Source organism: Perca fluviatilis, chromosome 10 (genome assembly GCF_010015445.1).
Source record: "Perca fluviatilis chromosome 10, GENO_Pfluv_1.0, whole genome shotgun sequence".
Classification (NCBI taxonomy): domain Eukaryota; kingdom Metazoa; phylum Chordata; class Actinopteri; order Perciformes; family Percidae; genus Perca; species Perca fluviatilis.
Window position 1 is genome coordinate 10,534,873 of NC_053121.1, and position 144,179 is coordinate 10,679,051.

The following is a 144,179-nucleotide window of genomic DNA, read 5'->3' on the forward strand; positions in this document are numbered from 1 at the left end:
TTTGTGAGTGACTTGAACAGTGGATGGTAGACAATAAAAGCTCCTGTCTTCTGTAATCACGGTTTTTGCGTGTGCTGATTTTACCCCCACACGGCCTCAGAGCTTCATGTGTTTCGGAAAAAGCCATCCCGACACTACACGGTTTATAACCGAGACGCCCCAACTCAGAGTAGTTTCCTGTATCTGTGTCAAGTGGGCTCCGCCACGGCCACATCTTTTTAGGAGACTAACGGCAGGTCCTGAGTGTATTGATTTCTTTTTGCCTCTGGTCAGATTGGGAGACATTTGATTATATGTAAAATTGAAGTTTATTTAGAAAGCAGTTGCACAGTGTGAGAAGGTGAGTACACCCTAGCTTGACCCAGGTTGACAAATTCTAGAATTCCCTTTTGTTTTGATGAAAGACCAAATGCATTGTGTTGACTTTAACATCAGTTTGTGTTGATGTGTCGAAATGAGAAACATGAAGTTATTTTTATTTTTATGTAATGTATTGATTTACTATGTCAACACATTCTCACTCTCCCATCGCAAAAAATACGTATGCTTGGTCATGTTTCTTTGGCGTCTGTTATTCACGCTAAAAGTGTTTCCTTTGCCGTTTGTTATTCACGCTAAAAGTCTCCTTTAGCGTCGGTACTCTTGACGTCACTTTTGATGCTCTAGGTTGGGACATACTGACTGACATGCGGCACAAGAACGGGACAGTTAGGTTTAGGAAAATATCGTGGCTGGGGTTATAAAATGTAAATTTCTGTGACACGTAGGACAAGAACGGAACATCAACCCCGGTCTCCTGGGTGAAAGTCCTGTGTTGTGTGACCCATCCACCACCCCAACCATTCTCCTTAAGCGGCATTTCGGTCTTTCATACTACTCGCTACTGTTGTCGCTCTTAATAATACGTCATCTTACAGCACCGCAGCCGTGCTGCTGCTCTGCCCGGTGCATTTCCAACCCGCTCTCACTCCGAACTCGTAAAATGCGAACGCTTGGGCAGTGGCTGTCAGCGTCAGATACGACGCAAAAAGCACCCTTCAGGTATCCATACATAAGCTGAATGGTGCTTTTTGCGTCGTATCTGACGCTGAGAGCCACTGCCCAAGCGTCTGTATTTTACGAGTTCGGAGTGAGAACGGGTTGGTGTGATTAACATGATGCTGCAGTTGCAGGTATATCATATACTTAAGACTTGTATACAAATATCAAAGCAATACATAACTGTATCCCTATCTAAGATAGAGATATCTGTATTTTAGATAGGTTAGATATGTATACATTATAGAGATGGGTAACAAATTAATGAAAAACCTAAATAAATGAGTGGAAAAATCGATTTGTCATATTCTATGGCATTCACAGTCACCAGAACTCAACCCAACTTAACAGCTTGTAGAGTGATGTGCTAGACAGCACTCTCCAACACCAAAGAAACAGGTGGAACAAAACCTTACTAACATACTTTGTTCATTCTTTAATTTGTCAAATATCTGTATGTACTCTATGAATGTCCAGGTTGCACGTCATACTTTGTATTATCCCAAACATGAGCCTAATATCCAAATCCTCCAGTGGGTTAAATGAGATGAACAGAACCATTGTGGAAGCGACTGTTGTGACACATATTGTCACTGTTCATTCAGCACCAGAACTAAAGGCTTTAATCCCACAGACATACTGCAAAGTGTGCTGACACACATTTTAAATGTACATTTTCTCTCAAATTGAAATCATGCGTTCTCATTAGGGCATGGAATTCGCTGAGAGCAGATAGACTTAAATAGGACTTCTGGTATTGTAATTGGCGAGCAGCAGCTGAGTTGTGGCTGACTTCATTTGGATGACAGCTGACAATAAATAACTTGCCAAACTGGAAACACTGATGTGCAGATTTCATACTAAAAATGGAGCCTAGTGTTGGACCTCAATAATGGCGACAGGGTGGTATAATGAGAGAAGAGGCCACACTCCTGTTCTCCATGGAGGTATAAAACTGCAATTTTATTCATATGATGTTACCAACGTATTGTTTAGTGTATCTTTTCTAAAAGGTAAAATGTCTAGTAGTGTAAAAATTAAGTTGCATGTTAGTTTTTTTTGTGAGTGCACCCACAGCCCTGTCTGTGTGTTGGAGCTCTATGGTGATAGCATGCCCCACTATGAGGAGCACCGTCCCTGACGTAAAAACACCATCTGTTACATGAAGGAGAATTATGCTAATCACTGACTGCTACACAACAGGAGTCTGGAAGTGGGAACTGTGAGCGAGTGGAAGAGAAGGTGAGATAAAGAGAATGAGAATGAGGCGAGACACAATATGAGTAAAACAGGGCATTGCGTACTGTAACACAACACACTTGTGGGATTTTTGAACTTAAAGGGGTCATAGAATGATTATATAGGGTATTTCACACTGTTCCTTATGGTCTCCTAATTGGGTATGTAACATTAGTTGGGCTAAAAATGGCCTGGTTGATATTTTATTGGCCCTTATGCATCCCTGTATTTTGGCCCTATTTGTAACAAGAGCTTTTCTTCCAAATATGGTATGGTCATGAATATTTAGATGAGCTGCGCGCTGCTTGGTTGAGCCTTATCCTTTTTCGTAAACACCTTAACACCTTACCGCTGATTGGTTGAGCGAATCGCCATACACACGCATTAGAGGTCGCGTGCTGATTGGTTGAGCGAATCCCCAATACACACACATTAGAAACGCGACAGAATCTCATATTCCAGACACTGCAAGGTTTCCTTACCAAATTCAGTTCTGAGACTTTTTTATGCGAGAAATAAACTATATAAAGTTCAAATATGGGCCGTTTTATGAAAATAGATGGCTAATTGCAAATTTGGTAAAACTGTGTGTCGGAGTTCAGCTGCCTGTGTTGCTGCCTCGCCACCTGGCCTGCTTTCCTCCACAGACCCCGGCCTGCTGTGAGCTCGATTGAGCTCCGGCAGCCCACAGCACCTTATACTCGCGCAAAGTCACCATTTGGGCAAATGGACTACTACCAAACGCCACTGCCCTGACAGAGCTCCAGGGCCTGCATCTCCTCTCTTCCTGCTAGCTAAATGGCCCGTGTGTGAGAGTGAGAGCGCGGTCAGCGAGCTTGTTACCACATGTCACACACATGTCACGCCACTTAGCTATACAACGTATACCTAAATGTCTTATAAAGCTAACAACGGTGTCCGATTTCAAGTTAATGAATATTTGTGAACTGTAAGGGTTTCGTTAGCTGCGACTGTCCCTTCAATCCTATGTGTACAGATTGCGGCTAGTTAGCTTCATTTTTTCTCGTAATTCGAGTATATTTACAGGTTGAATTTTGTCACGCCACTTATACAACATCTAACTAAATGTTTCATTAAGCTAACAACGGTGTCCGATTTCAAGTTAATGAATTTTTGTGAATTCCAGAGGAATTCTAAGAGGAGGCTAGCTAGCTCTCATTGATAGAGCTCCATCCAGCCGCAGGCTCTATCAATGAGACTCACGGACAAGCTGTGTTTATTTCCCCAATCGTTTGTTTAAATAACTCAACACATTATAATTACACACATTAAAAGAGTAACTGGAACCTGTGGTAAGAGATTGCTGGCATAACAAGCTCGCTGACCGCGCTTTCACTCACATACACCGGGCATTTAGCTAGCAGGAAGAGGGGAGTTGCAGGCCCTGGAGCTCTGTCAGATCAGCGGCGTTTTGTAGTTCATTAGCCCAAAACGGTGACTTTGCGCGGGTATGGAGTACTGTGGGCTGCCAGTCGTGATGGAGCTCAATGGAGCTCACAGCAGGCCGGGGTCTGTGAAGGAAGGCAGGCCGGGCGGCGAGGCAGCAACACAGGCAGCACCGGCCTCTGAAGTCCGACACACAGTCGGACAACATTTGCAATTAGACATCAATTTTCGTGAAACGTAAAAAAGTCTCAGAAGTGAATTTAATGGTAAAATAGTATATGAACAATGTATACATTTTCTGAGATCTGCACGACCTAGATTCAGAAGACTTACTGATCTCAGGTCAGTTGTGTAGCCTATGTAAATGTTGGGGCGTGACCGTTCTCTTAATACACCCACGGCTGTGACAAAGGTTCCGGATTTTGAGATGCTTACGCAAGCAACTAGCTTTGTTGAGATTCGCCCGTTTTCAGCGGCAGGGTGTCAATGGGATTTTGAGCTTATATGTATGTCCTATTTACCCACCGAACTGTCGTTATTCAACTATGACTAAAATCGGTTTTGCATTCTATCACCCCTTTAATGTGATGACATCATAGTAATACAAAATATTATATTTTGCCATATTAAAAAACATCAATTACACTTATGCTATCCAAAGCTGCACTTTTCCACTCCACAGTTCATTTAAACTTAGTTAGTTAGCTATCATGGTTCCATCTCATTAAATTAAAGAAATAAAGTAATCATGAGGCTTCTGGGTATTATTCTATGGTTATGCAGAACCTGGGAGATGGAGCCTGGACAGCTCTAAAAAAGACATGGGGAAAGGGATCTGAGTATTACACTGTAGGGTGAGGAGTGTAAGAGAATCTGTAGGAATATTAAAGTTATTGTCCATAAGATTTTCATCTAGTTAATTGTCTGTTAAGTTCCTATCTATCAAAGAGTGAGTTAAAACAATGGTGATGAGCATATGACCCATTGATTAAAGTGCTTGTATACTGCTTTGTCAAGTATAAAGATCTGAGCGTCTGTGGCGGCTTTCCCGCCCTAAATTCAAATGCGCGTGCACAGTTAGTGGCGCTTTTTATGTCAGTCAGCAGGGATTAGTCTCTCCCCGTCGTATCGGGTTCGAATCTGACCTGTTTCCCTTTGCTGTGTGTCATCCCCCATCTCTCTCCCCCTTTCCAGTCTTCCCACTGTCACTGTATATTAAAGGGAATATTTATGCGAAAGACCAATACATTTAAAAGAACAGAAGTATGTTTATGAAATCATGCATATCATAAATAATGCACATAACACAATAAAACTGAAATAATACATAAAACTAAAACAGTGATCTTAAAATAGTAACATACTAAAACTATACAAATCACAAAGAACTGTAGGTTGGATCCTGGGAAACTGCTGATAACAAACCCCTCCAAAGGCAACATCGTGAACTAATTCCTGCATTTTTATTTTAAGATAGGACAGTTTCTCTGGGGTGAATCTCCTCATGCAGGGGCCAAGCTGGAGAGAAAGCTGGACACCTCATGACTTTGCCGGTCCTGCGAGGCCTGACGCTGCTGTCACTCTGCCTCTCTCTCCTTCTCCCTCATCTCATCCCTCGCTAGGCTGTCACTCTCTGCTTTCGTCCTTTTGCACTTGGCACTGCAGCTACCTGAAGTTGTTGCGCTTCCCTCACTGTGTCTCTACCACTGCACTGCCGCTCTCTTTATTTGGCTGCATTCTCTCACCTTCCCCTACTCCATTCTCCTCCTCCTGGATATTACCATCTGACCTGTTGACAGTAGACTGAGTTGCATTTTTCTGTGGTGCATTTCTCGATAGACTAACATTACCTTCTCCTTGCCAAGGAACTTTGCAAGAAGGACATTGCATCCATATGATCCACTATTTCTTCTTGCTGGCCCCCTGACCACTTCTGCCTTCCCTCTTTCCTGTAGTTTTAACAGCTTCAACTAACATACTACAAAACAAGTAAAATTATTACATTTAAGCTGTGTCATGGTTGTGGTTTTCTGTTTATTTTGGTATTTATTCCCTGTTTCCTTGTTGTTTGTTTACTGTCTCCTGTGTTCCTGTATTCTCTGTTGTGTTTTACCCTGTTCCGTGCTTCAGTTTCCTGTTTTACTTTGAAGTGTCTGTTTTTCCTGTGTCTGGTCTTGTTTAACTTCCTGCCTTGTGTTTTCCCGCCTCTGTGATTAGGTGTTTCTCAATCTCAAAAATGCAAAGAACGGAAGAAATGAAGAAGAAGAAAAACCTCATAACGTTACCACTTTTGCAATAATATTGAAAAATAAAACTTACCATCATTATATTAAAAAGTGGGGAACCCCCCAGGCCTTTCTTTCTTGAAGTTAACACACGTTTCCCTTCCAATGGGGAACGTTCTGAATGTCTAAATAATGCAAACCTCCTAGCTCTGCAGGAAAATATGCCAGACCACGTCCTTTGTATTGAAGATAATGTGCGAAGAAAGACAGCACTGAATATACAGCCTAGTTCCCAGTGGATAGCCAGCCTTTGAGTGAGAAGAGGAGAAAGAAGAGAGGAAGCGTAAGGAGAGGGGAGAACGCAGGAGACAAAGGAGCAGTGGAGAAGAAGAGAATCAAATTTGTGGGAGGGGAAAAACAAATAGCGGGGGTTAAATTGGCATGTTGGTGTGACAGAGAAGATGGATACAGCTACTGGAGGATAAAATGGCACTTTTAGGCAGCTAAGGTGACTCAGCAGAGGAGTAGAAGGCTAATTTTTTCGGCATGATAGGATGATGAAAAGAGGGGAAAAGGTTAGCATGCTGGGAAAGAAGGGAGCACATAGCACCATATAGTATGAAAAATGCATGGATAAGCCAGAAAGACAGTAAAGGCTACCATATATGTGTATTCCTTTATTTCCCAAGAAATCCTTGTCTCATTTAGTGGGAAATTCCATTGAAGAAAATTCCATTTATACTTGAAGTTATGAGATCAGCAGAAAAGGAGATATATCCCTTCATTAATAGCCTAGTGTTCAGTTATACTATGTTTTCCATGTAATTATTTCTCCAAACTGAATGATGAAAATCCTAATAGGAATGCAGTATCGTGGGCCATTTCAGACTAGAAACTGTATTCTGTGGCGTGTGATAGATCTCAACACTGTTTACGCACATTTTTAAATCCAAATGTGTTTACTCACCTTTACTTACTTGCCATAGTGCAGTGTTTTGAGTCAAATTCAACTCTGTTGCTTACCGGGCTTTATACAACAGTTCAGAACCTCACCTCACTTTGCTCCCTCCTCTCGTCCCTTAGTTAGAGGGGATCAGCCCTATGTTCCCACATCCCAATGGTCCCACAGCCGTATGTTCCCACATTTTTAAGGATTTTTTTTTCACTGAAAATTAGGCCCTATGTTCCCACAGCCCTATGTTCCCACATTTTTAAGATTTTTCTTAAAATTAGGCCTTATGTTCCCACAGCTCTATGTTCCCACATTTCAAGGACATTTTCAAAATTAGGTCTTGTGTTCCTACATTTCCCTTTAAGGGTTAGGGTGGGTCAAGCGAACATAGGGCCTAATTTTGGAAAAAAATCTTAGAAATGTGGCAACTGTGGGAACATAGGGCCTAATTTTGAAAAAAAAATCTTAGAAATGTGGGAACATATGGCTGTGTGTGTGTTTCAATAATGTACCCCTTTGAAATATGTTTTTCATCCAAGTAGTACCCTGACCGATCCGGCCGCTCTCTCTAAGCTAACCTGCCTCTCTTACTAATGCTATTATAATTCTAGACTACCGGGGAAGTTCCTTCCTTCCTACGACACACTGAGCTGCTCTCTCATCCCTGTTTTCACTTGTTTCCTTTTGTATGCATCCTGTCCCAGAAATGCTTGTTACTAACCTAGCTCTGGGGAGTTTACTCCCCGGAGTCCTTATGTTTCTTCTCCGCAGAGCTTTGCTCTGCGATTCTCTGCAATTCCCGGCCGCCACATCCACCCATACTCTGAAGCGCCACGTTACATCCCGCAACGCCCTGCTGTGATGTTCATATGCACAGAGTAGTCAGGATCCGGTATAGGAGACTGCACTACTCAGTATGACACGATGTGCCCTGCTATGACATGAACTTCCACGATGACCTTCGAAGTCAATGTTCTATTATCTTTAATGTGACTATTATTTGCCACTGTTCATCACACCCCCAACCGGCCCTGTCAGACACCGCCTATCAAGAGTCTAGGTCTGCCGAGGTTTCTTCCTAAAATGGAGTTTTTCCTTGCCACTGTCGCAATAGCCACTGCTTGCTCTTGAGGGAATTACTGTAATTGTTGGGGTTTTGGAATTTATAGAATGTGGTCTAGACCTACTCTATCTGTAAAGTGTCTCGAGATAACTCTTGTTATGATTTGATACTATAAATAAAATTTTATTGAATTGACCAGATTAGATTATCTTTTTGGCCATTTTAGGCCCCTATCTGTACTGGACAGCTTAGACCTGAAAGGGTAGAGAGAGGGCGAATGACACGCAGCAAAGGGGCACAGGTCGGAGACGAACAGGCGGCCGCTACGTCGAGGAGCAAACCTCTACACATGGGCGCCCACCCCACCAGGCGAGCAAATTGAATTTGTATAGCACTTTTAAAGGACTCAAAGTCGCTTTACAGGGCAAAGTAGAAACAAAACAAGACAAAGCAACTCTGTCCCTCTCTCTGAGTCTGTATCCTCCTCTTCATCCCTCACAGTCAATTCTTCCTTTCCCTCTTCTCTTTCACATGTTTCTGCATCTCCTTCTGTGGTCTTCTCCTGCTCTGACCCACCTGGTCTCTCCAGTTTACTGCCTTCTCCTTCTTCATTTCCCTCCTTCTCTTCCTCCTGTGCGCTCAGAATTTTCTTGGCTGGCAATATCCCCACTTTTACGCTTCAGCTAATATCTCCAGCTACTCTGGCCTGCAAAAGTCAAATGTGAAAAGCTCTGGTTATCTTACATTACACTGTAGGGCCCTGTAGCTAATAAGTAGCCTAACAAACATAAAATCAGAAGAGATTTATTACATGCACACAACAACACTTATGTTTAGATTAGCCTTCTTAATTCCATTGTATTTGTTGTTTTACCAGTTTGACAGTAAAGGATGTCACCTGGTTTAAAGGAGAATTTAATTTAAATTAAATTCACCTACCCTGGTCTCTGTCTCGATCCTGCCGGTAGCTAGCTTGCCCTGCTAGCTGATAGCCGCTAGCTGCCGTCCGGTGAGTGTATTCAGCCAGCCTTCTGTGAAAATCATCCTGATAACAATCCACGGAGCGGCGGTGGTCTGGCTATGTCCTCCAGAGGACAGGTCATGTCACGTCTTGAAGTTTATTCCCCCCTATAAAAACAGTAGTACCGATACCTATTAATTTGGCCGAGATATGCTAACGTTCGTGTTTTGTGGCTAGCTATGAAAATTAGTTTGCTTGTAAATTGCGAATGGTGTAATGTAGCAAAATTCTTTTGATAACTTTAGGTCAGGTCCGTATGGAGATGCTATCTGCCAAGTTTCGTACCAATATCTCGCACGGCCTAGGACGAGTTCAAAACGTTGGTTTTGCGCATTGCGCGATATTGCGAAAAGACTTCTTAGCACAGAGGGGCGAGGCCTATGTCATCAGACTCAGATGGATTCAAGGAACACGTGGATATAAGGGTTTCTAATCTGCGATGTAGACTGTGGGAGTTATAGGCAAAAACACATTTTATGTCATTATAGCGCCACCTAGTGGTGCATGTGTGTAATTTTTCGTAGGTAAGGTCCATGACCCATTGTCCATCTACGCTGTAAATTTTAAGTTGCTCACATTAGTGTAAGTGGTGAATCCAAACCTGGGTCCCATAGGCCACGCCCACTTTGACGAATCAGTACCCCACTGTAGGCATGGCCTCAGGAGTGGGCCGAGATGGTAAACTCAAAATTTCGTAAAAATCGGATGAGCCGTTCATGAGATATAAACTTTTTTTACTTGTAGTGCCCCCTAGTGGCCAATTTTTGTGAAACTGGTTGCGCAGCCTTAGAGGGTCATGCCAAACAAGATTCTAAAGATTCGCAATGATACCATTTATTTTGGCCGAGATATGGCAATGTTTGTGTCTTCGTAGCTAGCTACACAAATTTGGTTGTGCGTAATTCATGAAATTTTCATCCTTTTTGTCAGGTCGGTCTAGAGAGGCTACATACCAAGTCTCATGCAGATCGGTCGCACGTTCTAGGAGGAGTACGAAAAAGCAGGTTTACGATAAATCGCGATCTTTCACGCAGAAAAGTCTAGTCTACCACGTGATTCAGCTGGATCCAGTGAACGCGTAGATGTATGGTTTTTGAATATCGGGTGTACGGTGTGGGAGTTATAAGGCCAAACGCGTTTTTTCTGCTATAGCGCCACCTAGTGGTGTAAGTGGCTGAATTTTTTTGTCCGAGGTCCTTGCTTTGATCTGGACCAGTCCTGAAAATGGCACCCCCCCACCATGTACGGTTTAGGCTGTAGAATGTGTTTTATCGGCAGAAGAATAATAATAAGAAACCTTAGGAAAGCAATAGGGTTCCACAGCCGCTGTGCACATTTGATGCAGAGACGTAGCTAAGTATTTGAGGGGCAGGGGGCTAAGATTACAATACACAATTATTATTTATTATTAATATAAATTAATTGTTTGTTTCAATCTTTTAAGAAGCTTGTGGACGTTTGTTTTTACAAGCACAGTTTTTTGAACACCAAAGTTAGGGGGGCAGCTGTGGGGGCAAGGCCCTACAATGGGGGGTCAGCTGCCTGACGTTGACATGGCAATTGTACACATAAAAATGGCTACCACATTCTGCTACGTTGATTTGAATAAATGGTCTTTCTATCCATTCTAATTTCTATGCAGAAGTCCCAATGGGTAATTTTTAAAAGCCAGTAAGCCTAAAGCAACAAGTCAAAATCCTTGTACGTGTACATGTGACGGACCTGCTTTGACAAACTTTCAGTAACATGACACTAAGCTCACCAAGCCCCTGACAAGTGCTTATGCTTGTGATTTAATGTCATGTTGCAGTTAAAATGTCATTGCTCACCCAGCTATGCAATTTACGTTAACCTTTTCACACAATGTGCAAAATACTGTCAGCCCAGTTCCTAGTTTACCCAACAAACACTGTTATCCAAAGGCAATACAAACATGATGACTAGTTGTTTAGATAGTAGCAATGTATCTAAACAGGTCACCACAGATTTTATTAATGGCTCAAATATTAGGGGCCCTATTTTAATAATCTAAGCACACAGCATGAAGTGCCTGGCGCAGGTGCGTTTAGGGCGTGTACGAATCCACATTTTGCTAGTTTAACGGTGGCAAAAAGGGTCCGTGTGTCAGGTGCATGGTTCAAAAGGATTGTACTTAGTGTATTGATTAACACTAGAAGTGTCGGAATTCCAATAACTAATAGAATTGCTGTGATCTGTCATTTTGACCGCCAGATTCCAAACTCTATAATGTCTCATGATAAATACCCAATTGTGATATTGTGTTAGGATATCTTTAGAAAAACAAAATAACACCAAAATGTACATTTTAACGAGTTTAATTATACATTTGAGTAGTAGGCCTAATAAGCTACGTGTTTCAATAATTCATATTATGGCATAGTAAACCCTAATTATTTCATAGGCTACATTCATATCCGAAAAATATGGTATGGAAATTCATTCAACATAACTCATAACAGGAAAATAACACCTAAAAGTATCTTATTTGAACATTTATAACCTAACCTGGCACTGCCTCTGTTTTGGCATCTGCTGTGGTGCGCAGTGCTGCTTGGACAGTGCGCCGCTGCCCTTTTTTCCTCCATAAACTCCGCTCTCAGTTCCTCTGCCAGTTGCTGCATGAACTTCCTCCGAGCAATTTTACTGCTGGTGCACTCCTTGGAGAGGATGTGTGCAATGATTCCAGCCAGTTGTAGGATGTATAAAGTTATATGAACAGGTAGACAGCCACCGACCATCTACGTGTACCGCATCTTGTCACAGAGCGAGCGCACGGCGCTTGCCTTCTGATTCAGAACAGAGTCCATCCACGCCGTATTTATTGTAGTAGCCTACGTTACCAAGTCTGGCTTTGCATTTGGCCCATCAGTGATGCCCACATTTGTTACTCGAGACCGCTTGTGAAGTTACAGTGACAGTTACTAAGCAACCAATATGCATGTTCAACCGGGAGAAAAAACAAAAACAATACCGTAACAAATCCGAGCGGTCAATATGACAAAAAAAAAAGTAAAAGTGATTGTATTTTCTTTGCCTTTTGTGTAATGTGTATACAAACTATTTTAAATGAAAATATAGACTCTTTTAGGAAAAGTCAGGTACCAGCAGGATTGTATTTTTTTATTCAGTAAAGTTATTACACATATAAATAGGTCAAAATGACCGTAATGGCTGTTGTAGTGTTAATCATGCAACATGCAATAAACCAATCAGAGTGTTCCATTTCCTTTAAAAGCCAGACACGTTGATACCTTGGCACATTGCTATTACGATGGCAGATTTGCAAGAAGGAAGGAGAGATTTTCAGGAGAAGAAACTGATCCGCTCGTGCATTTAGTGAAAGCGTGCAAGCAGATCATATCATAATCCTATTTCACATTGTAATATTTTTATTTTTAATCTTTTGCATGTTTGTGTGCTGCTGCGCGTGTGTAACAAGCATAGTGTGCACGCGCTGTGCACGAGCCTAGGCACATTTTACTAATGTGCTGTTAAAATAACAATGAAATGCTGCAATGGACTTTAAACAAGGTTTTTGTTGGTCAATGGCGCAATCACTTTCCGCTGCCTCAAGATAGAAATACGCCAAGAATGCACCTGAACGCACCTGAACACACCTTCCTGTAAGACCAGCACTCCCATGAGCGCACAGATGGGCGCAGGTGCATTTGCTATTTAAACGACGTGGGTGCTGCACGGGAAATTGACAACTGCGTCGATCTTAAACTAGCAAAGACACTTGCATCGGGCTTTGCGCTTTGCTGCACCGGGTATCTGCAAGATAGGGCCCTAGATGTATAAGTGTATGTAGCCAAGTGTGTCCTGATGCTGTTGATAATATGGCCCAAAAAAGGGTTTCAACATGCAATTTCAGCTTCAACATTGAATCACAGCACTGTAATATGAAAGATTTGGTCCTAGTGCCAAGCCCACTAAGAATTAACACTCCAGTCCACAGCTATTTGGAGATTTCTGCCATATCAGATCATTAGTGTGCCAGTCAGTATGGTTGAGTCAGAAGGGTGAGTCAGAATGGTGTAAACAATCCCTGATATAAAACCCAGCACACCACTCATGAAATGGAGAGCCAAAGTAAATATATATTGTCTTCATACTCGACTTTCTTCACAAGCCAAAGACTCAGATATTTTTCTCAGGACACTAGATAGTATAATATATTTAAATATTTGACTTCTTTATGACTACATTGGTTTAAACATATTGCTTACTGCCCATTGAAAATTAATAACCAGTTGTATAGTAGTCAAAAGTTACTAAAAGCAACTTAAAAAAAACAAAAAAAATGCAACCAAAGCTGTAAAAGAATAACAGTTTTTCAACCTAAAGTGCTCTACTGTAAAGTGGGTCATCGATTGCTATTTGCTCATACAGGCAACTGTCTCCTAAAGTACCACAGAATTAAGTCCCACATCTGATTTCACATGAAATTGACTAAATGCAGTTTTATTTAACTGTAGTGAAAACACATTTGAGCTGGAAAATGTGCTCACAGCTAATTCTCTGTAAGCTATATCACAAAGTTCTGAAACTGAAACCAAGAAAAAGGGGGTTGGGGTGCGTAGAGAAAGAGACAGAGACAGACAGAGAGCAGAAGGATGGCGACTCTCTGTGTTTCAAGGTTGGTTTCATTTGCCGGCTGTGTTCACAACCAGATGGACTGATACAGCACTCAGATGTGTGCTTTTAACGTGCCTGGCTGCACGTTTTTGGAAGAATGAACTCGCAAGTTCACAAGCACAGAAAATGCTGTTAACAATTTGAGACGATGCATTCTTGCTGGTATTGCTCCAAAATAAGAGTTAGAAATAAAAACCACAACAAAAAGAGTGGAATGTGATCCCTACTGTTATTAGTGTATTAGTTTGAGTCAGTTTAATTAAAAAAAGAATCATGCCTCTCTGAATGGGTATGCACTGGCTGTCCTAGGTGTCCCTATTAGTGTTATGTGGAATTATCATTTCTATATTATGGTAGTGCACTGTATATGCCGAGGGACAACAGATGGAAATTAGCAACAACAATTATAAACGTTGGTGTCTCCCCTTTAGTTTACATAACATGCTTCTTCTAATTAGAAAAATTCAGAAAACAAATACACCTAAAAAGTATGAATTAAATACTAAATCTAATGTATATAGCCTACATGTCATAATTTAAACAAGTCTCCCGAAGAGAAACAGGTATCTCTCCCCCGCATCTGCCTGCTGCGCTGTGGCCGTGTGTGTGTGTGTGTGTGTGTGTGTGTGTGCGTGTGTGTGCGCGCGCAGCCATAGTGTAGACAGTTACTGTTTGGTAGTGAGTCCAGGTGGAGCCATAACTCTGGAAACCAGCTTCTCAAAATAAGAATTATCATTGATATACCCTACTTCATGTTTGCCTGTGTGTGTGTGTGTGTGTGTGTGTGTGTGCAGCCATAGTGCAGACAGTTACTGTTTGGTAGTGAGTCCAGGTGGAGCCATAACTCTGGAAACCGGCCTCTCAAAAAAATAATTATCATTTACATACCCTACTTCATGTTTGCCTGAGTGAGTGTGTGTGTGTGTGTGTGTGTGTGTTTGCGCCTGTGTGTCACAATCATGGTACTGTTTGAGTCTATGTGTCTGATTTATACACTGTACGCTATTGTGTATGTCTGTAGTTGCGTTTTACATCTTCATTTTATTCACTGTGTTCTTTGTGTCTCTGCCATTGGTATTTCAATTATTTTCTGTGTGTGTGTGTGTGTGTGTGTGTGTGTGTTTAGATTATATAGTGTCTGTCTTCCTCCAAAGGCCACACTGCTGGAGCATTTTTCTTTGAAATGGAGACAAGTGATTTGCTCTCTTGTAAACTGTACAAAACAACAGTTTTTTTGCCCACGACAGGGAAAATGTCATATCCTTAAGAAGTCAGCGTCTTAATAAATCTGGTGGCTTTTAAGAAAAGACTGAGCATGAGAAGCTTACAAAATAAAATGGAATAAGCTGAAATGCATGTAGCTGTGCAGTGTATCCACTTTGGCTTCAAAATGTCAAATCACAACACTGATCCAAAGAACAGGGACTAAGAGGGGATGAGACTGTGCATGAAAAGGTTTTGTCCATCTATAAACATGACCATCTGTGTCCTGGCCATGCCCTGTGCTCCCATCAAAATCATTATTCTGTTAATTTTTCAGCATGTTGTTGATCACAACAGCTCTGTGACCTTCGAGGGCCAGCTTTAACTAGAGAAAGGTTCATACGCATGCACCACCACAATAAAAAGGCAGTGAGAAGGGAGCCATGATACTACAATTCACCATGGCAACAACCACAAACAAACTGGTCGGAGGGAATACTCATGCGCATGTACAGCGAGTTAAAAAAACAACACAGCGGCTGCTGAAAAAGAGAGAGAATTTGGGAGAAAATTGCTGCTAGAGTAAATGCGGATATTCCAATATAGGCTAGTGTATCATTTAATCATAAGTATAGCCTAATATTACTGGTGAAATGGTATTGAACCTATAATCTATTTCATTTAAGTGCAATACTGCGCGGGCGAAAATGTTTTATTTCAAAGGGTTTACATCATTCACCTGCAATACTGTGGAAGTCGTTTTTAATGTCTCTTACTGGTTTGTGTCCAGGGAACACTAGAAAAACGTTTAAAACACGTTTCAGAGCGAGTCACACTCTTCTGACGGCTTTGCTATACAGTGGCTTTACTAATATGCTCCGCATCACCAATGTTGTAAAGACAACTGCCGTTTGCAAAAAAAATGTATGTGACACAAAGAATCTGCTGGGATGTAGAGCATGTCCACGATGGGTGACGTTAGTCATATGAGGACGGATAAGATTATGTAGCCTAGGCTGCATAACAGACTGGGAAGAAAAACAATACCGCTCAAATAGGAAGTTATCTGAAAATGTGTACATTTAATTTGTACAGAGAGTCTGGCCACTCTCCATTGACAAGTGTTAACTTCCTTGAAGTTTAAAACTATTGGATCTGCCCAGAGCCACTCTGGATCTGCCATAACCAATCGCTAACGTTTGGTCGTGACGTATGTCATGCGCATGTGCAACAAGAGGGGAGACCGACAACAACTATCGGCTCATATTTAGCATTAGCATCACTAGCGTTAGCCTTAGCCAACTTCTTCACCACTAATGGAGCGAGCTGGAAAATTAAACTTTTCCCGGACCCCGTGGGGAGGAGGGCCACAACATCATGGCCACCAACACAACTCAGCAAATATTGGGCCTCATTCACCAATATCTTCCTAAGTTTTCTCTTAAATATGTTCTTAAGAAAGGTTCCTAAGAAAAGTCTACGTCGGATTCATGACGTGTTCTTAAACAGCAGATTTGTTCGCATCTGTGTTCTTAGGATTGATGAATCCCACGTCTTCGTAACTGAAAGCGCGTGCCAGTTGTTCCTAATTAGCATAAGAAAACGCCCCGCAAATTCCCATATAACGACATGACACTTCCTGTGCACCTCCTGGGAGACAGGTTTTCGGAGATTGTCGGAGCCGCGGTGGAGGAAGTACTGAATCTCAGTACTTAAATAAAAGAGAGAGAAATAGATGGCAACTATGATTTAAAAACGGGAATAATAAAAAACAAACATTTTCATTTTCACTTTTACCGGGGGCTGTATTACCGAGGGTCAGCGGCGCTGTGCCCGGGCTCTGGAGCACCGGAGCCGGCTTGGATCGCAGTGCCCCATATATATCAAACAAAACTTCACAGGTGAGACAAACGTGTGACGGTCAGGAAGACGTTTTGGCAGGGGGGAAACTGATCAGAAAATGTAACGGAACATTGTAGAAATGTAGTGGAGTAGAAAGTATAGGTAATTGCTGCAAAATTTAACAAAGTAAAAGTCAAAAGTAGGCTATGCACTATTGAGTCTACTTAAGTAAAGTACAGATACGTGAAAAATGACACATGCCTTTGGTGTGGGAGACCTGGGTTCGATTCCCACTGCGATACACCCACCAATGTGTTCCTGAGCAATACACTTAACCCCTAGTTGCTCCGGAGGCGTGCGACCTTTGACATACATAGCAATTGTAAGTCGCTTTGGATAAAAGCGTCAGCTAAATGACATGTAATGTAATGTAATGTAATAAAGTGTGAAACGCAAAACGCAAATAGCTTTGTGGGCGGATCTCGGGCGCTGTTGCTATTATACCGGCGGGATAAATGACTCTTGGGCCCAACGCAAATCTTAAATGGGTTGGTCTGAATTAGCTAGGTGCGGTTTGGGCGTAACGTGAAAATAACCAATCAGAGCGTCATCTCACATTCCCTTTAAGAGCAGGCACACTTGTTCCATGGTGGATTGCTATTATGACGGTGGATTTGCCTGGCGCACGCCAGCGGGAGCTGTCCGGGATGCGGCAAAGTAATAAATGCCCGTCTTGTCCGGGTGGCGATGTTGCTGCGGCCTCTTGGGCGCATCTCCTCAAGTCTGGAGAGGATTGCTGCAGCCATGCAGCGTGGGCTTCCAAACGCACCACCTGCACCTGTTGTGCCGCTTCCTCCTCCCCCCACTCCATCTCCGTCCACCCGCTCCATCAGGAGCGCATCGCGCATTGCCACTCCCGGACCAGATTCCGCCGGAGTGTCCAATCCCACCATAGTTCAACATCACGTCTCCTTAAGTCCTCTAATATTTCCTCATTTATGTCATCATTAACACATCCATGATTCATGGAAATGTTGTGTAAAACACAACAAGCCACAAAGAATGCTGCGACTTTTTGAGGATTGTACTGTAAAGTGCCTCCTGACCTATCCAAACACCTGAAGCGCATTTTCAGTAATATTTTTCTTTGTAATTATGTATGGTTTGCAAAAATGTGAACTGCTATAGATGAGAGAAGTGAATGCATGTTGTGCACACGCTACATTATGGCCAAGCATTCGTCCCTAAAATAGCATCTGAATAACGCGCTACTGACTTTAGACTAGCGCCACTGACTTTAGACCAGGTTTTTCCTGGTCTGTGGCGGAATTGTTTTCTGAAACTGCAAAATAGCACCACGTAACGTTTGCGCCGGAACACGCCTCCTCTTCAAATACATTCCCTAATTTACCGACGTGCATCTGTGGAGGGAAAAGTCCGCTCTGCGTGGTGTGCAAAATAGGAATGATACATGCGTCGGTGTACAAAGGCAATTGCGCTGAGTGCAAGATAGGGCCCTTAGTGTTTTTTTGCATAATATGATTTCTTTTTCAACAAATGATCAGAAATACATTACAGTACAATACTATCATTGTAAACCACTGTAGAATTAAATAAAATGCAGTAACCAATCATTTGGAGCAAACTGTCATCATTCAAATGTGCGTAAGAGTGCTTTTCAGTGTTCGTAGATTTTGTTCTTAGCTAAGAACAAATCCAAGTTAAGAAAACATTAGTGAATGCCAGAATCTTCGTAAAAAGTGCGTAAGAAGGGTTTAAGAACACATTTCTTCGTAAGAACGGTTGGTGAATGAGGCCCATTGTTATTGCTTGGGCTTTAACTTCTGGATATTCGGCAGCGTTGCCACAACGGACCAAATGGCTTCGCTCGCATCTTTCTAGTGCACGTCCTCAACGTCATCGTTCTCAGCCACTCCCTCTGTTTACTGATTGGACCAAATATTTGGCCGGAGAAAACCCAAGAATAAACCGCAAAGCCTGAACCCTTAGTACTGAAGGAAAATGAAAATTGAGCAGAAGTATGTAGGAGGGCGGAGCCAGGCTAATGAAAATACATCCAGGGAACAAAGTATTAAAATTATATTGTTATATTAGCCTAGGCTTTGCAAGATTTAACGTTACAACCGCTGCGGATTGATTGATTTTGATGACTTCTTGAACTCGGCTAGTCATTGGTGTAATGTACCGCACATATCTTTGATTAGACAAGGTAAGGTAGCAACACTGAATTTTGCACACATGCATAATAAAGATAAGGAATATATTACAGTAATTCGAGCAAATAAAAGGCCAGGAACCCAGGACCTCTCACACCGAAAGCGAGAAATCTATATAAAACAGGTAATTGATAGCATATTGATATTTTCCGACTCCCTGGTGACTCAGCTAACTGCCTATACATCACACAAAGCTTCTTAGATATAAATAGATTTATAGCATTTTTTGAAGTATAAAATTTAAGAAGAAAACAAAAATTAAAAAGAATTATAAAATCAAAGGGTGGATTTTTTGAAAAAAGAAGCTTTGTGTTATGTGTAGGGCAGTTAGCTGAGTTCACCAGATGTGTTTTGAGATGAATAGGTGAAAAGGTCAAGCTGCATAATAGATTTATAGCATTTTATGAGAGTAAAAAATATTAATAAAATCAAAGCGTGGGTTTTTTGAAAAAATAAGCTTTGTTTTATGTGTAGGGCAGTTAGCTGAGTTCGCCAGATGTGGTTTGAGATGGATAGGTCAAAAGTTCAAGCTGCATAATAGAATTTTTTGGAATGTGTCCAATGTCCAATATAAAACCAACTTTACCACGGTACGTTACATCACTGACTAGCTGAGTTTAAGAAGTCCTCAAAATCGATCAATCCGCAGCGGTTGTAACGTTAAATCTCGCAAAGCCTAGGCTAATATAACAATATATTTTGAATACTTCGTTCCCCGGGTGTGTTTTCATCCCAACCACGATCTTTTTCCTTAATTTAACTTTTTGTTTCGCTGTTTAAACTTGCCGTTGCCGTAGCTATAACCTCAACCATCTGCAGCCACCTGTGCATCACTTAAAAGTGTCCCCTGGAAACACCTCCGTTGTGGAATTCGGAATATTGTCATTTTCGGAATAATAGTGGAATATTGGTGTGCATGTAAATGTACTCAGTCAGCGCCCGTGAGCACGGTATAAGCAAGTATCTCACTATCCTCATTCATATTTTTAGACAATACAAATTTTATTCAGCTACAAAAAAGCCTGAAAAAGATGGAAGTTAGAACAGAAGTTCAGAGAGTCGTTGCTATGGAGATAATAATAATAATAATAATACATTTTATTTAAAGGCGCCTTTCATGGCACTCAAGGACGCCTTACAAAATTTATAAAAACATTTAAAGAAGAAAAAGAAAAATCAAACCAGTACAACATCAAACATTAATCACATGAAAGCCTGCCTAAACAGATACGTTTTAAGATGAGATTTAAAAACTGAGAGACTAGAACTGTTTCGAACTTCCACAGGAAGAGAGTTCCATAAATGGGGAGCAGCATAGCCAAAAGCTCGTGACCCCATAGAAGCTGTCCTAGTGCGTGGCAGAACAAGTGTAAGTGCAGAAGCAGATCATAGAGTGCGGGAAGGAGTGTGAATATGAAGAAGATCTTGAAGATATGAAGGAGCCCATTGTTAAGTGCTTTGTAAGTTAAAAGCAAAACTTTAAAATCTAAACGGAATTTAACCGGGAGCCAATGCATAATACACCATAATACAACAGATAATACACCATCTTGGTTGGTTTCAGAAAATAGCAAACCGGAGCACTGCATTTACTTTTAAGTTTCAACTCTTCTCGTTACTAATCTTTGGTCTGAACTGGGCTTAATATTACCAGGGATGGCTTTCCATGGGAGTTAGTTGAAAGCCTGGTGTGTTTCAAACAGATGCTAAAGGGTGCCTTGTCCGTTGGTATCAGATGCTGAGGAGCGTGACAAATTGTCTGTATTTAACGACCTGGTGGGTTGGGTCTTCCCATTCTGCAGACATTACGTGAATGCAACACAATGTGTCTGAACACAAGTAGTAAAGATACAGCACCTTTGCCTGTCCAATACACTTTTATTCAGTGATATTTGGATGCGGAATATGCTGAAGCAGTAGCTTAAGTTGTTGAGTTTAAGGTACCTTTTCAGTGTCTCTCAGTGACTTTGTCTACCCTTAATAACTTTGAATTGGAATTGACTTACCTCAGCTCCCACTGCCCCACAGGCATATCTACACAGTCACCAGAGACATCAAGAATCAGACAGGCAATAATGAGGTTGTGTGTCCCTCCTTGGCTGCCATTGTCAAGTTTTCATCAGCCCCTGGCAAATCCTCTCTCATCCTTTATGTTACTGGAAACTTTCTATTGAGTTGTTGCTTTCAAGGGTTAAACAAATGTTCAATCACATCTGCGGGAGGTTATCACTTGGTCAATACCAAGATCAAGTATGTGACCAGTAAAGCATGCCTTAGTTCTCTATGTTAACAATAGCATGTAGTGTATATTGAGAGACGGCAGACTGATAGCACTGTATTAACAGGAAATTAATATGCAGCTACATTTGGCTTTTGTTTATGATTTTGGACCACGAATGGTGCAAATTGATGGTCTATAGTACAGTTGTGATAAACATTACCAATGACTGAAACTCACTGTTGCATCTCACCGACAAATGCCTACGGTAGAATAAAGGGATCTGTCTTTTCAGTATCAACCATCATCCCCTGCAGACTTGAAAGGTGGCTGTAAAAGATTTGTTTGCTCCTTCACAGAGAACAGTAGGTGTAGTCAGCTTGGATTCATGGCTTTTACAATGGAGTCCAGCAGTGACAGGTTTTCACAGTGAACAAAAACATCTAGCGAAAGTTTGAAAACATTGCTGCTGGCATTACTGTTAGACATTACATAATGTTCTTATTTCCATAGATTTTGGATCACTACACTAACTTGGATATTCTCCAGTTGTAATTATAAAGCTTTTAAAGTAAGATTCTTATTATTCACCACATGGGCCTTACTGTAATTATGTCTGTTGAATTATTCAGGAATTAAGCTGTATTGTAAAATATTTTCATTATAAATAAATATCTGTTAAGTCAAATCTATCACAGAAGGAGGTGACACAATGGTGATTGAGCCTATGGCTAACTGAGGAGCAATATTTATATATTTGCAGTAACTGGGCGTCTGGCGTGTCATCTCCCGGAAATATAAGTTTTTCTACATTGTATACACACAAAAAATGTAACTACTCACACAATTCTAAAAACGTGAAGCTCATGTAAAAACACAAGCCTCCCAGACATATTCATTTAATTTCTATGCTTCAGACTGCTAAACTCTCAGCACAATTCCATTGTTTTCGCTCAAATAGAAATTCTACATCAACCAGGACTGAAATCTTACGATTGCCAATTTAACTTACATTATTTACAACAGTATTAGGGGCAGAAAAAGTAATGTAAACACATTAACATAGTATCTGTTTCACTGCAATGATACATCTTATATATATATATATATATATAATATATATATATATATATATATATATATATATATTATATATATATATATATATATATATATATATAAGATGTATATATAATTATATATATATTATTATATATATATATATATATATATATATATATATATATATATCTTTTGGGTTGAACTACTATTTCTGAGGTCAATAAAGCACTTTAATGCTAAATTCAGATGTAGTAGCCAAGAGATCTTCAACAGGGGGTCCAGGACCCCTATGGGGTCCTCAGAGTCACTGCAGAGGGGCCTCCAAATTATTGTTAATTTTTGAAAGTTTAAAAAATTAATGAATCCAACATATTATTAGCAAATATAAATCCCCACTGATGATAGGCTTACTGGCCTATAGGTAAGGTAGTCACTAAGTTAGCCATCCAAAGATACAGTTATAAGGATTCACGCTGCCACATGTATGTTTAACATTAAATGATGATTTATAAATCATGCCAACAATTATTATTTTAATAGCTTAATAACAACTCACCATTGGCAGGGCTCAATCCGATGGGCGGGATAAACGGTTGTCTTTCAAAGTCCCTCTGCACTCATAGCCAACCAGAGCAACGCTAGTTGATAGATTAAACTTTTGCCATATCCGGTCGGCAAAACTCCGAACACATCTTCCTTTTTTAAGAATTACTTCAGTGCTTAACTCCAAGGGCCCTATTTTAACGATCTTAAACGCAAGTATCAAACGTGAAATGCAAGTAGCTTTGTGGGTGGATCTCGGGCGCTGTTGCTATTATACCGGCAGGATAAATTACTCTTGCGCCCAATGCAAATCTAAAATGGATTGCTTTGAAGTAGCTAGGTGGGGTTTGGGCGTAACGTGCAATAAACCAATCAGAGCGTCATCTCACATTCCCTTTAAGAGCAGGCGCGCTTGTTCCATGGCGGGTTGCTATTATGACGGCGGATTTGCCTGGCGCACGCCATGTTGCTGCGGCCTCTCAGGTGCATCTGGAGAGGATTGCTGCAGCCATGGAGCGTGGGCCTCCAAATGCACCACCTGCTCCAGTTGTGCCCCTTCTTCCTCTCCCCAGTCTATCTCCGTCCACCCGCCCCACCAGGAGCGCATTGCCACTCCCGGACCAGATCCCGCCGGAGTGTCCAATCCCGCCGTAGTTCACGTCACGTCTCCTTAAGTCCCCTAATATTTCCTCATTTATGTCATCAACACATCCATGATTCATGGAAATGTTGTGTAAAACACAACAAGCCACAAAGAATGCTGCGACTTTTTGAGGACTGTACTGTAAAGTGCCTCCTGACCAATCCAAACACCTGAAGCGCATTTTCAGTAATATTTTTCCTTGTAATTATGTATGGTTTGCAAAAATGGGAACTGCTGCATCCGTGTAGATGAGAGAACCAAAGTGTATGCGTGTTGTGCGCACGCTACATTATGGTCAAGTATGCGCCCCTAAAATAGCATTTGCATAACGCGCTACTGACTTTAGACTAGCGCCACTGACTTTAGACCAGGTTTTTCCTGGTCAATGGCGGAATTGTTTTCTGAAACTGCAAAATAGCACCACGGAACGTTTGCGCCTGAACACGCCTCCTCTTTTCGCTGAACCGCCCCCGGGAGCGCAAATACATTCCATAATTTACCGACGTGCGTCTGTGGAGGGAAAAGTCCGCTGTGCGTCGGGTGCAAAATAGGAATGATACATGCGTCGGTGTACAAAGCCAATTGAGCTGAGTGCAAGATAGGGCCCCAAGTCTTCCAGAGTCGCGGCCAAAGCCAATTCGAAAGACCGCTGTTCGCCAGCAGCAGCAGCCATCTCCTTTGTTTTCAAGTAGCAGGGAATTCACACGGAACCATTGCAAGTCTGCTGTCTTTATGTTAAGCCTGCCCACCGATTTTATACACGATGTGATTGGCCTGACCAGAATTTGTTTTTTCCAGCTCGCAAGCCAACGGAGAGTTGCTAGACTGACCCTGGCTGCAAATTACATTTGCTGCCGCTAGGATGCATCTAGATTTCTAGGCTAGTGATCTGCTGGAATAGATATAAAATAGGGCTGTCAAACGATAAACATTTTTAAATTTTTAATTATTAATTGTTAATTATTAATCAATGAATCAATTAAAATTCTATTATTTTGCATTTCAGAACAGATTTTAAGTACATATTAACAATGGAAAGCAATTCTTACCAGTGTATCTTGATTGGGAATCAAATGAATGCAAGGAAAGTGACTTTATGAACTTGATTTTAAGATTTGTATTTGTTTATTATTTATTTATTTACTGTAAAAAAAAAGAAGGGTACTAAACAACAGTTGGTGACATTAAAGAACGGCTTGTTTATTGCTAAGGCCATATGGTCAAAATTAAATGATTTAATAATAATGTAATAACTATAACAATAACTTATTTCACTAGTAAATAGCTGTTGAACGACAAAAACAACCACCTGGGAAAAGGGCATTTAACAACCACATGGGAAAAGGGCATTTAACAATAACTTTGAATGGACCACGAAGATGTAGGTTACCAGTTTCATTGAACGCACCGTCTGTGTTTTTCCGTCAACGGCAGCTGCAGATTGTTAATCCCGGTGTCGGAATCCTCTACAGTGAAATACAGACAAACTTTACACCGTTTAGCGTTAGCTGTCAGCATTGTAACCGTTTTTAATCCAGCTACTAGCTATCGGTATGATAACATTAGCTGCTGTCGAGTGTAGTGTTAACTAGCGTCACATGCAGTGATGTTTCTGTTGCCTGTAACGTCTGTTTCAGAGCATCAGAGAGAAGCGTAGACATATCAGTGGCACCGGAATGAGGCACCAAAATCCGCGTTTTTATTCGGTCCGGTAGATACCATCATGCCTACAGCCTGCAGCAGCAGGATGTGTTACGAGGAAGTATGGCAAAGTGCGGCAAAGGGTCAAAATAGTAGCCTGTTAGGCATGACGCGAAGCCGAGTAAAGTGAAAATAAATTAATAAATGGCGGCTGTGTTTTTTGCCTAAAAAATGCCTCAATCGTGATCGCTGATTAATGCTGTAATCCTATTTACTTCACTGCTGTGTGCTGGCCTGACTCATCGTGCTCCTTAGCAATGAAGAGGGTTTGACAGCCCCAGCAAGGGGGAATGCATGAATACAAATGGCTCTATCGGTGAAAGATGGAGGCATGTGTGTGGATATGAGGTTAGGTTTAGAGCCAGGTGGAAATTATGAATAGGAATATACTTCAAGCCTGCATAATGTATATTTGTCAAGTAGATATCACTAGGAGGCTGATGTAAAAAGTTTTTTTCTCCCAGTAGACATTGCGTTTTCTATCAAATATGCACCAAACACAGCCTGAAGAGTTCTGGGGTGATATAACTCAAACTAGTTAAAATTCCATATCTAGGACCACCATAGACACACTTCTGACACAGTCAGATGAGAAATTGAAAGGCTCTTTTTTTGTACTTGGCTGTGTGTTTGTGTATTGAACAGCAGCACTTCAAGTCAACTAAAGCTATAAAGCTCTACAGTATAGTAAGTAATTAAATTCTGAAAACAATCAATTCCCATGAAGGCAGCTATAGGAAAATACAACCCACGAATACAAATAACTAGAAATATATCTTCAAGAGCAGGTTTCTAACAATTGAGAAAATTGGAGGAGAAGAAATAAATAAATAGTAGTGGGGAAGGGCAGCGCAATAGGAAGAAAGCATAGAGTATAAAAGAAACAAAATCCGCAACACTTCAATGAAATATGTATATATAACAAAACTCACAAAATCAAAGGAGAGATAAAGCAGAATACAAATATATTTACAAAACAAAATAGTAGCTGGTAGGAAAACTACAGAAAAAGTGGTGCAGAAGTTACAGAAAGCGAGGAGAAGAAAAAATGTCAAAGACAACAAATCACTTCCACAGTCTGCCTCCTGTGTGTGTATTGGTATGGTAGTAGTATAGGTGATGGAGTCATGTGTGTTGTTATGGGTTTATACTAAGCTGCAACTTCTGGACTTGAAAAATTAAGCCAATGCAGAAATGCCTTAAACCTGCATTCTATCTGATTTACAGCGGTGGGCGACTCCACTGGCTCCATAAAGAACCCCTAACCCAATAGATGTATTATAAGACAGCGGAGCCCCGTTCATTCCTATGAGAGTTGCTCAGTGGTGCATCCGCCAAAAGGTTTTTGGGTTGACTTCCGTTATATGCAGCCCACTGGAATGTGCAGTATTGTTTCTCTAGCTGGCCCCGCCCAGCCTTTTCACACCTGAAAGTCCGAACCAAGGTTCATGTTTTTGTTATAATGTGTACATTTGATCCAGCTAGTTTTGGTTTCACATTGCAGTTATGCAAGCGCACCAAAGACTTAATTGATTGGTTTGTAGACAGGCTTCCCATTTCTGTCCTAAATGTTAAACTAACTTCACCCCGGTTCTGGTGTCTGAGTTTTTTTTCCAGCTGACTCTTGCTCTCCCTGTGCTACATTACTTGGGGTTTGAGGAGCTACAGCATTTATTCAGAGACAAACTGAAATATACACTGTACATTTACTACCACTTAACAAGTAAACTGCTAATTTATTCTCTGCTCCTATAGCCGACAGTCACTCTCTCTCATGTACACGCTAAGCACTGAGCTATTCCTTAAAGTAACTTACCCGGTCTTACAACACAATGATAGCCTGCTAGAATATCCTGTATTTTGTCAGAAAGTCCAAACCATCCAAAAAAACAACCGAACCAAATTTTCGACCAAAAGAGTAATACAAATACAGTATAGTAATGTTTTCAGTTTCTTTTTTTCAGACACTGTCGCACTGAATGCTTGCTCTTGGGGGAATTACAGGAATTGTTGGTTCTTTGTAAATTATAGAGTGTGGTCTAGACCTACTCTATCTGTAAAGTGTCTTGAGATAACTCTTGTTATGAAATGATACTATAAATAAAATTTAATTGAATTCAGTGTATGTGTCTGTGTACATTCCGCTATTATTTTGTGTGTGTGTGTGTGTGTGTGTGTGTACACTGCTTCTCCCCAGTCGAGCCAGCAGCTAACAATCTGGGTTAAAGATCCTTGGCTCAGTGGATCGATCCGTCCCTCAGCCTCTATCGGCCTGCCCTTAATACTTAATGAGAAAAGGTTTTTGATGAATGTGAGCCACCCTGCTCCCTGTGTGATCTATTAACACTGCTTTACATTCATCCATATGGCTTTGGGACACACCTTCACTGGCCCTTTGCATGATATCTGGGGGATTACGTAAGTCTGACTGGAAATGAAAGCCTCATTTTTTGGTCGACTTTTTTGGTTGATTTTAATTTTGTAGAAAAATATTTTCTTTAACATTTAGTGTAGCTATTGTTTTTTTGGCATTATAAAATATGTATGAGACAGCGCGACTATAACTGCTTTTCTGCAGCCAGATCAGCCAGCTACATGTTAATAATGTGATCAGAATCAAAATTTATATTAACGTGTATGTTTCCTCCGTATGTGTAAATGTATATTTTATTTTATTTATTATTTATTTTTTGACATTGTTCTATATTACCATATCTTTTCTGTTTTGACCATTTTTCATGGGGGGCGAGGCTGTCGTCGTCTTCTTCACACCAACCAGGACATGTTGCCATGCGTCTCAGGTGTGCGCTCCCCTATATACTCCGATAACAACACGTCACTGGTAGAGTGGTTCCTCCACAGTGCGGAGGTGCTCCACAACAAGGATGAGTGCAATGGCCACTTGCATGCATTAAATTAAATATAAATAAATCAAAGCACTGTAAAAAAAGAAATTTGGTTAAGAAAACTGCTAGTACTAGTAGTACTTCAGGGGATATTCGCAACTACCTGGAAGACTGTGACTCCCATATTTAAGTCAAATGACCCTATGAACGTATGTAACTACCAACCAATCAGTATTCTACCTGTGATCTCCAAGGTTGCTGAGAAGGGTGTATCGGAGCAGCTTGTTTCTTTCTTAAATAATGATACATTTACTCTTCATCCGATGCAGTTTGGCTTCAGGGCCCATCACTCTGCGGAAACAGCTGTTTCTTTTAAGAGATGGTCTGATCAATGGTCAACAAGGGAGGTGTTGTTGGCGCTGTGTTTTTAGACCTTCATAAAGCTTTTGACACAGTCAACCATCAAGTCCTTATTGCCAACCTGTCTGCTTTTAACTTCTCCCTGTTAGCAATCAAATGGATCAAGTCATATTTAACTGGTAAAAGTCAATATGTTTCTGTGAACAATCATCGTTCATCGGCTCTTAACTTATGCACAGGGGTACCACAAGGATTGATACTAGGCCTTTTCTTTAGTTTATTTATTAATGATCTGCTGACAGTTTGCCCTGATATCAAAACACTAATGTATGCGGACGGCACTGTAGTATATGTCCATGCGAAGACAAAACATCTGGCTGCTGCCAAACTTGCTATGGCTAAATTGGCTAAATTATTCCTGCCTTTTAAATTAATGTAAATAAAACTGTAGGAATGTTTTTCGCAAAAAGACAATGTAACATTGTTTTGAATATAACCATTTCAGGTCAAAACATTAGTATTGTGCCACAATTTAAGTATCTGGTCCGTGTACTTTTTAGTTCATTCGATTTTTATTTCATAAACAGGTATTAAAAAACAAAAAACAAATGGTTATTTGATTTTCGTTTTAAAATACCAAATTTGAAATTGAAATACAAGGCGTTTTTTCCTTTTCATGGTCAAAAGGGAATGGGAGAAATTTAAAATATGCTGTGATTTTCATTTTCTATTTCATATAACAAAAAAAAAAACACTCGAAAATAGAAATGAAAAAAGGCTTGCTTTTTTCATATTCAGAGACAGGATGTTGTCATTTCCAAGGCAACAGCGCCAGCGTAGCCTACCAGTGTTGCTTTCAGCCCAGGCTAAATTACTTTGGAAACCTAACTCTTGATAATGCTTGGGGGGACTTTTATTTCATAATGTCACATTTATTTATTACCCTCTCTCCCTGCCTCCCTCTGTCTCTCTGTCTCTACCCGCCGCAGACAACTTCGCCCCAAGAGAGTCGAACCAGCTGAGGAAATAGAATTTCAGTTCACGGCTGTAATGTTATCGTTATGCCACCGTTAACAATCCCAGCAAACTTTCGGTTGCTGCCGTTAAGCTTGCTGATCTGGCCGAGAGTTACCGGCGGTTTGGGATCAGATCACGGGGATCAGACCTCCGGTGCTGGGTCTAATATTTTAATATTAGCTGCTGCAGCTAGCTAGCAGCTAGCCACCAGCCCTGTGACCTGAGTCCCTGGTTCGCTCCCCGGTGCTGACTATTTCATAGCCATATTTATGTAAAGGGGGGCAAAAAACGAATGATCAGTCGCTCAGGAAGTTATAGGCTACAGTTTCCCTCAACTGTGGCTGGGACATTCTAACGTTAAAGTGAAAAAAAAGCTTAACGTGGTTTAATGTACCTAATGATCAATGATTACCAAATTTCTCTCTCATATTGATCCTCATGACCACTGAAAACTGTCAAAAAATCTAACCCAAAGTCCAATTATTATGGACGTTATCTGACTGATAAGTGACTGATATCTGATTGATCATTCTTTAGGTACATTAAACCACGTTAAGCTTTAGAATGTCCCGGCTGCAGTTGAGGGAAACTGTAGCCTATAACTTCCTGAGCGACTGATCATCCGTTTTTTGCCCCCTTTACATAAATATACATAAAGATGGCTATGAAATAGATCATGAAATACATAAATGAGGCAATACATATGAACACAGACATTAGTCATTACAGTTCAATAGCCTAAATACATATGTTTTACTTATATTTATTTCAGGGAACTTTTATTTATTCTGTCTATTTATATGCATGTTATATTCAAAGGAAGTTTGGTTATCTCACAGACTCAGACTAAAAGCAGCGAGCAAGCCTGCCTGGCATCAGTGCATCATAGCATATCACTGCAAAGAAAAGAAAATATGAATAAATCACGAGCGCGGCAGATTCCCAGCTCAGCTAGAGCGGGTAATGCCAGCTCTGCAGACGGACCAGAGTCAGTCAGCACCGGGGAGCGAACTGCGGGGACCGAGGTCACAGGGCTGGTGGCTAGCTGCTAGCTAGCTGCAGCAGCTAATATTAGAATATTAGACCCAGCACTGGAGGTCTGATCCCCGTGATCTGATCCCGAACCGCCGGTGACTCTCTGCCAGATCAGCAAGCTTAACGGCAGCAACAGAAAGTTTGCTGGGATTGTTAACGGTGGCGTAACGATAACGTTACAGCCGTGAAGTGAAAGTCTATTTCCTCAGCTGGTTCGACTCTCTTGGGGCGAAGTTGTCCGCGGCGGGTAGAGACAGAGAGTCAGAGGGAGGCAGGGAGAGAGGGTAATAAATAAATGTGACATTATGAAATAAAATTCCCCCCAAGCATTATCAAGAGTTAGGTTAGGTTTCCAAAGTCATTTTAGCCTGGGCTGAAACCCTGGCAGGCTACGATGGCGCTGTTGCCTTGGGAATGACAACATCAGGTCTCTGATTATGAAAAAACAAGCCTTTTTTCATTTCTATTCCCGACTGATTATTATTGTTATATGAAATAGAAAATGAAAATCATAGCATTTAAATTTCTCCCATCCCCTTTTGACCATGAAAAGGAAAAAATGCCTTGTATTTCAATTTCAAATGTTGTATTTTAAAACGAAAATCAAATAACCATTTGCTTTTTGTTTTATAATACCTGTTTATGAAATGAAAATCAAATGAACGAAAAAGTATACGGACCGTATCTGGGCATTATTATTGATTCTAATCTTTCTTTCAAAGCACATATTAAGAAAGTGTGCAATAGGGTCAAGTTTAGTCTTGCCAATTTTAAATATTAGAAATGCACAAACTTTTAATGCTGCCAAATTATTTATGTATGTCATGATTATGTCACATCTAACATATTGTCTGACAAGCTGGGGACAAACTAACAGCTCGTCACTAAAGTCATTAGCAACTCTCACTAAAGCCATTAGCAACTCTTCACAAGAAAACCCTCAAAGTTTTGGACCAGAAGCAAGGACAGTTCACATCAATGACTACGTTTACAAGCTGTCAATTTTCGGGTTATGGTCGGGTTAAGGTCACTATTCGGGTTTCTGAAACATTCGGTTTACATGCGTGAGCAGAGAGAGTTACTCCTGTATACATGGAATTTGTTTTCAATTGGCAATATCCCGATGTAAACGGCGACGCACGGTTAGCGTCTGGACGTACGGACAAACCCTGCTTCGCGTACCTTTTCGGTCACCTTCTTATAAATCTCACTATCTCAGTACTTTCTGCCGTCAACAAAAGACATTATATTCATGGTTTTCACCACACTAATAAAGAAATTGGTTTCTTCCTCGCTCCAAAAGTGTGGTGCTGTGCTGTGTCTCGCCATGTTTACCTCTACTTCTTGTTTACTTCTTGTTTACTTCTTGTTTACTTCTTGTTTACTTCCGGTATACTGGCAGGTTTTCTGGCGCACACAAGAAGTTCCTCTATTCAAAAGACCAAGATTCCTTGCGAATAGAACATACGCAGAAAACAAATCAATGTTCCTTTTGATGGGGATATGCCGATACGCGTTTACATGACCAAAATTTCGGGTTAGAAAAGGGGTAACCCAGGGATCATTTTCGGGTTTTTAAAAACAGGAATATGAGCATATTCGTGTTTTTAAAAACAGGAATATGAGCATATTCGTGTTTTTGCCGGTGTTTACATGGCCGTGCGCGACTGGGTTATTGCTAATATTCCGGTTTTGAACGGGTTATTTGCTGCTTGTAAACGTAGTGACAGTATTATCCTAAATAACCATACACTGCTGAGCTTGGAAGATGTAATCAAATACAAAGATATCTGTCTGGTCTACAAATTTTGCATAACACCGCTCCTCCTCCTTTAAACTCAATCCAATGTCACAACAGCAGTCAGATCACCAGAAGCACCACACGAGGTGACCTTCTAATCCCATTCAGGAAAAGCACATTTGGTCGATTATCATTTTCTGTTACAGCAGTACAACGTAGGAAAGCTTTTTTGCACACCTCTTTTGTCAGGCAGGTGCGTAGGATATGATCAAAAGTAGCAGATCAAAAGCTTAGAGAAAGTCCCGCACACTGACCATTACGCAAGCAATAATTTATTTAGAAAAATACAATGTTTCGGTCTCAGACCTTCATCTGATGAAGCGCAAATTTACGTCATACATGCGCCAATATTTGAATGCACGTCACGTCTGCGTCCGGTGTTTACAGCAGACATACAACATTACATCAGTAGGCTACATGCGACATTGTGTAGGATACACAGTAGCAATTTGTTGGAGACAATGTTTCTTTGAAACAAAAGAAAGCCTTGTTCCATTTGTGGATCCACGTGTGTTCGGGTGTTTACTTTTTATTCAGACACGTCACAGTGCACCGCGGCTACTCTTGCGCGTGCCGCGGTCAAAGTTGAACCATGTTGAACTTTGACCGCGGCACGCACAAGAGCGGCCAGCCATAAAATGCCGCTTGCCCTGTGCTTTACTCAGTGCAGCGGCAGACCAGTTCTTGTGCGCGCAAGCCATTGACAATAATGGGTTTCATAGCGCAGCGCTGCCGTTTGCACGTACAATGTGAATGGCCCTTCACCCCATCATAAAAAGCCAGCAACATAAACATCGACTCTGAATGGTCAGTGGCCTAATCTACAGAAACAAAGCGTGAAAGTATACCAGACATGTTAAACCTAGTGTTTAAATAAAGGGAGCTAAAGCACCCAGAGCATAAAGGGCAGAGAAGCGAAAACAAAATTGAAAACCAGAACACAACTCTTAAACACTATACTACTGTATGTAGCACCATTGTAGTGAGGTTTTAGACTGGTGTGGTCAACAGCAGATTCTCATTTTTAAGATTCTTTTGATACAATGCAACAATGGCACTATTAACGTAAAAGAAACCATTTACCTTAAAGGAACACGCCAACTTATTGGGACTTTAGCTTATTCACCGTATCCCCCAGAGTTAGATAATTCCATACATACCCTTCTCATCTCCGTGTGTGTCGTAACTCTGTTTGACGCACCCACTGCTAGCCTAGTTTAGCAGAGGTCCTGGAGGTAACCCGCTCCATCTAGTCTACTGCTCCCAATAAGTGACAAAATAACGCCAACATTTTCCTATTTACATGTTGTGATTTGTATAGTCACACCGTGTACAAATAACAAGGTCACATGAGACACAGCCATATTCTAACCGTATACATACTGGGAACTAATTCTCAGAAGGCAAAGCACTGCTACTTCTGCTACTTGGGCGGAGTGATTTGCCCGCAGCACCTGAGAAGCCTCGTTGTGAGGAGCAGAGAGTTCGCCTGGAGTTCGCTCAGAGTTGGAGTAATATCACTCGGTTAGAATATGGCTGTGTCTGTGACCTTGTTATTTGTACATACTGTGACTATACAAATCACAAAATGTAAATAGGAAAATGTTGGCGTTATTTTGTCACTTATTGGGAGCAGTAGGCTAGATGGAGTCGGTTACCCACAGCATCTGTGCTAAGGGAGGCTAGAGGTGGGTGCGTCTGACAGAGTTATGACACGCACAGAGATGAGAAGGGTATGTATGGACTTATCTAACTCTGGGGGATACGGTGAATAAGCTAAAGTCACAAAAAGTCGCCATGTTCCTTTAAAGCTATAGTGCGTTATTGCTGTCCCCATGAGGAACTCTAAGTAATGACAACAAAACATGATACAAGCCTCCCTTCACCCTCATATTAGATTGTACTTGTTATCACATTTTAGATTCCATTTCAAGATGATGGGGGTTAGATAAGATGATTGTACCTTTTGATATTATCAGTGAATTGAAGTGTTGGTATAATTGTAGAAAAAGCTCACAGTGAAATGCTTGGCATGTACTGTATCTTTGAACAATTATCAAAACAAATCATTGGGTTTAGCTTGATCCTGTTTGTATGTAAGAAAGAAAAAGGAATGGAAGCAGGGCAGTGAAATCCCAAGTGGCTGATATAGATATCCTCACAAGGGATGAGTAAATAACAAAAACATCAATGACAATGAGTGACAAACTTGAAAGGAGCGGAGTAGATAAATGTCATTAAATCTTGAGTGGAAACTAGTACAAAAGAATGAAATTAATACAGAAGTGAGCTTAATTATTTAAAACATACAGTAGAAAACTGAAAATAGATGGTGTTAATGTCTGAGAGAGAGAGAGAGAGAGTGATGGGAAAATAATAAAATGTCCAAAGTCTGTAAAGGAAAGGTTTTCCAGATTTTACACTTCTACATATTATAGAAGTTATATTATAGTGTTAACATGAATGGCATATATCGTGCCCGGTCCCAGTTGAATCTGTGCCGTTTCCCATTTTCTAAAATAGTTCTTGACAAAATGAATAATTAAACATAACTTAATTAATCATAACTTAGTTATCTACAGTCATTAGTAGTTTTATTATATCGAGATGTGTACTATGTGTAATATAACAAGAAAGATCTGATCCAAAGTGTCATGTGTTCCAACATGTCTACATGCCCTCATCCCCTGAAGATTGTCTTTTCTACCAACATACTATATAATCATATCTCATGATTTTAGTGTTTCATTATAAATCTTTAAATATTCTAGCCTATTTCTGAAAAAGTGTGTTGATATTCATCTAATGTGCATGTTGTATTGAATGAATGTGCAAATAAAAAATGTTTATGCTGAACAATTCTGTAAAATGTTCACTATTAATGTTTTAATGTTCACAACACTTTACTTAGTTTAAAATAGACTACTTCTATTTTAGGTATATCATTTATATATTGTAGGCTATTGGTAGTCTGGCTATCACCAGACCAAGCTCAATCTTTTAAGATTGAACATTAGTCTGGGGAGTCTGCTCTGTATTTTCTACTGCACAAGAGGCGTGATCAACGGGCATAGTTCAAATGACTCTGTACGCAATTCGATAGTCCTTCAACCAATCAGACCAACGATCCGGGTGACATACTTTGCAGAGCTAGGCAGAGTTGGTAGTAAAAAGAAAACGGTCGGTAGTAAGGCAAACACATCCTTCTTTTGTAGGAATTGTTCCAGGGCAAGTTTCTGTTCTGTTTTCAGAGAAAACTTGCCTTTGACCTGCGCTTCGGTGGCCGTCGTGTTGAATGTAAACAAAAAGCTGCTTGCCTTCGCTTCTCTGTTGTCATCGTGTTAAACCCGCCAATAGCGCGACAGGTGGATAAGCCAGTTTGTGATTGGTTCCCGCAAATGTGTAACGGAAACAGGATAGATAAATGTACAGGTTTCCAGCCTGAGCTGCAAGGCGAAATCATCTCGCTGGCAGATTGGGCTGTCTAGGCTATTGGTGAAGTAGATGATCACTTTGAGTGGGGGGGGGGTCATTTTGTCCCTACTGGGGATAGAAATAATTCAGCAGAGGCAGGGGTTTGTAGACCAGAAAAGGGAAAATCCCCGGAAAATTGCACCCTCAATGTATGAGTGTACAATTGCCTGTTAATGCAGAATGTGGCTTAAACAATATTTTTTTTAATCTAGTTTTCCAGTAACAATGCTAAATAAAGCATTTTCACGTAAAACTCCAGCTGTTCGGCTGGACATGAGCTTCTGTTAGCTCAACTTTTTTCTCTAATAACTTAAGATCCATATGTCCAATAACTAAATTCCTTTATCTGGTTAACATATATAGTTAAAAAAAAGACCAAGATCTAATTGATTGACACAGGCGGAAAGGGCATATGACGCCATTGACACGGACCTTGTTCTTTGATGAAAATTACAGATTTCTCTGGGTTTGACCATTGTTGGACACATTTGGTGCAATTTAAGTACATAACACAACAAAATATATAACAGGTCCACTCTGAAACGTTACATATATCTTTAACATTAGTGTGTCAATTATTTCAGTAGTAGACCAAAACTTTCTTTCCCAAACCTTGTTTTGACAGCCTACAGCTAACTTCATTTTTAAGATTGGGAATCACTTTGATACATACTGTAGGAGGCAAGGATAACATAGTTGTAGTAGTTTATTGTGCATCTCATCAGTCGCAGAGGTTATATGGAAGCTAGTTTATTGTGCATCTCATCAGTGGCAGAGGTAATATGGAAGTTCCTCGTTCATCAGTACATTCAATAGTTTGATAGCAGCATATTATTGTTAATATTTCCATATCCATCTTTCACATTAGACTTCTGTGAGAATTCTTCCTGACCCGGCCCTTCGCCGTACCGTTCATCATTCTGCTGCTCTCCTTGTATTTCAGCAGACAACAGAATGAATCCCCTCAATAAAGTCCACTTTTCAGCAGATGTCCAGGCTGTCATGGTTCATTTTATCATAATTGGTAGTTCCACCTCAGGGGAAGAGAGAGACATAAAGGGGGTGAAGGCAGAGGACCAGACAGACAGACGGGGGAAGATGGGGAGGCTTAGACAGGAGAGGACGAGCAGGGAAAGAGAAGGATGGATGGACAGAGACACAAGTACAGAGGGAGCAGATGAGGGGAGGAAGAGCTATGGGGGTAAGTCTATGTGATGGAGAATGAGAGAGAGAGGAAAGAAAAAGGACACAGAGAAAGAAAGGAGCCTACAGCCAACATTTTAACAGCATTGGCCTGGCATTTAGATGGTCAGGTCTCTGAGCAGATGGTTTAAAGACTCACTGTGGGTCTCACATTAGCGAGCAGAATATGGCACACTGAGGCTGGACAAACTGCCAGTACACTCTGCCATGAGATATGAGATCCTGGGTTAAACAGATGGATACAGCAGTGACAATTTCCTCTACAGGAGTGATGGTTCACGTCAAAATTAGGCTTGGGCGATCTCTAATACTTTCAAATCATCCAATCCTTGTTAATCACATGGACACAACGTACTGTATTGTGGATATGCGGAGCAGCTTTCACTTTCATCAATGAAATGACAGTAGCTCGACAGTAAGTCTTGTCATATTCTTCATTACAGTGGCTAATTATCCACTTTACATTCAAACCTAACGTTACACTAGTTCACTCAAGCACTCATGGCTAATCTCACAGTTGTTTACACGCTATTAGCTCTGTTAGCTACTTTAGTTTAGCAGTTAGCAGTGGCTTCTCTCACTCTCCGGCTTTCTGTTGATCTGTGCGTCATGTTTAGCAATTTCTCTGCCTCCTAATGTGATAATTGAACATTTCCATCATCTGCCTATCCAGGGTTGGGTTGCAGAGGCAGCAGCTCTAGCAGGGGACCCCAAACTTTCCTTTCCCGTGCCACAATGGCCAACTCTGTCTGGGGGATCCAGAGGCGTTCCCAGGCTAGGGTGGACATATAATCTCCCCACCTAGTCCTGAGTTTTCCCCGAGGCCTTTTCTCAGCTGGATGTGCCTGAAAAACCTCCCTAGGGAGGCGCCCAGGGGACATCCTTACCAGATGCCCAAACCACCTCAACTGGCTCCTTTTGACAAAGGAGGAGCAGTTCTACTATGAGCTCCTCACAGATGACTGAGCTTCTTACTCTATCTATAAGGTAATAATAATAATAATAATAATAATAATAAATTGAATTTATATAGCGCTTTTCATGGACTCAAAGTCGCTTAGACTGGTGGCTGGTAGACACCAGCCACCCTCCTGAGGAAACCCATTTTGGCTGCTTGTACCCTGGATCTGTATGCAATACTGCCCCCGCTGCGCCAATTGTCTGGCCAATCTCCCGCTCCATTGTCCCCTCACTCGCAAACAAGACCCCAAGGTAATTGAACTCTTTTACTTGGGGTAAGGACTCATTCCCTACCCGGAGTAGGCACTCCTTCGTTTTCCTGCTGAGAACCATGGCCTCAGATTTAAAGGTGCTGATCCTCATCCCAGCCGCTTCACACTTGACTGCGAACCGATCCTGTGAGCGCTGAAGGTCACCGACCGATGTTGCCATCAGGACCACATCATCTGCAAAAAGCAGCGATAAGATCCCCAGCCCACCAAATTGCACCCTGTGTCCATTTTAGAAAATACATGTAATTGGGTGTTTCTTCCGTAATTTCTCATTAGTAATCAATTATATAAATCAGAATAAAATAAAATACTATTGCAATAGAAGGAAAGTAAACAAAAAGTAATAATCTCCACAAAACTTATTTTGTGGGTGTCACCGAAGCATCCATGAAAAAGAGATGGCAAACTGCTTTGTAATTAATGTTAAGGATTTTAAATTCACTGAATTACCGTTCAACCAGGAAATAAACAGTAGGGCGCAAATTCTAGATTATTTAGTTCTGTCACATCCTGCTCCTGTGTCAAGTTTGTTTTTTTCCTTTTATGTTTGGTTTTCCGCTTCCTGTTTTATTTTGATACTTACCATCTTGTCTCGTTTCAGGTCTGTTTACCTCCTGGTCTTTGTCTGCCTTCCCGCCGTGAGTGATTACCTTCCCCCGCCCCAATGTGTTTCACCTGTGTCTCGTTATCTCCTCTGTCTTTGTGTATTTAAACCCACCTGTTCCCTACCTCACTGTGAGATTGTCTGTTTCCATTGTGACAGCGGTTGAGCATTATTCCCAGGTCCCAGTGTATCTTGTCTTCCTGTGTTTTTGGACCTCTGACTGTTTTGGGATTTTCAATTACCGCCTGTTTATGTGGATACCGTTGCCTGTGAGTTTCTCTGTGCTCAATAAACCTTTTGGATTTTACTTACTTGAGTTGTGCATTTGTGGGTCCATTGTTTATGTGAGCGTGATAAGTTCTGATAATAAGTTAGTTAAAATCGCTGTAATATATGCTTAGGAAAAAACAATCGCCAATCATTTCTTCAATCGTCACAGTGTTGTCCAGTGTTGTCCAATTTTAGACCAGTCTCTCATCTGCCTTTTCTTTCAGAGGTTTTGGAAAAAGTTGGTTTCATACAGTTACAAGCCTTTTTGCAACATAACTCAGTGCAGCTACAAATTCCCAGTAATTACCTTTGTGACGTGAACTGTGCAAGTGTACTGTTTACCTCAAGACTTCTGGCTTTATAAACGCAGTCCTTTTCAGTTCTTAAAGGTCCCATGACATAGTGATCTTTGGATGCTTTTATATAGGCCTTAGTGGTCCCCTAATACTGTATCTGAAGTCTCTTTCCCTAAATTCAGCCTTGGTGCAGAATTACAGCCACTAGAGCCAGTCCCACAATGAGCTTTCCTTAGTATGTGCCATTTCTGTGTCTGTAGCTATTGAGGAGGAGAGAGGGGGGGGCAAGGTGGAGAGTGGGGGTGTGACCTTGACCACCTGCCACTTTGCTCGTTTGAAAGCCATGATGTCTCTCTCTCATGGGTGGGCCAAATTCTCTGAACGGACAAAGTAGAGAAAGGGGAGGTAACCTTGCTCCTTATGACCTCATAAGGAGAAGATTCCAGATCGGCCCATCTGAGCTTTCATTTTCACAAAGGCAGAGCAGGATACCCAGGGCTCGGTTTATACCTATCACCATTTCTAGCGACTGGAGGACCATAGGCAGGCCAGGGGAAAGGGACATTTTTATGCCATGGGACCTTTTTAAAATCACTGTTTTTGTCTGAACCACGACGTTCCACATCCTGGATTGCTCTGGAAGATTCACTCTTTTCGGCCGGTTGTCCGGCACCTTCCGCTTTCTTTATGTTAGAATTTTTCTCTGGTTGATTTATAAGAATTATGGTTAACTGCTCCTCAGATCTCTGCAGGGTAAATCCAGACAGCTAGCTAGACTATCTGTCCAATCTGAATTTTCTGTTGCATGACTACAACAACTTTTAAACGTGTGCATGTTCCACCAAAACAATTTCTTTCCCGAGGCTATTTTGTAGCGGCACCGTGGCTCTGCCTGGTGCTTTGTGCCACCCATGACGATTGTGATTGGTTTAAAGAAATGCCAATAAAAAAAAAAATATTCCACGTTTTTCACCCATCCTGGAATGCTGTGTGGACTACCCAGACCCTCCTCCGCAGCGCTGTGGAGGAAGGTCTGGCAAAGCAAGACTTTTTCGTCTTGACTGGTTGCCAAACATCAAGAAGGCGGTGATTATGTAATATGAGCCTGTAAGAAAGGTCTGAGAGAAGAAAAAGAAACATAAAAACGTTTGCATGCTGCACAAGAGCGAGTAACTCTTTTGCTAAGATTGACAATGACAAATATCCCTTGTCCCTGAAGTATTTTGGTTTGTATGTTAACCTTAATGAAGGAAGCACACGTTTGTCCATACAGCTGTCTGCACGGACCCTTATGGACATTGACAAATAACGAAATTGATACAATACAATAATATTGAATGTGAACTTAATCTAAAACCACAGCTGGATTTATTCATATTGCTTTGAATTGCAGTGATCATTATAAATCCAACTGTACCGTTTTTGTACCAGATCGTGGACTGTCTCTAGAAAGGGCTACACCCCTTTCTTTTGACAGACAGAAGAATAAGAAGCTAGTTTCCTGCTTCTAAATGTGCTTAGCTTGATTTCACTCCATGGAGTGGAGTCCATACTTTAGAAGCCCTAAGCAAAGAGAGAGAGAGAGAGAGAGAGAGAGAGAGAGAGAGAGAGAGAGAGAGAGAGAAAAAAAACAGTGGACAGCATGATGACTGGCTGGAGAGAAATGGTCAGCTCCCAGAGCGGATGGTTATAAAGCCTCTCGGGATGTCACATTATCAACGAGAAACTGCAGTGGCTTTCACATCACAATGCAACTACTCACTCCTGAGTCTGCTCCCCTGCTAGTTTTTATCATAGCAGCAACTAATTATCTAAATCAAAAGCTTGTATTTTATAACCCTAAAATATCTGAATCCTGAATTACAAATGAGAATTTTTATCATTACTGAAAATGCTGCAGGCTGTGTAGAGTGAAAAGTGGGATAGAAATGTGCTTTCTTTTTACAACTTCTGTGGGAGTTTCAGGGTTCGATTGTGTTTTTTGAATTTGTGAAGGGAGCATGTTGAAGCTAAAACAGGGTTTTATATTGCACTTTAAAGTTATTAAACTTCAGATTAGGGCTGGGCGATATATCGGTATTTTACCTTAAACGATAGGCTATATTTTCAGACGAGATATGAGATTAGACAATACCGTTTACATTGATATGGGTTAATGTTGCATAATGTTCCGTGCCTGTGTTTGCTCTCCTCTCTCTCTCTCCGCGCAGCACCGCCCCCACTCAGTCCAACACACTCACTCTCCCATCACGTAAAATACAGACGCTTGGTCATGTGCCTTTGGCATTTGTTATTCACACTAAAAGTCTCCTTTAGCATCGGCACTCTTGACGTCACTTTTGACGCTCTGGGTCGGGATGTACTGACGGACATGCAGCACAAGAACGGGACATTTAGGTTTAGGAAAAGATTGTGGGTGGGGTTATAAAATGTATGGTTCTGTGACATGTGGGACAAGAATGGGACACGAACCCCGGCCTCCTGGGTGAAAGTGCTGTGTTGTTTGACCCATCCACCACCCCAACCAAACTCCTTACCCGAGTCATACTACTCACTACCATTGTTGCTCTTAATACTATGTCATCTTACAGCACCGCGGTCGAGTTACTGCCATGCCCAGTGCGTTCCATGCATACACTGAAGGGTGATTTTTGCTTCGTATCTGACGCTGAGAGCCACTGACCAAGCATCCGTATTTTACCACTTGGGACTGCAGTTTGAATTGTCTGAAAAAGGCCCTAATGTCAAATTAATCTGTATTGTAACATTACAACACAGCTGTGCGTTCACAAAACAGAGATTAAGTTTCCCTAGCAACAGACATAAAGTCAGGGCTCGGTCCACCAAGTTCTCGTCTGAAGTGAGCCCCGATCTACAGTATTCTCTCCCTTAAGCTTTTATCCTCCCCTCACAGGGGGGTGTATTCTGTTACTTCACACACACACACACACACACACACACACACACACACACACACACACACACACACACACACACACACACACACACACGCTAGAGTTGGGGCCTCTGTGTGGTGCAACTTCCTTTTCTGTTCCCGTAACTTTAACTGTCTTTCCTGTTTTTCTGCTTGTCTGTCATGGTACACAATGCACTTTTATGCCATGTAAGTGTGACAGGGTAAAGGAAATACTCATAGCCTGTTATACACTAAAGGTATTAGTAAGTAGCATGTGAGGATTCTAAAATAGCTCAGGTTAAAAGGATCATGCACTTGGTACATAGTTCGTAGAGAGTGATAAAGTTCATATAATTGTGTTAAAATCTGTCACGCATATAAATTGTAAGAAGAATGTGTAAACATATTCATTACTTTATTTTGTGGTGCATAATTTAAGGGTAAAAGTGTTCATCTGTGATCTACTAAATGCTCTTAATCTATGAGCCTGAGATCGATTGCTTTGGTCTCCACCCAAGTTCCCGGGGGAATCGCGGTCTTTTCCTCATTACACTAAAGTTCTCAGTGAGGAAACACCTGCGCATCACTCTTGTGATTATTTCTCCCCTTTTTCAGGTATGTTATTGATAAAACGGAGTTCATTTAATAACTTCCTACTTTCTAACATGTCAATAGTGTTTAAGGTGTGTGTTAGTAACATTTTAAGTAAGTTAGAGTTAAGTTTGCAGAACGTAATGTGTGTGCGTGCGTGCGTGTGTGCGTGCGTGCGTGTGAGTGGAGCCCCGCTCTGGTACTAGGCCTGGCAAACTCGATTCCTTTTTAGGATTCAGGTTATTCTGAGTCACTCACTAAACTGATCCGGGTTGTGCGAGTCACTTGAATCACTTGAGTCAGTATTGTATGTTACATCCAAGGCGAGCTTTTGATTTGGATAAAATGCCATGTTTTCATTTAGAATCTTTTAATTTTATTTGAAAAAAATATCCATAAATATAAATGGTCTGAAAGAAAACCGAATATTCATTTAAAAATGACATGGAATTATATTTTTTAACTTTAATAGGACTGACAAATAAGAAAGCCATCTGGACTCTGAACATTTACAATGACTTAAAATCTCTTTAATGTAAATTCCATGTTTTAAATGTGTATGTGCATCTGTATTTGAATAATAAAGTTTTGAAAAAAAAAACATGAGTTGTCGGCGAGGCGAGCTTATAATGTTTCGGACTGTCTGCTCGACCTAATTGCATTTTAATATACTACATTTATACACCAAACCTAGAGTAGGCCTAGCTAGGCTACGTGCAGAACATTGTATGTTATTTCAGAAGTGAAAGAATGGCTTTTGTTGTTGATTTGCTTTACCCTGAGCTCGAGGAGAAGCTGCGCTTCGCTGCCTTCCGCTCATCTGAATCAGATCCACTCATGACAACGTAGCCGGCTGATTCAGTTGATTCGCGGGATTTACTGACTCCCGCGAGAACTCACGAGTCATCAACAACTCATGAGTCATCGAGGGCTCGTGAGTTGTCGACAACTCATGAGTTGTCTGCAAGCCAAGCTGAGGCGAGCTTGTAATGTTTCAGACTGTCTGCTCAACCTGATTGCATTTAGCATACTACATTTATACACCAAACCTACAGTAGGCCTAGCTAGGCTACGTGCAGAACATTGTATGTTATTTCATAAGTGAAAGAATGGCTTTTGTTGTTGATTTGCATTACCCTGAGGCTTCGAGGAGAAGCTGCACCCGCTCGCTGTTTCGCTTCGTCTGAATCAGATCCACTCGCGACAACGTAGCCGGCTGATTCAGTTGATTCGCGGGATTTACTGTATCCCGCGAGAACTCACGAGTCATCAACAACTCATGAATCACCAACAACTCACGAGTCATCGAGGGCTCGTGAGTTCTCGAGTGAATCCCACGGTCTGCGAGCTTCCGGCTCTGAGTCTGCGGGTCGGGACTGTCTCTCTGCTCACTCAGGCGCTTGAGTTGACTTGTGGAGTTGCTGTTAACTACGAAATTGTAAGTTATAAAGCTTTTTGCAGCGAAGATGGCTAGGAATAGTAGAAGCTAATGTTGCAAGAGGTTTGTGTGTGCCGCTGTTATCATGTTAGATTGAATTGTAGTAGGACTCAACTGAACCGGGTTAATGTTGCTAGAGACTCGTGATTCGAGAGTCAGTTTAAAGACTCGGGTTAAAGATCCGAGTGAATCACAACTCGAACAGGTCTATCTGGTACAGAGAAGAATACCTCCGTACTGAGAGTAGACGCCATTTTATGTCAATTGTGAATTAACATGTACGCATTTAAAGTGATGGTTCGGAGTAATTTCACCCTAGGGTCCTTTGCACCATGATCTCGAGCCAAACACCCCCCCCAGAAGCTTTTTTCACCTGGGTCGAACATTGGGAGCATTAGCGTAGCGTAGCGTTATCATCTGAATAGCTTAGCGCAGAGGCTAATGGATCCGAAGTGTCTCTTAACAATACCCCACTAATAATGCCTGAAATGATACCAAACGTCTACAGTAGTACAAATAGGTTATGCACTCATAAAACGATGGGTTGTAAAATTTGTAAGTACACCAGAAGTTTATGTAAATAACACTTGCCTGCTGGCTTCTGCTCTCTGCTGCTGCTGCTGCTGTTACTACCGGGCAGTAAGAGTGCTTAGGGACCTCTACAAATTACAACACCGAAAAGAGATGCAACAAAAATATTTATTAATTTAATGATTAAATAAGGTAATGTCTCCAAACTTACCTCAATTATTACTTGTCTCCTGCTAGTTATACTACAGCACTTACTTTAAAAAATAAGTTAAATTAAAAATTTTTTGTTGCATCTCTTTCGGTGTTGTAATTTGTAGATGTCCCTAAGCACTCGTCTTTCAGCGCAGCAACAACAACAGCAGAGAGCAGAAGCCAACAAACAAGTTTATTAATAAACTTTGTGTACATTACAAACTTTCAATCCATCGTTTTATGAGTGCATAACCTATATAATATACTGTGTAGACCTTTGTATTATTTCCGGCATTATTAATGGGGAATGTATAGAGACACTTCGGATCCATTAGCCTCTGCGCTAAGCTATTCAGCGGCTAACGCTACTCCACGCTAACTCTCCCAATGTTAGACCCAGGTGAAAAAAGCTTCTGGGGGGGTGTTTGGCTCGAGGTCATGGTGCAAAGGACCCTAGGGTGAAATTACTCTGAACCATCACTTTAATATCTCTTTTGCGGTGTTATCTGTATAATGTTTCAATGTGTTTCAAGCACTTTATTGACATTTGTGATACATTTAGTTATAGTTTACTGAGCTAAAACTAATTGGTGTTTAACAGTTATATTGAAAAAGTTTTATATGTTTTAGTGAATTACAGTGTACGTTATTGTAACTTTTATAAGCCTTGTACCCTACAAAACCATTTCCTGTAGATCTGTTGTGTAAAATGTGGTACTGTTGTAAAATGGAATTACACTAAAGTTCTCAGTGAGGAAACACCTGCGCATCACTCTTGTGATTATTTCTCCCCTTTTTCAGGGGCGTAACATTTTTGGAGGCACCGCTGGGATTGCTGTTCAGATGTCTGGTTTCCATATCCTGGTCGCTGAATTCTGAACCAGCTAAATCCCCACATAACAACCCAGGCAGGCTGCAGTGAGGCGGGTGTTGCTGTTCGAGGAGAGCTGGAAGTTGGTGGTTAAGTGCGTGTCAGCTGAGGCCATTAAGAGATCATCAGAGACCGTAAAGACCATCTAATTCAGAGTCAACTCCTGCACAGTAAAAGTGCCTCCTGTCCTGTCAACATGACAACCGCCTTGGAAGAACTACAGGAAGAGGTAGTAGGAGAATTGCACGCCTTGACTAAAGACAAGTTACTAGAGATATGTGATTTCCTTGACATATCAGGCGAACAGAGAAGAGATGTTAAAGACAAATCCCGCATATCATTGATGACTCACATTATGATGTTCCTTGAAAGAGAAGAAGTTGCAGAGTTAGAAGATGGCGGCATGTCGGAATTGTTGCTACTTAAAGACAAAATGACAGAGATGATCAGTGGCATAGATTACCAAACAGGGCAAACTGACCATGATATTGAAACAGCCGGAACACATCACATAATAGAGGAACTAAGAACTGTGACCCCACAACAAGGACTGGGAACTGAGCGGAGTCCTGCAGTCAGTGCAGCCAAAGTCAGGGATTCTCTGCGACAGCCCCAACCCCCTGCCCATCTTCAGAGGAGCATGCAGTTCTCACCCGGTGCACAGCCCAGCCCATACTGGCGCAAAGAGTTTAAAATTTCTTGTCAGATAGGTGAACCGGGCCAGAAAGATAAACTGTCTTTTTCCAGTCTTGCCCATCAGATTGAAAATGGACTTAACAGAGGCTATCCTGAGGTAGAAATAGTAGATGCAGTATTCAGGGCTATTTCTCCAGGCTCACAGCTACGCAGCTACTTGGAAGGTAAACCCCAGCTAACTCTGCCCACACTTAGATGCATCCTGCATTCCCACTTCCAAGAAAAGAGCGCAACAGAGCTTTACAAACAGCTAGCTTCAGAAGCCCAGCATAGCAAGGAGACCCCTCAAAGCTTCCTGATGCACGTCTTAGATTTGAGGCAGAAAGTACTGTTTGCGTCCCAGGAGTCAGAATCAGGGCTGACCCTGCTCTAGTCCAGCGCATGTGTTTACACACAGTCCTTACAGGTCTCCAAAGTGACAGTATCAGGATAGACATTCAGCCTCTCCTGCTAGATAGCGAAACATCAGATGAGGTTTTGCTAGAGAAGCTTAACATTGCTTGTGCTAATGAGGTAGAAAGATGAAACAAAAAGAGGTTTAATGCCCCACAGCCTGCTACAACTGTAAGTGTAGTCCAGTCAGAGGATACGCCATCTGCAAAATGTCCTGTGAAGGAAGCCAAAGTTAAGATACCCGCAGAACTGTTAACAGAGTTAGCTGAACTCAAGACAGGTGTAGCTTCTCTAAAAGGTCTCAGTGCAGAGATAGCTCAGATTAAGGAGACATTACAGCAGCCTATGTTTCAGTCACCACCTTATGCCTATGCCCCACCTCCAGTTAGAAGGCCAGATAGGGACCCCCAGCCACCTGTTTCTCAGCAGCAGTACTACAGCAACTACAGTCAGCCCCAAGCACCTGACCCTGTGCAGCATCAATATGCAACTAACTTTTATGCCAACCGTTCTGCTCAAGCTCCAAGGAGGTGTTGTGTCTGCCAGCAGGCCAGCACTGATGCACGCTGCACACACTGCTTCCGCGGGGGGGGGCGGAAAAAAAACCGGTTGATGTAAAATCCGAGTCAGACCATCAAGGGAGGCCCCTTTAAACGGGAAAGGGTTACCGCTGAGGGACGAGTGTTAACCGTAGCTAGCAAAAAGTCCCAGAAATGTGCAAATTGTGCCAGAGAAGATTCATTTGATAACCTGAAACAATGCTCATCATGTAAAGAGACACTGTACTGTTCAAAAGCATGTCAGAAACAACATTGGACTAGACATAAGGAAAAATGCACTAACCTGAAAACTGACTCTACCAGTGAAAAGCTTTCCTGCACAGAGGAAAATGCCCACTCTTTACCATCCCTAGCTCAAGTTTGCCACACCCATAAGGTCACCTCGCTAGTCGGCAGACAGTGCCTTGTTGAGTGTCATCTGAATCGCCGCCACCTCCAAGCTCTATGGGATACAGGCTCTCAGGTGTCGGTCATTGATGAACGATGGAAAGAGGAATCCCTCCCAAACGCAAGGCTGAGGGATGTTTCAGAAATCCTGGACTCACCTGATGATCTAAGATTGACTGCAGCAAATGGGACTGAAATGCCGTACCTGGGATGGATTGAAACAACTTTTCGGCTAGCCTCTGAAACTGACCAAACAAAGGAACTGATCATCCCAGTGCTGGTAATGAAAGGCTGTCACCTATCTCCCATCATAGGTTTCAATGTTATCGAGCATATCCTGACAATGACTGAAAAGACTAAACGGTACAGTACAGTGAGAAAAGCTTTCCCAAGCCTTAAAAGAAACAAGGTGAGAGCTTTTATACAGGCTGTTAGTGCAGAACAGACAGATGAATACGCGGTGAAAACCAAGAAAGAGAAGGTTGCTGTACCAAAACACAGTAGTATTCAGATTGAATGCCGTGTAGCTTCCCAGCCTTTCAAAGAGGACATGACAATGCTTTTTCAGCCAGACCTGAACCCTCAGTGGCCAGATGGACTTGAGTTCTTTGACACACTAGTCAAAGTCAGGAAAGGTGTTTTTCCAGTTATCATGCTTGATGTATCTAACCCCACCGACCACGACATTGCCCTGCTAGGACGCACAATAATCGGTACAGTACAAACCCTTATGACTGTGTTACCTGCCCAAGTCTTTGAAAAAGCTGTCACTCCAGCCACAGTGAATCACACCAGCGTTCAAACTCCATGTAACGCTACTGAACAGTGGGATCCACCAGTAGATTTAAGTCACCTATCCGAAGAGAAGAGAGAGGTAGTGAGGCAAATGCTTAGGGAAGAGTGCCACTCCTTTTCCAGATCAGACAATGACATTGGTTGCATTGAACGATTGAAAATGACTATTTCTCTAAAGGACTCTGAACCAGTCAACCGCACATACATGTCACTGCCCAGGCCACTGTATCAGGAGATGAAAGGTTACCTTCATGACCTCATAGCCCAAGGCTGGGTTAGGAAGTCAACCTCTTCATACTCTTCACCTGTCGTGTGCGTTAGGAAGAAGGACGGAACCCTCCGGTTGTGTATAGATTACAGAGACCTGAACAGAAAGACACATCCAGACTGCCAGCCCATCCCTCGGTCCAAGACATCATGGACAGTTTAGGTGGTAATTCCTGGTTCTCCCTCTTAGATCAGGGAAAAGCATATCACCAGGGGTTCATCTCTGAAGAAAGCAGACCACTGACAGCATTTGTGACCCCGTGGGGACTCTATGAATGGATACGTATGCCATTCGGCCTCATGAATGCTCCTGCAGCTTTTCAGCGTTGTATGGAGGAATGTTTGGAAGGACTCCGGGATAATATCTGTATTCCTTACCTGGACGACACACTAGTTTTCAGTAAAACTTTTGACAGCCATGTGAATGATGTGCGAAAAGTGCTGCAGCGTCTCAGAGAGTATGGCATCAAACTCAAGCCAAGTAAGTGTGATCTCTTTAAATCCCAGGTCCGTTATTTGGGCAGAATAGTGTCTGCAGAGGGCAGCAGAGTTGACCCAGCCGATTTTGAAGCAGTAAGAGCATTGAAAGAAATCAGACCAGAGACTGTGGGCCAGCTCAGAAAAATGCTTGGTTTACTCACGTACTACAGACAGTACATCAAAGACTTCTCTAAGAAGGCCAGCTGTCTCTATGACCTCCTGAGAGCAGATTCAGAGAAAGTACCTGACCACCCACGAAAAACAAAAACAAAGAAAGTAAGTCATGTGGTGCCCTCAAATAAGCCAATCCTGTGGACTGACCACCATCAACAGGCACTTGAACAGCTGATTGACTGTTTGCTTCACCCACCAGTCTTAGGTTTCCCTGATTTCACTCAGCCATTTGTTGTACACACTGATGCGTCACACCAAGGCTTGGGAGCAGTTCTTTATCAAAAGCAGGATGGGAAGCTTAGGGTTATTGCTTATGGCTCTCGCACCTTAACAGCAGCTGAAAAGAACTATCACTACCACTCTGGCAAGCTAGAATTTCTAGCTCTAAAATGGGCAATCACTGATAAGTTCCATGATTATTTGTACTATGCTCCGACCTTCACTGTGTACAGCGATAACAACCCGCTCAGCTACATTCTGTCTACTGCAAAACTGAACGCAACCACTTCCAGGTGGGTTGCAGAATTGGCTGATTTCCACTTTACAATAAAGTATAGGCCAGGCAGAGAGAACAGTGATGCAGATGCTTTGTCGAGGATGCCACTGGACGTAGAGTCACTGATGAGAGAATGTTCTGAGGAGCTTCCACCAGACACCATTGCTGCTACGATACAAGCAGTTGAGGTACAGAAAGAGTCTTTTGCACCTTGGTCACTTTCAGTTGCATCTATGTCAATATCAGCTGAAGGTGAGACAGCCACTGCAGAAATCAGCTCGATTCCAAAAGATGGGATAAGAGAAGCACAAGAAACTGATCCAGTCATCCGTCCTGTGTTCGATTTCAAACTGTCTGGTTCCAAACCGCCGGTTAAAGAGCAAAAGGACTTCAGTCCAAAGACAAAATGCCTATTCAGAGAATGGGACAAATTGACAATAGACAGTGATGGCATTCTGTACAGAACCACTACAGCCCGCAAGCAGTTAGTGCTACCAGAGCAGTACAAAAGTAAAGTGATGGAAGAGTTGCACAATAACATGGGACACCAAGGTACTGAACGCACTGTATCACTAGTACGTGACCGCTTCTTTTGGCCATATATGCAATCTGACATCGAGCATTATGTGACTAAAACTTGTAGCTGTGTCAAGCAGAAAAAGCCAGGCCATGAAACAAGAGCTCCTCTGACAAACATTGTGATAACACAACCATTTGAACTAGTATGTATAGATTTCCTCCATCTCGACAGATGCAAAGGGGGATATGAGTATATCCTCGTGATTGTTGACCATTTTACGCGTTTCACTCAAGCCTACGCCACCACATCAAAGTCAGGAAAAACTGCTGCAAATCTCATCTTCAATGACTTTGCCCTGAAGTTTGGGTTCCCCTCCCGCATCCACCATGACCAGGGGGGAGAATTCGAAAATCAGTTGTTCCATCAGTTAAAGAAACTCAGTGGCATGGCGGGGTCCAGAACGACACCCTATCACCCAATGGGGAACGGTCAAGTGGAACGTATGAACAGAACCTTGTTGCAAATGCTAAAGACACTAACTGAGATACAAAAGTCAAATTGGAAGCAGTCTCTGAACAAACTGGTTTACGGCTACAACTGCACCCGTTGCGAAGTGACTGGCTATTCACCATTTTATCTCCTGTTTGGGAGATCACCCAGGCTTCCAGTTGATATGCTCTTTGGATTGTGCACAGAGACCGGTTCCAGTAACCAGCGAGACTACGTGGAGAAATGGAAACAAGGGATGAAGGAAGCATACACCATTGCAAATGAAAACGCTCAGAAAGCTGCTGAAAGAAGTAAGAAGTACTATGACACTAAAGTTAGGAGTTCGGTGCTACAGCCTGGCGAGCAAGTTCTGATTAAAAACCTGACACCAAGAGGAGGACCAGGCAAACTCCGTAACTATTGGGAAGATACAATTCACACAGTAGTGAGACAAATGGGTTTAGACCTGCCAATTTATGAAGTGAGACCAGAAAAGGGTAGGGGACGCTCCAGGGTCCTGCACAGAAACCTGCTCATGTCCTGTGACCACTTACCTTTTGAGACACAACCAGAAATGACTAAAGATGACAAGAATAAGAAAAAAGAGAGACCTCAGCCTGCATCACAGCCTCTAGATTCTGATGGAGACAGCGAGGATGAATATGACCTTCATCATGAGCCGCCACCGGTCCCCACATCTCCTACAGTACCCGAGGAGAGGTATGCTGAACCAGGCCCCCCACCAGTAAAACGGACAGTTTTGGTGCCAGTTCCTGATACGCTACCGGCACAGCCTCTTGTTGAAAAGCAGCTGGAGGAGACAACAGTTAAAGACTTGCCTGCTGAGGAGGTGAACTTGCCTGCTGAAAATCTGCCTGATGATCATCCACCGAATGCCTTTCCTTCATTAACTGCTGCTGCTGAACCTGAGGAACCAGCCTACCAGCTGCCACAAAGAGAGAGACACCCTCCAAGACGTATTAACTATGATCAGCTTGGTATCCCTTCCTGTTACGGTATCCAGCCACAACCACAGTTGCTACCTGTCTACCCTGCACCAGGACTGGTTCCATGGCTGCCATCACCACAGCAATATTACCTTCAGCCATCTTACATGTATGGACTTCAGCAAACATGAGACTACAGAGTTGACATGTTTGACTATGAACTGCTGACTGATTTCACAGACTGTTGCAAGAGACAATTTGCAGACCATGCATACATATAATTGAAACCGATGGACTGTTGCTCAATAGTATGAGAAGAGACTGCTTATGGACTGTTTATACAGCTTGTCAACATATGGACTGTGAATATAACTTGTTGGTTATATTTGAACTGTGACCTCTGACCTCTGCTCAAGCACTATCTTACAGAAGAGGATTTTCTAGGTCCAGTGCATAAGAGACTTGTTTACTAAGACAATGTTGGTAATGTCGGGACGACATTTGTTTTGTCGGGGAGAGTGTGACAGGGTAAAGGAAATACTCATAGCCTGTTATACACTAAAGGTATTAGTAAGTAGCATGTGAGGATTCTAAAAAAATGGTAAATAGTGTTAGAGAGTCTGATAAAGGTTCATTATCATTTTGTTAAAATCTGTCACGCATATAAATTGTAAGAAGAATGTGTAAACATATTCATTACTTTATTTTGTGGTGCATAATTTAAGGGTAAAAGTGTTCATCTGTGATCTACTAAATGCTCTTAATCTATGAGCCTGAGATCGATTGCTTTGGTCTCCACCCAAGTTCCCGGGGGAATCGCGGTCTTTTCCTCATTACACTAAAGTTCTCAGTGAGGAAACACCTGCGCATCACTCTTGTGATTATTTCTCCCCTTTTTCAGGGGCGTAACATAAGGCCTAAACTAACTTTCTCTTCCTCAATGACTGCACGCAGCTCTTTTGCCATGAGCACGAAACAATTTTAACTATTAATATTCTACAGGAGTGAGAACGGGTTGTTCAGTCACACACAGCTCTCCTGCATGGAGAGATTGTCTAAAGTTTTAATTCATCAGAGGAAAACCTGTATTTGTACCAGTGTTTCCGCTGGTAACTTTAGCCTATGTTATGGCAGCCGCCACGGTGAAAAACACGGAAGAATTTACTGAATGCAACTAACTTCAGTTCTATCAGTAATAGCGTGTGAGATGGAGCCTGCTGGACCGAGAGATGTGACCCATGGCCACATTATCATGGTTATGTGACGATACAGACATTTAAATAAACAAGATGTTTGTAACGCTGCTGAGCTGCTGATGCGCATTTAACCCGCGCTGGACCAGTTCATAAGGAATCAGCTACCACTCTGTGAGTAGAAAATCCAGTCTGCAGTGTAGTTCAGATAAACCAGAGAATTGTTCTGAAACAATCGGCTTCATGATCAAAGAAAGTTGTTGCATCATACACTTCAGTCCATCACACACCCCCTCTCTCCCTCTGTCGGTCTGTCTGTCTGTCTGTCTCTCTTTCTCTCTCTCTCTCTTTTAATCAGTCTGTTATTGTTGTTGGAAAAAAAGTAAATAAGCTTTGTCAGAGATAAGCGTTTTTTTAATATGGCCTAGGCTATTTATTTTAGATAATTCTTCATTTATATGTGTTGATGGTGATGATGATGATGATGATGAATAATTTTATTTTGGTTAACATGCATGAAAGAAACAATTACCCACACTGTGCCACTATAGCTAAACCAAAAAGCAATAGGCTGAAGCCAAGGCTTATCTTTGCCTATCCTATAATACCCATATAATCACCCAGAAATCCAACAAAACGAATAAATGAAACTAAATACTTGAGTACAATCCCAGTAATTCTACATTTATAATAAAATTACTTCATAACCCATATATGTATACATATAGTATAAGTTACTTGAAAAAGCATTATATAATCAACTAGTCAATTACCTTGAAGACAATAATCTGCTCAGTGATCACCAGCATGTCTTTCGACCTATGCGGTCAACTATGTTGGCTCTGCTGCTTTTCACTGAGCAAATACGTGCGTCCAGATTACCGGAACTGTATACATAGATTTTCGAAAAGCTTTCGATACAGTTAATCATCAAATTTTGTTAAATAAACTTACTTTTCATTTGTCCTCCTCTACAATAGATATGTTTAGATCATATTTAAGTGATAGATCTCAGACTGTGAAAATCGGTTTAGTAACTTCACAGCCACGAGTGTGTTCTACGGGAGTTCCACAGGGCAGTATTTTAGGTCCTTTTAAGTTATTTGTTTATAGTAAAATTAGACCATATTTGCTGCTCTCTGTCTCAAAGACTTATCTTTATGCCATCATTATGTCCACTTTGTCGTATTGTTTACCTGTTTGGTCACTTACAACAAATGAGATTCTTGAACCAGTAATAAGACTCTATAACAAAGCCTATAAGCTACATGTTAGGCTTCCTGGATGGACTCACCACTGTACTGCACTATCTCCGTGTAATGCCTTGACATTTGAGAATTATAAATTAAGCCATGGGATAAAACTGTATTATCAAATTTTAAATGGTCACACTGCAGCTGCTCTGTCTACGTTGGTTCCAAAACCCAGTTCAAGGTCTGAGCGCATTACGAGATCTGCTACAAATGGACTTTTGCCTCTACCGGCTTTTAGAAACTGTTATGGACAGAGATCTTTTTTCTATGTGCTCACTAAAGTCTGGAATGACATTCCACAGCACATCAGAACTTTAACGTCAATAAGATCATTTAAATTAACATTTGCTCGCTATTTAATGGAGAGGTATACCTGTGACCATTGAGTCAGCTTTATGGCTTTGCCCTGTTGCTCATTCTCCTGGTCTGTGTGTTTGTTACTGTTCTGTCTAGGAGTTTTGGTTGTGTATGTGGTGTTTCTGTTCTGCAGAGCAGGAACCTGCTGAAAATCAGTTTTACACCGAGTCAGGCCCGATTGTCTTTAATCTTTTCCTGTTTAATAAATAAAAAATGAAAATAACCCTGAACTATTTTAGATTGTAAAGCTTTTTTTTAAAAACTTAACAGAGACATACACACTTTCAACTCATCATTAAGTTCATTTTATAATTTAAACCCCAAAACTGAAACACATATACATTAGTCCTCACTTTACCAGTTTCAAAGATAGAGAACCATCTTAAATTATAATAACCTTCTCTTGACTGAATAAATACATTATGAATAATTTTGCAGCTGTATATTTCTGGGAAGGAAACCCTGTCTTTGCATTTTATTTTGATCAAAATCTGTTTTAATAAAAGTGCTTGTGACATCTCACATGTGGCATTTGATTTACAACTGAACATTTAGACCACTTTGTAAAAATAAATACCATATATATATTAGGTATATATTATTAATATATATATATATATATATTGTGTATCCATTCCGCTGAAAAATACTGAGATATGATTTTTAGTTCATATTGCCCAGCCCTACTTCAGATCTCAGTCACAGTGATCACCACAGTTACTGGTAATGAGTTTACTACTACAGGCCCCAGAGCTCTGTTCAAAGCAGAGCAGCTGGTTTATATTTGGAAACTGTCCCGCTGTCGGCTGCTTCACAATAAAAGACACTCATGAATGATGATGAACCAGAAAATGTTTGGTTTGCATTAACAACTTAAACCTAACTTAATACAGCTCTTATATTTTTATTATTATTGTGGTCTTCCACAGGGCTCCATTCTGGCTCCTTCTCTATTTTCTCTCTATATGCTGCCAAAGGGCGCTATTTTAAGGAAATATGATGTATCATTTCATTTTTACGCGGATGACACCCAAATTTACATGCCAATCAGTCGAAATAACCCGGCAGCGTTAAACTCTCTCCTGCTATGCTTAGAGGAGGTGAAGGCATGGCTGGCTCAAAATTTCCTCTATTTAAATGACCATAAGACCGAGGTCATTGTTTTTAGCCCGAGTGAAAGGTCCCAGTGTACAAGCCTAGACTTGGGGAGTCTTACTGTTTTTAGATCTGTAGGAGTACAGAACCTGGGTGTTCTTGTGGACCAGTCCTTAAAATTTGATAAACACATTTCATCTGTAATCAGCTCCGTTTTTTAACAACTTCGTCTATTGTCTAAAATCAAAGGCTTTCTCACCCCGATAACTCTGGAAATGGCGGTTCATGCATTCATCACGTGCCGGCTAGATTATTGCAGTTCACTTTATTGTGGTATATCTAGTTCCCAAATTGCCCGTCTTCAGTTAGTCCAAAATGCTGCGGCCAGACTTATTCTTAGCTGTCGCAAATATGACCATATCTCCCCCATTCTCAAATCTCTTCACTGGCTGCCCGTTTGACAGAGAATAGATTTCAAAATTCTTCTCTTTGTCTTCAAATCTATACATAACTTAGCTCCAGTCTACCTATCCGAACTTATTCATCCGTACACCCCGCCCAGAAGCCTAAGATCACACGACCAGGCTCTGCTGGTAGTCCCTCGTGTCAGACTAAAGCAGAGAGGGGAGCGCACTTTTGCGGTGGCAGGGCCTCGTCTGTGGAACTCCCTGCCTTTAGAGATTAGAACAGCCCCCAACCTTGCTATCTTCAAGTCGTTGGTAAAAACCTATTTATTCTCATTAGCGTATTGATTTCCTCTTTAGGGTGGTCCTTCTTTTGTATACTTGAGTCAGTGTTTTAAGGTTGCTCTTAGCTTTGTTGTTTTTATTCCATGTTTTTGCTTTGTCTTGCTGGTTTTATGTTTTTACATGCTTGCTCTGTAAAGCACTTTGGTCTGTCTAGTGGCTGTTTAAATGTGCTATATAAATAAATGAACTTGAACTTGAACTTATATGACCGACGTAGAGAGCTGTCGGATAAGAGGTTGGTTTGTACCAATAAGACAAAATTACAAACTGTTGCGCTAAAGTATGTGCATGCACAAGGGCCCACAACTTTAGGTTCAATATTGGGGGGGGGAAGGGGGGGGTTGAGATCTCCAACTATCTAGGGAGCTCTCGGGACATGTCTGCATGCATTTAAAAAAGGAAAAGGCGACCAAAATGTTAAAAATATTGTCCAAAAAAGCAACAAAGACCTAATAATAACTTCTTGAAACAGGTGAAAAAAACGTCAAAATAATGATTTGATTATGGGGGGGGTAACCCCCCCATCCTCTCCGTAAATTCACACCAACTCTTACTGCATTAGAATGTTAGTAATAAGGAATTGAAAAAAACATAATGGCATTGATATTTGTTTTACAGGTTGTTTTTTTTATCTAAAATATTACCGATACATTTTTTTTTTTTTTTTTTAAGAAAAGAAAAAAGGAAGAATTTAATTATCCATGAAATCCTCCCTGTACAGATAAAGATTACTTAGGGAGATAAAGAAGATGGATTCACAGTCATAATAGCTGTTATCTTGAAATGTGTGGAGAGGGTTTTTTTCTGTTCTGAGATGTCAGATCATGAAGCAGATTATGAAATGTTCCAGGTGCTTTATGGTGCAGCACCGACAGCTAAGGTTATTAAACTAAACTGATAAACTGAAACTTAAGCCCATGTGCAAAATAAGGCTCAGTGACAGTTCAATCAATACTTCATTCATAAATGTTTCTATCAATAAGACTCCCCACACGGTTAATTCACTGGGGTCCCCAAATTATAAATTAAAAAATAATCATGTCAGCAAGATTTTCGAGTTTAGTTGTAGTTTAGTAGTAGTTTATTTTGAACATGTAAGTAAATATATATATATATATATATATATATATATATATATATATATATATATATATATATATATATATATATATAGTAACATTTAAATAACAGATAAATAAGGACATGTACATTTCAGTACAATCTTTCAAAATTATTGTAAGTGATTCAAATAAGAAATTCCCATGTTCAAAAAGGAGTAGGAAGAAGTTAAAAAACACTTTCTGGTCCTACCCCCTTTTTCTATTTTTATCCTTTAGTTAAATAAAACAATTTAATGCTTCACTTATTTATACATGTTTACATACACATACACCGTATATCTACCTACCCAGTGTTGGGAAAGTTCACTTTCTACATGAACTAGTTTTAAAATTTTTTATTTTAAAATGAACTAGTTCAGTTTATAGTTCATACTTCAAAATTTTGAAGTAAGTTCACAGTTCCAAAAATGAACTAGTTCATAGTTCTTTTTTTCCATATGTTGCTTCGAGCTATTATTTTTCAAAATTATTGCCACAGCCAGCAATTATTTTATCAGTTTTAACACTGAAACTATGCGTCAGATTTCATCTTCATATCCAATCAGTTCAATGTGATGTGACTGAAGTGCAGATTTTCTTTTTGAAAGCCAGCGGGCAAAGTTTGCACAGAAATGTAAGATTTTTCCCATCCTCACCGACCTTGTCATAAAACTCGTTTAAATGATCATACGAAGCCACCATGCTGCTGTCGCCTCTTTGCTGCTTTTTGTTTTGATGACGCATGCGGTGGTGCGACACTGATGGCTGGTGTTATGTACTGTGTATGTTGTTACCAGATTGGGTATTTTTTCCCTGTTTACGGTGTTTTTTCGCCTGGAAGGCTCTATAGAAATCTGGCACCCTATTGAACGAAGTTAAACTGAGAGAGCGTGCCGTTCACAGACACCAGAATGAACGAGTTCACAGTAACGTTCATCAGGCAGTAATACAGTACGTTCAGTTCACGTTCGTCCCAAATATGAACGAGTTCATTATCGTTCAATGAACGCGTTCAGGCACAACACTGTACCTACCTACACTCACATAAACACATGCATGCACATTCTTTTTTCTTTTCTTTTCCATCTGGCTTCTTCGTTTCCGTCTATCTATATCAAACCGAATAATAACCCATCCAAACTAGACTTAGGTTATAAGCCCAGGAACCATACAGTCAGTAGCCTATACAATACTAACACCTCAAGTCCTTTTCGTATCCATTCTTTTAAAATTGCTCATTGTTGTACATGATTTCATCTCTTCACTGCAGCTGTTCCAAAAATTAACTCCTTTGGTTGTGATGAAGTGATATTTAGCATTTGTTCTTATAAGTTTCCTTTGAAGTACAAAAGTTCCTTTTAGGTTACGTTTGCTCTCTCTCATTTGAAACAACCCTTACTGATACTGTTCGATAGCTGTTGATTATTTACTTTGTATATAATTTTGTGCAGTTTAAGTCAACAATATCTCTGAATTTTAGTGCTTTTAGTTTGATGAAAAGTAGATTAGTTGGTGCTCTATAAGTAGTTTTCTTTACAATTCTTAAGGCTCTCTTTCGAAGGATGACTATAGGTTCAGTGTTCGTTTTGTAAGTGTTTCCCCATACTTCCAAACAGTAAGTAATGTAAGGCAGTATGAAGGAACAATACAACGTGTACAATGAGCGTTGATTTAATAGGTATTTGGTTTTATACAGTATCGCAATTGATTTGGATATTTTGGCCTTAATATAATGTATATGTGGCTTCCAACATAATTTTTCATTGATTATTACTCCCAGAAATAATTTTAAAGTTATTTAACTTTTTCTATTTCAATGTCATTTATCATAAGTTTTTTGCACGATTGCCAAAAATTATAATTAAGTTCAATGTTAGTTTGTTTGCATCAAACCAGCTCTTCATCTTTTTTAATTTATTTTCCATTGTATCCAAGAGTTGTTCCAGATTTTCCCCAGAACAGATTAAATTAGTGTCATCAGCAAATACAATGGTTTTCAGTTTTTTTGACACCTCCCATACACAATGGTCCCACACTGAGCCCTGGGGGACACCACAGGTGATAGTCTTAAACTTTGATTTAAGGTTTTGCAATTCAACATGTTGATTATGTAAGTAGCTATTTAACCAAGAAAGTGCAGTCCCCCTAATTCCATATTTGTGTAATTTCATGATCAATAAATTGTGGTCTAGTGTATCAAATGCCTTCTTAAGATCCAAGAATATCCTCATTGCATATTTGTTTTGTTCTATTGCTGTTGTTATTTCTTCTATAAAATGAATAGGTGCATGTGAAGTTGTCCTATTAGCCCTGAAACCATATTGCTGATCACACAGTATATTGTCTTGAGTAATGAAGTTGTCGAGCCTTTTAGAGAATATTTTTTCTAGTATTTTTGAGAAATGGGAGAGCAGTGAAACAGGTCTGTAGTTTGAAAGTGTATGTTTTTCTCCAGCCTTGTATATTGGTATCATGTCCAGTGTTACTTACATGGTGGCCAGTTCACAGTGGAATTCTTCTTGCTTATTTCAATGCAACATTTACTTAACAATAACTCCAAAAAGCATCTGAAATGCTATATTCACAAAAGTTCCCAAGACTGAAAAACATTGATTTCAAAATCTTTGCTTCTCAGTGAAAAGAACACAGCATTGTGGTTAACATACTGGCTGTGGTGCTTTGTACCAAAGCAAACCAAGAGGAACAGAGAGGCAAAAGATCTTACATTTGTGAGTCCAGCTTTCTGTGGACACACTGCTGCTGCTGACAGTGTACAAAAATAGATCAAATGACACTTCAGAGCAAATCCAAACAAGACTTTCCACCAAGTCCCTAACCACCACCACAAATATATTTGAGAATGCTATGTGTCTCTGTTGCAGCTCCACATTTTGTTACAGATGTTTTTATGGTGTCTTCCATGAAATCTACTTTTGTTGAGGCCTTAGATATACCATGCTTATCTGTGTGTGCGTGTGTGCGTGCGTGCGTGTGTGCGTGCGTGCATGCGTGCGTGCCCTTATACATCATACACTCATGGACAAATTCACAAAGAATGGATTGCTGATAGCACCATGAATTGCACATCACTTGCAACTGCTATCTGCCCCATCTCAAGGTCCGATTCATAAAATATGTGATGTGATTGTGCTAATAATATAACAGCACTAATATCATAACAGCATGAAGCCATAACGTTTTGTGAGTGCGATTTTCCCTTTTTTTGCATGTGATTTGTGGCAAAGTATAAATGTTGCCTTTGGGCCAAGAAAACATGCAGAAAAATGGCAGAGAGAAAAAGAAAAATCAAATGTTCAGACTGAGAGCAGGTCCTAACTGATGAGGTGCAGAGGCATTCCTTAAAAGTTCAGACAAGGAAGTTAAACATGACCATATTTTGGATTCAATATCCTGGTCTGTCAGTGCTGTTGGTGTTCTCTATCGTATTGAGACTATGTCTAAGATGGCGGATGGTGTGGATCAGGGCTCTGCAGCTCCTGGATTTAATCATAGGCCTCGATTAAAACCTACAATCTACAGGACTGCATGAAAAGTGTGATTTTCGTCAGTAAGCGGCACTGTAGATTGTCGTGGAACTTCAGATTTATCATTGTACACGGCAATTTACAGGCAACACCGAAAACTGACGTGAATTGTTGGAAATTGAAGTGGGCCTTGCTTGGCAGTTGTCCCCCCATGACCCCCGCTCCCACTAATTCTAGGGGAGGCTTTAACATGTAAATGATAATGCTGTGAGCTATACGAATGCAAATCAGGGTAGCAGCAGGGGGAGTTTTACCCCAGGTGACATTTTTCGAAAAGGTATTAACTTAATTTTAAGAAAATCTGTTAAAATAGATCAGGCTCAGTATAGCCTAATTGTAGGCTCTTAAATGTTAGCTTGAATTGATTTATTTAATGAAAGTATGCTAGATTAACTACCGTGTATGTCATTAGCAAAAAAAGATACACAAAACAATTTATTTCAACAATTAGTTTTAATCAGGCTTTGCCACAAAGGTAAAATGTGCACGCTGCACAAGGGAATATAAAGGTGTTTCGAACGAAGTTGGTAAGTGTTTTTGCTTCCAAATTCTCACCTTGAAGTTGAGACACTTTCTGGGTACTTATCTGAACAACTTGGCCGGGATGTCAACTGTCAGCGTATTGTCACCATGAGCAACAGATACAGCTTGTTTAAAGTATGGGCTGAGTGCAACGAAGTTGCGGAGTTGTCTAAACCAGAATTGTGGCCTGAAGGATCTGTGGTGAGGCGATATTATGAGCCACGCAAAGTGGGAGTGATCTGGGCTAGCACAGCTAGGCCTATTCCTGGGATAACACAGAATGCGGATACAACTGCACTTCCCAACTAAATTGTATGCGGGTTGGTTCATATAACTGCCGTGGCCTACTCTTGGGCAATAGTGCAGGAGACAGAAGCCGGCGTATAGTGGTGGATAACCTACTACAAAACTGTGACATTTTATGTTTACAAGAAACTTTTTTTGATCAAAACAGGATTTGGGGAAACTGAACTCCTTTTGTGATGGGTTCCATGGGGCTGGTAAGTCCACTACAGACCTATCTATGGGAATAGCAAGAGGACGGATAGAAGGAGGCGTGGCTATCCTTTGTCACAAAAACTGGACTCTGTAATTAGTGTCATCAGGTTGGAAGTTGACTGGTGTATTGCTGTCCAGATAACTATTAACAATAAGGAGTTTACTATCCTGAATGTATATCCCACATATGAGTCACATCAAAATGAAGATGAATATACTCCCAGATAGCAGACACATTTGGGCCAAATTTGGGCCACTTTTGGCACTTACGGCTCAGTTCCGGCAATGGCAACTGTCGTGTGGGCCAGATGTGGCCCAAATGAAATGAGCCAAGCCTGACTTGACTTACGGTGAGTGTCATGTGGGCCAGACGTGGCCCAAATGTAAGGAGCCGGGCCCGGCCTGGGTTACGGCGACTGTCATGTGGGCCATACGTGGCCCAAATGTAAGGAGCCGGCCCCAACCTGGGTTACGGCGACTATCGTTGTGGACTACACGCGGCGGCCAAATGTAGGAGCGGCGCCAACCGCCACTTGGTCTATGGTACTGTGCATACGCGGGCCCAAATGTAAGGCGGGCCCGGCCTGGGGTTACGGCGACTGTCATGTGGGCCATAATGCGCCCAAATGTGAGGGCGCCACCGAACTGGGTTACGGCGATTGTCATGGGGCACATCGGGGCCCAAATGTTAGAGCCGCCGCCTAGTGGCGACTGTCTGTGTACTAATTGGCCCAAATGTTGGAGCCGGCCCGGCCTGGGTTACGGCGACTGTCATGTGGGCCATACGTGGCCCAAATGTAAGGAGCCGGCCCCAACCTGGGTTATGGCGACTGTCATGTGGGCCAGATGTGGCCCAAATGTAAGGAGCCGGGCCCGGCCTGGGTTATGGCAACTGTCATGTGGGCCAGAAATGGCCCAAATGTAAGGAGCCGGGCCCGACCTGGGTTATGGCAACTGTCATGTGGGCCAGATGTGGCCCAAATGTAAGGAGCCGGGCCCGGCCTGGGTTACGGTGAGTGTCGTGTGGGCCATACGTGGCCCAAATGTAAGGAGCCGGGCCCGACCTGGGTTATGGCAACTGTCATGTGGGCCAGACGTGGCCCAAATGTAAGGAGCCGGGCCCGACCTGGGTTATGGCAACTGTCATGTGGGCCAGATGTGGCCCAAATGTAAGGAGCCGGGCCCGGCCTGGGTTACGGTGAGTGTCGTGTGGGCCATACGTGGCCCAAATGTAAGGAGCCGGGCCCGGCCTGGGGTTACGGTGAGTGTCGTGGGCCATACGTGGCCCAAATGTAGCGAAGCCGGCCCGACCTGGGTTATGGCAACTGTCATGTGGGCCAGACGTGGCCCAACTATAAGGAGCCAAGCCCGACCTGGGTTACGGTGAGTGTCGTGTGGGCCAGAAATGGCCCAAATGTAAGGAGCCGGCCCCAACCTGGGTTACGGCGACTGTCATGTGGGCCAGACGTGGCCCAAATGTAAGGAGCCAGGCCTGGCCTGAGTTACGGTGAGTGTCGTGTGGGCCAGACGTGGCCCAAATGTAAGGACCCGGGCCCGGCCTGAGTTACGGTGAGTGTCGTGTGGGCCAGACGTGGCCCAAATGTTATGAGCCAAGCCCAACCTGGGTTATGGCGACTGTCATGTGGGCCAGATGTAAGGAGCCGGCCCCAACCTGGGTTACGGTGAGTGTCGTGTGGGCCAGACATGGCCCAAATGTTGACACTGCTGGTGTCATCAACTCAATTAGCCGGGCCCGGCCTGGGTTACGGCGACTGTCATGTGGGCCAGACGTGGCCCAAATGTAAGGAGCCGGCTCCGACCTGGGTTACGGCGAGGGTCGTGTGGGCCAGACGTGGCCCAAATGTAAGGAGCCGGCCCCAACTTGGGTTACGGTGAGTGTCATGTGGACCATACGTGGCCCAAATGTAAGGAGCCGGGCCCGGCCTGAGTTACGGTGAGTGTCGTGTGGGCCAGACGCGAGGTGTTAATTCCAGGTCCAGAAAGTAAAATCCTGCCATGTGTTTATTCCACCAATCAGCTGGCTGAGTTCATTGGTGGAATAAACACATGGCAGGACCTTACTTCTGGACCTGAATTGATACCTCCGGCCATACGTGGCCCAAATGTTAGGAGCCAAGCCCAACCTGGGTTATGGCAACTGTCATGTGGGCCAGACGTGGCCAAAATGTAAGGAGCCGGTCCCGGCCTGAGTTACGGTGTGTGTGGGGGGTGGGGCCAGACGTGGCCAAAATGTAAGGAGCGGTCCCGCCTGAGTTACGTGGAGTGTCATGTGGGCCAGACGTGGCCAAAATGTGGGCGCGTCCCGGCCTGAGTTACGGTGAGTGTCATGTGGGCGAGACGTGGCCCAAATGTTAGAGCCAAGCCCAACCTGGGTTATGTGCAACGCTGGCGCCAGACGTGGCCAAAATGTAAGGAGCCGGTCCCGGCCTGAGTTACGGGGTGTCGTGTGGGCCAGACGTGGCCAAAATGTTATGAGCCAAGCCCAACCTGGGTTATGGCGACTCGTCATGTGGGCCAGATGTAGGGAGCCGCCCCCAACCTGGGTTACGGTGAGTGTCGGTGGGCCAGACATGGCCCAAATGTTGACACTGCTGGTGTCATCAACTCAATTAGCGGGCCCGCCCGTTACGGACTGTCATGTGGGCCAGGACGTGGGCCCAAATGTAAGGAGCCGGGTCCAACCTACTACGGGGCGTGTGGGCCAGACGTGGCCCAAATGTAAGGAGCCGGCCCCAACTTGGGTTTACGGTGGAGTGTCATGTGGACCATACGTGGCCCAAATGTAAGGAGCCGGCCCCGGCCTGAGTTACGGTGTGTGTCATGTGGGCCATAACGCGGAGGTGTTAATTCCAGGTCCAAAGTAAAAGTCCTGCCATGTGTTTATTCCACCAATCAGCTGGCTGAGTTCATTGGTGGAATAAACACATGGCAGGACCTTTACTTTCTGGACCTGGAATTGACACCTCTGGCCATACGTGGCCCAAATGTTAGGAGCCAAGCCCAACCTGGGTTATGGCAACTGTCATGTGGGCCAGACGTGGCCAAAATGTAAGGAGCCGGTCCCGGCCTGAGTTACGGTGTGTGTCGTGTGGGCCAGACGTGGCCAAAATGTAAGGAGCCGGTCCCGGCCTGAGTTACGGTGAGTGTCATGTGGGCCAGACGTGGCCAAAATGTAAGGAGCCGGTCCCGGCCTGAGTTACGGTGAGTGTCATGTGGGCCAGACGTGGCCCAAATGTTAGGAGCCAAGCCCAACCTGGGTTATGGCAACTGTCATGTGGGCCAGACGTGGCCAAAATGTAAGGAGCCGGTCCCGGCCTGAGTTACGGTGTGTGTCGTGTGGGCCAGACGTGGCCAAAATGTAAGGAGCCGGTCCCGGCCTGAGTTACGGTGAGTGTCATGTGGGCCAGACGTGGCCCAAATGTAAGGAGTCGGCCCCAACCTGGGTTACGGTGAGTGTCATGTGGGCCAGACGTGGCCCAAATGTAAGGAGCCGGGCCCGGCCTGAGTTACGGTGAGTGTTGTGTGGGCCAGACGTGGCCCAAATGTTAGGAGCCTGTCAAGACACACACACACGCACAGACACACACAGACACGCACGCACACACACACTCATGAGTCATGACATGGTAAGGGAAGAGTAAAAAAACGTGACATGAAAGATGTATAAAAAACGTTTGTTTCGTATCATTACAGATCATATCATATGTGTATAGCTTTAGCTTAAACAGACTAACGATTTTTAACCTGTTGATTTAGGTTTGTTTTATTCAAGAAACGTTAATAAATTTAAATCCAACACGATATGCGTTGCAAATATATACCAGCAAAGAACTATGGCGGGCGGAGACAGAAACACATTGAGGAGTGCGCTCCATCTGGCACCCCGCCCGCTGGAACTTCGCACAGGAAAAAAACGAGCGCGCCTCATCAACTGGCGTAACCCAGACGGCCACACATCGTCTCTCTGTCGGTGAGTTGGCATCGGACCATGGGCAGCTAATTTTCTCCTCTAAACGATAATTCAGTTCCTGGTGCAGGGAGGCGAGGTAAGCATTCATTTTACTGGTAGTTTGTTTGTAGTCTGAAAATCTGCTTGTTTAAACAGTGTTTCTAGAATAAACTCTATAACGTTACATTAGCTAACGTAACCTAGCTAGCTAGCTTTTGAAGGGTACTGACATTTAACTTGGCTAGCTAGCTAGTTTAAGGAGAGGTTTATGAATAAAACGTTACTAACGATAGCCCAACGAACCGTTATTAACGTACCGGACATCAAAATTAGTTTTGAATATTTCAATTTAGAAGTGTAAAAAATGGGCGGCAAAAGCTTTTTTTCACCGGCAACTGTCACCGTCCTTTACGTTATGTCTTTTAGGCGAACGCCGCCATCTTGCTTGCTGAACAGTGAACATGCAAAAAAAGGAGGGAAATTTGTATTCAGCTATCATGTAGCCTATTTTGAATGCTCACATTTCCATATTGCATGTGTTTTTAATTGTTTGTGTAACGTTACTAAAAGTTATGTATTAAGTAATTTATGTAGTTCCTTTTTAAATATAAAATGCAAAATGTAATGCTGACAAAGACAGGCGGACACATTACCGGTTCCCGCCCGGGGCTGTGGTGTACACTCTGATTTATACACAACTGAGGATCCCAGAGCTGCTGGGTACGTGTGCATCCCTCTTTCCAAAATAGCTAAAATAGTCCATCTTCAACGGAAGCATGACGTGCAAAGTGATGTGTCTTTGTGTTTGTTTATCTGTGTTTATTTGTTTGGGAGGTCGAGGAGGTCGAGGAGGCCGCAGAGGCGCACTAGCCTGGGGATGAGGGGTTTGTGATCTCTGTAAGTATTAAAATCTCGACTCGTGTCCTGTTGTCATCACTGCTTGTGAGTCTGTTGTTTTTGTTATTGTTTTCTCTGAAAGAGTCTGTCTGTTTTCTGTGTCAGGGAACACAAGACAATTGTAATTTGGGGCTGACTAGTTTCGCTGGCTGGAGAGGTGGCTGCAGCTGTGGGCGGCCAGCAAGCCACCAAACCAGCTGGTTTTCTTCACGCGTGGGCAGAGATGGGCCTTAAAGGAACACGCCGACTTATTGGGAATTTGGCTTATTCACCGTAACCCCCAGAGTTAGACATGTCGATACATACCCTTCTCATCTCTGTGTGTACTGTAACGCTGTCTGACGGCTCCAGCATTAGCTTAGCCTAGCACAGAACATGCAGGAGAATGGTTCCAGTAATCCTACTGCTCCGAATTGTGACAAAGTGACAAAATAACGCCAACATGTTCCTATTTCCATGTTGTGATTTGTATAGTCACAGCGTGTACAAAAAACAACGTAACATGAGACACAGCCATCTTCTAACCGTAAACAAACTGGGAACTATATTCTCAGACAGGCTTGCGAGCATATCACTCCGCCCAAGTACTATATTCTTCCGCCTGAGAATATAGTTACCAGTTTGTTTACGGTTAAAGATGGCTGTGTCTCATTACGTATATTTGTTTTACACTGCGCTATGACTCTAAATCACAATATATAAATAAGGAGATGTGGAGTTATTTTGTCACTTATTCAGAGCAGTAGGATTGCTGGAACCATTCACCTGCATGTTCTGTTATGGGCTGATATGCTGGAGCCGTCAGACAACGTTACAGCACGCACGGAGATGAGAAGGATATGTATCGACTTGTCTAACTCTGGGGGTTAACGTGAATAAGCTAAATTCCCAATAAGTCGGCATGTTCCTTTTTTAAAGGGTCCCCCAATTTCACCGACCTGAGGACCGCTGTGTCTGCACATGTGAGTTCTGTCAGGTTGGAGAGAAGGTCAGGACCCAAATGCAGTTATACAGATTTATTTAAACCAGGAAAACACTTCAGGCAGGACAGAACACGACAAGAACCACCAAACAGAAACCAAGAATCCGACAACAGACAAGGGAAACAGAGACTAAATACAAGAGGTAACGAGGACTAACAAGGGACAGGTGATACAACAGGTGAAACAAATCAGACAATCACAAGGGCGGGAAAACCAAAAAGACAGGAAGTAAAACCAGACAAGACAGAAAACCAGACTTTCAAAATAAAACAGGGAACAGAGCAAAACAGACAAACAAGACTACCATAATAAAACAAAGCACAAAACAAAACACACAAAAAGGCCACGAGAGTGGCACCAAGGCCCCAGGACCCAGCCGGACCATGATAAGTTCTCCTCAGTCACTCATCTGTTCATGCTGGCTTTCATTAAAACTCTGCTGGCTTAACTAACAGTAGCAATCTTTTTTCTTCTACTGTTTTAAGGCCAAGAACAACCTGCCTGCCGAGCAGCGGAAGATGGTGGCCACCTTGTGTGCCACAACACGGCCACAGCTGACTGCTTCTAAGCCCTCAGCCTGAACGTGGCCCAGTCAAAGAGGATAAGGGAGCATTTCCACCAGGCCCTCACCCACACTGGCCATCACCAGCGTCAACAGAAGCGTCCTCCTCCAGTTCCGAGGACGAAACCCCTGTCCCCTACTAGGAGTCAGGGACCTCAGGACTGCAGGAGCAGAGGGAGTTTATGGCGAGGCTGCAAAATGTAAGTAAAATTCTAAGATATGTACTTTAAAGATTCAGTCCATTTTATGTCTGTTACACCAGACCTCACTCTGTGTTTTGTTTCCTCAACAGACACCAGAGAAGGCCCTCAGGACCAGCCAGTACGGCAGGCTGATGGTGGTGCAGACTGCGTTCGAGGCTCAACTCCACCTGTCTAAAAAGATTTCGGAGAGGGCGAGAAGGGCAGCGTATTGGGTGCAGCCCAGCATCCCTAGACACACAGACTCTCTCGCTCTCACACACACACACACACACACACACACACACGTAAATAGTTGTTTTATTGTGTTTTATAGATTGGTTCAGATTAATTTTGTATTATAACATGTTCTTTTTTAGTACTTTAAGATTCCTTTTTTATTAGATGTTCTTTTTTAGTAGATGTTAAGATTCATTTACTTTTAGTGTGTTTTCAAATGTTGTTCAATATTGGTATGTGTTTAATACAAGTTCCTTTTTACTTAAAATGTCAACTATAATACTGAGCACGCTTAGCCTAAACATGAAGCTAGGAACACCAAATTGGTCAGGTATTCTCAACACAGGCCCACCTTTGAGTTTGAAAAGGTTTAAGGCAATTTGTAGCTTGAAACAAGCTCCAAAGTAACAGAGTTAAAAAGACAAACAGCCAGAGAACTTGAGACAGAAACCAGCCAGGACCAGTCTTAACTGTTAAATGTATAAGGAGCACATATGCAAATAAAAAGCATTACAAAATTCAGTCCAAGCTGCCTAAACACTTCATTTTCAAGCTAACTTTTACCATACACCTGTCTGATTTTCCTTACTGCAGTAACTGAGGAATTTGAGGTATTTAGGGAACATTTATAAATTGTAGCCACAGAACTTGTGGTTACATTCTAAACTGTTTGGGTCTCATGGACACATCAGTCAACCGCCACACCCTGATAGCTGCCTGTTCACTGTGTTTATATAGACCAGTGTTTGGGAGAAAGAAACTGCATGTAACTAGATACATGTAATTACATTACAAAATAAATGTTTAGGTGCTAGAGGCACTGAGGAAAAATTTAATTAATTTAGTTACTTATCAAATATTGATGATTACAATGGGGTTACATCTGAAAATATTCTTTTCGATTAAAAAGCTTATATGTAGCTTTATGTAGCTATTGCATTGCATTTTTATAAGTCTGACTATGTTGGTACTACTGTGAGGTTTAAACTGCCTGGTTTAAATTCACTGTTATTCAGCTGTATAGCCCAGTTTGAAACATGTTAGAATACTAATCAAAAAGATGTAATAAATTTCACTACTTTGATAAAGTGACCTGTGGTTGAGTTTTGGCCGCCACACTCACCCTGAGTCAAGGCCAAATGTGGGCCATAAGAAAACTGCATATGTGGGCCACATTTGGGCCAAATATCTGGCCCACATTAGGGGGACCTGGGGCTGAGTTTCGGCCGCCACGCTCTCCCTGAGTCCCCCTAATGTGACCCAAATGTGGCCCACATATGCAGTTCTCATATGGCCCACGTTTGGCCTTGAATGACGGCTTTGACTCAGGGTGAGCGTGGCAGCCGAAACTCAGCCACAGGTCCCCCTAATGTGGCCCAAACGTGGCCCACATGTGCAGTTCTCTTATGGCCCACGTTTGGCCTTGAATGACGGCGCTGACCTCAGGTGAGTGTGGCATCCGAAACTCAGCCACAGGTCCCCCCAATGTGGCCCAAATGTGGCCCACGTGCAGTTCTCTTATGGCCCACGTTTGGCCTTGAATGACGGCGTTGACTCAGGGTGAGCGTGGCGGCCGAAACTCAGCCACAGGTCCCCCTAATGTGGCCCAAATGTGGCCCACATGTGCAGTTCTCTTATGGCCCACGTTTGGCCTTGAATGACGGCACTGACCTCAGGTGAGTGTGGCATCCGAAACTCAGCCACAGGTCCCCCTAATGTGGCCCAAACGTGGCCCACATGTGCAGTTCTCTTATGGCCCACGTTTGGCCTTGAATGACGGCGCTGACCTCAGGTGAGTGTGGCATCCGAAACTCAGCCACAGGTCCCCCTAATGTGGCCCAAATGTGGCCCACATGTGCAGTTCTCATATGGCCCATGTTTGGCCTTGAATGACGGCGTTGACTCAGGGTGAGCGTGGCGGCCGAAACTCAGCCACAGGTCCCCCAAATGTGGCCCACATGTGCAGTTCTCTTATGGCCCACGTTTGGCCTTGAATGACGGCGCTGACTCAGGGTGACCGTGGCGGCTGAAACTCAGCCACAGGTCCCCCCAATGTGGCCCAAATGTGGCCCACATGTGCAGTTCTCTTATGGCCCACGTTTGGCCTTGAATGACGGCGCTGACCTCAGGTGAGTGTGGCATCCGAAACTCAGCCACAGGTCCCCCTAATGTGGCCCAAACGTGAGCCATAAGAGAACTGCACGTGGGCCACATTTGGGCCGGCTTTCATAAACTCTTTTATTTCCAATAACCATCCCACAAGTGTTTATATGGTGGGAGATATGAATGCTGATCTTTCAGACAGGAATTCACTATTTGCTAGGCATTTGCTACAGTTCTGTGATGATAATAATCTTATACTATCCAGCCAAAGGCTCTTACCTGCAGATAGCCACTCTTACATAAGTGAGGCCTGGCACACCACATCATGGCTAGACCACTGCATCAGTACCTCTGATGCGCATTCTAGCCTGAGCTCAGTAGAGATTGTGTATGGGGCATCTATGTCTGATCACATTCCTTTTATTATCTTACTTGACTGTGCTAGCCTTCCTGAGATGTCTCAGGGGGTTAATGGGGCCTGTAAGGCTAAACTGGACTGGTCTAAGGTCACTAATGAAGATGTGTGTTCATACTGCAGAAGATCTGATGTACTTTTGAGCAATATATCTCTGCCTAAGGATGCAATTTTGTGTTATGATGTAAATTGTAACATAAGCTCTCACTGTGAGGACCTTTGTGCCATGTATGAACATATTGTGGGATCTGTGTATGAGGCCAGTAGGCCATTATTTATTTATCCTTATAAAAGACACAACATCAAGCCAGAGTGGAACAAATATGTTCATCATGCTGAAGCTAAGAATGCTTTTGAGGCCTGGGTTCAGACAGGCCCAGAGAGGGGCCAGTCTTGGAACTCAAAAAGCGTACTAATGCTAGTTATAAATATGCACTTCGTTATGTCAACAAACATGAGCAAGAAATAAGAGCGGACTCTATGGCTGAAAAGCTCCTTGGTAATTATGTTACTGGCTTCTGGAAGGAGGTGAGAGCTCTGAACAGGGACAGTGCATCATTACCATGCAACATAGAGAGAGTCTCTGGGAATCACAGCTAATGAGATCTATCAAGGTTTTACACTGCTAGCTGATAATAAAGCTAGTGGGTCAGATCAAATTATTGCAGAGCACCTGAAATGGGCCCTTCCCAAAGGTTGCAATTCTTCTTGCCATTTGTTTTACTTGCTTTATGACTCATGGTTTGTTACCAGACTCTCTGTTGTCCATTACTTTGGTGCCTGTCATTAAGGATAAAGCGGGCAAGGTGCGGAGTGTGGATGATTATAGACCTATTGCTTTAGCTAGTGTATTATCAAAAGTCCTGGAAAGAATTTTATTACATAGGTTGTGTGTTTATTTGTACAGTTGTGATAACCAGTTTGGCTTCAAGGCCCTACACGGTACTGATCTATGTATCTATGCACTAAAGGAAATGGTAAAAACCTACAGAAGACAAAATTCCTCTGTTTTTATTGGTTTTATTGATGCCTCCAAGGGTTTTGACCGAGTTAACCATTACAAGCTATTTTTGAAATTGAGCCGACGAGGAGTACCTAACAGTATAATTAGAATCCTGGCTTTTTGGTATTCCAATCAGAGCATGCAGATCAAATGGGGGGGGGGGATGTATTCTCTACTCCTTTTGGTGTTGGTAAGGGAGTCCGTCAGGGGGGGATACTATCACCGGCCTTCTTTAGTATTTACATGGATTACCTGTCTGATCAGCAAAGGCAGTGTAAAACAGGATGTATGATTGGTAACATGCTAGTGCATCTTATGTATGCTGATCATTTGGCTGTTGACTCTCCTAGCAGTGCGGGGTTTCAGGAGTTGTTGAATATATGTTCCAATTATGGTGTTAAATTTGATGTGAAATATAATGCCAAAAAGAGTTTTGTTATGATCTGTAGAGTGAAAGAGGATAAGGACCTTATTTTTCCATCTGGCAGGGCAAGTGCTGTTTGTTGTAAAATTAAGTATTTGGGTCACATCTTAATGGATCAAATGTCAGATGATGATGATATGTATAGGCAGCGCCGCATGAATACGCGAACGTGCTTCGCCAGGGAAGTTCTCTTGGTGTTCTGATACTGTCAAGAAAATCTCTTTAAAGCATATTGTACTGCTTTCTACACTGCCCCCTTTGTGGGTCAAGTTCAAAAAGGCAAACTTCAATAAGTTGCTTATAATGATTGTTTGTGTATACTACTCAGAAAACCAAGGGGTGTAGTGCAATTAAATAGTTTTGTCAAGCAGGAGTTATTACATTCTCTGCTTTACAGAGGAATCTAATGTATAAATGTATTGGTCGCCTGAATTCTTCTTGTAACTCTGTCATTTTACAACTGATTGACCCAAGGTTCAGTTGTAAAATGACAGTTTTGTTGTAAAACTGATTACAAGGTTCCTCTCCGGGAACCATCACCTTATCGTGGTGGAGAGGTTTGTGCGTCCCTATGAACCTGAGAGCTGTGTTGTCTGGAGCTTTGTGCTCCTGGTATTGTCTCCCAAGGCAAAGTGGTCTCAGGTGAGGGGGCAGACAAAGAATGGTTCAAAAACCCTATGAGTGAACGAGGAAGAGATAGAGGAACCTTGCCCAGAGGAAGACCGGGGCCCCCGTCTGGAGCCAGGCCCAGATGGAGGGCTCATCAGCGAGCACCTGGTGGCCGGGTTTGCCATGGAGCCTGGCCAGGCACTGCCTGAAAAAGCTACATGGCACCTCTCTCTCCATCCCATGGGCCCACCACCTGTGGGAGGAACCGCTAGGGTCGGGTGCGCTGCCAGGTGTGGCGGTGAAGGTCAGGGGCCTCGACGGACCAGACCCGGGCGGCAGAGGCTGGCTCTGGGGACGTGGAATGTCACCTCTCTGTGGGGGAAGGAGCCGGAACTTGTGCGGGAGGTGGAGAGCTACCAGTTGGATTTGGTGGGGCTTACCTCTATGCACAGTCAGTTCTAGAAGCATACCTCTAGATAGGGGTTTGACTCTTTTCTTCTCCGGAGTTTCCCAGGGTGTGAGGCGCCGGGCGAGTGTGGGGATACTCACAAGCACCTAGCTGAGCACCACTATGCTGGAGTTTACCCCGGTGGACGAGAGTGCCTACACCTGCGGGTTGTAGGGGGGAAAACTCTGACTGTTGTTTGTGCATATGCACCAAACAAGAGTGCAGAGTATTCTGCCTTCTTGGAGACCTTGAATGGAGTCCTGTATGGGGCTCGAGTGGGGGACTCCATAGTTCTGCTGGGGGACTTCAACGCGCATGTGGGCAATGATGGAGATACATGGAGAGGTGTGATTGGGAGGAACGGCATCCCTGATCTAAACCAGAGTGGTTGTCTGTTGTTGGTCTTCTGCGCTAGTCATGGATTGTCTATAACAAACACATGTTTGAACATAGGGATGCTCATAAGTGTACTTGGTACCAGAGCACCCTAGGCCAAAGGTCAATGATCGATTTTATATTTTATTTTTATATTATTTTTATTTAATCGTTTCATCTGATCTGAGGCTGTATGTTTTGGACACTTGGGTGAAGAGAGGGGCGGAGCTGTCAACCGATCACCATCTGGTGGTGAGTTGGGTCAGGGGGTGGCAGAAGACTCTGGACAGACCTGATAAGCCCAAACGGGTAGTATGGGTAAATTGGGAATGTCTGGAGGAGGCCCCTGTCCGACAGACTTTCTACTCACACCTCCGGCGGAGCTTTTCGTGCATCCCTGTGGAGGCTGGGGGCATTGAACCTGAGTGGACAATGTTCAAAGTTTCCATTTCTGAAGCTGCAGCTGGGAGCAGCTGTGGTCTTAGGGTCTTAGGTCCCTCAAGGGGCGGTAACCCACAAACACCGTGGTGGACACCGGTGGTCAGGGAAGCTGTCCGACTGAAGCAGTCTATCCGGGATATGTTATCCCAGAGGACTCCGGAGGCAGTTGCAAGGTACCAAAGGGTCCAATGGGCGGCAGCCTCTGCCGTGAAAGAGGCAAAGCAGCGGGTGTGGGAGAAGTTCAGAGAAGGACTTTCGGTCGGCACCTATGTGCTCCTGGAAAACCGTTCGCCACCTCAGGAGGGGGAAGCGGGGAACCATCCAAGATGTGTACAGTAAGGATGGGTCGCTGTTGACCTCAACTGAGGAGGTAATAGGGCGGTGGAAGGAGCACTTTGAGGAACTCCTATATCCAGCTAATACGCCCTCTATGGTAGAGGCAGAGCTGGAGGATGATGGGGGATTGTCGTCAATTTCCCTTGTGTAAGTCGCTGAGGTAGTTAAACAACTCCACAGTGGTAAAATCCTGGGGATTGATGAGATCCGTCCAGAAATGCTGAAAGCTCTGGGTGTGGAGGGGCTGTCTTGGTTGACACGCCTCTTTAACATTGCGTGGAAGTCTGGGACAGTGCTTAAGGAGTGGCAGACAGGTTCCTCTGTTCAAAAAGGGGGACCAGAGGGTGTGTGCTAATTACAGGGGTATCACACTTCTCAGCCTCCCCCCAATCTCTGTATGACCAAAGCAAGAGATGTGTCCCGGTTCTCGGCAGTAAATCAGACTCGTTTCAGGTGAGGGTTGGCCTCCGCCAGGGCTGCACTTTGTCACCAATCCTGTTTGTAGTATTTATGGACAAAATATTGAGGCGTAGTCGGGCTGGGGAGGGGTTGCAGTTTGGTGGGCTGGGGATGTCAAAACTGTTTTTTGCAGATGATGTGGTCCTGATGGCATCATCGGCCTGTGACCTTCAGCACTCACTGGATCGGTTTGCAGCTGAGTGTGAAGCGGCTGGGATGAGGATCAGCACCTCTAAATCTGAGGCCATGGTTTTCAGCATGAAACCGTTGGAGTGCCTGGAGTGTTTTTAGGCACATCCAGCTGGGAGGAGGCCTCGGGGAAGACCCAGGACTAGGTGGAGGGATTATATCTCAAACCTGGCCTGGGAACACTTCGGGATCCCCCAGTCGGAGCTGGTTAATGTGGCTCGGGAAAGGGAAGTTTGGGGTCCCCTGCTGGAGCTGCTCCCCCCACGACCCGACACCGGATAAGCGGACGAAGATGGATGGATGGATGGGTGAATGACCCGAGGTTCAGTGCTTGTCTTGTTTAATTGGTGTCTGTTCTTTTGTATCGGTACTTTTTAATTGTGTTGGTTTTTTTTTCTAAATGGACCATGAGTAATAATAAAGTCTCTCTCTCTCTCTCTCTCTCTCTCTCCCCACCGCATCATATTCCATATGTACGAGGGATGATCCCCCTGAGTACGTGGATACTTCTTTAAGACACGCCAGCTTGTCCGGCCACACCCTATAAAGCACCTGTGCTGGCGTGGAATCACTAATTGTTTGATCTCCACCTGAGAGTATGGTTACGTGCATGCAGATAATCTCATAGAGAAAAACTGTAGAGTGTGGGTTACAACTAGAGATGTTCCGATACCAGTATCGGTATCGGCTCCGATACTGCCTAAAACGCTGGTATCGGTATCGGGAAGTACTGGAGTTTATGCACCGATCCGATACCACGTAATGAAGCCCTAAAGAAAATCTACGTTAAAGTAGTTTATTTATGTTCTTTTTCATTAAAACTATAAAAGAAAGTTCTGGGGCATTCCTTGTTTGCGTTTGTTCATGTTTCACAAAGAGTTTAACCTGAGCCAGACCGACAACAAAGAAAGAAATCATATCACATCCATACAGAGATAGTAGTATACAGATGTTAAAACATAATGAAATATATGACACGCTGGTATCGGATCGGTACTCGGTATCGGGCGATACGCAAGTTCAGGTATCGGAATCGGTATCGGGAAGCAAAAAAGTGGTATCGGACCATCTCTAGTTACAACAGTGTATCTGCTTACCTTTTAAATGTATTTATTTAACAGGGACAATGCTTATGAATCAACAGCAAAGCAACTGTAAATGAGCCAGATTGACCCTGGCCAGTTTGAAAATGGCAACCTAAAAAAAATAAAATACAATAAAATGACAATACAGTCAACATATAAAAGCAACATACACTGACCAACATAAAAAACAAACAATGCACAACAACAAGTAACAAACACAACAGATCATCATACAACAAGCAACATGACAAAACAAATCTGCAGGCAGTGCACATATCTTATCATCAATAAGCCAGTTCTTCAGCTGACCAGTAAAAGAACGATAAGTAAGTTTTGGCTTCCTGTCTAAACATGGCGTCAGTCAGACTTAGACAGGTACTGTTGTGCACTAAAATTGGCAACTAGCATAAATATCAATATTTTACGTGTAGTTTGTATTTTTTATTTGTTTATGTTGTTTGTTAGCTTGTAACTGGCAGTGGCTGACAGCCACTGCCAGTTACAAGCTAACAACAGTTACAGACAGCCCGTTTTGCCATTTTTGTTGCATTTTCACTCTCTGTACTGACTGTCATTTCTGCTATTGGGGGTTTCAGGTTTCTTTGCTGGCTTTTGCGTATTAAACAGCAATTAGTGACGTACCTAATTAAGCTTGCCTTGGATACGTTTGTATTTCAAATTTCAGGGAGGTGTAGACATCACCCCCTTTAGGAGAGGAATGTAAAACATTCTAGTGACAAACTTTACACAGATACAGTATAGTCAAGGTTAGACATTTTAGGGGACATAAACGTAAGAAAAACACATTTTTCAGTGGAGGGGGACTTTAAGGTATTTGTTCCTCTGTTTTGTTTTGAAATGTTTAATTAATGAAAATAACAGGTCTACAGTCCCGTCTCCCTTTCATTTTATTTTCTTTCTCAGTCACTGCTCTTTCCGCCCCGGTGAACACTCGCTCCTGTTTACCTTCATAAAAGATTAATGATTGTTCATGGAAGCCCTGAGAAAAACGGCTAATACTTCTCATGTTTGACTCGTATCAGTTAACCCGAATGAATGATTCATCAATGGAATGGTCAATGCTTGTTGGGTATGTGAACTGAAAAATGATCTTCAGTCTGTAAACCAACTACACTATGAGTTAGAAGTTAGATTTGATGTGCTGTATGTGATGACAGTTTAAGTTGAATGAATGAATGAATGAATGAGTTCTGAGTCATTTGTCATTAGTTAGCATGTTGATGGCAAATGGCCAGGTAGCACTAGCTATAAGAATGTGGAACAAACACAACACTGACAATCATTTTCCACTGGGCGTGTCTGTGCTGTTTTGTTCTGTCCTCTGCCACACCACACCAGGAGCGTCTCAGAAGCAAAGCGTCTTGCCTGCCCAACTTGCAGATTTTATTGTCTCTACAAGTACTTTTTTTTTTTTAAACCTCTTTTTATTGAGAAATATAGATTATGAACAGACACATCGTTACAGATATGAGTTTTTCCTTTTTCTTGCACAAAACAGTCCCCTCTCAACCCACCCCATCCCACCCCGACTGGACCAAATAAGAAATGATTAACAATGCAGACAATTATAAAGAAAATACATACTTAGAATTGAAACATAAACAAATATAATTACCGTGGAAGGACGGCACGCCTTCAAAATTCTGATTGACGACAACCATTAGGGGAATACTATTTAGCCAGGTGTCTATATATAGTGCAGCTTGAATATGGAGGGGCAGTCAATCCTTCAGAGTCTGCCAGGATGGTTCACTACGCACTACGAAGTGGGGGGGGGGGGGGGGGGGGCTAAAGTATGACAATAGAGATTCCCACACTGAGAGGAATTTGTTAGATTCTCTTATTGTAAATTTAATCTTCTCTAGATGTAAAAACAGCATTACATCCTTAAGCCATTGTGCTGCAGTGGGCGGGGAGCTTGACTTCCAAAGTAGCAAAATACGTCTACGTGCCAGTAAAGAGACAAATGCTATGATGTTGAGTTGATTTTGTGTCAAGTTTGTGCCTTCATCTGGTACACCAAATATGGCAATTGTAGCGCATGGTTCTAAAGCTGTCCTAAGCACTTCAGACATTACATCAAATATAGTTGACCAGTATCGTGCTAGTTTATGGCATGACCAAAACATGTGTGTCAAGTCTGCTACATTAACATGACGTCTTACACATTTGCTATCAACATTAGGATATAATGAGGATATCTTAGCTCTAGACCAGTGTAGGCGGTGAAGAACTTTGAATTGAATTAAACCCAGTCTTGCTCAGGAAGTGCTACTGTTCACTCTTGTTAGAGTTTTAGTCCAAACGTCTTCTGAGATTCCAGTTCCAAGTTCCTTTTCCCACGCAGTTCTGATCTTGTCTATCTTGACATCATCAAGTAACATAATCATCGAATATGAATGGGCTGTGAAACCTTTCAACCCAGAAGGAACTTCTAAAAGTGAGTCCACTAGGGATTTCTCCGGGAGAGCAGGAAATTGTGAGCTATGGCTCTTAGCAAATTGGCGGGCTTGAAAGTAATGGAATAAGTCCGTTTTTTGAAGGTCATATTTAGAACTCAAGTCATCGAAACTAGAAAATATGCCATTCCTGTAAAGATCCCCAAATCTGTGGATCCATTTACTATGCCATCCTGCAAAGGCCTCGTCTAATTTGGCTGGTAAAACGTGTGATGTGTATACAGACGGGCTCTGGATCAAAAGTGTTCTCTTCATGTTAGCATGCCCTCTAAACTGAGTGGAGATGACCACTGGGTTAGATGTAAACTGAAAAATCTTGACAGGGAGGCTAGATGTGACCAGAGCATGTAGAGAGGCCGACACTCATGACCTGCTCTCCAACTCGCACCAATCTGTATCTGGAGATTGCACCCAATGTGTTATTTTGTGGATGTTTGCTGCCCAGTAATAGCTCCGAAAATTAGGGAGGGCCAACCCATCTACTGCTCTTGGTCGCTGGAGTAGGTCTTTACCTATCCTAGGAATCTTACCGTTCCATATGAATCTTGAAATTAACGTGTCTATCTGATGAAAAAAGGATTTTGATAAGAAAATAGGGAGACATTGAAACAAAAATAGAAACCTCGGTAGGGCTGCACAATTAATCGAATTTTAATCACGATCACGATTTTGGCTTCCCACGATCAAATTTGTGTGATCGAGCGATATTTAAAATGCGTCATTCCCTTCATAGAACAGTTTTTGCAAAGCCAATCTAGCGCTCCATAAACCACTGTCTGATCACATGTCTCCATGAGCCAATCAGAGCTGTTCCCTGCCTGCACCGCGCAGCTTAGTTTCTAGATGTAGACAGTCACAGAGGACAGAGTAACGTGAGGAAAATTCCACAACAGGTAACAGTCGGTCATCATAAGCCGGTCACGATGTTTACCAGTTTACCAGTAAACGCAACATTTTGTCCCGGCTGTGTTGTTTTTCAGACAACAGCAGTGACCGGTGCTAGTTTGTGTCTTTTAGCTCATAGCTTTAGCAGCAGACTGTTGGACGTCCCGCTGTTGGAATCCTACAGTGAAATACAGACACACTACACTGTTTAGCAGTCAGCATTTTAGCTGTGTTTAATCCAGTTACTACTGTGGCTAACGGTAGGCTAACGCTACCTGCTGTATAACGTGTCATTAGTGTTTACTAGCGTGACATTCAGCGATGTTTATGTTGCCTCTAACGTGGGTTTCGGAGCATCAGAGCGCAACGCAGACATGTAAGTGGCAGTGTAATGAGCCACAGAAATCCGCGTAGCTATTTCGTCTGGTAGATACCAGGCATCACATGCGCCGTTAACGTGAACAGAAAATTGCGTTGCCTGTATCTTTCACGGCAAACATGCATGTGTGGAAAGCGGTCGCACAACAGCTGAAATGGCATACTCCTTCACAGTATCCTTCAATAAAGGAGGAATGTAGCACAATATGGATGTATTAGTAGGAATGTAGCACAATATGGATGTAAAAGCAGTTATAATTATATAATATTTGTTTTGGCTAAAATCAACAAATAAACGTGATAATTAATCGTGATCTCAATATTGATCAAAATAATCGTGATTATCATTTTGGCCATAATCGTGCAGCCCTAAACCTCGGTAATATATTCATTTTGACACAGTTCACTCTGCCAGCTAAGGTCAGATGTAAGATATCCCACCTTTGTAGATCTGCTTTAAGTTTGGCAATGAGTGGGGCAAAGTTCCCATCGAAAAGATCTTCGAAGACAGGAGTTATATTAGTGCCCAAATATTTGAAACCTGACCTTGATATATGAAATGGTAGAGCATGATCTGGGATCTTCCTCGCTGACTCATTTACAGGCAAACATTCGCTTTTGATAAATTAAGTTTGTAGCCAGAGATCTGTCCAAAAGTGTGCAGCAGTGCAAGTATTTTATTGATACCTAACAGTGGGTCTGATATGTAGAGCAACATATCATCCGCATAAAGGGATAGTTTATTTTCCACTCCCCATCTAGGAATACCCTATATGGAGGGTGTAGATTTCAGGGCGAGGGACAATGGTTCTATTGCTAATGTAAATAAAAGTGGACTAAGTGGGCAACCTTGTCTGGTGCCTCTAGATAAGGGAAAATTTTGTGAGCGGAGCTGGTTTGTGATCACCGATGTTTGTGGGAAGGAGTAAAGAAGTTGGATCCACTGGCTAAATGTTTTACCAAAACCAAATTGTTTCAATGCAAAGAAAAGGTAATCCCATTCTACACGGTCAAAAGCTTTTTCCGCGTCTAACGACACCACAACTTCTGGTACGACATTAGGTGAAGGACTGTAAAGTACATTTAAAAGACGTCGCACATTAGAAAATAAATAACGCTCTCTAATGAAACCTGTCTGGTCGGTTGAAATCAGGCATGACAAGGGTGCCTCCAATCACATCGCTAACAACTTCGAAAGTATTTTAACATCAGAATTTAACAGTGATACAGGTCGGTATGAACCACATTTAAATGCGTCCCTACCAGGTTTCAGCAAAAGTGTAATAGATGCTTCGGTAAGGGATCCAGGTAATTTACCTTGGGACAAGGAATGGTTAAACATATCTAATAACAGGGGGGCTAGTTGACCAGAAAATTTCTTATAAAAATCCATAGGGAAGCCATCTGGCCCTGGGGCCTTCCCATTTTGCATTGCAGAGATGGCAAAGGCAACTTCTTCAAGGCTTAGCGGTTGATCCAATTGCTCTTTTTGGCCATCAGAGAGGGTAGGAACTCGTATTTTATCAAAAAAATTTACAAAGAGTGATGAGTCTTTAAGTGATTCTGAATTATACAAATCAAAATAGTAATCTTTAAAAATATCATTTATTTTGAGAGGATCTGTAGTCAGTTTTCCTGTCGTGTCTTCGATTTGAGAAATATGTTGTGATGTCGATTTAGATTTTAGTCGATGAGCTTAAAAGGCCGTCTGCTTTTCACCATGTTCATAAAACATCCCACGCGATCGCATAATAAGTTGCTCTGTTTCCGAAGTAGAAAGTAAATTATATTGAGTTTGGAGGTCAATTCTTTCTTTATAGAGTGATGGGCTTGGAGATGTGGAACACTTCATATCTAGATCAAATATCAAATCTATTAACTGTTGTCTTTTTTTTTTCCTTTCTCTATTCTGGTAGGCCGAATATGCTATTATTTCCCCTCTAATAACCACTTTAAATGTTTCCCAAAGTAATGACGGAGAAACTGAGTCTGACTTATTAGTTTCCAAAAACCTGCTGATGGCCACAGAGATTAAATTGCAGAACTTCCCATCTGACAGTAATGTAGAATTAAAGCGCCACTGAGGACGACCAGTGTAGTTGTGATTGAAAAAGAGATCCATAAGTATGGGGGCGTGGTCCGATTCTACGATGGCGCCGTATTCAACCTTCTCCAAGCAGCCCATCAGTTTTTTATCAATAAAAAAGTAATCAATTCTTGAGTACGAGTGATGGACGTTAGAATAGAAAGAAAAGGTCTTGCACTGAGGATTAAAAAAGCGCCAGGGATCCACACATGCTGCATGATCGAAAAATCTTGAAAATGTACTGGCCATTTTTGAAAGGGTATGTACTTTAGGGTTGGATCTGTTTAAGTTGGGGTCTATGACACAGTTAAAGTCACCCCCTAAAATCAGAAAATGATAATTTAGATCTGGCAATTTACAAACAAGTTGTTGCACAAACCCCACATCATCCCAGTTAGGAGCATACAAGTTCACTAGTATAACCGGTGTCTGGAGAATCCGTCCGGGGACTATAACATAGCGGCCTTGTGGATCAGATATAGCCCCAGAGGAGGCAAACTGAATTCTCTTGTGTATTAGTATTGCTGTCCCTCTTGCTTTAGAATTAAAGCTAGAGTGAAAGATTTGCCCCACCCACTGCTTTTTTAAACGTAGTTGATCAGATTTACGTATGTGGGTTTCCTGAAGGAATATAATATCAGCCTCTAAATTCTTAAGGTGGGTAAATATTTTAGATCTCTTTAATGGACTGTTGAGCCCTTTAACGTTCCATGATACAAACCTGATCGCTGACCCCCCACACCCACCCTTTAAATTGTTAGTCATAGCCACACAATAAAGTTATGAATACAGTGTTCAAGACTCATTTTGTTCATAACCATGCACATGTCACGCCTACCTCCCTCAACAGACAGCATATAATGAAATCCAAAAAGTTTACAGTAAATATAGAAAAGAAAAAAAGGTCCAGTCGTTAGCCCCCACATCCCCAAAACATTCCCTTTCTCTGCCAAACTGGCAGCACGCAGGATTCGTCCCACTTCTGAACACTTCCAACACTTCACCTTAATTTCCTAAACTTTGCTTTTGAGAGCTCCTGACTAAAATGAAACAAACTCTGAACGTAAATCAAGCTCCAGTATTCAGCCCTATGTAATAACACGTGAACATGCCCTAATAGAATAACAAATCTGAATGTCTTAAAACACCCAGGGTTAATCATACATGACAACGTAGCAAATCAAGAATTACTGTAGGCGACACTGCGTTAGCTATGACTGTTACTTTACCCGGCGTCATTGAATAGCCAGCGTTCAGTTAGTCCTCATGTTCAGGACCAGCAGAGATGCCGGCCTTCCTCTCAATACTACGAGTGTAAAACGCCTCAGCCTCCGACGGTGTCTCAAACATCAGTGTATCCCCTCCATAAGACACCCTCGCGCGGCTCCGGGTAGAGAAGCCTGAATTGGATTCCCTTCTGATACAGGGCTGATTTGACGTTCTTGTAGGCTGCACGTTTCTTAGAGAGGTTAGCACTGAGGTCAGGATATAGTCTTAGTGCATGTCCCTTATACTGCATCACATTCTGTCTAGCCCAGCGTAGTGCCTTCTCCCGGTCTTGATATTTATGAAAAGCAACGATGATGGCTCGAGGTGGCTGCCCATCTTTGGGTTTCTGCATTAGAGCGCGGTGCGCCCGGTCCAGTTCGGGCGGGGTGGCAAACACCTGGTTCCCCATCATGTCCTTCAACAGCGTAGAGACGAAAGTTACCATATCATCGTTGGGTTCACTGCCCTCTGGCACATTTATTATACGTAGGTTTGCCCTCCGAGAACGGTTCTCCAAGTCGTCGATGCGGTCTACCAGTGTAGCATTCACCGCCTGTAGTTCAGAGACGGCTTTCTCCACTCTAGAGAGGGCTTCAAAGTTCTCGCCTGCAGTGATCTCCACAGATGTAACTCTTTGTCCCAGTGTATCCACCATTTCCCGAAAGCTAGCTATAGATGACTGGATAGGTGCCAGAGATGCTTGAATGAGTGTAGCCATGTCTTCTTTGAGATTTTCGCGTTGTTTTTCCATTTCTGCTGTTAGCATCGCAGCGAGTTCACTACTAGCTGTAGCCGACGCCATATTAGCCACTTTGCTACTCAGCGTTGGTTTCTTCGGCTCTGTATCTCCTCTGGTCTTTTGAGAGCTCGGCATGTTCCGAACGTGCAATTTCGGTAGTAAATAAGAAAAAATAAATCAACTGAAACTGTTAACTCGACGCCAGTACGTATATTAGAGAGTTTTATCGCAGTTAAGTCCAAAGTATCAGGAGCTTCTCATTGGCACGTCTTGTCACTACATGATCCAAACCGGAAGCCCCCTCTACAAGTACTTTACAGAACAATCACATGTTCAATAAGCTAGTATCTACCTTTCACTCCAAGCACTCTTACAGTTAAACTCCATGCCTTCTCTGGCATTGTCCTGAAGATCTGTGATGTCTATTATGTTTTTCAACCTCCGAGATTAATCTCTCGTTGTCCGTGGTGTTGTAAAGGAGACATAAACGATATTGGGGGTCTTTGGGTAAATTGACTGGACAGTCACGCTGTTTTACTTCCTGCCCGGCTGTCTGAACGCCCCGTGGCACATGTGAAAATAGATCTGGCACGTATCTTTAGCGGAGCAGAACGAAGAGCCGCTTTATGCACGCTTCTGGGACGTGCCGTGGTGCAGCTGGTGGAATATCAAGCATTGACTTGAATGGCAGCGATTGCTCGCAGGGGTCGCGGGGGCATCCAGAAAGCAGCGCAGATTCACCCGGTGGAAAATAGGGGTGAGTGTGCAGGTGCCTGACGATGTGTTGAAATAATACTGATAATGAGGGAATCTGTGCTAATAATAGCAAGCTAGTTAGCTAAATTGCTATCACACACAACTAAACATCACTTCCCTTTACAATAATTCATACTAGAAGAAGAAGAAGAAGAAGAAGAAGAAAAAGGCATACTTTATTCTCCTCCAGGGAGGAAATTACATATCATAGGATATCAAAATAGTTTCCACTGAGATTTATTCACATTTAACAGCATGTAAGTGGTTGACAGCTAACGATATGTGGACTCATTAAAAAGGGGGGTGGGGGGGTGTGTTGTATCAGTATGTTCTTTAGTCAGTCGAGCTCCATATGTCATGTCATGGGAAAATGCCCACCCAGAGACTAAGACAGATGTCCAAAGCTGCTTTACCTTCTTTTGAAAATGGAAAAACATGTACGATGACAGAATTACATTATTGTTCCTATGCAAAACTCAATTTCAGTTAAACTTTAAAACCATATTTTGTTGCAATGCATGCATTTCTGCTGCTTATAAAAATCTGTTTGGTATTGCATTTTTATAGTACTATATATATATATATATATATATATATATATATATATATATATATATATATATATATATATATATATATATACACAGTACAGGCCAAATGTTTGGACACACCTTCTCATTCAATGGGTTTCCTTTTTATTTTCATGACTATTTACATTGTAGATTCTCACTGAAGGCATCAAAACTAGGAATGAACACATATGGAATTATGTACTTAACAAAAAAGTGGTAAATAACTGAAAACATGTCTTATATTTTAGATTCTTCAAAGTAGCCACCCTTTGCTTTTTTATTAATAAGGGAAAAAATGACAAGGCACACCTGTGAAGTGAAAACCATTTTAGGTGACTACCTCATGAAGCTCATTGAGAGAACACCAAGGGTTTGCAGAGTTATCAAAAAAGCAAAGGGTGGCTACTTTGAAGAATCTAAAATATAAGACATGTTTTCAGTTATTTCACACTTTTTTGTTAAGTACATAATTCCATATGTGTTCATTCATAGTTTTGATGCCTTCAGTGAGAATCTACAATGTAAATAGTCATGAAAATAAAGAAACACATTGAATGAGAAGGTGTGTCCAAACTTTTGGCCTGTACTGTGTATATATATAGAAATACAATATATTATAGAAATACAGTATATTATATATTTTTTCACAGCTCATTGAGATCTGTAAGAGTTTAAAAGAAAATAGGAATCAATGTTTATCTTGTCTCATTTTTCTCCTACCAGCTTCTTAATCACAACTCCTAATCACCTGATAATGTGAAATTAATGAACCTAGGCAAACTGTGTGTGTGTGTGTGTGTGTGTGTGTGTGTGTGTGTGTGTGTGTGTGTGTGTGTGTGTGTGTGTGTGTGTGTGTGTGTGTGTGTGTGTAAGTTTCCCCTAATCATCTGGTAATATTAAAATACTGAACTTGGAAAGCAGCTGCACTGCTCAGTAATGTGTGAGTGCATAGAAACATCTATGTGTGTATGTGTAAATACAGCAGTCATTTCCTGGGTCTGTGTCAGAAGGTTAATGATGCATGGAGTCATTAATCAACACACAATGAGGAGCTGTTGCAACAAGACTTGACAGTTATGTATTGCATGTGTGTGTGTGTGTGTGTGTGTGTATATGTGTGTGTAAAATACCTTGTACAGTATGATGTTATGGAAAAACTTTGGATTTCTGAAGAAGGTTCGGGAGACTTTGATGATTTCCACAGAACCATTTAATGAAATCTCAATCGAGGAGAATTCAGATTAATCATTACAGTTTAACCACAGTGTAGTTTTTTTGTGCCATCCCAACTCTGTATTGTGTATCTCCTGTTGATGCTGTGAAGTTTGTGTTATGCAAAGATATTGATGTCGCCATAACATAGGAAACACAAATGCTCACCCACAACAATGCTGAAAATGGCACGTTTTGAAGAATATTTGAATCGTGCAACAAGGCAAGCCTGATTTGTTCTTTCAGGGAATGATTTTGAAGATTTACAAAGAATATGTTTACAGCATTTACTAACTGGGACATTATAGGATTGGCAGGGATTTCTATAGGCGATGTACACACAGCTATACACTGGTAAGAGCAAATTGCGTTTAACCATGTATCCAACTTATTTATATTATTATATATTCACTGTACTGTATTGTGTGAGCAGTTAACTTCATTTAATATTGTAGTGTTGTTTTTTTGCAGGGTCCAAATGTTCCATCAAAACAAGTTCCTTCCGATGGAGAGCCACCGTCACTGCGTCTGGAGCTTAGCGCTGCCCAAGAGGATTGTGATTGGTTTAAAGAAATGCAAACAACCCAGAGTTTTTTTCTGCTATCCTGGAATGTATGTGTTGTGTAGCCAGACCTTAATTCACAGGGGATAGGTCTGGCAATGTGAGACTACCTGACCTATGACCTCCGAGTAACCTGATGTTACCTAAGCTTTCCCCTTGTCTCATCTTACCACAACATGTTGTTATTGGAAATTCCACCACAGACATCTGTGTGTGCATTCATGTAATTTTGTTCTTGTCAGTGTTTTTGGAGTTGTAATTTTGTGAGTTTTGCAAGTGCATGTCATTGACAGTGCACATTTTGCATTGATATGGTGGGAACAACAATCTTTGACATTGGTCCAGTATTAAGCGAGATCGCTGCAGTCATCAGCGGCAAAACAAGCTACAATATTAACAAGACAATTGTCCAGCTTGTATTTACCTTCACAAAGTGCTCGTTTTGCCACTGACAGACTTAGATTAATATTCTAAGTGTCTGACAACATTATGGAACAAAAGCTGGACAATTGCCCCATAACTTACATTGTAGCTTGTTTCGCCACTGCCGACTGTAGCGATCTTGCTTAATACTGGACCAATTTCAAAGATTGTTGTTCCGATCAGTCACTTAGACACAAAAACATAGGAAAATAGGGTCCAGGTTGAAAAAAACTGTAGTTTCCCTTTAAAGGATAACTGTGTTGATATTCTGGTATTTTTCTTGTTGTCAACAAACAATGAAAAGACCAAAATCAACAATGAATGTATTCTACTAACAAATATTGTGTGTTAATCCAAAGCCTGATATCTCATTCCTCTGAGCAATAGAGCTCCACTGTAAAACTATTAAAAACACACCAATGAGCCACGCTGTTGAACATGGGAACAGAAATAAGAATTTAGAAATAAGAGATGGACTCACACATTGATGGTTTGGTCTTCTTTGGAATTTGTTAACAAGAAAGAAAATAAAGATAATGGCAGCCCTATCTTGTAACTGCACCAAGGGTTAGCTGGGTTGGTTTAATGTTATTGAAGCACTATAGCGTTAAGTACCTGCATTATGCAGATTTCAGTTTATATTTTCTTTTTTTGAAACTTTTTCTTTTCTTTTCATTTTCTCTGACATGAACAAAAAGTCACTGCACATCAGTGTTCATATCCAAATTGGAAACATAGACTTCTATGAGGGAAAAACATAATTTGTTGATAAAGAATAAATAAAAAAGGGGCACATTGATCTTTTTACAATGCTCGTCCCTTTCCTTTCACGTTTGCTAAAGACTCAACCCATGATTTGATTTGTCATGTCTTTTAAACAGTCAATTTTTCACAGCTTTGATCCAGAATCCCTGCTTTGGTTCTAAGGTAATAAGTTAGTCTTTCCATGGAGTATATATTTCCTCTACAATGCCCAGCCACTTCCAATCAGTTCCTCTTTCTGGCCTTTTTATCAGTTTATATTTTCATTTCACATCACTGGCTTGTTAAGTTATTCTCAAATTGGAAGCAGGAAAAGAAGCAGAATACAATCGTCATTGGGCGAGGAGATTTATGTGATCAACATCCAGTAAGTTGTGCTCCTGCTTTAGTAACAACAGTTTTAGGGTACACATATCACCATTGGATGGAATGCCAGAACAATTTAGGCAGACATGTTCAGAATGAATCCAACTGACTTTATTGGTCCTCTGAAATGTTTTGACAACTGTTGGATTCACATTACATTTGGTACACACATTCATGTTTCCCTCAGGATGAATTGTATGAACTTTGGTGATCCTCTGACTTTTCCTCTAGCACCATCGTCAGATCAAAATGTAATTTATCTATTGCTTTGCATTCTTACTAAATACCTGCAAGACCAATGACATTCCCATCAGCCGCAGCTGTACTTTTTGTCTTGTAGTGGTAATTAGCGAATGCTAACACGCTAAACTAAGATGGTAAACATGGTAAACCTGCTGAACATCAGCATGTTAACATTGTCATTTTGAGCATGCTGACATAAGCATTTTGGTCAAAGCACTGCTGTGTGACGTTATAGTTTTATATCTACAGCTTGCATTCATAACCATTAAAATGCTGTGAATTAACACTTTGTATGAAATTGGCGTACAACTATCCAAAGAAAGAAACTGTTCCTGTGTCCTGCAAAGGGCTTCTCTACTAGTTTAACAGTTTATCAGGTCTCAGCCTATTATGAATTAAAGCAGATGAAATAAGAACATTGCATGTTTTTTGTGCCCACTCAAATATTTGTCAAATGATTCTTTAATCAAATCTTTTATATCATATCTTTAAATATGTTTAACATATTTTTGTCTGCAACTGAACCCCGAGGCAAAGAGCTGATTTTCAGCAACAGTCCTCCCTGGTATTAGCCGCCCTGATCACTTACCATCATTATCACCGGCTTTGTGAATGTGCTGCCCGTCAACACCCAAGATGATTTACAGAGGAAGCTAGTCATTAGCTTTTTGAAGGCTCAAATGTACAGTATACAGGAGCTAGAAGATGTACAAAGTATTTGCATGAGTGTGTGTTGGTGAGTTCAGGCTCATAGGGCATATTATTAATGCATGTATGTGTTTCCATGGAAAAGAGCCAGTGTTCATACCATATATAGGTATATAGGCACTTTTATGCCAGTGTGTTCTATTCTGGGCCCATCTTTCATTGTGTCTAAGAATATTTTGTGTATTTGTGTATATATGTGCTTTTATGTGTGACTGTGGCTGTTAAATAAATCTAAATTATAATAATTTGATGGGTTCATGAAGGCATTGTAATGTAAATAAAACTGACACCTGCATACAATGTATAGATAATAAGTTTGGAGTGTAATCAGAGCATATACAGTATAACATTTCACATTAAACTACGTACATACATGCCGTTGCCTTTGTATCATGCATACTGCATACTACTTTCCATTCCAGGTCATATGTGAGTTCATTAGTATATGCGAGTCTGTCGGTCCATCAGTGTGACTGCTACAGTTGTGCTGCTCATGAGGATTTCTATACATGCAGGGTGAATAATTCCTACTTAGCTGGCTACATGCTGCGCCCACCGGGTCGTGAAAGTCACTTTGTGTCGCACTAATTGGCAGGGTGATCCTCCGCATGGTGATTAAGCAGCTCAGCGTTGCTAAAGTGGTCTGTGTATCCAGGAGAAATCATGAAAGCTGCGGTAAAGGAAGATGTTACAGCAATTGAATATAAACTGCTGTGTAGGTACATTCATACACAACAATATGCAGTAAAATGTAATAAGCAGGTGTAGAAAACGGGATGGAAAAGTACAACAGTTTAACTAACATTTCAGCGTGTCTTACAAAACATTTTTCAAAAGCTCCCTGTAATTTCATGTATTACATTATATTCATTAAGCATACACTTAAATAAAAATTTGGTTCAGTCTCTTACTCAGAGACACAGAAGAAGCAGGGGATCAAACCACGAACCCTAGGAATAATGTTATTTCTCATTGAATCTCTATATTTCATATATTTAATTCATATATTTGAAAGACAAGACCAAGACTTTGAGGGGTTGAGACCGAAACAAGACCAAGGCCAGACCAGTGCGAGACCGAATCAAGACCTGACCAAACAACTGAAAAATACAGTATATACACAACTAGTTAATATGTATAGCTAATATTTGCTAAATCCCTTTGGGTGAGGGGTGAAGAGATTTCTGGAGAGTTTTGGTACAGAGGTAGATTAAGTCTTGAGCGGACCCAACAATCTCACTGACACCATAGTAAAGTGTGAAATCATGAATAGTCAGAGGATACTAGTGGCTGGTGCAGAAAGTCATTTATTAGGCGAAACCAAAGCTAAAACTAGAGTAACTATTGAACTTAACTTTGCTATGTAGCCAAAAACCCTTGTCTAATGGGATGATCCTGTTAATTCAATGTGTAAGTAACCATGTAGCCAAATCTAAGCCCCATTTGCTCTTAGATACTGTTGCTTGGTTGTAAAACTTGTCAAAACATGGCAGCGTCAATGTCAAGCATTGGTGTAAAAGCCTAGATCATTTGTGAAACAGAATGTACAGTATCTATTGCTTTTGCACAACCAGTTCAGCGAATCTGAGGTACACTGCAATAACTTTCCTAAATATTAATTAATTGACTGAACAAAAGGTTTGTTTATATGACTATTATGTTGTAATTACTTTTGGATGTTAAGCGAACTATGGATTTATGTAGATGAAGATAAGACAGATGTTTAGCTGTTGCAGCTAATCTGAGGCATTTAGGCTACTGCAGGAAAGTTGTTCCATGTGTTGCTCAGCTCTGATTGGATCATTGATGGCGAAGGGGCGGAGCTTAGGGTTGTTTGCATTAACGTTAGTGATGGCCAAATGAAGCCTCATGAAGCTTTATGAACCATTTTCTTTATTTTCTGAGCCCACTAGATGGTGCTCTCTGTTTAACAAAGGGTGGAAGCACAATGAATTACCATTACTAGAGCCATTTTTTTTTTTTTTACACCAAGATCTAGTGGGGATTAGAAAATACATAAAATGGCTCACGAAGCTTCAATTTGCCATCACTAATTAACGTATAAGCTACAACACTTTATTGAGGTTCATTGCAAATAATTTGTTTTGGAGTCTCACTGCTCCCTTCTGGTTAGATATCAAATATCATTTCCAGGGGCAATCTTCCTTTCTCCGCCTTGACAAAATAATACTCTCATTCCTGCGAAATTGCTTTGGAATCAAGAGGAATTAAGAACATTTGAGTATAACATCAACTAATGTATTATTTTTTAAAAGCTTAGGGTGACACAATTTGAATATAAATAAATAAACTTATAACCTTATTAATGAGACACTTTATTAGTCAAAGGCCAGAGTGAGTGTCAGTGCAGAGGCTTGTATCAATGTCACTCGCTCTTATTAAACACAGACTAAAGGTCTTTTGTCTGGGTAATGCTGGGGCAGACATTTCCATGGTACATTTTGTCATTCTCTCTGTCGCTGTCTACCACAGGTTGTTTGGACAAGTTAATTGGTTGAGATTGATTTTTCACCCTCTAGGGTACGACACACACACACACACGCACACGCACACAGATACACACACGAAAATGTGTTAATACCACACAGCCAAATTTGAATGATTCCAAAAATTGCCAAGTATGTAAAATTAAAGAAAAAGCAGTATTCTCTGCTCTGCGACGCTGGGGGGGGGGTGTCCGCTAAGGGCGCTGAGCTCAAGAAAGAGCCGCTGCCATGGGCTGCTAAACACAGGAGGGGGGCTAAATGGGGGCACGGGGTGACACCGGCTCAGATGTGGACGGGGTAATCCCGTGTGAATAGGGTTTATTTTTTCTCAAATTTACTAACATTATGCCCCGCATATAATGTCAAAGCTCTGTCATAACTTTACTTTATAATTGCCAACGCAGCCAATACAACCACAAATCACAGAGGTGCTAATTTGCACAGAAATACTATTATCACACAACCTCTGTGTTTGGTGAAATGTGTACGGTTTTGGCAGTTCCAGGTCTAAAACAGACGCTGCAACATCGACCCCGCTCACTGGCTTGATTTAATTATAAACAGAATTAGCTATGCAGCATGTGTGCATGCAAGTGTGCATCTCTCTTTTATATACTAATGCAGAATAGTCATAGTTATGGGTGATTTTAATTTGGATTGGCTGACAAGTGCCTCTGATAATCTCACACATCTAGTAACTGATCCCACCGGGCCAAACTTAAAGAATCCCTCAAAATCATCACTTATTGACCTTATCTTTTCTAATAAGAGTGATAACATATTTACCTGTGGAGTTCTTGACCTGGGTGCGATCACTGCCCCATAGAATGCATTCATCATACCCATGTCAATAGATCCTCTGCTTGTGTTTTAATTAAGAGAAACCTAAATAATTTGAATGCACAAGCCTTTCTTCGTGACCTTTTGATAGTGATATTCATGACACCCTTTTTATCCCTGAGGTCGAACTAGCTTTAAAAAAAAAACATGCCGCTTTTAAAAATATTCAAATTCAATTCAATTTTATTTATAGTATCAAATCATAACAATACTTATCTCAAGACACTTTACAGATAGAGTAGGTCTAGACTACACTCTATAATTTACAAATACCCAACAATTCCAGTAATTCCCCCAACAGCAAGCATTTAGTGCAACAGTGGTACTAAATCACCTTGAGTGGTGAGGAAAACTTCCTTTTAGGGAGAAACTTCGGACAGACCCAGGCTCTTGGTAGGCGGTGTCTGATGGTGCCGGTTGGGTGTAAGGAACAGTGGCAATTATAGTCAGAATAAAGATAATGGAACTATGACTAGAAATAGTTGTAGTATTTCATGGTGTAGCAGGGCACTGCAGGGCGTTACATGATGTAGCAGGGCACTGCAGGGCAAATATATATTTAAGAACAGATCTAAATAATAAATAATAATAAATTTTATTTAAAGGCACCTTTCTTGGCACTCAAGGACACCGTACAGGGATACATAAGACCTTTAAAAACAGCAAAAAATAAGAATACTACAACAATAACAACAGTAAGAGGCAGAGCTATTGACATTAAGTGGAATAGGCGGTTTTAAACAGATGTGTTTTGAGTTGTAATTTGAAAGGTGGGAATGAAGTGGGAGCAGAGCGGTTGAATGATCTGCTCCCCATGGTGGTGAGATGGGCAGAGGGGACAGACAGGTGTATGGAGAAAGAGGATCTGAGGGAGAGGGAGGGAGTGGAACGCTGGAGGAGGTCAGACAAATATGGGGGGTGAGGTTGTGGATGGCCTTGAATGCAAACAGGAGTACTTTGAATTGTATACGGAACTGGACTGGGAGCCAGTGAAGCTGTTGGAGGACAGGAGCGATGTGGTGGATGGAGGGGATTCGAGTTATGATGCAGGCAGCTGAATTCTGGACCAGTTGAACTTTATGGAGGGATATGTGAGGGAGGCCGAAGAGGAGAGAGTTACAATAATCCAGACGGGAAGTGACGAGACTGTGGACAAGGACGGCAGTGTGGGGGTTAAGGGAGGGGTGGAGGTGATTGATGTTTCGTAGGTGGAAGTAGGCAGACCGGGTAATGTTATTGATGTGGGGTTGAAAGGATAGTGTGCTGTCAAGGATGACACCCAGACTCTTAACCCGGGGGAGGGTGAAACGGAGGAGTTATCAATAGTCAGAGAAAAACTGTCGGTTTTGGATAAAGTGGATTTGGTGCCAATGAGGAGAACCTTGGTTTTATTACGGTTTAATTTAAAGAAGTTTTGGGTGAACAGGTTTTTATTTCAGAGATGCAATCAGTAAGGGAGGTGGGCGGGGGAGTGGACAAGGGTTTGGTGGAGAGGTAGAGCTGGGTGTCATCAGCATAACAGTGGAAGTGAATGTTAAATTTGCAGAAGATATTGCAGAGGGGAAGGAGGTAAATTATGAAGAGTAGGGGCCCCAGGACAGGGCCCTGGGGCACACCTGAAGTGACAGAGGAGGGAATGGATTTAAAAGACTTGAGGTGAATGAACTGAGTGCGGCCAGAGAGATAAGTTGTGAACAAGTCTAACGGAGTGTGGGTGATGCCGATGGAAGATAGCCTGTTGAGGAGGGTGGTATGACAGATGGCATCAAAGGCTGCACTCAGGTCGAAGAGGATGAGGATGGTGAGGAGTCCAGAATCAGCTGCCATAAGGAGGTCGTTGGTGATTTTGGTAAGTGCTTTTTCAGTGCTATGGAGTGGGCGGAAACTGGACTGGAACTGTTTATACAGGTTATTGTGGGCTAGGTGAAAATGGAGTTGAGAGGCAACTGTTTTTCAAGGATTTTGTAGATGAAGGGTAGATTGGATATAGGACGGAAGTTGTTGAAGTTGGGTGGGTCGGCACCAGGTTTTTTCAAAAGTGGAGTAATGGCAGCAGTTTTGAAGGATGTAGGCACAGTTCCAGTGGTGAGAGAGGAGTGGATGATAGCAGAAATGAGGGGGACAAGGGAGGGAAGGCAGGCTTTAACAAGTTGTGTGGGGAGGGGATCAAGTTGACAAGTGGATGGCTTGGATTTCCGGGTGAGTTCTGTGATTTCTGAAATAGCGGGGAGCTGGAAGGAGGAGAATGAGTGCGTGGATGGGTGAAAGTTGCCTGAGATGCTGAGGTGAGGGATTGATCCTCGGTGCTGGTGGATGTGTGTGTGCTGTCTTGATTTTTTTCAGTGAAAAAGGACATGATGGAGTTGCAGAAGGAGGTTGTATACAAGTGAGGGGGGAGAAAGTCCTGTGGTTGGGTGATATTGTTAAGTAGGGAAAACTTGGAGTTTCCTTTATTGGCAGTGATCATACTGGAGTAGTAGTGGGTTTTGGTGCTGGAGTCCTTATAACGTAAGACGTGGTTATTGTACATTTATTTGTGAATAGTGAGACCAATTTTTCTATGAAGACTTTCAAATTGCCGACCCTTGGCTTTTGTGAGACGAAGATCGGGGGTGAACCAAGGGGCGGAGACAGAAAAAGAAACAGATCTTAACGGATCTCTAAGTTTCTTAACGGAGCAAAGGAATTAAGAATATTATGGAGTTCAGTGTTGTAATGAGAGACCAGATCATCGGGGGTGGATAGATTGTGAGTGTCAGGGATACTTGAAGTGAGAGTTGATATTCATTATATTACGAAATGAAATTAGGCGCGGTATTTTAGAGATGGAGAGAGTGAGTTTCACTGTAAATGAGAAGAGAAAGTTATGGGGAGTTCATCAGCTGTAAGGTCAGAAGGGGTGACACCAGAGCAGCAGATTAGGTCCAGAATATGTCCTTTGGAGTCCATGGGAAAAGTTGTATGTTGCTGACATCCAAAACACTCTAAGCAGGAAGTGAAGTCTTTGGTGAGAGGCAGATTGATTTTGTCCATGTGATATTGAAATTGATGTCCCTTGCCTGTCAGTGAACAGATGTTGAGCAGAGCGAAGTTGAGTGAGGTGTTGTCACAGCTGGTGAAGGTGCTAGCCGACCGAGCTAGGCAGGCTAACACGCTGTGGTCGACAGCCCGGTTGGTGGAGCATGGAGGGCGACGAGAGCTGGACCAGATGGACATTATTCCTGTTGAGCTGTTGTGGTGAGAATTCCGGTGAATGTATCTCCGGTGGGGCTGGAGGCAATGTCCGGGTGAAGGTGAGCCTCCGGCACAGGTCCGGATTAAATTAGAGATAATAATGCCCATACTTAAATTGTGGCACAATCATAAAGTTTTGCACTGAGATGGTTATATGGTTGTACTGGGCAACTTCCAGGTATGAATGCGTAACTGTGTGAATGTGATCAGGGCGTTCCTGGAAAAGAGAGGCTGCCTCTCAGCGAACCTTCCCTGAATAAATAAAGGTTAAATAAAATTAAAAATTAAAAACATTTGAGACAATATTACATTGTCTTTTTGTGAAAAACATTCTTACAGTTTTATTTACATTAAGTTGAAGGCAGGAACGATTTAGCCAATCGGTGATCTTATCCATGGCTGTGGTAAGTTTGGCAGCAGCCAGATGTTTTGTTTTGGCATGCACATATACTACGGTATCGTCCACATACATTATTGTTTGGACTTCACAATCCTTGTGGTACCCCTGTGCATAAGCCAAGAGCTGATGAACGATAACCGCTCACAGAAACATATTGTTCTCTGCCAGTTAGATACGACTCAATCCATTTTGTCGCTAACGGGGAGAAATTAAAATAAGACAGTTTGGCAATAAGGACCTGATGGTTGACTGTGTCAAATGCTTTACGAAGGTCTAAAAACACAGCACCAACAACACCTCCCATGTCGACCAGTGCTCGGATCTTCTCTGTAAAGAAGCAGTTAGCTGTTTCCGCAGAGTGACAGGCCCTGAAGCCAAACTGCATCAGATGAAGATTAAATGGACCATTATTTAAAAAAGAAACAAGCAGCTCTGTTACACATTTCTCAGCAACCTTGGAGCTCACAGACAGAATACTGATTGGGCAGTAGTTACATATATTCAGAGAGTCATTTGACTTAAATATGGGAGTTAAAATTGCAGTCTTCCAGGGAGTTGGGAATATCCCCTCGAGTACTGACTGATTGACGGTTTGTGTGATCAGGTAGGCTAGAAATTCTTTCAGGGATTTAAGCATTTTAGGATCCATACCATAAATATCCTTTGCCGTTGAAATTTTAAGAGAATTAATAATTGCCTGAATGTTAAGTTGAGAAGTAAGAAGTAGGTTGAATGCTGAAATAAGGCTTGCTTTCACCTACTTTAACAATATTTCCACTTGTTAGAGGAAAATTCTGTGTGATTTCAGCCACAGAATTGATAAAATATTCATTAAAGGCTACAGATATTTGTGCTGGATCTTGCATTAATTTACCATTCAGGTTCAACTCTAGCCGGTTCCTAGTCCTATAGCTAATTCCCATTACATTCTTAATTTGTTCCCAGATCAGCTTTGTGTTACCATTTGCCTCATTAATAATGGTTATAAAAAAATAGCTTTAGCTTTTCTGATTTCTTTGACTACTCTATTACGTAATGAAGTGAATTACTGTCACTATTCAACTTGGTTTTTAATGATCTTTTTAATGCAGAATCTCTTTCCTTCATCAGATTAAATATGTCAGTATTAAGCCAGGGGAGTGCATTGTTTTTTTTCTTTCCTTTGACCATTCTGGTAAATTCCTTAACTAAACTATGTAGCTTGGCAACAAACATGTTGCTGTCTGTTTCTGTGTTGCTCCCAGTAATTATATTTCTCCAATCAGTCTACTGTACTGCTCTTTGAAAATTAGTCATTTAATTTTTTACTTGAGGCTCTCCTAGCTGTTGACCCAAGAAATCTACTGGTGCAGACAAACTTCATAATTCTTTTCTCCAGCTCTCTGCCCCTGTAATTGCAGAACATATAACTTATATGTTTAATCTGTCTGTGTCTTCCTGTATTGTTCAAAGAGTCTGGAAAACATGCACCTTCCCTTGAATAAGGGTGGAAGAAATGTAGCTAATAATTATAAGCCAATATCTAGATTGTCTTGTTTGGCAAAACTTTTAGAATTTATTGTAAGCTGCCAACTCAAAGATTTCCTCGCAAATCACTCCATCTTATATGTACACCAGTCCGGTTTTAGAGCTTACCATGGTACCATCTCAGCCATCACTCTGGTCACTGATAATATTGTTTCTGCCTTGGATAATGGAACACACTGTGCTGCGGCATCTGGCTTGATGAAAAACTGGTGTTTAAATCTCACATCAATAACCTTGTGGGTTAATTAAGACTAAAACTAGCTTTCCTATGGTCTGTAGAAAGATGGTTATTGAAGCAGTCATTTTAATCAGGTCTGGACAATGGGGATGTAATCTACAAGCATACATCTGTGTCAACCCTTACATCTTTGATTATAGGCGATAGCTACCACGCTCGTCATTGCTCCCTTTATGAAAAGGTTGTTTGGCCCTTTCTTTCAATAAGACATGAGAAACATTGGTTATTTATGTATTTTTAACTTCCTCATTTGTACGCAACCACCTCACATCTCTGATATGCTCAATAGTCATTAATCTGCGTTATTTCCCTGTGAAGGTGTTGTATATTTTGCAAGGTGAAGATCTGTGTCAAGAGGACAATGCTTTAAAGGGAAGAGCAGAGCAATTCCTTAAAGTAATTGAACTGGATTAGAAAAAATGTCATCCAATGCACTGAAAAAAAGTATCAAAAGAAATTAAACAGCCCCCAAATCCTGCTTCTATCAGAAGACATTAAGAAGCGCCAGGATCATTAGAAATGTCTTGAAGAAGTCAACAAAAAAGCTCTCATGTCACGCTGACACAGCTGATATTATTCAATCGTCACTGTGAAGGAGAAGTTCCTAGAATGGAATTCAAAACATATCTGCAGAGAAACAAACAGGATAAAATGCTAGAGAATCTGTCACCCTTTGAAAAGAAGTTATGTCAGAAATTCATTAGGGTACTGGGCAAAAGGGGCAGCAAAGGACCAGTGCTGTTCCCAACAAGTCAGTGGAACTACTGATTAAAACCAGGGAAGAGGTTGGGATATCCCTGATCAATCCCTACATTTTTGCCCATTCCTTTTATGGATCTCAGGACAACATTCGAGGATGTGACAGCTTAAAGCGTTATGCAGAGGGTTGTGGAGCCAAACACCCAGAAAATATCACATCCACAAAATTGAGAAAATGTAGCCACAGTTTCACAACTCCTTAACCTGCAAATTCATGAAGCAGACCAGCTGGCAACTTTCATGGGACATGATATTGGGGTCCAATATCAGTGAGTATATCTTGAGTTTTACAGACTCACTGAAGAAACCCTCCAAAGGGCAAAAGTGAGCAGACTTCTTTTTGCCCTGTAAGGTGGAGTGGGCTCCCTGGAAGAAATAACACCAAACATCAACTGTAAGTAAAGGATTTAAAGAATCCCTGTACTTTTTTAAACAAAGCACAGGCTGTATACTTAATGGAACAAAATACTTTAACAGATAATGGAAACAAATACTTTTACAGTTTTAAGAATTCATTTTAAACATTGTGTTGCAGCTCAGTATGACCTCAGTGACTCAGATTCAGAGGATACCCAATCTGAGCAGACTGCTACCACAAGTCAAGAAGGTAAGATCTTTTCCTGCATGTAGTGTATAAATAAGGAAAATGTGTGCACTTAATGCAGTTTGACTTTCAATTATTCAATCACTTTTGTGTAAACATTGAATTGCCATCCATGTAGTTTCAGGAAACTCATGGGCATCCAAAAGAAAGGGCTTCCTCAAGAAAGGAAATTGGTGTCATTAAAAAGGCTTTGCCATCAAGTCCAAAATGTCCCCTGTTGGCGAAATGTGTAACGATGCTGAAGTCCCCTGTTGTATACACTCACACACTCACACACTCACTCGCTCACTCACTCACACACACTCTCTCACACACACACACACACACCTTTGGAGAGATGCCAGTTCACCTCCTGGGCACTGCCAGGTGCTCTTGAGTAAGGCACTGTATCCCCCCAACCGCTCAGGGCGCTGGTCCAGCACTGGCAGGCCTGTGTGTAGTGATTTCTAACAGAGTGTAAATTGTAGTTTCCCCACTGGGGATCAATAAACAGTATAAATTATAAATTATTTGCTGCTTTCATTGTCATATTGGCAACCTTTGGTAGTCAATATCTGCAGACAGGAAAACGAATGACTGGGACTGAGTTTTTATGACAACCTTACATCAAATATTGAGACAACGGGAGCGCGCCCCAACTTTAGCAAGACTTTGGAAAATTGTCTGCGACAGTGGAATCACTTGAAAAGTCTTTTGGTGTAAGGGTGACATAAACTGAGTTCAGGGGAGGACTGACATGCTAGAGGAGGCAGGTGACAGGCACACAGAGGAAATGAGGAACTGAACTGTGCACTCAAAAAATGCAGTGTCCTTAAGGGTCGTAACCGTATCTGCCCGTATGGCAGCTTTGTGTTTATTAATGACACATTTGTTTACAATAAAGCCTGTTCACCTGCCAGTGTGTGTCCACTTTGTTTATCCGAGCCCCCCGTGACACTCTTGTCATACTCGCTTACCATCAAGCAATGCTGGAGCCTCAAAAACTTGTGCTGCTGTTAGATCCAGATCCTTGAAACAGCCTGCAACCTTCTAGAGCTCTGCTAGCTAAAAAACAAAGAGATGGGCGGCTGTGTCTCAGGAGGTAGAGCCGCTATGAAAATCGATACCCGGCACCTCCAGTCTGCATGTCAAAAGTCCTTGGGCAACATACTGAAACCCAAATTGCTCCCATAGGTGTGCCAGCGGTGTGCAAGTGTGTGTGTGTGTGTTGAATTTCTCCATCAACATGAAATTACTTGAAAATATCTGAGGTATAGTAGAAGTAGCATGATGCATGAGTGTGGCTATATATAATATTGTATGACCTCTGTAGGATTTGCTTAGAACATCAAAACAAAAGTGTTACTGTATATTGGGTGAAATAATTTGCTGAGTACTACATTTACAATTGGATGATAGAAAAATGGCGAAGGTTAATGCCATATGTTGTTAGCTTGCCTAAAGTTTGCAAAATGTTACCATGTTAATCTTAAGCCCAGTCCAGATCAAAGATTGGCCACGTGATGAGTTGAAACGTGCGACTACATGCAAGTCTCCGGTCTGCAGCGTTCTAAAACCTGCCAGTTCACACCAATGAGATGAGACGAGACAATGTATAATCTCCATGGCAACAAATCTTTGTACTTTCTTTCTAACTTCCAACTTCCAAGCTTTTTGTTGCTGAATTTATCATTTGTTGCATCTAAATATGAAAGTGGATAACGTGAGCCTCCGTCTAGCTGCCATTTCAACCAGTTAACAGTTTTTACCATAGAAATAAAATGGATCATTTTATTTCTATATTTATTTGTAGCTGACTTTACAAGGTGACTTCTCTATTATCTGTTGAAACAGATTACGTCCCTTATGTTCTAAAACCAGCCTCTGGAGACTCGACCAGCTGAGTCGCAGTGACGCCATCAGCTGGTTTGAGTCGTGTTGAGACAGGCCGGTTCAGACCGCTGCAACTTTTTTCTGCAACGTTCTAAAACTTTTTCTTATAGCGAATCTTTGGTCTGAAAGGGGGTGTTTGATAACTGAGTTGGTGGACATTTATGCATGCTGTTTCATAGCTTTGGTTATAAGGGTGCTGGCTGGAGAAACATTTTTCTCTGTTGGCTTTCTTTATGTTTGGTTTAATCTAAATTGTATTTTAATATGAAAATAAAACAATAAAACTGAGCACCGGTTGCCGTCTTTGAAAACACTGGTCTTGTTTTATTCAGAAACACTCCACATCCCCTTTTAGATAGTCCTTTGTTATTGTACAAATTTACTGTCCCTAGTTTGGAATACAGGTTACAGAAACCTCTGATGACTAAAAAATCGTCATTTTGTGTCATCAGAGGCTTTTTTGGCCAGAGGCTATAGACTACAGCCAGTAGTAGGAGCAAGTTCTGCATTCACACCGCACTCCCAGAATGTCAAATAGTGTTAGCCATCTTGACTCTAAACAGGCTATTGCTCTGTGGAGAAAGCTGAGTAATTAATTCATACTTTAGTAGGCTAACCAGGATGGCGGAAGGTAGTTTTGAACATGATATGGCAGAAGGGGATTTTGAAGATCTGGTGCGCGAATCCGATGCCCGTGGCTACCTGTATGAGCCGCAATACAGCGAGGAACAGTTGCGGATGATGGAGGAACAAGAGGCGGCCAGAGCAGCTGCTGCAGTAGAATGTAAAGTGTTTGTCTGGCAAAGACTTTTTCAGCAGCAACCTTACAATTATGTGCATTCAAACTGCCGCACATGTGTATCACCGGGATACATTGGTACAGATCGGAGACTATTGACATGTTTCCATCCACACGTTTTTATCCGAATTAAGTGATATCGAATGAAAAATGCCTTATGGAAACAGTAAAATCCGACTGAATTTCATGAATATCGAAGAAAATACGTTCGGTCTCATCGGATTTTCTCTTGATCGATATACGGCTTATGCGATAAACGCTGATGGAAATGTTATTTGCCAAATAAATAATGAATTCCGATTAAGTTTTAGGTCATTTTATGGTTGCAACATAACCATAAAATAAAACAATAAAACAAAGAAGAAGAAGTTTCAGTTCATTTCCGCCAAGTATTTCCGCTCTGTTTGCACACATGACAGCTGTCAACAAAAACAGATGTAAGCGGACAAACGAGGAGACAAGATACTTTTTTCATTTAATTTACCAGAAAAATATAACGGCTCTTTTAGATAGCAAAAATCTAAGAAACGCCATCATTTATCAGGAGCTCGCGAAGGAAATGACCAACAAAGGTTACGACAGGGACATTCTAAAACGCTTAACGTGAAAAAGCTTAACGTGGTTTAATGTATCTAAACAATGATCAATCATCACCAGATTTATCATGGTCATATCTTGTCATGAACACTTAAGCCTGTTAAAAAAACTAAATCGAAATCCAACGATTATAGAAGTTATCTCACGTTAATGTTTTCTTCATCATTGCGCCCTATGGCGAGGAAAAAGATTTTTGGTTTAATGTAGCTTACCTAAACAATGATAAATGATTACCTATTTTCTCTCTCATATTGCTCCTCATAACCAATGAAAACTGTCAAAAACTCGTCCAATTATTATGGACATTATCTGACATAAAGCGTTAGCTGAACTTTATGGAGCTATCAGTGAGCTCCAAAGCACACATCCGGACGGACTATTTATTGTTGCTGGTGATTTCAACCACGCAAATCTCAAGAAAGTTCTTTTTTTCTACCTTCACCTCACGGTGAACCTAACTTACAACAATCACTACTCTGTTAGTCTACTTATGCCCTGTCTTTTGTTATCTGTCCTGTCCCTTGTCTGTCTTAAATGCTCTACTTTAAGCAGTAATTGCACTTTATGTATAGTCTATAATGTGTGTGCACTAAATGTAGTCTGTCTCGTATGTCGTTTTTATATAATGTCGTTTTTATGTATTTTAAACCGAGTGTCTATTTGCACCCCCGGTACAAATAGCCTCGGCCACACAGCTGAGCTATTCACACCCTGTGACGTAACAAAAAAAAAAATGTTTCTCGCGTGCACCCAAATCATGGCAGATGTTCATCTTCCATGACCGTAGAAACTGGCATATTAGGAAAGTTTTGTCTCTAAAGTTTACAACAATTGAATTTCTAGCGGAAAATGGATACTAAAGTTGCACTTTCTGTCTTCAGTGAAAGCATACAAACGTTAGTTTGTTAGTTAGTACCATAATACCCATTTTTGTATACAGTATGGTTACCTAGCAACCGAGGCTTGAAGACATCAAGTGGTAAACAGTTGTACAACATTCTGTAAGAACTGCTAGGTGAGTGGTTAGAACACTGACCTTTGGTCTGGGAATTGGGAGTTTGATTCCTGGGTGAGGTGATTTTTGTTGTTTTCATTTTGGATTGGATAATTTGCATGCAATTGCAAGTCAGGGCCCGCGAACGCACATTTTTTTTGCAGGGTGGTAGGGGAAGACTCATGAATATGCCTGCTCTGGTTGGGTTGATTAGGCTTAGGCAAGAGGAGTGGGACTGGTTATGGTTAGGGTAAGAATGTCAGAGCGATAATATTACAAAAAGGTGTAATACATGAGTAGTATGGATAACTGTGTGTAAATATATGCCAAGGTACTGTAAATGCACAGGGGTGCAAATAGCATACATTGATATTTGTACCAGACGGGGTATTAATAGAACACATTGCTGTGTGCACCGGCGGGGTACGAATGGCATTAATTTCTAATTGCACCAGGGTACGAATAGCACTTCTAATTGCACCAGGGTACGAATAGCATACACTGCCAATTGTACCAGGGGTGCAAATAGCCTCACCCTATTTTAAATGTGTAACACCACTTGAGCCATTGTGAAACGTTGTTTTGTTTCACTATATACAGCGTATATGATTGAAATGACAATAAAACCCACTTGACTTGACTTCACTTGACTGCCCTCTGTAACCGGTAGGCGTGGCTTGGGAGTGGCCTCATAGGGAAGCGAAGCAAGTGTATTCTGGGTTGTTGTCTTTCATCCACATGAGCCAAAAATACATTTTCACACATACATATTCATCTTTCCAGCAGTGAAATATCCCTTTAAAAACAGGCAATTACCGTGCAGGAGAGGAGAGAAGCCTGAAAGGCATATTCAGTGTCTTCCCCTATTACAAAAGAGGGGGAAAAAATATACAACTACAACATGATAATTTCTTTACAAAAGATAAAAAAGGGGGGCACCTAGTTAGCTCACCTGGTAGAGCACCCATATAAAGAGTCTCAGTCCTCGACGCAGTGGCCGCGGGTTTGACTCCAACCCCGAGTTTTCTGTTGCACGATTAAAACAACCTTTGAACATACACGTTCCACCAAAACAAGTTCCTTCCCGAGGCTATTTTGCAGTGGCACCGGGGCTCCGTCGGGCGCTTACCACCGCCCAAGACAATTGCGATTGGTTTAAAAACCAACAAACCAGAGCACGTTTTTCTCCTATCCCGGAATGCTGTGTGGACTAGCCAGGCCCTCCTTTGCAGCGCAGTGGAGGAAGGTCTGGCAATGCAAAAACTAATTCCACACTAATTACTGCCTCATTATGGTAGTGTCACTGGACTGATTTAACAGTTACTACTGTAATCACAGGAGTATATCTCTTTCTCCAGGGTTCGATGTTTCCAGGGCCTGATGTTTCCCCAGCTCAATATCCTCTTAATATGACTCATTAGGAATACCTTTCAAAGGGTTTATGTTCTCATTTCCCCAGGTCAAATGTTCAATTTATTTATTTTTTCCCTTGGTAAGTGGTTGAAATCACCCACCTACAGCTGATAGTCTACTGATGTAATACTCAAATTTGCAAAGAGATAGTTTTATAGACTTTTGACACAGTGGCTGAATGGATTTGGATTCACCGGTCTATTGTAGTAATATTCAAGGTAGAAGTGCAGCTGAACTTTGTGACAGTGTTTCTCTGGCTGGAAAGAGCTGGTAGACCATATGTGGAAGACCAGAAACACTGACCAATCAGAGCAGACTGGGCTTTTCAGGAGTGGGGCTTAAAGAGGCAGGCGCTAAATGTTTCTGACAGGGTGAATACAGGTGCATCCAGGGGTGTAAAGATTCACCAATACGAATCGGGATCCAGTTGCATTATCACAGATACGAGTACACTGATATAAAGACCCCTGGATCTTATGGACCAATACTCGGCCGAAGCTTTGCTCTTACTCCACAGCGCTGCGGAGATAGGTCTGGCAATGCAAGACTACTTTGCTGTCATTTCAACAAAGCATCCAGCCCTTCAATCCGAAACAGAAGGATCAAAGATATTAGCTGTGTTCAAAACCGCTCCCTCATTCATTCACTCACTCACTATTCCCTATATAGTGTTTATTAAATAGTGAACTATATAGGGAACGACCAAACGAGATTTCGGACACTCACTGAAAACATATCATTGCGTGACTTGCGTCAGGGGATGCGCCCGTTGTTTGTGTGACGGAGGCGGGCACGCCCATCATCATGTAAACAAACCAAAAGAAAATGACTTATAATACCTCCCTGAAACAAACCGGACACTCAGGAGAATAGTAAAAGGTTGTATATATGTTGCATGTTACATTTCCACTGTTTAGAAATTAAAGTCCACTCCCATTTTTCCTTTTCAGTTTTCGCTGTGATTTCTGCTTCTTCTTCTCCTCCGGGAAAACATGGCTGCGATGCATTGTGGTATACGGGAGTAAAATGTAGGGTACATCGTATGTACACTCAAATTAATAGTGCATTGTGGGTATTTTATAGTGGACTATATAGTGAATGAAATTTACAGCGGAGAATTCGAACACCACTATATAGTGCACTATTTCCGTGATAGGGAACGATTTTGAACACAGCTATTGTCACCATCCCATTTGTAATCCATTACTGGGGCAGATTTGTTTCAAATGTCCGGTGGAAAAAACTTTGGACCTTACCTTCAAAATACTTGATCACAAACAAACCTCAATATGTCTGTTTCAAACTTCTCCATCGGTGCTACCCAGCAAAGCATTATTTGCAGAGACTAAGAAATGACATTGACATGAATTGCTCTTTCTGTGGGCTTGATTGTGAAACAACCATACTTATTTTGGAGCTGTCCTCTCCTGCTGACTTTGCCCAATATATCTCCAGCAACATTTCTGTCCACTTTTCACCACCGTAAAAAGATGTGCTGTTTGGTTTTTATGTCTGCTTTTTAGAAAGTAAACCGTATTTTATAATAAATCTCTTTATTATCTTAGCAAAATTTCACATTCACAAAAGTAAATACTGTAACAGAAATCCTCTATTTAAAGCAACAATACATAAACTATTCAGTAGTCTACAAACCCCAAAGCCTTAAAGACTCAACATTGATATATGTACATTTCTTAATTACATTAACTGCTGGATTATTATAAAGATTTTTATTTTGTTATCTTTTTCCTTTTGTTTCATAATTTACCACTTAACCCCTGATATATATGTATTTTCACTGTAATTATTTTTGCAATAAAGAAGAAAAAAGGGGTAGGAGGTCATTCATGTTTGGGGTGGCAGGGATCAGCCAATCAGCACCCTTGTTTGGGTTTGCAGAAAAAAAAACACTTTGCTAGGTTTTGTTTTTGGAGTTGGCTGGGAAAGTGACTAAGAGGAATAGCTTTACATTGTGGATATTGTGAATTGTAGGCTACTAGCTACTACTGTGAGTCATCCATCCACGTGTGCATTAAACATGTTAGTAGACTGGTAGGCTATATAGATATGTATTTGGGTTACATTTATATTGACGTTTATTTGTTCTAAGATGTTCAGTTAGAATATACTACATTAGCTTAAAAGCCCGCTAGCCACATGCTAACGCATGCAACAGTATTATTGTGCTCATATGTGTACTTACGTAATACTGTATATGATTATTATTGGAGTCCTCAATGACTGTAACATGGACCTTTGTTTGAGTAACTGTCTGTAAGATTACAGCAGCAAGGAAGCTGTTTAATTTATTATGAAGCTCATGTGTATGTTACTTTGTTATAAGTATCTAGCTAATTAAGTCTAAGTTATACTATTAGCATGTCCTAGCTTTGCTATTCCTGGTCCCTTTCACAAAATACATATTTATTTGAAGGTAGGCAATGCTTCTATTATAGAATTTGGCTAATTCATTAATTGAACGAATATTAACTGTATCTATCAGACTGAATCGTATCTCATCAAATTGCACCTAATCGAATCGAACTGAATCAATTCAATTCAATTTTATTTATAGTATCAAATCATAACAGAGTTATCTCGAGACACTTTACAGATAGAGTAGGTCTAGACCGCACTCTATACATTCCAAAACCCCAACAATTACAGTAATTCCCTCAAGAGCAAGCATTAGCAGTGGCTATTGCGACAGTGGCAAGGAAAACCTCCCTTTTAGGAAGAAACCTCGGCAGACCCAGACTCTTGGTAGGCGGTGTCTGACGGGGCCAGTTGGGGGTGTGATGAACAGTGGCAAATAATAGTCACATTAAAGATAATGGAACAGTGACTTCGAAGGTCATTGTGGAAGTTCATGTCATAGCAGGGCATATCGTGTCATACTGAGTAGTGCAGTCTCCAATACCGGATCCTGACTACTCTGTGCATATGAACATCACAGCAGGGCGTTGTGGGATGTAACGTGGCACTGCAGAGCATGGGTGGATGCGGTGGATGCGGCGGACGCAGCAGGACGCGGCCGGGAATTGCAGAGAATCATAAGAAGAAGAAACATAAGGACTCCGGGGAGTAAACCCCCCAAAGCTAGGTTAGTAACAAGCATTTCTGGGACAGGATGCATACAAAAGGAAACAAGTGGAAACAGAGATGAGAGAGCAGCTCAGTGTGTCATAGGAAGGAAGGAACTTCCCCGGCAGTCTAGAATTATAATAGCATAACTAAGAGAGGCAGGTTAAAGAGAGGTGCCTGGTCGGGCTAGAACTCTCCCCAACCGGATCGGGCTGTACTGGCCTGCCTCCCTCTACTCTCGCTATATTATTGATTATATAATAAATAAAACTGATGACTACGAAGAGGAGCAGATGGGACTTATTTGAGCAACCTGATAGTAAGGAATTACAGTAGTCTAGCCTGGAAGTAACAAATGCAAAAAAGCATAGTTTTGAGACAGGATATTCCTAATTTTGGCAATGTTACGAAGATGGAAAAAGGCTGTTCTTGAGGTTTGTTTTAAGTGGGCATTGAAGGATATATCCTGATCGAAAATAACTCCTACATTTCTGACAGTAGTGCTGGAGGCCAGGGCAATACCATCCAGAATAGCTATATCTTTAGATAATGAAGTTCGGAGGTGCGTTGGTCCCATCACAATAACTTCAGTTTTGTTTGAGTTTAACATTAGGAAATTGTGGGTCATCCAGGATTTTATATCTTTAATACACGCTTGAAGTTTAGCTAGCTGACCACTTTCGTCTGGCTTAATTGACAGATATAATTGGGTGTCGTCTGCGTAACAGTGATAGTTAATTGAGTGTTTCTTAATAATATTACCTAGAGGAAGCATATATAAGGAAAATAGAATTTGTCCAAGCACTGAGCCTTGAGGAATGCCATGGCTAACTTTAGCGTGCTTGGAGGGTTTATCGTTAATGTTAACAAATTGGGATCGCTCAGAGAAATAGGACTTAAACCAGCTTAGTGCGATTCCTTTAATGCAAACTAAGTGTTCCAGTCTCTGTAACAGGATGGTATGGTCAATAGTGTCAAATGCAGCACTAAGATCTAGTAAAACAAGAATGGAGACAAGTCCTTTGTCTGCAGCAGTTAGAAGGTCGTTAGTAATTTTCACCAGTGCCGTCTCTGTGCTATGATTCTTTCTAAATCCTGATTGAAAGTCACCAAATAAACTATTGCTATGTAGAAAATCACATAACTGATTAGCAACTACCTTCTCAAGGATCTTGGATAGAAAGGGAAGGTTAGATATAGGTCTATAGTTTGCTAAGACCTCAGGATTGAGGGTGGGTTTTTTCAGAAGAGGTTTTATCACAGCTATTTTAAATGACTGCGGTACATAACCTGTTAATAAGGACATATTGATCATATCTAGTAATGAAGTGTTAACCACAGGTAACGCTTCTTTGAGTAGTCTCGTTGGGATGGGATCTAAGAGACAGGTAGATGGCTTAGCTGAGGATATCTTTAACATTAATTGTTGAAGGTCTATAGGATAAAAGCAGTCTAAGTATATGTCGGGAATAGTCGTTCTTTCTAGCGTTCCTGCGTTTAAAGATGAACCGTTAGAAGTTGAGGGCAAAAGGTGATAGATTTTATCTCTAATTGTTATAATTTTATCATTAAAGAAGCTCATGAAGTCATCACTCAGAGCTAGAGGAATAGATGGCTCAGTAGAGCTGTGACTCTGTCAGCCTGGCTACAGTGCTGAAAAGAAACCTTGGGTTGTTCTTATTTTCTTCTATTAGTGATGAGTAATAGTCTGATCTGGCCTTTCTTAGGGCCTTCCTATAGGTTTTGAGACTTTCTTGCCAATCCAAACGAGATTCTTCCACTTTGGTGGAAACGCCATTTACTTCGAGGGTTTCGTCGGAGATTTGTTTTAATTTGCGAGTTTGGGAGTTTTACCAAGGTGCTAATTTCCTTTGCTTCATCATCTTCTTTTTGAGGGGAGCAACGGATTCTAAAGTTGTCCGTAGGCAGGTCGTAGCACCGTCTACAAATGTATCAATTTGAGAGGGACTGAGGTTAACATAAAGGTCCTCTGTTATGTTAAGGCATGACATAGAGTCAAATGCTGTTGGAATCTCTTCCTTAAATTTAGCTATAGCACTGTCAGATGGGCATCTAGTGTATAAGTTTTTATCTAATTTAGTATAGTCAGGTAGTAAGAATTCGAAAGTAATTAAAGAATGATCTGATAATACCGAATTCTGCGGAAATATTATTAAATCCTCAATTTCAATACCGTATGCCAGCACAAGGTCGAGGGTGTGGTTAAAACAGTGCGTCGCCTTGTGCACACTGACTGAAACCGATTGAATCCAATAATGAGTTGAAAGCAGTACTAAGGCTATCATTGTCAACGTCCAAATAGTTATTAAAATCACCTACAATAAGTACTTTGTCTGATTTAAGGACTAAACATGATAAAAACTCGGAGAATTCAGATAAAAATACAGAATACGAACCTGGAGCCCTGTAAATAACGAATATAATTGGCTGTAATGTTTTCCATTTTGGATGTTGAAGATTAAGAACAAGACTCTCAAACGAGTTATAATTTAGTTTAGGTTTAGGATAAATTAATCGGCCTGAACCTCTAGGAATTTGAGTAGTAATATGACTGAGAGGAGTGGCTTCATTTAGACTAACATATTCTTCATGGCCCAGCCAAGTTTCAGTAAGACAAAATAAATCAATTTTATTATCTGATATCAAATCGTTTACCAATACTGCTCTAGAAGACAGAGATCTAATATTTAAAGGGGTGATAGAATGATTATATAGGGTATTTCACACTGTTCCTTATGGTCTCCTCATGGGGTATGTAACATTGGTTGGGCTGAAAATGGCCCAGGTGCTATTCTTTTTGGCCCTTATGCATCCCTGTGTTTTGGCTCTATTTGGAACGACAGCTTTTCTTCCAAATATGGTATGCTCGTGAATATTTAGATGAGCTGCGCGCTGATTGGTTGAGGAAAATTGCAATACACACACATTAGAGACACACGCTGATTGGTTGAGCGAATCCAATACAAACACATTAGAGACACACACACACACACACTGCTGCACAACGCACACACACAAACACAGACACACACACACTCACACACTGCTGCATACCACACACACACAAACACAGACACACACACTGACACACTCTGCTGCACACCGCACACACACAGGCACACTGTCTGTTACATGCCCAGACATGCCCAGGCGAGAGCCGCAGCGGCTAAAACAGCCGAGACAAAATAAAAAAGTTTCGACACTTTCGTTATAACTAGTGTTGTTCTAACGTTACTCTTGCGACATAAAAAAAACCTCCAACAAAGAATTAACTCACCTTGTAGCTGAGTCAATATCACTATGAAGTGCCTTTGGTGTCCTCATCAGACTCACTCAGTCATCGTGAAAATGTAGCAGAATAATGAAAGTCTGAGGTCTTATTATAAGTGGCCAAACATTTGCACACATATCAGTACAATGATAAGTCTCTAAAAAAGTGTTTCCTTCATTTTATACAATTTGTTTTCATTGGATGGACGTGATTTTGGCATGTCCCACACACTGCTCTGCTAACTACAGTGTATGTAATAAGTGATTAAATGATACTAAATCCACATTTTTTTTTACATGGTTTTATTGTCCACAATAAGTTATTTGACAAAACAAGTAATTTTGATCATGTATATTGCATTTTCATAATCATATTGAACATTTTGCATGTGTTCCTGAAATTGCTGTCCACCCTGTCATTAAGGGGTAACTGCCCCTTTAAGAAACCCACTGATGTTTTCAGTGACATCACTACGAGCATTTTGTCTTTCTTCAATGAAGGCTGAAGCAGTGTCTAGTTGCAGAGTAAGTATTTACACTTATGTTTCCTAATTTTCATCATATTATGTGTGTAGTTGGATGTTGTCAAGCTTAACATGTCTACTCTGTCATAGTGAAATATAAATTGATAGAAAAACCTATCAGAACTTTGAAATATATTTGTAAAACAGTACACAGTCAGCTTGCTAACTGTAGTATGTTGCTAAGTGAAGGTCCAACATGTGCTCATTAAATGCTAACATTCAGGGCCGGATTGGGACTCATTTTCAGCCCTGGAGTTTCATGCCTTAGACCGGCCCACTTTAGTTCACGACTGACTATATTAAAATGTAATTAAAACCTCAGAATATAAGTCTGCAATAGGCGCACTGTTCTCTACAGCCTTGTAATTCATTGTATTTTTGAAAAATATCATCATTTCCAATTCAGTGCAAAAACAGTAGCCTAAGTTTTGCTTCACAGTGAACACATAATGGGTCACTAGTAAGACTTGGGCATAGAAAGTTGTTATATTGTAACTAATGTGATCACTGCAAAAAAAGAAGCTTTTCTTACTTAGTATTTTTGTCTCGTTTCCAGTCCAAATATATATAAAAAAAATCTTACATCAAGATGCATTTACTAAACAAGTATGAAAAAACACCTCAAAATTAAATGATTCTTTGCTTAAAACAAACTACATTATCTGCCAATGGGGTAAGAGAAATAATAGTTTTAGATTTAGCTTGTTTTAATTAAGCAACAACAAAAAAACAATCACTTAACTTTTTTTTTTTTCCGAAAACAAGACAATTTCTTATGCCATTTCACTTGTCTAGTAAATGTATTTTGAATTAAGAATATTTAGATATTTGAACTGGCAACAAGTAAAATACTAAGTAAGAAAAGCATTTCTTTCAGTGATAATGTTTGCTTATTCACACACTATGGTACAACAGCAGCTTACCTGTGTCTTTCACAGTGAGAGCATTATAGTCTGGGTCCTGGCTATGTTTCTGACACTAAATGAAATTTTTTACATTTATTTCTCACCACAAATATCCCCATTTTACAAAGCTTTCAAATCAAGTCAAGTCAGTTTCATTAATGTATTGCTGAATCATCAGGTATCATTAATTATCTCAGGGTATTTTTCATTGAGCCAGGCTCTTCATTACTATTAGTTCTTCTGAATGACAATCCTACCTGCCTATTCTGGTGTGTTGGGCTCATGACTGGAGCTTGGTAACGTTACTGGGCCTTGCTCTTCACTGTTAGCCGCAAACCGGACTAGAGGCGGCTGCTGCTGAAGAGCTACAAGAAAAAGTTTGATACATGAACGGTGATTTGCAGACAACAACGTTGTTTTGCAAGGTCGCTAGCATCTTGCACTGCTCCTAACGTTAGCTTACTTACCGGCCTCGTCATCTTCATTTGGTTTTTTTGAGGAAAAATGTGCTCAGCTTAGAACATTTGGTCAGTTTCCAAAGCTTTCTTCTTTTTTATTCTGGTCTTTTCAGCGCCGCCTTTGCGCTTCCTGTTATCCATTTTTATCTGACTTTTTTTATTTTGAGCAACTTGCAAGGTGCCATGTCGGGGGCGGGGCCAGGGAGTCAAAAGATAATCACGTCATCATTATCCTGCAGGCTGCACTCTGCGAGAAAATATTAAATAAAAAAAGAGTGGGACTGCGGTAAAATAATAAATAAAAAGAGTGGGACTGGGGTAAAATAATAAATAAAAAAGTGGGGCTGCTGTGAGTGCAGGCAGCCTAGGGACAGCATCCATATTTCAACCCAGTGCCATGACAACAACGGCCCTCGCGGCCAAAAAAACAGACCGGCCCACCGGGAATTTTCCCGGTGCTCCCGATTAGCCAATCCGGGCCTGCTAACATTAGCCAAAAATGTCTGCCCTGTCATTGTCCACCCTGTCAGCAAGCCTTCCATGACAGGGTGGACATGGTTCATGACAGGAAGGACATGTGCATAGTTTAGGCCACATGCTGATAATGTTACACATATTACAACAGCTATTACACACATTTTATAACAGTACATGCTTTCCATAGTAAGAATGGACAATATGGAAAAAAATTTTGGCGATATCGGTATCAGTAAATCTAGTTTGATAAGGCAAGCCTAGTTTACCAAGACTGCCAATTAAAGTGTGTAAGGGAACATTTTGAATCGTCTTTTTCAAGGAATGACATCAAAAGGAGCTGAGATAGCAAGGAAATATTGGGAACGTCATGAGGCTGACCCAGACAGAAGAAGAAAGTACCTTGAGAAAGAAAGGGTCAAATGAAAAAAAGACAGAGAGACTGGAAAGAAGAAGGGTGTCAATGAGCTCAGTGAGAGAGAGAGAAGAGGGCAAAAAGAAAGAAATGGAGAGAGGCAAAAAGTCAAGCCAGAGCCAGAAACAGGGCCAGTGCTTTGCTACAGTCAGAGACGCCACACAACTCTCCTGCTGAAACTCCTGAAAATCAGCGTGAGCCAGGGCCCTCCAGGTTAGATCATTGGAAGTTTAGCTGATGAGACTTATTAGAAAGTTTAGATTTATTTGAAGGACAATTATCAACTGTTTATGTCCCCATAAAATTACATATTGATAATTAACTTGCTAAAAAAAATCCTTACAAATATTTTGTGTTTCAGGCAACGACGTCAAGGGGAAAGCATTCGAAGGAGTTTGAAGAGAAAACTGAAAACACAGATCGAAATATTAGAGGCACAGCTCACAAAAGAGAAAAGTAAAACTGAGAAATATAAGAAGAGTTACTATCGGGCCAAGAAGTCACCACGTGCAAAAGTCAGTGCTTTGTTGGCACGTCAACAAGTGAATTCACCCATCAAAAGAGCTCTTCTTTTCCATACATCCCTGATTGAAGATATCAGAAGAAAATATGAACATGCAAAAATGCGTCAGACTGTTTGGAGATGCGTCCAAGTGATCTTTCTGTAACATTCTGTTTTTTCAAATCAAAGGTTCTCCACTTAAAAAACATTTTTCTTCTTGTTCTACAGTTGAATGTTTGACTTTCACTGTGCAGAATGATGTACAGAGTTTAACGCTAGAAGGCCACATTAATGTCTCATTTTGGGCATCTTTATTCAGTGGCTGCATGCAGGTAGAGTGGATCAAAACCTGTCTGTTCAACTGGTAATTTCCCCCTACATGGGAAAAGGCATTTTTTTTACATCATTTTCTTGCATTGTTCCTTGCATTTATGAGGCCATTCAATGAGATTTCACAACGTGTCCACCCTGTCATGTCACTGTCCACCCTGTTATTTTCATGTTCTATAAAAATAAACAAATTATTTTCACAAGTTAGCAAAATCTTTTGTGTGATTCCTTTATAAACAAATTAGGGCCGAATAGTATTGTTTGAAAGTTTGACCAGATATCTTTTTTGTTAGATTTTATTTAGAAAAGAAAGTGCAACTCTCGCAGATTTCATAGAGAAACAAATAGTTTGCCATATTTTCATTATTATCCAAATACTTTTCCCATTAACTCAAATATATTTTTGAGAAAGCGACTAAATAGTTTTCTGAAAATGTACGTTTTATAATCACTATGTAATTACAATGTATTTATTCTGCTTTGAAATTGTCCATGACAGGGTGGACATATTTTGCTGTTTGCATGTAAATTGTCTGCTTGCAGTTAATTTATAAATAGTGTGGGAGCTTGACCAATATGCATTTCTAACAGCATAACATATACTTAATACAATGAATATGAAGTTCAATGGAAAATCTCAGCGTTTTTTGGGGGAAATGGGGAAGTCTCAAAGGCACCTTATGGTGATATTGACCTAGCTAGTAAGCGTGGGGAGAGGAGAGTTAACCCCTGCAAGCCTGTCCTCTGCCAGTGCCTCTGCAGCGCTGCGTTAGATCCACAACTCCCTCTCATCCGATATACTCGTTCTAAACCCTTTTCTCTCTGCCAGTAGGCTATTCCGTTGTACAGTCTGGAACACTGCATTTACGACCATGGTTCATTTTCAATATCCTTGCAAAACCTCCAAACGTTCTTCTTTTCTAAAGTACACAGCGCAGCTCGTGTGGGAGATCCTGACACAGCTCCAGCTCAGTGAGTCTGTGAAGGCGGTGAGGCCGACAGGGAAGGCAGCAAACCCGGCCATCAGCCGCTGCCTGTCTCGGCAGATTGTGGAGCTTGTGAAGTCCGACACTGACTTACCAAATTTGCAATTAGCCATACATTTTCATAAAACGGCCCATATTTGAGTTTTACATAGTTGATTTCTCGCATAAAAAAAGTCTAACAAGTGAATTTTGTAATGGAATAGCAGAGATCCAAATAGCCGCTAATTTAGACAATAAAGCAGAGTTGAGTAAGTTTTTGCTGGAGCAGCAAACTGGCGTTTGGAACATGGGAACACCGGAAGTGACAATACGCTTACCGTACAAGTCAGCACGTCAGTCCAGTCCGTCTCCTCAATGCAGCAGGAATCGTTCCATATTGAAATGTATTGTCTCTGAACCGTATCGTAGCCCATGTATGTAGATACGGATCATCTTATAAGGGAAAGATGCACACTGTCTGCAAGCTGCCTTTTAACAGCTTTTTGAAAATAATATATAACCAAAGGAAGATGAAGCCAGCAGCTGGAATGTTTAGATGAAATGAAGGGAATATGTTGTTTGCAGCAAGATGTAATTTCTTGGAAACGTGTCACCTGTTGCCCCTCATTATTTTCCTGCTCTTTACAGAACAAAATTATATTCTGACTACAGTCCTCACGCCTGGGGGCCCGTTACCGAAAAAGCCTAGCAAGCAAAGCAAAATAAATATATCTCCTTTTAACAGCATAATAAGACAGTGGAGCGGTCAGCTATTTGATCTTTCGGTTCAGTAGCTGAGTAGGATTTGAAGTTGCCGCTGGAGGTTTGGCTACTTTAAAGTGGAACTGTGTACCCATGCTTGTAATTTAGTTTGGGTCTGGGAATACAGTTGGGAATTGAAGAAACAGAAAATATGAAATGTTTTTTTTTTTTCATTTCTCTTAGCGTATGTTTATTCGTGTTTTCTCTGTGTCCTCTGTCTGTCACCCTTGGATCTCTGAACTTTCTCTTGCTTCCTCTCCTTTTTCCTCTCTCCATCTGTCAGGTTCCATCCATCTCGCTCTATTTTCCCTCTCTCTTCTCATTGCCTAACTCTTGATCTCACTCCCATTTTTCTGTGTCCATCTGTCTCTTCCTCTGTATTTCCATTTGTAACTCCCATCATCACATTTTTCCCCCTTTTCCTTTTGCATCTATATCATATCATCCTTCATTACATCTTTTTCTACCTCTGAAATCCAAATCTCATTTATTAAAATGAGAGACTTGTTGTCAAGCAATATAGTGAATCCACTGTGATAATATAACACCTTTTACCACATGACTGGCAATAAGAAAATGTAATTATCAGTGTTATGAGCAATGTTATATTCAAAATCAATGTAACAATGTTTTTTTCCTGTGTGGAAAGATACAATAGGTTTAAAACAGGTGTAGGCTTATCACATACATCCACACACAACACATTTGTGCTCATACAAATGTATTATTAATATTTTTGTATTTCTGTAGCTGGTATGTTGCATAAAGCTCTGTTTGTTTCTCTTTTTTTTATTCTGTCCCACATTTCAGTCCATTTCTCCCTATGGTTCTATTATATGTATTATTTATATAGACCTTACTAAAAAATGCAACCTTATGCTGTTATGTCAATGCAGGCTCATCTGTCTCTTCTGTACAGTCGTGTGAGCAAAAACCTCAGCTTTCAGACGGTTCTGTACACTCCACAGTATTTTCTGCTCTCAGCTCAAACTTACGTCAAGCCATGCCAAATTTCTGTATATGGTCATCTGCTCCAGGCAGGGTACCATACACTATTGTTGTCTAGTTTTTGGCTTAGAAGCTTTTATTGTTGATTTTTTTAAGATAGAAAGTGCAGCTATTCTCCATTAGTCCGCGGCTACAATGATGAATGGTACAGAAATGGTGAGAGCACATAGGCCGAAGACCCAGAAACGCTACCCAGTCAGAGCAGATTGGGTTTGGGTGGGGCCCTTAAAGAGACAGGCGCTACAATGGAGTGTCTCAGACAGAGGGTAAATGCAGGTGCAGCAGCCATGGACAGTATGAGAAAAATTTAACTTTTTAATTTTTGAACATTACAGCATGTAAACATATTAATTTACAGTACTAATTTCAAAAATAAAAAATACAAATATGAACCTAAAAATAAGCATAAAAGGTTTTCAACAAAAGTTTACATTAAGTGTGTCTCACAAAAAGACAATGGGCAATATGAGTAAAATAAGAAAGTCCTACAGATGACAGCCAAGTCTGTTCTTAATCATCTGAGTGCGTTGATAAATGACGTTTGATCTTGAATTTGAGTCAACTTTATTGTCAATTCTACAATATGTGCCAGACATACAGGAAACCGAAAATATGCTTCTCTCCGACCCATGGTACCAAAGATAAAAGAAAAGTAATATATACAACAATTAATTTCTAAATAGTGCAACAGTATTAGTGCAATATAAAGAACAAATATGAAATGAAAGTGAAAAAGTGTTCCTGTGTCTTTTTATAAAGTGACCAGTGCTGTTCTTGGGTGCAGACGGGACGGGTTAAGAGTCCAGTGTTCTTGGGGGCAGAAGCATAGACAGTAAAATTAATGGACACATCGATACGTATACTTCCACGGAGACCAGTGTCTCTAGTCTATTAGAAGTCTTCTGGTAGCTTTGCCAAGAGAAATCTCAATCATTCCGAATCTTGCAGAGATGGAGAGCGTATGTATATGTAAGGAGATAACATAGGCACAGGCTAATTATTGCTTACTAAAATGCTAGTTAACATTAGTAATTAAACTTAAACAGCTACTTTAAGTTGAAACTGCCTGCGAGCTTTTCCTGACTATACGGTAATTTGTCTACTATGCGACAGAAAGTCACGTGGTTATGATACAATCGTTAGCCTACTTTTACAAAAACGGCTGCTACGCAACCATAACGTGAGATACAAGGTAATGGAGCCTTGTATACATTGTCGTGTTTCTTTAGAAATAAATAATGGACAAATTGAGTCTTTAAACACTTCAGATGTAAAGTTATTCGCTGTCAAAGTGACGTGAAAATGAATGGCAGTCATGGAATGCTAACAACAGGTGATGGCTCGTTAGCATCAAAATGTCTGCATAGGAGGTACGCTTTGCGGATGCTTGCTTACCCCCTTGGGCGGAAGGGAGGGGGTTCAATGTTCAGAGTTCTTGGGGGCAGAGGGGAGGGAGAGAGGAAAGGGTGTTGAGCTTCCTGACAGCCTGTTGAATAAAGCTGTTTGCCAGTCTGGTAGAACAGACTGAGTAAAAAGCCAGTACATTATCAATACAGCTGTTCAACAGGCATAAACATGTAGAAAGTGATATTTCAATCTGCACTGTTATGCGGACTCTCATCCACCACCACTGTTTTACACAAGCACAGCGTGCTAAGTTACTAAGGGGTAAATCATGCAGATTTACCACTTAGTAACTTAGCGCGCAATTAGTCATGCGGACTAATTGTTATGCACGTCACGTCATTGTACCTTGGCAAGGATGTCTGTGTTTTTCATTCTTTCTCCACTTCCCTCAGTTTTTTATGTCAGAAATATAATATACTCTGACATATTGACTGAGCTTTCAGATAATGTATCCCCCTGAACAATATATTTAGATGGTTAACCTAAAACTAGCTTTTAAATACAAAAAGCTTACAAATTTTACCAGTCATTTAAAAGAAAAGTACAATCATGAAATACATTCTACTTAGATATTACTGTAGCTGAACTTGTGCTATATACAAAAAGGCATAGTACTTTAAAAATATTGCTTACATTTGATCAAATTGACAACAATATCAACGCATGCCAGAGTCTGAAAATGGGTTAAGAGGGTTAAGAAAAAGTCTTATTTTAAAGTGTGAGCAGTGGAGTTCTATTTCGTATGTTCTCTGCCTATAACAGGCTTTGCTGTTGGTTTACCCTCTCGAGGCTCCGCCTCGGCACCCTGAGAAAGATTTCTGCACTAACCGCCCAATCAGGGGGTAGCACCCTAAGGCACCCGCACTGGTGTAACCGACCATAGTTGATCTGTGGTCCATATGGATCTATACTCACAATTCGCATGTGAACCGCGGATTAAACTTTACAGTAATAGTGTGAAATAAATGTGTACTGTCGCTGTTACTTTAAGTAGGATGATAAATCTTTATGGAGGGTTGCTGTGAAAAGATACAACCAACACAATATGGCTACAGCTCCATCGCATCTACGGCAGTTGATAGCTGAGTTAAGCAAGAATAGGGGTCTTTGAGTCGGGTACAGACCCTGGCTACAGAGCTCCGTCTTATCAGCGGCAGTTAGTAGTTAGTTTACCCAAGAATAGGGGGCTTTGAGCTAGGTTCTGATGCCAGCTACAGAGCTCCATAGTATCAGCAGCAGTTGGTAATTGAGTTACCTGACAACAGGGGGCTTAGAGCCGGGGTTGGGTACCAAACCCTGATGCTGATATGGCACTGCTGCGTAAACGACCGGTATCTACCGGACGGAATAGCAACTGGTATTTCGGTGCCACTTAAATGCCTGCTCTGCTCTCTGATGCTGCGAAACAGACGTTGCATGTCACGCTAGTTAACACTAACGTTACAACGTTACAGCAGGTAATGTTTATGTTAGCCTACCGTTAGCTAGTAACTGGCTTAAACATGGTTAAAATGCTGACACCTAAATGGTGTAAAGTCAATCATTTGGGGTAAGAGTAAGTCTTTTTCCCCTTCTCGACGTTCCGACAAAATCAAACATGTTTGATATTATCGTAAGTTTTAAGTCTTGGTAGTGAAGTTTAATCATGTGAGCATTGCCAACAACCAATGGGTTTGACCCCTCTAGCACCAAACAGAAAGCAGCAAACAGCTAGAGACAGTGTTGTTTATAGTTGCTATGGTATTGTAAGCTAAATGCTGAGAGCGAAAGTTGCCGACTTTCAACCCTTCTGAAGCGTCATCAAACAGTTTTACCGGCGGATAATGATGGAACCCGGGTACTGCCGGCATTCATCTGCATGCACCGCAGAACAGAAAATCGCAAAACTTTCCCTTAAGTTACCAGCTAACGCTAGCGGTAGCTAGCTAGCTTGGTTAAATCTTTCAAAACAAATTTAGTTGTACTCTTGCAATGTGTGACCCTGCAAGATGCCATTTACATATTATGACAGTCTTTAACATTAGATGTGAGATGATTGTTTTTAGATGTGAGATGGTGTCAGACTTTAGCCTTTTTCCAAATTTTGTTCAAAGTCTTCTAGTGTATGGTACGCATTAAGACATACTCTCTTGGTCACTGCTGTTGAAAAACAACACAGACCAAACTAAATGGTGCGTTTACTTGAAACCGGTAAACCTCGTGGTGCATTCAAAGTTATTGTGAAATACCCTTTTCTCATCTGTTTTTGTCATTTAACAGCAATTTACTGGTGAAATAAGTTATTGTTATAAGTTAATATTACATTTTTAATAAATCATTTAAATCCCCTTTTTTTGTCCCCTGGTTGACACCAGACCCTTCTCAGTTGTAAATCTCAAATTTCCCAGAAGTTCGTCAGGATTTTCCCAGGCTACCTTTTTTGTGCTAATCTGAAAATTTATATAATTTTGACCCAAAAGCGTGATCCAATCTGAACAGTGTGTTTTGTGATCCGTTGCAATTCTCTACCCCTTGTGGTGCTGCCCAGAATGGAGCCAATCTTTGATTACGCTCAGCAGGAGTGGGACTCTCCACCAAGTGCCAAACTACCAGCGGTGGCGTACGGGGCGTACTCCACTGTGGAAGGTTGGGAATGGGACAAGGGCGTTCCCGGCATTGAGGATGAGGTCAGAGTCTGCCTTATCCTCTCGACTTCCCTCTTGCCAGGTCAAGGGCGGCCGTCACTTCCATCTAAGAGGGACAGAGCGATGTGCACGGATCAGGTGGGTCACAGGCACCTCTGGCTTGGTCTGTCCTCCTTATGAGCACACCCCTCGCTATGAAAACAAGCCCCTTATTTTTCTGGCATACATTTTATATGGCCTCCGAGTGTTTTTCTTCCAGCACTACACATTCAGATGCTCAGGTTGGTTCTAATGTTAGCACTGTTAACATGTTGTGTCAGCTAATAATACTAGCAATGAGGTGCTCCACTCGGGTCGGAGGGGACGTTACCTTATCCTTCCCCGGTAAAGCGAATACCAGCCTCCACTTTATCAGCTAGGATTGTTTCACATTCTATCTCAGTGGCTAGTAGGGTGTTTGTGTCACAATGGTTAGCTGCCTGCACCACTGCTGGGCTAAGTGCACTACACAGGATGGCCGTGGAATTTGGAATTTATTTTTTATATATATTTTTTTGATTATTTTTTGGGGCATTTTAGGCCTTTATTTCCACAGGACAGATGAAGACATGAAAAGGGAGAGAGAGGGGGAATGACATGCAGCAAAGGGCCACAGTTCGGAGCCGAACCCGCAGCCGCTGCATTGAGTAGCAAACCTCCACACATGTGCGCCCGCTCCACCAACTGAGCTAACCCAGCCACTGCAGTAACCATTATAAACGCTAGCTGTCAGTATGACATATTGCTCCTTTAAATGTGGAATAATGGTGATATTTTAAGATTTAGTTTGACAGAAACATTTTTGGTGAGTCAACTGATTTCCTGAATTTGCTCTGGTAGTGGTTCTTGACGGTTATGTGATTTTGTGTGAAGGTTTTTCATTTTAAGCTGATGTTTCTTAGTCCTGTTGTCAGACCTTGTCTGTTTCTAACATTTATGAGAATTACATTTGGTTGAAATATGCCAGAAAGAACTGTAGTTCTCTTGGCTACCACATTGCTGTCCCAAGTCTTTTTTTTTTTTTGCAGTTCCATTCTTTCCTTACCTGCCCCCTAGATGTCCTCATTGTGTTCCTTGTCTTGCACACCTGTGGCTCGTTATCTTGCTGGACCATGTCTTCTGCTGCCTGTCTTACTAAGCTGCACCTCATTAATAATTAGTCTATTTGTGTCTGCAGCCTGTGTTATCCCTGTATCAGTTTCACATGGTTTAATCTGCCTTTGTGTTGCTATTTTTGTTCTTGCCTACAGTATATCCTGTCTACCTATTGCCCATGTGTTATTTGCAGGCTAATGAAGCAACCTGCATTTGATTAATTCATGCGAGACTGCTATTGCAGGTAACCCTGGCCTTCGACTTCGTGTGAAAGTTCCATACACGTCTCTCGTAAACTAATTACATTCCCTCCTTTCTTATCTCGCTGTAGGGTCAAAAGAATGGGACCGTAACCATGTGACGTCACTAGCAAGATTGTATTGTGACATAAATACCAATGGTGGCCTACAAGTTAAAGTTTTTTTTTTTTTTTTTGGAATTTTATAAAACTGAGACATATAAGATATATCACATTTATCAACCTGATGCCAATGTTAATCTAATAGGCTAAGACCTACAAGTCTTCATAGTTGGGTTTCTTTTTAAGAAAGTACATAATTTTCCTGAGTCTGCAGACAAAAATACTAAAATAACAGCAACTTTGAAACCAGAGCCCAACCGTGTACCATGAAGAAGAAGTTCTTCATGTCTTATTTAGGAAGCGCTAATCAGTCGGTGGAGTCTGTGGTTGAAATTAAATCCTGCAGACTGTTGACTCTGTGCCAGATGGTTGGCCAACCTGTAAGATAAGTGTGTGCTGGGTGGATCCTGGTGGCACTCCTGTTCAAGCCTGTGCAATGGACGAATTCAAACAGGCGTTTCCTATTTCAGTACAATCTCCATCTAGCTCTGGCAAAATCGCAGGTCAGGGTTTAGGGTGTTTTCACACCTATAGTGTGTTCTCTGGTCCGAATCAGGTTATGTGTTTGTAAACTTGGAGTGATTTCCCCATGGTTTGGTTTCATCTCACACCTGGAAAAATCCAAGCATACCAAAATGTGTCATTACAAACCACGCAAGAACACTCACACCGCTTATTGGTCAGATGTGTCAGGTAAAAAGGTACTGTGTTCTGGACTAAGTGCATCTTTCTCTCATCTCCATGGTCAAACCAACTCATTCATCTAAATTATCAGACATTGTTTCACGAGCAACGTTACTACGTCTGCTCTGCTCACTGAGACTTCGCTGTGTTCTGCCAGTGTCCGTCTCGAACTTTAGCAGCAACTGCTATCTATTTCTGTGAGAGAAACATTGCAAGCTGCTACAGTTTGCATGTTCTGCCGCGTCGCAGATTGCAAAGCACACAGACTACACTTGCGGAGTGCACAGTTGGTGCGGTTCGAGGTCGGATCATGTTCTCACCCCAAACGAACCGCTACGGAGTTCGATTGAAAGTGTACACAGGCGTTCTCACCTGCCCTGCCATGCAGGCATCTTGGCCCAGCTCTGAATGCTCGGATCTCATTGGGTCTTATGAATTTCCTGTATTTGTCTACGTCAATGAAACAGACTTCCCTACATGGTCATGCTGCTGCACCAGAGATGGTTTAGAGCCGAGATGCCCCAACTCAGAGTAGTTTCCTGTATCTGTGTCACATGGGCTCTGCAACTGCCACGCCTCTTTAGGAGACTAGCGGCAGGTCCTGAGTGTATTGATTCCAACGGGAGAAGTGAACGTGAACACAGATTATGACAGATTTTTTCGCCCCAGAGTCACCAAAATAAATATTGGAGCCATTTTTCACAAACCACATATCTCCAGAACATTCTGACACAAAATGGCATTTTTCAGATGGACACATCAGGAGATAATTAACTTTGTTTGAGACCTTTTACGTCGACTAACGTTCGTAAAAGCTCTAACAAAACTAATCTCCCTGATGCTAAATATGTCTTTTAGCTGTGTAAATATCTAATGTTAGCAAAAGAAAATATTAATTATGGAAACTTTTTATCCATCCTCACAACGTTTACTACACTTTCAAAAGAGGCCACGCCCATTTAGGACACAGGAAGTGTGTAACGTTTCATACCATTGAATAATAAGGATAACCCAAAAAAGTTGTGGAAGACCTTAAAAGAATTGGGGGCCGCTAAGACAAATGCCAAGAATCCAGGAAACACCGGACTAAAAATTAAGGGCTCCCTTAATTTTAATAAGAAAGAGGTTGCTAGTCATTTTAATATTTATTTTACTGCTATAGCAGAAAAGCTGGTTTCAAATCTTCATCCTTCCTCTGGGTTATTTAACATAGGGTGAAATTTTTCTATAATAAACTTGGAGCACTGCCCAATTCATTTTCCTTACGGAATGTTGAGGTAGGGGAGATGGAAAAAAAGCTCTTACAGCTAGACTGCTATAAGGGCCCTTGCCTAGATGGAATATCCCCTCGGTTTTTACGAGATGCTGCTGCCCAAATAGCCCCTTGCATCTCCCATATTTTTAACCTGTCTGTTGAATCGGGTGTTTTTCCAAATGACCTCAAGAGGGCCAAGGTAGTTCCCCTTTTTAAAAAGGGAAACAGCCATGATCCTGGTAACTACAAACCAGTATCTATTTTGTGCACAGTCTCAAAACATTTTGAAAAGTTGGTTAATGAGCAATTTAATGAATACATGAATAAAAACAGCTTCATGTTTAAATTCCAATCCGGATTTAGGAAGTCACATTCCACTGAATCATGCCTATTGTATTTAACAGACACCATACGCAGGGAAGTAGATAAAGGAAATCTCTGCGGAATGGTGTTATTGGATCTTCAAAAAGCATTTGATATGGTCAATCATGACAGACTGATTGCCAAACTGGAGGCCTTGGGGGCAGACAGCTCCACCTGTAGGTGGTTTAGGTCTTACCTATCAGGGAGGGAACAATTGGTGGTTTTAGGGGGAGTACTGTCTGACCCTAGTGTAGTTGAATGTGGCGTTAAACAAGGAAGTATCCTCGGGCCATCCTTATTTTTAACATACATTAATGATATGGCAGACTCCTGTTCATGTGAACTATTTTTGTACGCTGATGACTCAGCACTTTTAATGTCTCATAAACAACATTCCAAACTAGAGAGTTCCCTGAGCTCGGAGCTATCTTCTGTAAACAACTGGCTGGTTGACAGTATGGTGTCATTACATTTTCGTAAGACAGAGGCCATCTTGTTCGGTTCAAAATACAGATTGAACAGATGCTCGGAATTTAGGGTCATTTTGGATAGTGTTGTGGTCAGTGCAAAAACGTCAGTAAAATACCTGGGTTGCATCCTAGAAAACAACTTGGATGGCAGGAATATGGCCAATAAGGTTTTGAGTAAAGTCACGGGGCTCACAAAGTTTTTAGCCAGAAATTCTAAATTTTTAGAACGGTCAACAATGATCATCTTAGCTAATGCCTTAATTTTAAATCACTTTGAATTTGCATGTACCTCCTGGTTTGAAAGCCTAACAAATAGACTCAAAGGGAGGCTGCAAACAGCACAGAATAAATTAATAAGAGTAATTCTGAATTTGGGCCATAGGTCTCACCTACGTAGGTCACAATTTGTTGAGCTCAACTGGCTCCCTGTGGAGTCTCGTGTTACTATGTTAAGACTGACCATGATTCAGAAAATATTGTTTGGTAGTGTCCCAATTTTTTTGTCGTGTCTTATAACTAAGGTAAAGGACAGGACACACACAATATTATTATTATCCTTATACATTTAAGACAGTGTTAGGGAAAGGAACCTTTGCCTATATGGGGGCAGTTCAGTGGAACAAGTTAGATCATCATATTAAAGTCATTTCCAGCCTGAACTCTTTTAAAAAGAGCATCAAGGTCTGATGGGTGGTGATGGCGCAGTGGATATGACACATGCCTATGGTGTGGGTGATCCGGGTTTGATTCCCACTGCGATACATCAACCAATGTGTCCCTGAGCAAGACACTTAACCCCTAGATACTCCAGAGGCGTGCGACCTCTGATATATAGCAATTGTAAGTTGCTTTGGATAAAAGTGTCAGCTAAATGACATGTAATGTGAGGGTTGCGGAATAGATAAAATGGCAAGTTACTATTTTTATATATTTAAAAAAAATGTTTTTATGTTATGTCATTGAGTATCTTGTCTTGTCCTGATGTTTGTTGAGGAACACAATGGAAATAAGTCTTGGACTTTATTGTGTTTTTATCCTCAATTGTATTTGATGTCCTTTTATCATGTGTAAGGCACTCTCTTACAATTAAATAAATCAAATAAAATCAAATGCCTGAAATGGGCTATCTTTAGTATATGGGCTGCACGCTTCGAGCAGTCCCTTTGGAGGTCTTTCGGAAGATGACCAATCACAACAGAGTGGGCTTGGCTGGAGGGGGGATGCGCAAGGGGGAGGAGGAACCTAAACCAAGCTTTCAGAGGAGCTGCAGATGATGCTAACCCCTACTTTCCACTGGATGCATCTGCGCTGCAATGCGGATGCGTCATGGCCCCTGAGAGCAATCACAGCCATCCAAGTCAATGCTTGATTTTCTACCAGCCGTGCCAAGGCGCGTCCCAGAAGTGTGCGTGAAACGGCTATCTGCTCCGCTAAAGATACACACCAGGTCTATTTTCACGCAAGCCGCGGGCTGTTCGGTCAGCCGTGCAGGAAGTGAAACTGCGAGAGTATCCAGCCAATTTAACAAAAGACACCCCCCAAAATTGTATGTGTCCTCTACAACACCATAGATGACGAGAGATTCATCTTGGAGGTGGAAAAACATAATAGACATCACAGATGTTATATTCTATTATATATTATGTCAGATGACACACATTTTTATAAAGATGACGCCAGAAAAGAAAAGGAATGGAGTTTAACTGTAGGAGTGCCTGGAGTGGAAGGTAGATACTATCTTAATAAACACGTAAGTACAAAGTAGAGACAATATAATCTGTGAGTTCGGCAGCAAGACGCTCTGCTTCTGAGCCTGGTTATGGAGGGCTTAGTGGGTGAGGAGGATAACTTTAAACTGGATGCATTGGGAAACAGGGAGGCAGTGGATGTTCTGAAGGACGGGAGTGATGTGATCACGGGAACGGGTGTGTGTGAGGAGACGGGCAGCAGAGATTTGGATGTATTGGAGTTTATTTAAGGCTTTTGCAGATGAACCAATGATTCTTTTGCAGTAGTCAATTCTGGAAGTGATGAAGGCGTGAATCAAAGTTTTGGCAGCAGAGAAGGTGAGTGATGGGCGGAGACGGGCAATGTTTTTGAGGTGAAAGAAGGCAGTTCTGGTTATTTGGTTGATGTGGTTTTCAAAAGTGAGGTTGCTGTTGAAGATGACAAAGATGAAGGTTACATATGTGTGGGGATGGAGACAGGGTGGAGTTGTTGACAGTGAGTTTGAAGTTATGGGTGTTCTTTGTGAGGGATTTCAGGCTGATGATGATCAAGTCAGATTTATTGTAATTGCATTGGAGGGAATTTGTTTGCATCCAGGTTTGAATATCAGTAAGGCAGTTGGTCAGGGTGGAGGATGTAGCTGTGGTGATGGATTTGGTAGAAATGTAGATTTGGATATCATCGGCGTAGCAGAGGAAGCACCGAACCTTGGGGGACGCCTTGTGAAAGAGGAGCAACGGAGGAGGTGCAGTTCTTGATGTGTATATTACAAGCTGCCGGGTGCATTAATCTATAAGGATGATGTCGTCATTTAGCAACAGTAGCAATAATACATTCTCTTAAAAATAAAACGCTGTTTTGTGGAATCCTGTTGGCCCAGGGGTATAGTACTGGCCATGCAATGCCAACCTCCCTGCTAAAGGTCTGGGACCTTTGCTGCATGTCATCATCGCTCTCTTTCTTTATTTCTAGCTCTTTTCTGCCACCATGACACAGTGTTATTTTCCTGGTTATTTTTCACTGTGCCATTTGGACCTGAGGCCAAAAGGACAACACTGGAACAGTGGAGGAAATAAATTAGGCCCAATCTAAACAAAGCACTGAAATTAAATGCACCCTGTGCACCAAATTAATCACAATGAGAGATTTGTCTAGTGCCCAAGCACCAGCAGCTTGCGCCATAAATTGGCTAAATTGCAGCAGTGACATGTTTTTTTTATTGAGCCTCTCTTGCACTGTGTTACTTTATTATTCAGTTTTGTTTTCTTGCTGTACCTCTCAACTCCCATCTTCATGCCTGTTGTTTCTTTACTTATCCTACTCTGCATCCCACTCTCTCTCTTTCTTCTCTTTCTTTGACCACCATTTTAAACCTCACACATTTGTCTGCTTTACTCAGAGGCTGGCTGAATTTAACCGTTTTTTTTTATTCGTTTTTGCTGACACAATTTCTGCATTCTCAACTAAATGAAAGCTTATGTTAGCAGGGAGCGAACACAAAATGGTCACTATGAAATGGCAGCAGGGGAGAGCAGTGACACACTGAGTTAAAGTACAGGGTTGTACAACTATTGTTGGGGTTTTCAGATCAGTGGACGGTTTGGATTTGAGCATTTCAGCAGTTGGGCTGTGTTGTGTATCCTAGCCTGTAATTTGGTAAAGCAAAATGTTAAAGAGTTAACAAATTTCTTTTGAATGCCATTTCAGTTCACATCCTCCACCAGGAAAAAGTTTGTCTCTCCCCCTTGCCTCTGTAAATATTAGGGAAGAACATCTTTCAAAGTGTGAGACAAAAAAAAGTGCTAGACAAAAAGGATGCCATGTTGCCGTACTGCTATCTGAACACACTAGTGAGACGACTTTGAAAAGAACAGGCAAAACAGAGTGTGAGACTGAGGCAGTTAGAAGTATAAGGTGACAGAAAGGATGTGCTTCAGGGAGGAAGAAGGAAGGGCAATAATTGAAGGGGAGAAACACAGTTGCTTTGGAGAAGAAGGAAAACATTATTTTTCAGAGATGGAAATCTGATATGATGCAAGAAATGTTAGGGTTGCTGTCTTCCATCTGAAAACAGACCTTGCTCCATGTGATGCTTTCTGATTTTTCTGTCTGGAAAAACAACAGCACTTCCAAAAAGTTGCTGGTCCTCCAAGAAATCCATTTCTGCAACCTACAGGTCATAATGTAAAACTTATATTACTGCCCTGGAATGCAAAGTGAATACATTTGATGGACTCGTTGCCAAGTAAAATCAATTCAGCGACTTAATCTTGACACAAAGTTCTTGACATTCTCAACTGAAAGTCCACGTGCTTGCTTGCTGCTTGAGCTTTCGACAATATTATGTGGCTTATGTGGGGGCCACTGCCAATTTACGTAACACTAACAAACCTTTTGTATTTTCCTTTCACTTGCTTTGTATAAAACAGTGGTTGCCGTATTTTCTGGACATAGTTATGCTTGAGCTCTCTACAGCAAGGATTAACAAAGTCATCTACTATAGACCTATGGAAAAACGCAGCAGCACAATTATCAGTCCTAATGACCTCAGCATCACAAGAAGTAGAGGAGAGTGACAAGGTAAGGTGTGATTCCCGATTCCTGTTTTTGTTTTTTGTTTATTTGTTTATCTTTCCTCGAGACCACAGAGGGTGGGGGGGTGGGAGAGGGTTGTTGTTCTTGTTCAATTGTGTTTATCTGTTCTGTATGTTCAAAAATATAAAAAAAACAATACAAATTTGATCTTAAAAAAAGAAAAAAGAGGTCTTGTTTTTTTCTTTTCAATGTTCCACAACAATCTGGTTTGGTTGAAATAAACCCTTAATTCACTTATTACACATACTGGCTCTATACACTGAAAGTGGTGTTTACTGAAATGGAGTCTGGTGAGTTTGGCGATTTCAGAGTGTTTTTTGGTTAAACTAAAAGAATCTCACTCTTCACCAAAAAAGGTCTATCTCTCTATGGGTTCCTTGCCATGGTGTTGTCAGACACTTATAACAGTCTGAGCCTGTCAGTGGCAAAGGCGGCACTTTTAGTGGATGGAAATTTGACGCTGTTTATTTTAATTACTATTGGCTCCATATTTGACTAACTATATTAAAGGTCCCATGGCATGAAAATTTCACTTTATGAGGTTTTTTAACATTAATATGAGTTCCCCCAGCCTGCCTATGGTCCCCAATTGGCTTGAAATGGTGATAGGTGTAAACCGAGCCCTGGGTATCCTGCTCTGCCTTTGAGAAAATGAAAGCTCAGATGAGCCATTCTGGAATCTTGCTTGTTATGAGGTCATAACAAGCGAGGTTACCTCCCCTTTCTCTGCTTTGCCCGCCCAGAGAATTTGGCCAACCCATGAGAGAGAGACATCATGGCTTTCAAATGAGCAAAGTGGCAGTTGGTCAAGGCCACACCCCCACTCTCCACCTTGCCCCGTCCTCTCTCCTCCTCAATAGCTACAGACAAAGAAATGGCACATCCTAAGGAAAGCTCATTGTGGGACTGGCTCTAGTGGCTGTAATTCTGCACCAAGGCTGAATTTCGGGATAGAGACTTCAGATACAGTATTAGGGGACCACTAAGGCCTATATAAAAGCATCCAAAGAGCACCATGTCATTGGACCTTTAAATTGACTAAACTACAGTTGATTTCCATAAACCCCATTGAGATCAAACTGATCAATATAATCTATTGCGATCCGTAAAGAGGAAAAACAGACTTAGCCAATCTTAGCGTAAGACTATAATATATAGAACCTGCCAGCCTTGCTCCAAAAGTGACAAAATACACCCACAAAAAAAAGACCGAAATAATATTAAAATAAAAAAATTAATACCACACCGTAAAAAATGTGACCAATGGTTACTTAAAAAATGTATGGCAACAAAGTGACACGTAAAAAAATTGAATAGATTTTAAGTTCTACAACTTTGATTAAAAAGTATTGAATAAATTAACTAAATTTAAACAAAACAAATGAGTACCTGTTCATAAAAGCAACACTTAAAATGTGTTGGATTTAGTAATAACATACAAAATGATAAGTTATATAGCCAAACATTTTTTGACCACTAAGGTCTATGAAAAAGCATCCAAAGAGCACCATGTCATGGGACCTTAAACAGTTGTAAAAAAGAAAATGCCCAAACTTTAATTAAGTGGAAGCAAGTTGAGAACAATCAGGGCAGCATGAACAATCTTTATGGTGTCTTTATGTTTAATTTGGTCACTTTTATGAAGAGTAAACTAATCTTCAAATTTCAAGTCCAAATATTAAAGACTGAACATATCAGAAATTCCAAAAGGTCTCCTTCAGTAACAGTTTGCAGTTCCTTCACAGTGAGTGGGTAACCATGTCACAGTTTTGACAGTGAGTTAATTGTCATTCTGCAAGGTTCCCTTTTCTTCATCGCTACAGAAATTAATTTCTTCCCGGCACTTGTCTGTGCACTTTGTGATCCGTTGCACACCTGTTATTCTACATTCATTAACACAGGCTGGTCACCTAGTGCGCCTCGTTTCTGGGAGTATTATACTGTAGTCTTTTTCCTGGTGCATGTCTATGATGTTAAATTAACCTTAGCCAGCCAATCAGCTGCATTATTAAATCTAGGTACAAGCATGCTGCATGCATATTGGCTCACTGACACTGATGAGATTTACTCCTTATGTATCAAATTTGGTACCGATTGACCATGCACTTTTCAATACAGTATCGAAGCAATTTGGCTGTCGATACCCAGCCCTAGAGATGAGACAGATTACCTTCTTTATATTTTAACATGTTCTTGAACTTACATCATACTCCTTTAAGAGTTGATCTGTGGCTTCCCCAAGGTACACCATCAAACACCGAATGACAACATCTCTGGTCATGCTGATGCTATGGTTGCTTGGAGCCTGAAATTGCAAACATAAACATAATTCATGTTCATGGTGTACAAATCATTTAATGACATAAAACTTCTTTAACAGGGCTCCAGACTTTTTTCACCTCCGTCCCTGAACTGTCCTGAAAAACAGTTTTAACCGTCCTGACGTTAATGTAAAGCGTCCCAAAATCAAAATGTTATTTCTTTACTTTATTATCCTCTATAGTTGTTAGTGACATAATAAATTATTATAAATTGATAAAATTAATATTTATGTTTCTTGATACAAACAAAAAGATTTATAAACAAGACTGAAAAGTTATCTGTTGGGGCACCTTTTTACCTTGATGAGAAATTATTTATTTTCAATAAATAAGTTTATAACTTAATAAAATAAGTTATAAACTCCTGGACTTTGTTTCCGCAGGTTTTTTGCTCAGGTTCATAACTTTCTGCACATTCAGAATCTCTCCCACATATCTGTGTTCTCTGACATGTCCAGAGGAAAATCATAATATTATGAGACTAACATCATTATTTAATGAGAATTCATAATATTTTATAATAAGTCTACCTGACCTATACTCAGCTGTGCTCCCCTTCAGACTGTACTGAATGAGACAAGTGCACTTCATTGGAGGTACAAACCGAAACCAACACTTGTGGTCAGGCAGAAATCTCGGCACAAATCCTCACGTTAACTTCTGCAGCTCCCATAAAGTGCAGCTGACAGTCCCAAACAGAGCCAGATTGTGCTTCAGGTTTTATATATTTATAATGCAAAACTCTACCAGCGAGTCTGCTGGCTGCGTCTCAGCACGTGTGGGTTACTTTACGATTACGGCGTATGCCAAGTTGCATTAGCTGGGTGGAGATGATTCTTGGATCAATGGACCTGTACTGCGGGAACAGGTGAGCAGCCAGCCTCCTGTGTGAGTCCGGCCTGACTGTAGTAACAGCGTGAGAAGACGGCCTCCGTTGTAGTCAGCGCTCAGTCGGTTCAGTTTGTCATTTGCTAAAGTTTTTGCTAAGTGATAGTAATAAATAAGCACACACACGATCCCTTTCGTCCTAGAGGCGTCCTACAGAATACTTCTCTTCATCCCAAACACATTTTCTATCGTCCCCAGGACAACAGGACGCCGTTAGTCTTGAGCCCTGTTAAAGCTGCAGCTTTTAACACCAGGTGGCTTACATTACTGCTTAACAAAATGTCTTAGGGACCAATCCAGTGAAACAAAGGTTTTGGTCCCAGCAAACTAACAGTGCATATAAACTCCCATGAAACCACAACATTTTTACACCCTGTGTTTTGTATGGATTTAAACAAACAAGACATAACATGTCAATTTGTGAGCTTTAGTGAGAGTGGGAGCTGTGTGCTGGTAGGCAAATTTTGTAACCTTTGGACGGAGCCAGACTAGCCGTTCCTCAATGTATTCCTTTAAGCAATAAGTACACAGATATATGTGTATATATATATATATATATATATATATATATATATATATATATATATAGGGTTTTGGTGTCCAATCAACAACGTGGAACAGAATCAGTCATGTCAAAGCACTACTTTGCAAGTCTCAAACATGTGCCATTCATTGGTTGTGAGCGATAGTGTATATTCAGTGGTCACTTTAACCCTCATGCCCTCCTTAAAAAAACTTACTCTCGACACCTTCGAGGCAAAAATGTCCACGCACACAAAAACTGTTATTAAATCATCATATATCAATATTTTTTTCTGCTTTTTTTCCATAAATCACTTAAACAACTTCTAACCTAATCAAAACTACCAAACATTCAATCATTTTCAGGATTTTAACCCTTTAAATGCCAGTTTATGTATTTGAAGTATTTCATTTTTTATTACAAAAAACACAAAAATGATTTTTTTCCATATAATGAATAATATCTAGATGGGGCTTTGGTGGTGATTAGAGGCTTGATATGTGTCAAAGATAAGCAACAAAATTAATTTGATTGCATTAGTATTTTTTACATAGTTCCAGATACTCCCTTTGGACACCTTCGAGGAAAAAATGTACATGTCCAAAAAACTGATATTAAATCATCATATATCAATATTATTTCTGCTTTTTTTTCATAAATCACCTAAACAACTTGTAAATTGCTCAAAACTACCAAAAATTTAATAATTTTCTGGATTTTAACCCTTTAAATGCCAGTTTTAAATCTTTGAAGTAACAATTATTTATGAAAAACCCAACAAAACATTAATTATTTTCCATAAAATAAATAATAGGGAAAGGGGCTTTGGTGGGGATTAGAGGCTTGGATATGTCAAAGATAAGCAACAAAACTGATTTGATTGCATTAGTATTTTTTATGTAATTCCAGATACTCCCTTTGGACACCTTCGAGGGCAAAAATGGCCCCATTGACTTCCATTATAACCACATGTTTTGATCTCACTGCCTTTACAGTATAAAACCATGCATTCTGTAATGTCAGCATTTCATTTGGAAGAAAACTAGTCATATTTGACATTTTTACAGTATTTCACCAGATTTAACCATTTTGCCCTTGTAGGCCGATGCATGAAATTATAGTTATATTATGGAGCTGTGTGTGTGTGTGTGTGTGTGTGTGTGTGTGTGTGTGTGTGTGTGTGTGTTTGTGTTCGTGTGTGTGTATGTGTGTTTGTGTGTGTGTGTGTGTGTGTGTATATGTGTATGTGTGTGTGTGAGAGTTTGCGTAAACCTGTAAGCAAGCAATGATCACTTTAGGGCTGAAAAAAGGCATCTTTTGAAGGATGCATTTCATGTGTCTTTGGAGACGTGCTTGAATAAAAACATTGTCTCCTGCATGTGCTGTAAACTGGCGCTTATCATTTCAAATGGTTTGTGGGACATGGTGGCCCTGAAGACTGGTCTCCCACTATGGACATCCCACAGGCTCGGTGGATTCCCCTTTGGACCGGTACACACCAGCCAAGTGTGAAGTCCCATGTATGTTAAAATCTCTTGAGCATCCACATCACTCCATCCTGAGATTGAACACCTCCCGTGTAGGTTTGTCATTTCCTGAATCAGCTGGATCAAGTCAAGAGTGAAGAAAAGGTCGAAAGAGGATGCCACATCATGGATTCTTGATATGGCATATCTCGTGGGCTCTGACATCATGCCGGTCGGTGCTTGAATGTTGCGCAGCGTCTCAGTATTAGATGGAGACCAGACTTGCCAATTCTTCACTGTCCATTCAATGTTAGGATGGACAGGATCTTCAGTGTCCTCTCCACTTTCAGAGGAAGGGTTAGAGGCACTCACAGAGTTGGAGGACACCAGTGACCATTTTGTCAGACTCCAGAAACTTGTGTCATCTTCAGATGAGTCCTGCAGTTGGCTGGAAGATAAAGGCTCCTTCTCTTTGCTCCAGGTCTTTCTCCTTCTCTAGAGCCAGGTGCATAAACACACTAATAGTTGTTTTTGTTTACAACAAATGCAGGAAACAATGTTTTTAGTCAAGCACGTCTTCAAAGACACATGAAATGCATCCTTCAAAAGAAGCCCTTTTTTCACCCAGATTTACACAAACTCTACACAGACATGCATGCATGCACAACACACACACACACACACACACACACACACACACACACACACACACACACACACACACACGCATACACATACACACACACACGCATACATACACGCACACACACACACACACACACACACCCAACCCACACACACACACACACACACCCACCCACCCACACACCCACAGACACACAAAACATACATATACACCCACACACACACACACAGACACACATACACACACACACATATACACACACACACATACACACACACACGCACGCAGGCGCAAGGCACACACACACACACACACACACACACACACACACACACACACACACACACACAGCTCCATAATATAACTATAATTTCATGCATCGGCCTACAAGGGCAAATGTTGGTTGAATCTGGTGAAATACTGTAAAAATGTCAAATATGACTAGTTTTCTTCCAAATGAAATGCTGACATTACAGAATGCATGGTTTTATACTGTAAAGGCAGTGAGATCAAAACATGTGGTTATAATGGAAGTCAATGGGGCCATTTTTGCCTCGAAGGTGTCCAGAGGGAGTATCTGGAATTACATAAAAAATACTAATGCAATCAAATCAGTTTTGTTGCTTATCTTTGACATATCCAAGCCTCTAATCACCACCAAAGCCCCATCTACATATTATTCATTATATGGGAAAAAAATATTTTTGTGTGTTTTTTTTTATAAAAAATGACATACTTCAAATACATAAACTGGCATTTAAAGGGTTAAAATCCTGAAAATGATTGAATGTTTGGTGGTTTTGATTAGGTAAGAAGTTGTTTAAGTGATTCATGAAAAAAAAGCAGAAATAAATATTGATATATGATGATTTAATAACAGTTTTTGTGTGCGTGGACATTTTTGCCTCGAAGGTGTCCAGAGGGTACAAAATGAATCATTTAAGTATAAAAGACATGTAAGAGTAAAAAACACTGGATTTAAAAAATTTGACTGAAAAGAAGGATTCCTACAAAATTTCATGCCATAAGAAGTAACACAGCAAAAATGATCACGAAATGAAAAAAAAAACTTGAGAAAAATGTACAAAAATGACCGAAGAGGGCATGAGGGTTAAATTTGTGCACCTGTACAATTTAATGCAGTTCAATACAATTGTTCTGCCATAGTCTCCTTTTATGATGGATATAATGTTCCGTTTTTGTTGACATGGTCAGAGAGGTGTTAATAATTTATATGTCTTAGCATTGAGCTTTTTAGGGGCGGCTGTGGCTCAGTGGTAGAGCGGTTGCTTGCCAATTGGAAGGTTGGTGGTTCGATCCCTGCAGTCCCATGTCGAAGTGTCCTTTAGCAAGACACTGAACCCCGAGTTGCCCCCGATGCTGTGCATTGGAGTGTAAATATGTGTGAATGATTATCTGATGAGCAGGTGGCACCTTGTACGGCATCCTTGGCCACAGTGTATGAATGTGTGTGAATGGTTCCTGTACTATGTAAAAGTGCTTTGAGTAGTTGTTAAGATTAGAAAAGCGCTATATAAAAACAGTCCATTTACATTACTATTGTAAGACTTTCTACTGGACTATTGGGAGGTGTTACTAATATTCCAACCCCACATTTATGTAAATGTGCAGTACAAAGAATTACAAACACACTTCAGTACAATGCCGTTCAGTATAGCACCGCTTTCAACTATGACCTCAATAATGAACATATAATTGAATGTGAGTGTATAGAAACTATTTTTAAAAATGTTAGATATTATTTAATTCTCTTTATCAGAATCACAGGCTAACCTCCTAACTACCTACTGTAGATTTAAGTAATACGTGCATAATATTCCAGCAATTTGATTACAAAATAATATACAAACATAATAGTCATTTAAGGTTACCTTGAGTAGAATGGCCTGCAAGCCCATGGTTCCACCTTTGGAGTGGAAGATGTTCAGAAGCCTCGGAGTGTATTCATCCAGCTTAGACACGAACTTTGATTCAAGATGCACTATTGTGATTCTGTGAAACTCATCCTGGATCTGAAAGACAAATAATACATATATTACATATTGTACATGTTGTTACAACTCTAGCAAGAAGCAATCTTATTCTGATGATGATATTATGACCTTCATGTACATTCTGGGTTAAATCATCTGACTGTGCAGCATGTTAATATATTTTGGCTAGCATACTACGATCTTTAGTGTTGGTAGTTTCTCACATGCACTCTCAAAGATTATTTAAAATGATTTCTGTTAGAAACTATACAGTTATATAATGCAACAAAATCTAAATCATTCTAGAATTTGACCTTGAAAGTATGATTTAGAAAATAGTTGACAGTAACATAACACATTTTCTACTTATGAGCTAAATATGCAAAACCACCAGTGCAGTCCTTCACAGTGGACTAGGAATATTTCAAATTAGCTGTGCTTGTAACTCACTTGAGAGAGCTCAAATAGAGCAGGCCATCTGGTTTTGATGTCCTCTATGCTGGGTGATAGGTTGATGATTTCGTTTCTTCTGTGTGCAAATGTTTTGGCCATTTTTTCTTTGATCAATTTGTTGTTGTCCCTTTTTCTTACTTCAGTAAGCAACTGAATCCTCTCTTGTTCTTGACTTTCTTCATCCTGTCCTGCCAGGTAAGGGGGGAGGTAGTTTACCTCTGCCTTTTGAGGTTTTTTTACATTCTTTGCAGACTTCTGGTTTGCTGGGCTCTTGCGTTTCAGTGCATTACACATCACCTCAGGAACACCATAGCCTCGGAGTTTGGTGCAATAATTTGCCATCTTGTATTTGATGCTTTGTTGCCATCCATAGTAACCTGAGAAGGAGCCAGGTTCCTTAGACAAGGATACTTACTGACAAGTGCCTCAGCAACATCACTTACCTGTGCACTTGATGGATAGGCTGTATATGTATATATAGTTTCAGCCAGCTTCTCAAGTATGTCTGTCTTGATCTTTGAGGTAGTCACAAGTGTTCCATTCTTCTTGTAGTCTTCAGTGGCTCTTTCAAGGTATATCTCAGTTTCATATGCAAACCCTGGAATGGGGAACTGCTTTGGCCACCCTTGAAATCGTTCTGTAGTATTTCGCCTAGACAGGATAATGGTGTCCTGTGAAGAAGACGTTCCAGCAGATGAGTCTGCATAAGATGCAGAGTCACAGTCTGTTGACTGTTGATCAAAGGAACTGCCCAAACTTTCATCAAGTGGGAGCAAGTTAAGGATAATTGGGGCAGTGTGAACAATCTTTATGGTGTCTTTGTGTTTAATTTGGTCACTTGTATGAAGAGTAAAGTAATCTTCAAATTCTGAGTCAAAATACTGAAGACTGAACTCATCAGAAATTCCAAAGGTCTCCTTCACAACAGTTTGCAGCTCCTCCACAGTGGGTAGGATTCCTGATGGAAGGACCAACTTCTCAACTCTGTCATTAAGGATTGCTCTGAGCTTTGCCTCCATCTCTGCCAGATGACAAGAATGTGAAAGGAAAAAAGTTCAATAGCAAGCAGAAACTTAAACATGACACTAGACTTAACAATGAATAATGTAATTAAGAGCCTGGTGTGTGCCACCAGAATAAATAGACAACGCTCTTCAAATAAAGGTTATAGCATTAGCCAATAAAACGAAATACACCACCAAAGCTAGCAACTGGAACTCTTACTGTGACTAATTTAGTTAGTATGGTGCACTTCCAGATAAATGGGCTACAGTATAGATATTGTAAGATGTAAAGATTAACATAATTTATTCCAATTACCTAAAATGTTCAACAGATGTGACATTTGAGTGTAACCAAGCGTTTTCCTCCCACACTGTACGCGGCCAAGGGGTGGACGTCACCAAGTTTCTGCTGATCCAAAAGAGCCATTTTCCCAGTGACCTCCAGGTAAAAAGATCTTAGATGCTCTTCATACCAGGCAGCAAGTAACTTTACAATAAAATATATACAGTTGTCCAAAATGGCTATCTGAACAATCTCAGCAAAGTCAGGTAGTCCACCAGTAGAGCCATAGGTGAGGATCATCCCAACAGTGTACCTTGTTCCATAGTAGCTGACGGTGTTAGCTAACTGCACAGTGCACAGACGCGGTGATGTTTTTCTTAAAGCTTCCTTTATGTCTGAATGCAGCACATCTAAAGGCACGACAGATATTTTTGTTACACACAATGCCTGTTTTCCAATGTCTGTATACAAGTGGTATGCCATCATCATTTGATGTCTTGTAGAAAGGGTCAGCAATACATTTTTTAAGTTTTTAGTGTGCCTCACAACCTGCTTAAAAAAGATGTGTTTTGCTTCAAATCGCATTGTCCATACACCGACCAGAGGCCCATATTCTTCAATTAATCCAGGATAGTGTTCCAAAAAATGGTGTTTGGGTGTCAGTGTCTCTTCAGGAAAAACAGCTAAGAATCTGTCACGATGTTCAGATATTTTAAAGTCAAGGTATGCAATAGTTTCAGCTGTGTGAACAAGGGCAACCACCAATTCAACAATGTCTTTTAAAGTCAGAAGAACCTGCCAGGCAGGATCATCCTCGGGTATCCGCGATCCAACAATGAGTGGCAACAACTGTATAAGGGCCCAATTTTCATGGGCATTTCCACCTATAGTTTTGCGATTAATGTAGTTTTGAGGGATTTCTTTAGGGCTGTTGGCTTTGTCCGAGCCCTTATAGGGAAAATGTGTGATTAACTCATTGAGTACAGTCAAATTACAGTACTTCTTCTTGGTAAAAATCTGGAAACAATGCTAATTCTCTTGGGACTATGCCTTCAAAAAGGTCATGTAGCACATCTGGTGGGTACCCAGAGACAAAGTGAAAATTATTCAATTTATCAGTCAATGGACATGACCGCTTTACGCCAAAGCAATGGGTTAAATTTGGATTTTCTCTCACAGTTTGCACATGCAAACTATGGTCCTTCTTTGTCCGAGGTGGAAACACTCCAGTCTGCACTTTGTGTGTCTGGTACTCTGAAGAATGTCCAAGACAAAATTTACAGATGTATGGCCCTGTGAAACTTTCAACTAGTCCACCGATTGAATGTGCACCGAGATTATCAGCTACAACACAGTGTACAGTGCCTTTAACATTCTGTCCAACACTAGAAATGAAAATCCCTTTCTGTTCTAGAGTGGCAAGATCTTTCAAGAGTGGTTTCAAAACTGCTTTGTATTCAAACTGCTTGACATCAACAGCTTTGCAAAGTAAAGCTAGCTGAATTGACGATAATGCAGATTGCAACTTGGACAACCCATTTGCCAAAACCCAATAAACGGCTGTTATTTTGTGTTTTTTTCTCAAAGTTCCAAGCGGGTTACACACCTGAAAGTCGTCAACATAAAGGATTATAGAGAGTCTTGTTTCTTCTCCAGCATAGAAGTCATTTTTCTTGAAACATTTGCCATCAAAAATTGATTTAATATATCCAGTGCTGTTTGAATGTTTGGATAAGATTCCCTCAACAATGTCTTCATTCTTCAAAACTTCCTGCAGAGTCTCTAGAATAGGAACATATTGAAATGTCTTGTTCTTTTGTGAATCAAGAATATATTCAACAGGATCGACACACTGAAAATGCAACTTAAAATACTTTCTTCTCTTAAAAGCCGAACCAAGTGGACCACCTGCTCCAAGTGCTGTACTAATGGGATGGAATTTGTTCTGCTAAGTCAGTTAGGATGGCCTGGTCAACAATGCAGTTATTAAACTTCAATGCTGAATTAAGTATGTTTCTAACAGCTGCAACAGATGCTGAAGATGAAATGAACTGAAGGTCTTCAACCAATGCATCAATGCACTTACCTGAGGCATTATAGATGCTTTCTAGCTTCAGCAGAAATAAGGCAATTCTTTGAAGAACTAAGCAAGATGCACTCTCCTGATCACAATTTAAACTACTGCCCTCATGGTCACTGGCCTCTGGTACATCAGAATGGTCAAAAGTCTGGTTATGGTGACTCTAATACACATCTTGCTTAAAATCACTCAAAGAATAAGATTTGTGTCTTCTGCTTTTGTGTTTCAGATATGTGTTGTATACATTTGTCCGAAAGTCGCATCCTTCAAATACACAAAAGACTGTTTCGTGGCACTTCAGATGATTTACAATATGCTGAAAGTAGTCCTTCTCTGTAGAAACATAAGCGTTGCAAACTATACACTTAAAAGCAGAGATTATTCCTGGCTGTAGACTTTGTTCAGCTGCATGGTACCTGGACAAATGTGTGAGAAGGGCACTCTGAGTTTTAAATGTGCAAGGACAACTGTCATATAGACATGGCTGGGATTGCCCACGACCAGATGTTGCGTGTTGTAGTCTGTAATGCTTTAGTAGATCCCCCTTTTTGTCAGACAAAGACTTGCAGATCTTACACTGCCATCCCATCGGACAAAACCTAAGGTAGTAAGAAATAAAAAGGTCTTATTAACTTACTGTATAACGAGTAGCCTACATCACTAATAGGTCTAATAATGAAATAATGTATCATGACATGTAAGAGATTGGGCACCTTTGATTTCAGTATTATTTTTTTTAGTGTTTGTTGATGTTGTGTACATATGTTAAAATTTAGTTTTTGTCTGACATCTAAGTTTTGCAATAAACTATTTTAAAGAAAATTTGCTTAATTAGTGTCAACATAATACAATTCCCGTAAATGATAACTAGGGTGTGAAAAACTATGTACAAACAATGTGTTATCATCACTTAACTGTATGTCTATGAGAAATAGCCTGTGTTATCAGTATTTCTATATTTTCTGCTGTTTAAATTTCAAATTTAAGTTAGA

The 144,179-nt window shown here is 41.3% G+C and overlaps 1 long non-coding RNA gene and 1 pseudogene across 1 annotated transcript; one reads left to right on the top strand and one right to left on the bottom strand.

Moving 5' to 3' along the window:
* Window positions 1-20,089: 20,089 nt before the first annotated feature.
* LOC120567426 lies at window positions 20,090-111,980 on the bottom strand (annotated as a pseudogene).
* LOC120566260 lies at window positions 67,104-69,600 on the top strand. Its single transcript, XR_005640364.1, has 4 exons — window positions 67,104-67,114; window positions 68,033-68,076; window positions 68,583-68,859; window positions 68,952-69,600. It is a non-coding gene; the product is annotated as an uncharacterized LOC120566260 (long non-coding RNA).
* Window positions 111,981-144,179: the final 32,199 nt, after the last annotated feature.